The sequence below is a fragment of the Telopea speciosissima genome, chromosome 6 (genome assembly GCF_018873765.1).
Source record: "Telopea speciosissima isolate NSW1024214 ecotype Mountain lineage chromosome 6, Tspe_v1, whole genome shotgun sequence".
Lineage (NCBI taxonomy): Eukaryota > Viridiplantae > Streptophyta > Magnoliopsida > Proteales > Proteaceae > Telopea > Telopea speciosissima.
In genome coordinates, this window is record NC_057921.1 from 36,415,195 (window position 1) to 36,542,071 (window position 126,877).

A 126,877-nucleotide genomic window follows, 5' to 3' on the forward strand; every position below is an offset into this window, starting at 1 on the left:
CAGGTTTTACTATCTAAACTCTCAATCTCATTCTCCATCTCCTCTATCTCTCTCTATCTTCTTCTTCTTCCCCCTCTATTTCTTTTATTTTAATTTTATATGGTTGTGGTTTATGGATGCATTTTTATTCCCTTATTTCTTTTTATATGGTTAGTATATGTGACTGTATTTTTATTCCTTTCAATTCGCTTTAGTTTGATAGATTAGATGCTCATGTGTTAGGACGCCGATTTAATCCCTTAATTTTGTTAGATGCTTATGAGTTAGGATGCGTTGATTTTCGTTAGTTTAATTAGTTTAATTTAACACTTTAATTTGGTTCACTTTGCATTACTTTTAAGTTAGTTAAATAGAGTGGCGTATATCTCCTCGTGTTCGACCCGTAGCTACGATTGACCCGTACGCTTGCGGTTTTATTTTAACTCAAACACATCCCCATCCCCTCACTGGCTCAGTGGAGCTAACCCCCTAGTGCGTACACTTTTTAGATTATGATGCAGGTGACGGGTATCTCGCGGGACTTGGAGTTCAGCCCTCGGGATATGATGAGATTGGTGAGGAGGAGTCGAAAGCTGTGTTCGAGGAACATGACAACGGGTGTCCTTGTGATGATTGTGTCTACGGGCCGTGAGGATATTCGGGACTTGGTCCCTTTTGATTTACTTTTGGGGCTTAGGCCCGTGTATAAACATTTACTGTTATACCCTTTTGATAATTATTAGATGGTCATTGGAAATGTAACTAACTAATGTATTTATCATCTATCCGTTGAACATCTTGTAACTATTTAATTCTATACGCTTCCACAATACTACTGATCTTTGGAATGTAATATTCCTTTTTTTTTTCGCATTCTGATATTATATTGTGTTAATATTGGTTATGACTGTGCGTTGGGACACTGTGTCAGTGATCCGGGAGGTTTAGTAGGATGACACGCGTTGTCCTAGTCACCCTTTATATTATATTATATTCCTTATCTGGAATAGGGGCATGATAGCGTGGTATCAGAGCGTGATGCTCTGCACCAACCACAGTCTTGTGGACTTATGATTTACTCCATGCAATTAGGGTCTAAAGTAAAAGCCTTCAACAAGAATAATTGGAATGTGTGTGTACTATAGGGAGAAGACAAGTCAGGTTGAAAGCCGATGACAATAGTGAATAATAGGAACAACAGTTGAAGGAAAAGACTTGTATATATATATATATATACATATTGCTTAGTTTCAGTTGTTCCTTACATCGTCCATAACCCAAAAGAGAAGGAAAGTACAAAATTTCAGCTGAAGTGCTAATTACGGGTTCTTACAACCAGAGAAGAAAAAAAAGAAAAAAAAGAAAATGCTAAATAGTAAGGCTAATAATTGAAAATTCCAAGGAGAAATATGCTAGGAAGGGCTGGGAGTCTATAAGTCCGTCTCATCATCACTGCCTGACTCATCATCGGTCCCTTCATCATGAAGATGGGAATGCATGTCGTGCACCTGCCTCTCAAGGTTTTCGATGTGCTGGTCGGATACATCTAGTCAGGCATTTACACCAGCGAAGCCCTGAGTCATGTCAGTGCTCATCTGACCCAAGACCGTAAGAATCCTGTCTATGTCTGACTCTACTGGAGCAGTGCCTGATGTCGAAGCCACATGTGCAGCTGGCTGAGGAGGAGGCTCCGGTACCTGAGGCTCAGGCCTGTAACCCTATGCTGGGGGAATTGGTTCCCCATCACTGTATGTGTCAACTGCAATCTGCATCCTCGCCACTGCATTGCAATCTAGAGGTCGATCTTCAGTTAAGTCTTGATCCTCCCCGCTCAAGTCAACCCCGAAGTTTAGAAAGATAGTTGTAAGCAGCCTCCCATAAGGTAAATCTAAGTTCTTCTTAGGATTCTGCCCAACATGAGCCATGGTGCCCATAATGATGTAGGGTAGGCAGATTGGTATGCCCTTATAAAGATGATAAGCCACATACCCCACAAAGATAGAAGGCATGGTGCGGTGACCTGCTATGGGCACGATGTTGTGCTGACCAATTCGGCTCAGTATCCTTGGAGACTTAGCAAATGAAGTTTCAGGCACCTTCTTCTCAAATGCCCCTAAGCCTCCCGCTTGAGGAAGGAGTAAGGGCTCTTTCTCGGTGCACTATAGGTCTCTCTCCCCAAATACCCACATTTAGGATACCTGCTAGCTGTGCTGCTGTGAAAGTTATAGTAACTCCCTTGACATATGAGATAATTTTATAGTCTCTTGTGCCCAAATTCTCGGTGACCAGATTGGAGTAAAGTGATGGATGAGCTTGGGGTAAAATGGTTCTGGGAGATTGAGGAGGTTGGTCCACCCCAATGCATCAAATCTCGGCCCCACCTTGTAGGCTTTGAGATCATCCAATACTGCATCCCGTCCTTCCACAATACTCTTGAGGCAGAAGTAGTCTCTTCTCTATGTCTCGAAACCACAGTGGATTCAGAACTATAGGTGCAGCTTGTTTAGCCCGTGCATGATGTGTCCTTGGGGCCATGGATTTTGTTAACCTGCAGGCAAAATCAAACATGTATAGCAGGTTAATATATTGAATGCTAAGGCATGAACAAATGAACAAAGTAAGGAAAATGAGGCTTAAACTTTAGTCCTCGATTTTCCCCTTTCAAGTAACTAAATTACAGCAGGATTTTAAATTAGAAAGTTCAGATTTCTATCAATCTATGGCCTAAGATGCTAGGGAAATAGGAAATGCATGGCCATTGTGGGGGTGATTTGATAGATAACAAAGATCTATGGTTATATTGTGCTTAGAACCTGAAATCTCATACAAAACAGCGAGACCAAACAAGAAGAAAAAATTATATATATATGGATTTATTGGTATAAAGCATGCTCGAAATTTCAAAGGAAATTTTCAGATGTGGTGCTTGGAGTTTACACAATGATAAACAAGTAACTATGTCTTGAGGCAACTAAATTAGAGGAAACTAAGCATATATATAGCAAAAAAAAAAAAAAAATCGATTCAGATTTGATTAAAAGAGAACAGAAATTTTGGTCCAGACTTGGGGTTGGGAATTTGAGTAGTGGTAAACAAAGTAAAGATGATAGTGACAACCCAAATTAGTGCAAATTGACACTACATAGCAAAACCGAATTCAGTTGGGGCAAAAAGAAAAGAAATTTTTTCGGTTAGGGTTTGGGATTTCTCCAAAACCTAACCCAAATCCCTAATATAGGTGCAAAATCGTGGAAGATGCCTCATATAGGTTGCATATGGTGTGAAATCGACTAGGAGTGGGCTATAAACAGTTTATTTTACAAAAAGAAAGTGAAACCCCAAGTTTCCATAAACCAAAAAACGCATTTTGGGGCATCTCCATGAGAGAAATCGATGGGAGAGAGAGAGGGATCGATAGAAAAGGAAGAGACCATACCTGAAATTGATCGAGTGCTATGGTGGAGTGATTTGAGTACCAAAATCTACCAAGAAATGGAGGAGAGAGAGGCTACGGTTGCTCCTAAGGTTCTCCCAAGCCTTTCAGAGGTGTTTTGAAAATAGAACAATAACCCTTTAAGTCAAGGTTTTAATTTTTAAGTTTTGGGCCATGTGGTTTTACCCATGGTTTTAGTCTAGTGAAACCACCTGTGAATCCGCACTTAACAGAAGCTATTTTCTGGGTTCTGTTAAAGTCGGATTTACCTGCAATTTTGAATATTAAGTGAAACCACACTTAAAATCGCCCAGGCCAGAAAGAGTTTTTGACCTTGTTTTGCTTAACCGACTTGTTTCTAATGCTTGTTACCCGCATTATTGCTTCCCTTACCCCTCTTATGGCCTGTGGTTACCTTTGTAAAGCAATTTTATGGTTGATTGCCTATGATTGCTATTGTGCCCATAACTGTGGATGTTGACTGTAACCAGGTGTTCACCATGGTTAACACGCGGTCCAATGCCAACCGTTCCCCTGTTAGGGAAGAGGCCGGCGAGGCTTCGAATACGATTTTATCGGTAGCACCGTCAGTTAATAATAATGCGGATGTCGCCGCCTTATTGAGCAATAGGTTGCAATCCATGGAACGAGAGCATAGGGAGGCGCAACAAGAGCAGTGCCAATTTATGCAAAATATAACTGCAATGTTCCAAGACTTTGTTAGGGAGAGGCAGCCAGTGCCCCTTCCTATGCAAGTCAATCCTCCCCCACCTGCCCCTGTGGGTTCTGCCATACCTAATGTTCCCTTGGTTCCTACTATCGCTGGAACTTCTTTGGCACAAGAGGTGCTAACACCTACTCTACCTCCCACTTCAGTGGCTCCTTCAGTCCAAGCGGTGGCTCCGGCTTGGGCAGATGCCGCTAAGCTGTCGGAAAGATTTCAGAAACATCGTCCTCCAACCTTCTACAAGATGGCCCATGATTCCTTTTTCCCGGTAACATTTATAAGGGACCTTGAGAGGATCTTTGAAGTGATAGAGTTCAATGACACGGACAAGATCCGGTGTGCTACCTACCAGCTTCGGAGTGATTCTGATGCTTGGTGGCTCTCCTCTAAGGACCATTTTTGGGCAACTCACCCAGAGGCAACTTGGGCTCAATTCAAAGAAGTCTTCTTTAAAAAAAATTTCACTTAGAACTTCCATGATAAGAAGGAGTCTGAGTTTATGAGCTTCTTTCAAGGATCCAAATCGGTCCTTGAGTACCAGCAAGCTTTTGAGGAGCTATTCTATTTTTCCCTGATACACATGAAGGCCGAGGATGTGAAGGCTAGGAAGTTTGAGAAGGGGCTTAGACCTAGCATTAGTACTTCTGTGGTGCTTCACAAGTACCCTACTTATGCTGAGACGGTCCAGGCCGCCAAGGTGATTGAGGACCAGCAGAGAGAGAACTACAGGGCCACTTAGGCTGGTAAAAGGCCCATGACCTCTTATGAGCCTAAGGGATCCACAAAATTCCAAAAGAGAGGATCCTACATTACTGCTTTTTCGGTCTAGTCTCGTAGATCGGATGCGGTGTAAGCACCCAAGCCTACATCAACTCCTCACTATGGTTCCTAGACCCTTATTTGTTACAATTGCAAGGAGTCTGGGCATATGGTTCGAGACTGTCCTCATCCTCGGATGATAGGTCCTCTAGGTGCAGCTACACAAAAGGCACCCCAAGCCAAGGCAGCTGTGCGTTCTCTTCTTCCTACTCCGGGCAACAGATCTCAAGGTCGGGTGTATTCTGTGACAAATGAAGAGGCCCAGGCCGATCCTAGTGTTATTACAGGTAATGCACTCTACTCTTAAGATGTGCATATTTATAGCTTTTGTTTCTATGATTGGTTGTCTGTTGCTTGTCAGGTGTGGTTCTTGTTTGCTCTCAGCCTGCTTATGCTTTGTTTGACTCGGGGGCATCACATTCTTTTGTGTCCCCTAGTTTTGCTAAGAAGATACCTGTCGAACCAAAGCAAATGGCCTAGAAATTGATAGTCAGTACACCAACGGGTAGCAAGGTTGAACTTGACTCGGTTTACGGTCCTTGCCCTGTACATGTGTGTGGTCGTGGGCTCGAAGCAAGTTTAGTACTGCTGGATATGAAAGACTTTGATGTGATTTTGGGAATGGATTGGCTATCAACTCACAAGGCCAGTCTAATCTGTTCAGAGGGGAAGGTTCTATTCAAACCAGCTAAAGGTGAAGAGTTTGTGTTTATGGGTACTAGGCGGGAGAGACCCAAGAAAGTTATCATCTCTGCCCTCCAAGTATAGAAGTTGTTGGCAGAGGGATGTCAGTGTTACCTGGCATCTGTGATAGACATTGAAGCCAAAGTCAGGCCTTTGGAAGAGTTGTCTGTGGTGAGAGACTTTCCAGATGTCTTTCCTGAGGATCTGATGCGGTTGCCACCAGATCGCGAGACAGAGTTCATGATAGATCTGATTCCTGGTGCAGCCCCAGTATCCAAGGCACCTTACAGGATGGCCCCAACTGAGTTGAAGGAGCTACAAGAACAGTTAAATGACCTGTTGAAGAAGGGTTTCATTAGACCCAGTGTATCTCCTTGGGGAGCCCCTGTGTTGTTTGTGAAAAAGAAGGATGGTAGTATGCGTCTGTGCATTAACTACCGTGAGTTAAACAAATTGACAATTAAGAACCGGTATCCTTTGCCTGGGATCGATGACCTATTCGATCAACTACAGGGTGCTAAGGTGTTCTCGAAGATTGATCTCCGGTCAGGGTACCATCAGTTGAAGATTAGAGATAGTGATATCAGCAAGACAGCATTCAGATCTCGCTATAGTCATTATGAGTTCTTGATCATGTCCTTCGGGTTGACCAATGCCCTAGCCGCCTTTATGGAGTTGATGAACCAGGTGTTCCACGATGTTCTAGACAAGTATGTCATTGTCTTCATTGATGACATCTTGGTCTATTCCAAGAGCGAGGAGGAGCATGCAGACCATTTTCGCCTAGTATTACAACACTTGAGGGAGAAGCAGTTGTACGCCAAACTCAGTAAGTGTGAGTTTTGGCTACAACAGGTGGCATTTTTGGGACACCTTGTTTCTGGTAAGGGTATAGAGGTTGACCATGGCAAGGTGAAGTCAGTAGTTGACTAGGCGACACCCAAGAGTGTGGCAGACATTCGTAATTTTTTGGGATTAGCCGGCTATTACAGGAGGTTCATTGAGAACTTCTCAAGGCTCTCTGCTCCTATGACATGACTGACCCGAAAGGGAGTGAAGTTTGAGTGGTCTGATAGCTGTGCGAAGAGCTTTCAAGAGCTCAAGCAGAGGCTGATTTCCGTTCCAGTACTTACCATTCCTAATGGTACTGAAGGGATGGTAGTCTAGAGTGATGCATCCAAAATGGGCTTGGGTTGTGTCCTAATGCAAGATGGAACGGTTGTGGCTTATGCTTCTTGGCAATTGAAGGACTATGAGAAGAGTTACCCGACCCATGATTTGGAGCTTGCAGTAGTGGTTTTCGCTCTGAAAATCTAGAGACATTATTTGTATGGTGAGAAGAGCAAGATTTACAGTGATCACAAGAGCCTCAAATACTTCTTTACATAGAAGAAACTCAATATGAGGCAGCGGTGGTGGTTGGAGTTGTTGAAAGATTATGATTGTACTATCCATTACTACCCCGGTAAGGCAAATGTGGTAGCTAATGCGCTGAGCCGGAAATCTCAATCCTTGTCATTGGCATCATTGGCAGTCAGTGAAAAACTTATTGAGGAAGCTAGAAGAATGGACCTGGAACTACTGGTTGATGGTGTTACCTTATCCCTGTCAGCTTTATCAGTATAGTCAACACTAGTAGGGCGAATCCAGTTAGCTCAAGCTTCAGATGAAGAATTCCAAAAGATCATTGAGGCTATCAGGGAAGACACACAGCAGGAACAAGACTTTACTTTGACAGAGAGTGGTGTTCTCATGTTTAGACATCGCTTATGTGTTCCTAGTGACCCTCTGTTGAGGAAGGAAGTGTTAGCTGAAGCCCATGACTCTCCTTATTCTATTCATCCAGGTAGTACGAAGATGTATAGAGATCTGAAGGAATATTATTGGTGGAGTGGAATGAAGAGGGATGTGGTTGAGTATGTGGCAAAATGCCTTACATGTCAGCAGGTGAAGGCGGATAGACAGCGACCTCATGGCCTCTTACAGTCATTGCCTGTTCCGGAGTGGAAGTAGGAGCATGTTACTATGGATTTCATCACCGGGCTACCCCGCACGCCTAGAGGTGTCGATACCATATGGGTCGTCGTTGATAGATTGATGAAGATGGCTCACTTCATCCCCATGAAGATCACCTATTCGATGGACAAGCTGGCTCGCTTGTACATTGATAATGTAGTTCATCTGCACGGAGTTCCTGTTAGCATCATCTCCGATCGGGATCCCAGATTCACATCTATGTTCTGGGGTGGTTTTCAGAAAGCAATGGGTACACTGTTGAGTTTCAGTACAGCCTTCCACCCTCAGACGGACGGACAATCGGAGAGGACTATTCAGACATTGGAAGAGATATGCTCCGAGCTTGTGCCATTGATATGCAGGGCAGCTGGGACGAGCATCTCTCACTTATTGAGTTTGCTTACAATAACAGTTACCAAGCTACTATAGGCATGGCACCATTTGAGGCTCAGTATGGGAAGAAGTATCGGACACCTTTATATTGGGACGAAGTAGGTGAACGGCGTATTCTTGGACCCGAGTTGATTCATGCGACATGCGAGAAGGTGGATTTGATTCGTGAGCGGATCAAGGCGGCTCAGTCTAGGCAGAAGGGTTATGCAGACCTGAGGCGGAAAGACCTTGAGTTCACTATCGGCGATAAAGTGTTCCTTAAGGTATCACCGTCCAAAGGGGTGATGCGTTTCAGCAAGAAGGGCAAGCTGAGTCCGAGGTTTATAGGACCTTTTGAGATCCTTGAAAGGATAGGACCAGTGGCATATCGGCTGGCACTCCCTCCATCTTTGGAAGGTGTGCATGACGTCTTCCACGTGTTTATGTTGTAGAAGTATGTCTATGATCCGAACCATGTATTGACCCATGAACCTCCAGAGCTCGCGGCCGACATGTCCTACAAAGAGCTGCCTAAAAAGATTTTGGACAGTAAGGTTGTTCATCTTCGCAACCGGCCCATCCATTACGTGAAGGCGAAGTGGTGCAATCACCCTGAAGAGGAAGCTTCTTGGGAGGTAGAGGTAGAGATGCAGGCGAAATACCCTTTCCTTGCCTAGCTACAAGGTACGTCAAATTTTGAGGATGAAATTTCTTATAAGGCGGGGGGGTATTATACCCTCACCCCGGAATGCAATTAAATATTATTTCTTTCTCGTGACGTTTAGATACCACTACCATGTATGCTGGTGACCTATTCTCCTTGATGGTCAAACCCAGCTACAAAATCATTGACTGTAGTACGGGCTTACCTATAGAGGAAAAGTTCCTCAATCGCTAGTGGGGAAAGTTCGTTGACGGTGACTTTGTTGACTATCCTCCAAGTACCAGCCCGGGAAGCGAGGAGTTTAGGAGAGAGCATCCTGGACCATCGCCTCAGTTGGACACTTCGTTCAGTGATGAGCTTGGCATTGCTGTGGCGAAGCTATTTGGGGTCATGGGTGATAAACCATGACACTAGAAGTATAAGTTCTAGCCCTTAAATAGTTTATTTACCCTTTTCCTGTGGTGACCTCGAAGTATGGGCTAAGGTTGAACAGCCCAGGTTATTTTAGTTGAGTGGGGAAATGATTCACTTATGGGTCCCACTTGCCTTGGGGAAACATGTGAAGAGCAATTATACCCATATCATGTGAGCTCATCTTTTAATTAGGTTCTTTCCTAATTATAACTAGTGGGCAGGCCCACTAGCTTAAGAGGTCCATTGGGCTTAAGTGGCAATTTAACCTAAGGGTCCATCTAACTCTATTTGACCCAAGGTTGGGTATTCCTTTCCCTTACCCAAATAGAACTAATGGGTCATCAACCCATTAAGCCCTCATGACCCATTTGACTTGAGGTACCCAATACCCACTTGTTATAAATAAGTCCAAGAGGGAGAGAGAGAACATTTACTTCTCATTCATCATTCTCATCTACCCTAAACGTGGAGGAGTAAAGAGAAAGGAGAAAAGGAGGGAGAAGGGTGGAGCAGCTTAGTGGGAGGTTTAAGACCCCACCTCATGGAGCCTCAACGTGGAGCTTCTACCTTAGGGTAGGTAAGCCATTAAAGCTTTCTCCCTTCTTTTATTTTGATTTAGGATTTGGAGAAATGGGAGAGAATCGGTCTAGGGTTTGTCTTAGAACCCAAAGATCGATTGGAACCCTTGGCTGTGATTATTGTGGAGCTATTTCACTCCATGGCTAGTCCTAAAGCTCACAATCCCTCTCCAATTGAAAGACTTAGGGTTTCTACCCTATTGTGCCCTAAAATAGGATTCTCGTTGCTTTCCCTCTTGAGTTCTCGGGATTACATTGATCTAATGAGGTCATAGGACCCTACTGAACTTAGGGAGAAGCTTTCTTGAAGCCTCCTTACCCTCAAACCCCTTGGGGAAGGAACCCCTGATGAGAAACCTTTCCATTTTCGGTTCTGCAGGTGTGTGGTTTTACATATGGTTTTAGTACCTACGAGAAACCACCCTGAAACCACTCTCCTGAGAAAGCTCTGTTAAAGTCAGTTTTAGGTGTGGTTTCATGTTCTGAGACAACCCACCCATAAAACCACACTGGGCAGAGACCTTCCATATGTCGAAATAGGTATCGATTCGAAGATCACGACCCTCAACATCGCATCCACACATGTAATATGTGATAAGGACACTTTTTAGAGAATCCCAAACCTAAAAAAGTACAGAAATGCCCCCAAATAACCCCAAACGACCCACCCAGTGTGGTTTAAACCGAAAATGAACATATGTCGAAATAGGTATCGCTTAGAAGGTCACGACCCTCAATATCGCATCCAAACGTCTAATAAGAGATAAGGACACTTTTTAGAAAAATCCCAAACCCAAAAAAGTACAGAAATGCCCCAAAAAACCCCAAACGACCCACCCGATCTTGTTTAAACCGATAATAAACATATGCCGAAATAAGTATCGATTCGAAGGTCAGGAGCTCTAATATCGCAACCACACGTCTGATAAGAGATAAAGACACTTTTTAGAAAATCCCAAACCCAAAATAGTACAGAACTGCCCCCAAATAAGCCCAAACGACCCACTCGATCCGATTTGGATCGAAACTGAACATATGTCGAAATACGTATCGATTTGAAGGTCACGACCCACCACCTCGCATCCACACGTGTAATAAGAGATAAGGACACTTTTTAGAAAATCCCAAACGCAAAAAAGTACAGAAATGCCCCCAAATAACCCGAACGATCCACCCGGTCTGGTATAAATCAAAAATGAACATATGTCGAAATAGGTATCGATTCGAAGGTCACGACCCTCAACATGACATCCACACGCCTAATTAGAGATAAGGACACTTTTTAGAAAATCCAAAACCCAAAAAAGTACAGAAATGCCCCCAAATAACCCCAAACGACCCACCCGATATGATTTAAACCGAAAATGAACATAGGCCGAAATAGGTATCGATTCGACAGTCACGATCCTCAACATCGCATCCACACCTTTAATAAGAGATAAAGATAATTTTTAGAAAAGCCCAAACCCAAAAAAGTACAGAAATGCCCCCAAATAACCCCATACAACCCACCCTGTCTGGTTTAAATCGATAATGAATGTGCCGAAATAGGTATCGATTAAAAGGTCACGACCCTCAACATCGCATCCACACGTCTAATAAGAGATAAAGACACTCTTTAGAAAATCACAAACCCAAAATAGTACATAAATGCCCCAAATAAGCCCAAACGACCCACTCGGTCTGGTTCGGACCGAAAATGAACATATGTCGAAATACGTATCGATTCGAAGGTCACGACCCTCAACATCGTATCCACACGTCTAATAAGAGAAAACGACACTTTTCAGAAAATCCCAAACCCAAAAAAGTACCGAAATGCCCCCAAATATCCCCTAACGACCCCACCGGTCTGGTTTGGACCGAAAATGAACATATGTAGAAATACATATCAATTCGAAGGCCACGACCCTCAACAACGCATCCACACGTCTAATAAGAGATAACGACACTTTTTAGAAATTCCCAAACCCAAAAAAGTATAGAAATGCCCCCAAATAACCCCAAACGACCCACCTGGTCAGGTTTAAACCGAAAATGAACATGTGTCGAAATAGGTATCGATTCGAAGATCACGACCCTTTACATCGCATCCACACCTGTAAAAGGAGATAAGGACACTTTTTGAGAATCCCAAACCCAAAAAAGTACAGAAATGCCCCCAAATAACCCCAAACAATCCAGCCGGTCTGGTTTAAACCAAAAATGAACATATGACAAAATAGGTATCACAACCCTCAACATCGCATCCACACGTCTAATAAAAGATAAGGACACTTTTTAAAAAATCCCAAACCCAAAAAAGTACAGAAACACCCCCAAATAACCCCAAATGACCCACCCGGTCTGGTTTAAACCAAAAATGAACATATGTCGAAATAGGTATCGATTAGAAGGTCACCCTCAACATCGCATCCACACGTCTAATAAGAGATAATGACACTTTTTAGAAAATCCCAAACCCAGAAAAGTACTGAAATGCCCCAAAATAACCCCAAACAACCCACCCACTCTGGTTTAAACTGTAAATGAACATATGCCAAAATTGGTATCGATTCGAAGGTCACGACCCTCAACATCGCATCCACATGTCTAACAAGAGATAAGGACACTTTTTAGAAAATCCCAAACTCGAAAAAGTATAGAAACGCCCCCAAATAACCCCAAACGACCCACCTGGTCAGGTTTAAACCGAAAATGAACATATGGCGAAATAGGTATCGATTCGAAGATCACGACCCTCAACATCGCATCCACATATGTAATAAGAGATAGAGACACTTTTTAGAGAATCCCAAACCCAAAAAAGTACAGAAATTCCCCCAAATAACCCCAAACGACCCACCCAGTCAGGTTTATACCGTAAATGAACATATGCCGAAATAGGTATTGATTAGATGGTCACGACCCTCAACATCGCATCCACACGTCTAATAAGAGATAAGGACACTTTTTAGAGAATCCCAAACGCACATGATCAGGTTTAAACCGAAAATGAACACCAGACGACCCACATGATCTGGTTTAAATCGAAAATGAACATATGTCGAAATAGGTATCGATATAAAGATCACGACCCTCAACATCACATCCACATATGTAATAAGAGATAAGGACACTTTTTAGAGAATCCCAAACGCAAAAAAGTACAGAAATGCCTTCAAATAACCTCAAATGACCCACCCGGTCTGGTTTAAAATAAAAAATGAACCTATGTCGAAATAGGTATCAATCCAAACGTCATGACCTTGAACATCGCATCCACACTTCTAATAAGAGCTAAGAACACTTTTTAGAAAATCCCAAACCCAATAAAGTACAGAAATGTCTCCAAATAACCCCAAACGACCCACCCGGGCTGGTTTAAACAAAAAATAAATATATGTCGAAATAGGTTTTGATTAGAAGGTCATGGCCCCCAACATCGAATCCACACGTTTAATAAGATATAAGGACACTTTTTAGAAAATCCCAAACCCAAAAAAGTACAGAAATACCCCCAAATAACCCCAAACGACCCACCCGGTCTTGTTTAAACCGATAATGAACATATGTCAAAATAGGTATTCGATTCGAAGGTCATGACCCCTTTCAAGTAACCACACATTTAATAAGAGATTTTAAAAGACACAGTTTAGAATCAATCTAAACCTAAGATGCTAGGGAAATAGGAAATGCATGGCCATTGTGGGGGTGATTTGATAGATAACAAAGATCTATGGTTATATTGTGCTTAGAACCTAAAATCTCATACAAAATAGCGAGACCAAACAAGAAGAAAAAATTATATATATATGGATTTATTGGTATAAAGCATGCTCGAAATTTCAAAGGAAATTTTCAGATGTGGTGCTTGGAGTTTACATCATGATAAACAAGTAACTATCTCTTGAGGAAACTAAATTAGAGGAAACTAAGCATATATATAGCAAAAAAAAAAAAATCAATTCAGATTTGATAAAAAGAGAACATAAATTTTGGTCCAGACTTGGGGTTGGGAATTTGAGTAGTGTTAAACAAAGTAAAGATGATAGTGACAACCCAAATTAGTGCAAATTGACACTACATAGCAAAACCGAATTCAGTTGGGGCAAAAAGAAAAGAAATTTTTTCGGTTAGGGTTTGGGATTTCTCCAAAACCTAACCCAAATCCCTAATGTAATGTAGGTGCAAAATTGTGGAAGATGCCTTATATAGGTTGCATATGGTGTGAAATCGATTAGGAGTGGACTATAAATAGTCTATTTTACAAAAAGAAAGTGAAACCCCAAGTTTCCATAAACCAGAAAACGCATTTTGGGGCATCTCCATGAGAGAAATCGATGGAAGAGAGAGAGGGATCGATAGAAAAGGAAGAGACCATACCTGAAATCGATCGAGTGCTATGGTGGAGTGATTTGAGTACCAAAATCTACCAAGAAATGGAGGAGAGAGAGGCTACGGTTGCTCCTAAGGTTCTCCAAAGCCTTTCAGAGGTGTTTTGAAAATAGAACAATAACCCTTTAAGTCGCGGGTTTTAATTTTTAAGTTTTGGGCCATGTGGTTTTACCCATGGTTTTAGTCTAGTGAAACCACCTGTGAATCCGCACTTAACAGAAGCTATTTTCTGGGTTCTGTTAAAGTCGGATTTACCTGCGGTTTTGAATATTAAGTGAAACCACACTTAAAACTGCCCAGGCCAGATAGAGTTTTTGACCCTGTTTTGCTTAACCGACTTGTTTCTAATGCTTGTTACCCGCATTATTGCTTCCCTTACCCCTCTTATGGCCTGTGGTTACCTTTGTAAAGCAATTTTATGGTTGATTGCCTATGATTGCTATTGTGCCCATAACTGTGGGTGTTGACTGTAACCAGGTGTTCACCATGGTTAACACGTGGTCCAATGCCAACCGTTCCCCTGCTAGGGAAGAGGCCGGCGAGGCTTGGAATACGGTTTTACCGGTAGCACCGCCAGTTAATAATAATGCGGATGTCGTCGCCTTGTTGAGCAATAGGTTGCAATCCATGGAACGAGAGCATAGGGAGGCGCAACAAGAGCAGCGCCAATTTATGCAAAATATGACTGCAATGTTTCGAGACTTTGTTAGGGAGAGGTAGCCAGTGCCCCCTCCTGTGCAAGTCAATCTTCCCCAACCTGCCCCTGTGGGTTCTGCCATACCTAATGTTCCTTTGGCTCCTACTATCGCTGGAACTTCTTTGGCACAAGAAGTGCTAACACCTACTCTACCTCCCACTTCAGTGGCTCCTTCAGTCCAAGCGGTGGCTCCAGCTTGGGCAAATGCCGCTAAGCTGTCGAAAAGATTTCAGAAACATCATCCTCCAACCTTCTACAAGATGGCCTATGATTCCTTTTTCCCAACAACATTTATAAGGGACCTTGAGAGGATCTTTGAAGTGATACAGTGCAATGACAAGGACAAGATCCGGTGTGCTACCTACCAGCTTCGGGGTGATTCTGATGCTTGGTGGCTCTCCTCTAAGGACCATTTTTGGGCAACTCACCCAGGGCAACTTGGGCTCAATTCAAAGAAGTCTTCTTCAAAAAAATTCTCCCTCAGAACTTCCGTGATAAGAAGGAGTCTGAGTTTATGAGCTTCTTTCAAGGATCCAAATCGGTCCTTGAGTACCAGCAAGCTTTTGAGGAGTTATTCTATTTTGCCCCGATACACATGAAGGCCGAGGATGTGAAGGTTAGGAAGTTTGAGAAGGGGCTTAGACCTAGCATTAGTACTTCTGTGGTGCTTCACAAGTACCCTACTTATGCTGAGATGGTCCAGGCCGCCAAGGTGATTGAGGACCAGCAGAGAGAGAACTACAGGGCCACTCAGGCTGGTAAAAGGCCCATGACCTCTTATGAGCCTAAGGGATCCACAAAATTCCAAAGAGAGGATCCTACATTACTGCTTTTCTGGTCCAGTCCCGTAGGTCAGATGTGGTGCAAGCACCCAGGCCTACATCAACTCCTCACTATGGTTCCCAGACCCTTATATGCTACAATTGCAAGGAGTTCGGGCATATGGTTCGAGACTGTCCTCATCCTCGGATGATAGGTCCTCTAGGTGCAGCTACACAAAAGGCACCCCAAGCCAAGGCAGCTGTGCGTTCTCTTCTTCCTACTCCGGGCCACAGATCTCAAGGTCGGGTGTATTCTGTGACAAATGAAGAGGCCCAGGCCCATCCTAGTGTTATTACAGGTAATGCACTCTACTCTTAAGATGTGCATATTTATAGCTTTTGTTTCTATGATTGGTTGTCTGTTGCTTGTCAGGTGTGGTTCTTGTTTGCTCTCAGCCTGTTTATGCTTTATTTGACTCAGGGGCATCACATTCTTTTGTGTCCCCTAGTTTTGCTAAGAAGATACCTGTCAAACCAAAGCAAATGGCCCAGAAATTGATAGTCAGTATACCAACGGGTAGCAAGGTTGAACTTGACTTGGTTTGCGGTCCTTGCCCTGTACATGTGTGTGGTCGTGGGCTCGAAGCAAGTTTAGTACTGTTGGATATGAAAGACTTTGATGTGATTTTGGGAATGGATTGGCTATCAACTCACAAGGCCAGTCTAATATGTTCAGAGAGGAAGGTTCTGTTCAAACCAGCTGAAGGTGAAGAGTTTGTGTTTATGGGTACTAGGCGGGAGAGACCCAAGAAAGTTATCATCTCTGCCCTCCAAGTACAGAAGTTGTTGGCAGAGGGATGTCAGTGTTACCTGGCATCTGTGATAGACACTGAAGCCAAAGTTAGGCCTTTGGAAGAGTTGTCTGTGGTGAGAAACTTTCCTGAGGATCTGACGCTGTTGCCACTAGATCGCGAGACAGAGTTCATGATAGATCTGATTCCTGGTGTAGCTCCAGTATCCAAGGCACCTTACAGGATGACCCCAACTGAGTTGAAGGAGCTACAAGAACAGTTGAATGACCTGTTGAAGAAGGGTTTCATTAGACCCAGTGTATCTCCTTGGGGAGCCCCTGTGTTGTTTGTGAAAAAGAAGGACGGTAGTATACATCTGTGCATTGACTACCGTGAGTTAAACAAATTGACAATTAAGAACCGATATCCTTTGCCTAGGATCGATGACCTATTCGATCAACTATAGGGTGCTAAGGTGTTCTCAAAGATTGATCTTCGGTCAGGGTACCATCAGTTGAAGATCAGAGATAGTGATATCAGCAAGACAGCATTCAGATCTCGCTACGGTCATTATGAGTTCTTGGTCATGTCCTTCAGGTTGACCAATGCCCTGGCCACCTTTATGGAGTTGATGAACCGGGTGTTCCACGATGTTCTAGACAAGTATGTCATTGTCTTCATTGATGACATCTTGGTCTATTCCAAGAGCGAGGAGGAGCATGCAGACCATCTTCGCCTAGTATTACAATGCTTGAGGGAGAAGCAGTTGTACGCCAAACTCAGTAAGTGTGAGTTTTGGCTACAACAGGTGGCATTTTTGGGACACCTTGTTTCTGGTAAGGGTATAGAGGTTGACCATGGCAAGGTGAAGTCAGTAGTTGATTGGGCGACACCCAAGAGTGTGGCAGACATTCGCAGTTTTTTGGGACTAGCCGGCTATTACAGGAAGTTCATTGAGAACTTCTCAAGGCTCTCCGCTCCTATGACACGAATGACCCGAAAGGGAGTGAAGTTCGAGTGGTCTGATAGCTGTGCGAAGAGCTTTCAAGAGCTCAAGCAGAGGCTGATTTCCACTCTAGTACTTACCATTCCTAATGGTACTGAAGGGATGGCAGTCTACAGTGATGCATCCAAAATGGGCTTGGGTTGTGTCCTAATGCAAGATGGAAAGGTTGTGGCTTATGCTTCTCGACAATTGAAGGACTATGAGAAGAGCTTCCAGTAGTGGTTTTCGCTCTGAAAATCTGGAGACATTATTTGTATGGTGAGAAGAGCGAGATTTACAGTGATCACAAGAGCCTCAAATGCTTCTTTACATAGAAGGAACTCAATATGAGGCAGCGTCGGTGGTTGGAGTTGTTGAAAGATTATGATTGTACTATCCATTACCACCCCGGTAAGGCAAATGTGATAGCTGATGCGCTGAGCCAAAAATCTCAGTCCTTGTCACTGGCATCATTGGTAGTCAGTGAGAAACTTATTAAGGAAGCTAGAAGAATGGACCTAGAACTACTAGTTGATGGTGTTACCTTATCCCTGTCAGCTTTATCAGTATAGTCAACACTAGTAGGGCGAATCCAGTCAGCTGAGGCTTCAGATGAAGAATTCCAAAAGATCATTGAGGCTATCAGGGAAGACACGTAGCGGGAACTAGACTTTACTTTGACAGAGAGTGGTGTTCTCATGTTTAGACATCGCTTATGTGTTCCTAGTGACCCTCAGTTGAGGAAGGAAGTGTTAGCTGAAGCCCATGACTCTCCTTATTCTATTCATCCAGGTAGAATGAAGATGTATAGAGATCTGAAGGAATATTATTGGTGGAGTGGAATGAAGAGGGATGTGGTTGAGTATGTGGCAAAATGCCTTACATGTCAGCAGGTGAAGGCGGATAGACAGCAACCTCATGGCCTCTTATAGTCATTGCCTGTTCTGGAGTGGAAGTGGGAGCATGTTACTATGGATTTCATCATCGGGCTACCCCGCACGCCTAGAGGTGTCGATACCATATGGGTCATTGTTGATAGATTAACGAAGACGGCTCACTTCATCCCCATAAAGATCACCTATTCGATGGACAAGCTGGCTCGCTTGTACATTGATAATGTAGTTCATCTACACGGAGTTCCTGTTAGCATCATCTCCGATCGGGATCCCAGATTCACATCTAAGTTCTGGGGTGGTTTTCAGAAGGCAATGGGTACACTGTTGATTTTCAGTACAGCCTTCCACCCTCAGACGAACGGACAGTCGGAGAGGACTATTCAGACATTGGAAGATATGCTCTGAGCTTGTGCCATTGATATGCAGGGCAGCTGGGACGAGCATCTCTCACTTAATGAGTTTGCTTACAATAACAGTTACCAGGCTACTATAGGCATGGCACCGTTTGAGGCTCAGTATGGGAAGAAGTGTCGGACACCTTTATATTGAGACGAAGTAGGTGAACGGCGTATTCTTGGACCCGAGTTGATTCATGCGACATGCGAGAAGGTGGATTTGATTCGTGAGTGGATCAAGGTGGCTCAGTCCAGGCAAAAGGGTTATGCAGACCTGAGGCAGAAAGACCTTGAGTTCACTATCGGCGATAAAGTGTTCCTTAAGGTATCACCCTCCAAAGGGGTGATGCGTTTCAGCAAGAAGGGCAAGCTGAGTCCGAGGTTTATAGGACCTTTTGAGATCCTTGCAAGGATAGGACCAGTGGCATATCGGCTGGCACTCCCTCCATCTTTGGAAGGTGTGCATGACGTCTTCCACGTGTCTATGTTGCAGAAGTATGTCCATGATCCGAGCCATGTACTGACTCATAAACCGCCAAAGCTAGTGGCCAACATGTCCTACAAAGAGCTGCCTGAAAAGATTTTGGACAGTAAGATTGTTCATCTTCGCAACCGGCCCATCCATTACGTGAAGGTGAAGTGGTGCAATCACCCTGAAGAGGAAGCTTCTTGGGAGGCAGAGGTAGAGATGCAGGCGAAATACCCTTTCCTTGCCTATCTACAAGGTACGTCAAATTTCGAGGATGAAAATTCTTATAAGGGCGGGGGGGATGTTATACCCGCACCCCAGAATGCAATTAAATATTATTTCTTTCTCGTGATGTTTAGATACCGCTGCCATGTATGCTGGTGACCTGTTCTCCTTGATGGTCAAACCCAGCTACAAAATCATTGACCGCAGTATGGGCTTACCTGTAGAGGAAAGGTTCCTCAACCGCCAACGGGGAAAGTTCATTGACGGCGACTTTGTTGACTATCCTCTAAGTACCAGCCTGGGAAGCAAGGAGTTTAGGAGAGAGCATCCTGGACCGTCGGCTCTGTTGGACACTTCGTTCAATAATGAGCTTGGCATTGCTGTGGCGAAGCTATTTGGGGTCATGGGTGATAAACCATGACACTAGAAGTATAAGTTCTAGCCCTTAAATTATTTATTTACCCTTTTCCCGTGGTGACCTCGAAGTATGGGCTAAGGTTGAACAGCCCGGGCTATTTTAGTTGAGTGGAGAAATGATTCACTTATGGGTCCCACTTGCCTTGGGAAAATATGTGAAGAGCAATTATACCCATATCATGTGAGCTCATCTTTTAATTAGGTTCTTTCCTAATTATAACTAGTGGGCAGGCCTATTAGCTTAAGAGGCCCATTGGGCTTAAGTGACAATTTAACCTAAGGGTCCATCTAACTCTATTTGACCCAAGGTTGGGTATTCCTTTCTCTTACCCAAATAGAACTAATGGGTCATCAACCCATTAAGCCCTCATGACCCATTTGACTTGAGGTACCCAATACCCACTTGTTATAAATAAGTCCAAGAGGGAGAGAGAGAACATTTACTTCTCATTCATCATTCTTATCTACCCTAAACGTGGAGGAGTAAAGAGGAAGGAGAAAAGGAGGGAGAAGGGTGGAACAGCTTAGTGGGAAGTTTAAGACCCCACCTCTTGGAGCCTCAACGTGGAGCTTCTACCTTAGGGTAGGTAAGCCATTAAAGCTTTCTCCCTTCTTTTATTTTGATTTGAGATTTGGAGAAATTGGAGAGAATCGGTCTAGGGTTTGTCTTGGAACCCAAAGATCGATTGGAACCCTTGGCTATGATTATTGTGGAGCTATTTCACTCCATGGCTAGTCCTAAAGCTCACAATCCCTCTTTAATTGAAAGACTTAGGGTTTCTACCCTATTGTGCCCTAAAATAGGATTCTTGTTGCTTTCCCTCTTGAGTTCTTGGGATTACATGGACCTAATGAGGTTATAGGACCCTACTGAACTTAGGGGGAAGCTTTCTTGAGGCCTCCTTACCCTCAAACCCCTTGGGGAAGGAACCCCTGATGAGAAACCTTTCCATTTTTGGTTCTGCAGGTGTGTGGTTTTACATATGGTTTTAGTACCTACGAGAAACCACCCTGAAACCACTCTCCTGAGAAAGCTCTGTTAAAGTCGGTTTTAGGTGTGGTTTCATGTTCTGAGACAAACCACCCATAAAACCACACTGGGCAAAGACCTTCCTGAGCCCCTGGTTAGCTAGGATTTACATGTGGATTCAGGTTTTGGGCATGAGACCACCCATAAAACCACCTTGTCCCTGAAACCTTAAACTTAGCTAAATTATGGGGTATCTTTTGGGGATTCTCCCCTTTTACATAATTAACCCTGTTCTCACTTTTCCATTAGGTTATATTTCTCCTTTCTTGCAACGTGTTACTTAACCCCGGCGGCAACCCATAACTTGAGACATAACACATACGGTGAGTGGGTTTGGTTGTTTGGGCTTGATATTATTATTGCATTGTATATTATGTCATCATTATAAATTATTCAGCATGCTTGCGCATATTGCATAATTTTATATATGATTGTTATGATGATGATTGGAGATGCTTTGCTTTGATGGGTTACGGTGCCGGTGGATGCCGGTACCGAAACCCCGGATACTATATATACTTATAAATTAATTATATTGAATGTCATGTTGAACTGTATGCACCGTGCCGTGCTGGTAACCTGACACTAAACCAGATGAAAAGTTGATGCGCCCGGATTACCTCTCGGGATGATAGGACTTGCGTGTAGTATATTTGCGGCTAGGATTTTGCACCCTTATGCTACGACCCTTACCAATAGGGGTTTAGGTGTTGTTGGGTAATCAGTACACCGGATTCTATGGAGGGGAGAGAGGCAAGTCATGGTAGTATTGGTTATCGGGGTCTGCCACTGAGTGGTCTTGGAGGCTTCGATTGGCGTAGGCCCCCTAGTGATAATTGAGAATTTATTGTGGTGATAAGATAAGTGACCCATATTGTCTTTCGAGTTGTAACAGTAGCATATATCTCTGACTTAGTTGTTTGTTAGGTGGAAAAATGGAATTAACATGTGCATGCATCATTAGACTATGTGAATTGCATGTTTGTGCATCCCCATCCCCTCACTGGCTCAGTGGAGCTAACCCCCTCATGCACACACTTTTTAGATTATGATGCTGGTGACAGGTATCTCGCAGGACTTGGAGTTTAGCCCTCGGGATACGATGAGATTACTGAGGAGGAGCCGGAAGCTGTGTTTGAGGAACATGGCTACGGGTGTCCTTGTGATGATTGTACCTACGGGCCGCGATGATATTTGGGACTTGGTCCCTTTTGATTTACTTTTGGGGCTTAGGCCCGTGTATAAACATTTACTGTTCTACCCTTTTGATAGTTATTAGATGGTCATTGGAAATATAACTAACTACTGTATTTATCATCTAGCCTTTGAACATCTTGTAACTATTTGATTCTATACGCTTTCGCAATACTACTGATCTTTAGAATGTAATATTCCTTTTTTTTCGCATTTTGATATTATATTGTGTTAATATTGGTTATGACGGTGCGTTGGGACACTGTGTCACTGATCCAGGCGGTTTAGTAGGATGACACGTGTCGTTCTAGTCACCCTTTATATTATATTATATTCCTTATCTGGAATAGGGACGTGACACGTGTGGATGCAATGTTGAGGGTTGTGACCTTCGAATCGATACGTATTTCGACATATGTTCATTTTCGGTCCAAACCAGACCGGGTGGGTCATTTTGGGTTATTTAGGAGCATTTCTGTACTTTTTTGGGTTTGGGAGTTTCTAAAAAGTGTCTTTATCTCTTATTTGACGTGTGGATGCGATATTGAGGGTCGTGACCTTCGAATCGATACTTAATTCGGCATATGTTCATTATCAGTTTAAACCAGACCGGGTAGGTCATTTGGGGTTATTTGGGGGCATTTCTGTACTTTTTTGAGTTTGGGATTTTCTAAGAAGTGTCTTTATCTCTGATTATATGTGTTGATGTGATGTTGAGGGTCGTGATCTTCGAATCGATACGTATTTTGACATATGTTCATTTTCGGTCCGAACCAGACCTGGTGGGTCGTTTAAAGTTATTTGGGGGCATTTCTGTACTTTTTAGGGTTTGGGATTTTCTAGAAAGTGTCCTTATTTGTTATTAGACGTGTGGATGCGATGTTGAGGGTCGTGACGTTTGAATCGATACCTATTTCGACATATGTTCATTTTCGGTTTAAACCAGACTGGGTGGGTTGTTTGGGGTTATTTGGGGGCATTTCTATACTTTTTGGGTTTGGGATGCTCTAAAAAGTGTACTTATCTCTTCTTACATGTGTGGATGCGATGTTGAGGTTCGTGACCATCGAATCGATACGTATTTGGACATATGTTCATTTTCAGTTCGAGCCAGACCAGGTGTGTCGTTTGAGGTTATTTTGGGGCATTTCTACACTTTTTTGGTTTTGGGATTTTCTAAAAAGTGTCCTTATCTCTTATTAGACGTGTGGATGCGATGTTGAGGGTCGTGACGTTTGAATCGATACCTATTTCGACTAATGTTCATTTTTGGTTTAAACCAGACCGGGTGGGTCGTTTGGGGTTATTTGGGGGCATTTTTGTACTTTTTTAGATTTGGGATTCTCTGAAAAATTGTCCTTACCTCTTATTGCATGTGTGGATGCGATGTTGAGGGTCCTGACCTTCGAATCGATACGTATTTCGACATATGTTCATTTTTTGTGCAAGCCAGACCGAGTGTGTCGTTTGGGGTTATTTTGGGGCAGTTCTACACTTTTTTGGGTTTGGGATTTTCTAAAAAGTGTCCTTAGCTCCTATTAGACGTGTGGATTCAATGTTGAGGGTCGTGACCTTCAAATCGATACCTATATCTACATATGTTCATTTTTGGTTTAAACCAGACCAGGTGGGTCGGTTTGGGTTATTTGGGGGCATTTTTGTACTTTTTAGGGTTTGGGATTTTCTAAAAAGTGTCCTTATCTCTTAATTAAGGTGTGGATGCGATCTTGTGGGTCGTGACCTTCGAATCGACACCTATTTTGACATATATTCATTTTCGGTTTAAACCAGACCGGGTGGTTCGTTTGTGGTTATTTGGGGGCATTTCTGTACTTTTTTGGGTTTGGGATTTTCTAAAAAGTGTCATTATCTCTTATTAGATGTGTAGATGCGATGTTGAGGGTCGTGATGCTCGAATCGATATGTTATTTGACATATGTTCATTTTCGGTCTTAACCAGACCAGGTGGGTTATTTGGGATTATTTGGGGGCATTTTGGTACTTTTTTGGTTTTGCGATTTTCTAAAAAGTGTCCTTATCTCTTATTAGACATGTGGTTGCAATGTTGAGGGTCGAGACCTTCGAATCGATACGTATTTTGACATATGTTCATTTTCGGTCCGAACTAGATCAGGTGGGTCGTTTGGGGTTAACTGGGGGCATTTCTGTACTATTTTGGGTTTGGAAATTTCTAAAAATTTTCTTTATCACTTGTTAGAGATGTGGATGCGACGTTTAGGTTCATGACCTTCGAATCGATACCTATTTCGACACATATTCATTATCGGTTTAAACCAGACCGGGTGGGTCGTATGGGGTTATTTGGGGGCATTTCTGTACTTTTTTGGGTTTGGGATTTTCTAAAAAGTGTCTTTATCTCTTATATAGACATGTGGATGTGATGTTGAGAATCGTGACGGTCGAATCGATACCTATATCGGCCTATGTTCATTTTTTGGTTTAAATCAGATCGGGTGGGTCATTTGGGGTTGGTTATTTGGGGGCATTTCTATACTTTTTTGGGCTTGGGATTTTTTGAAAAGTGTCCTTATCCATTATTAGACGTGTGGATGCGATGTTGAGGGTCGTGACCTACGAATCGATACCTATTTCGACATATGTTCGTTTTCGATTTAAACCAGACCGGGTGGATCGTTTGGTGTTATTTGGGGGCATTTCTATACTTTTTTGGGTTTGGTATTTTCTAAAAAGTATCCTTATCTCTTATTACACGTGTGGATGCGATGTTGAAGGTCGTGACCTTTGAATCGTTACCAATTTTGACATATCTTCATTTTCGGGTCGAACCAGACCGGTGGGTCATTTGGGGTTATTTTGGGGCATTTCTGTATACTTTTTTGGGTTTGGAACTTTCTAAAAAGTGTCTCTCTCTCTTGTTAGACGTGTGGATGTGATGTTGAGGGTCGTGACCTTCGAATCGATACCTATTTTCACATACGTTCCTTTTTGTTTAAACCAGACCGAGTGGGTCGATTGGGGTTTTTTGGGGGCATTTCTATACTTTTTTCGAATTGAGATTTTCTAAAACGTGTCCTTATCATCTATTAGACGTGTGGATGCGATGTTGAGGTTCATGACCTTCGAATCGATACCTATTTTGGCATATGTTCATTTTTTATTTAAACCAGATCAGGTGGGTTGTTTGGGGTTATTTGGGGGCATTTCTGTACTTTTTTGGGTTTGGGATTTCCTGAAAAGTGTACTTATCTCTTATTAGACGTGTAGATGCAATGTTGAGGGTCGTGACCTTCGAATCTATACGTATTTTGACATATGTTCATTTTTTGTCCTAACCAGACTGGGTGGGTCGTTTGGGGTTATTTGGGGACATTTCTGTACTTTTTTGGGTTTGGAATTTTCTAAAAAGTGTCCTTATCTCTTATTAGAAGTGTGGATGCAATGTGGAGGGTCATGACCTTTGAATCGATATGTATTTTGACATATGTTAATTTTCGGTCTGAACCAGGCCGAGTGGGTCGTTTGGGCTTATTTTGAGGCCTTTCTGTACTATTTTGAGTTTATGATTTTCTAAAAAGTATCTTTATCTCTTATTAGACGTGTGGATGCGATGTTGGGGGCCATGACCTTCGAATCGATACTTAATTCGGCATATGTTCATTCTCAGGTTTAAACCAGACCGGGTGGGTCGTTTGGGGTTATTTGGGGCCATTTCTATACTTTTTTGAGTTTGGGATTTTCTAAAAAGTGCCTTTGTGTCTTATTATAGGTGTGGATGTGTTGTTGAGGGTCATAACCTTCGATTCGTTATGTATTTCGACATATGTTCATTTTTTGTCCGAACCAATCCTGGTGGGTCGTTTGGAGTTATTTGGGGGCATTTCTGTACTCTTTTGGGTTTGAGATTTTTGTACAAAGTGTCCTTATTTTTTATTAGACATGTGGATGCGATGTGGAGGGTCGTGACGTTTGAATGATACCTATTTCGACATATGTTCATTTTCGGTTTAAAACAGACCGGGTGGGTCTTTTGGGGTTATTTGGGGGCATTTCTTTACTTTTTTGGGTTTGGGATTCTCTAAAAAGTGTACTTTTCTCTTATTACATGTGTGGATGAGATGTTGTGGGTCGTGACCTTCGAATCGATACGTATTTTGACATATGTTCATTTTCAGTTTTAACCAGACCGGGTGGGTCGTTTGGGGTTATTTGGCGGCATTTCTATACTTTTTTGGGTTTGGTATTTTCTAAAAAGTGTCCTTATCTCGTGTTAGACGTGTGGATGCGATGTTGAGAGTCGTGACCTCCGAATCGATACCTATTTTGACATATGGTCTTTTTTGGTTTAAATCAGACCAGGTGGGTCGTTTGGGGGTATTTGGGGGCATTTCTGTACTTTTATAAGCTTGCCACTTTTTAAAAAGTTTCCTTATCTCTTATTAGACGTGTGGATACGATGTCCAGGGTCGTGACCAGCTAATCGATACCTATTTTGGTATATGCTCATTTTCAGTTTAAACCAGACCAGGTGGGTCATTTGGGGTTGTTTAGGGGCTTTTCTTTACTTTTTTGGGTTTGGGATTTTCTAAAAAGTGTCCTTATCTCTTATTAGACGTATGGATACGATGTTGAGGGTCGTGACCTTCGAATCGATACCTATTTTGACACATGTTCATTTTCGGTTTAAACCAGACTAGGTGGGTCGTTGGGGTTATTTGGGGGCATTTCTGTATTTTTTTTTGGCTTGGGATTTTCTAAAAAGTGTCCTTATCCCTTGTTAGAAATGTGGATGCGTTGTTGAGGGTCGTGACCTTCGAATCGATGCCTATTTTGACATATGTTCGTTTTCGATTTAAACCAGGCCGAGTGGGTTATTTGGGTTAGTTTGGGGGCATTTCTGTGCTTTTTTGGGCTTGGGATTTTTTAAAAAGTGTCCTTATCTCTTATTAGACGTGTGGATGCGATGTTGAGAGTCGTGACCTTCGAATCGTTACCTATTTTGACATATCTTCATTTTTGGGCCGAACCAGACCGGTGGCTCGTTTGGGGTTATTTTGGGGCATTTTTGTATAGTTTTTTGGGTTGTAATTTTCTAAAAAGTGTCTCTCTCGCTTGTTAGACGTGTGGATGTGATGTTGAGGGTCGTGACCTTCGAATCAATACCTATTTTCACATTCGTTCCTTTTTTGTTTAAACCAGACTGAGTGGGTCGATTGGGGTTATTTGTGGGCATTTCTGTACTTTTTTTGAATTGAGATTTTCTAAAAAGTGTCCTTATCACCTATTAGACGTGTGGATGCGATGTTGAGGGTCGTGACCTTCAAATCGATATGTATTTTGACATATGTTCATTTTCGGTCCGAACATGACCGAATTGGTCATTTGGGCTTATTTGGGGGCATTTCAGCACTATTTTGGGTTTGGGATTTCCTAAAAAGTGTCTTTATCTCTAATTAAGCGTGTGGATGCGATGTTGAGGGTCGTGACCTTCGAATCGATACCTATTTTGGAATATGTTCATCTTCGATATAAACCAGACCATGTGGGTTGTTTGGGGGCATTTCTGTACTTTTTTGGGTTTGGGATTTTCTAAAAAGTATCCTTATCTCTTATTAGACGTGTGGATGCGATGTTGAGGGTCGTGACCTTCGAATCGATACTTATTTCGGCATATGTTCATTATCGGTTTAAACCAGACCGAGTGGGTAGTTTAGGGTTATTTGGGGGAATTTCTGTACTTTTTTGAGTTTTGGATTTTCTAAAAAGGGTCTTTATCTCCTATTAGACATGTGGATGCGATGTTGAGGGTTCTGCCCTTTTAATCGATACCTATTTTGACATATGTTCATTTTCGGTTTTAACCAGACCTGGTGGGTCGTTTGAGGTTATTTGGGGGCATTTTTGTACTTTTATGGGTTTGAAATTCTCTAAAAAGTGTCCTTATCTCTTATTACACTTGTGTATCCGATGTTGAGGGTCGTGAGCTTCGAATTGAAACTAATTTCAAAATATGTTCATATTCGGTCCAAACCAGACTAGGTGGATCGTTTGGGGTTATTTAGGGGCATTTCTGTATTTTTTTGGGTTTGGAATTTTCTAAAAAGTGTCCTTATCTATTATTAGATGTGTGGATGCGATGTTGAGGGTCGTGACGTTTGAATCGATACCTATTTCTACATATGTTCATTTTCAGTTTAAACCAAACCGGGTTGGTCATTTGGGGTTATTTGGGGGCATTTCTGTACTTTTTTGGGTTTGGGATTCTCCAAAAAGTGTCCTTATCTCTTATTACATATGTGGATGCGATGTTGACGGTCGTGACCTTCGAATCGATACGTATTTTGACATATGTTCATTTTCGATCTGAGCCAGACTGGTTGTGTCGTTTGGGGTTATTTGGGGGCATTTCTGCACTTTTTTGGGTTTGGGATTTTCTAAAAGGTGTGTTTATCTCCTATTAGACGTGTGGATGCGATGTTGAGGGTCGTGATGTTTGAATCGATACCTATTTCGACATATGTTCATTTTTTATTTAAACCAGACCAAGTGGGTTTTGGGGTTATTTAGGGGCATTTCTGTTCTTTTTTGGGTTTGGGATTTTCTAAAAAGTGTCCCTATCTCTTATTACATGTGTGGATGCGATGTTGAGGGTCGTGACCTTCGAATCGATACATATTTCGACATATGTTCATTTTCGGTCCGAGCCAGACCGGGTGTGTCGTTTGGGGTTATTTGGGGGATTTATGCACTTTTTTGGGTTTGGGATTTTCTAAAAAGTGTCATTTTGTATTATTAGACGTGTGGATGCGATGTTGAGGGTCGTGACCTTCGAATCGATACCTATTTCAACATATGTTCGTTTTTGGTCTAAACCAGACTGGGTGGGTCATTTGGGGTTATTTGGGGGCATTTTTGTACTTTTTTGTGATTGGGATTTTCTTAAATGTATCCTTATCTCTTATTAAACATGTGGATGCGATGTTGCGGTTTGTGACCTTCGAATCAATACCTATTTTGACATATGTTTATTTTCGATTTAAACCTGACTAGGTGGGTCGTTTGGGGTTATTTGGGTGCATTTTTATACTTTTTCGGGTTAGGGATTTTCTAAAAAGTGTTCTTATCTCTTACTAGAAATGTGGATGCGTTGTTGAGGGTCGTGACCTTCGAATCGATACTTATTTCGACATATGTTCATTTTTTGTCCGAACCAGACCGAGTGGGTTGTTTGGGGTTATTTGGGGGCATTTCTGTACTATTTTGGGTTTGGGATTTCCTAAAAAATGTCTTTATCTCTTATTAGACGTGTAGATGCGATGTTGAGGGTGGTGACCTTCGAATCGATACCTATTCCGACATATGTTAATTTTCGGTCCGAGCCAGACCGAGTGTGTCGTTTGGGGTTATTTGTGGGCATTTATGCAATTTTTTGGGTTTGGGATTTTCTAAAAAGTGTCATTTTGTGTTATTAGACATGTGGATGCGATGTTGAGGGTCGTGACCTTCGAATCGATACTTATTTCGACATATGTTCATTTTTTGTCCGAACCAGACCGAGTGGGTTGTTTGGGGTTATTTGGGGGCATTTCTGTACTATTTTGGGTTTGGGACTTTCTAAAAAGTGTCATTATCTCTTATTAGATGTGTGGATGCAATCTTGAGAGTCGTGACGTTCGAATCGATACCTATTTCGACATATATTCATTTTCGATTTAAACCGGACCGGGTGGGTCATTTGTGGTTATTTGGGGATATTTCTGTACTTTATGGGTTTGGGATTTTCTAAAAAGTGTACTTATCTCTTATTAGACGTGTAGATGCGATATTGAGGGTCGTGACCTTGGAATCTATACATATTTTGACATATGTTCATTTTCGGTCCGAACCAGACCGGGTGGGTCGTTTGGGGTTATTTGGGGGCATTTTGTACTTTTTTGGGTTTGGGATTTTCTAAAAAGTGTCATTATCTCTTATTAGACGTGTGGATGCGATGTTGAGGATCGTGACCTTCGAATTGATACGTTTTTGGACATATGTTCATTTTCGGTCCGAACTAGACCGGGTGGGTCGTTTTAGGTTATTTTGGGGCATTTCTGTACTATTTTGGGCTTAGGATTTTCTAAAAAGTGTCCTTATCTCTTATTAGAAGTGTGGATGCAATGTTTAGGGTCATGACCTTCGAATCGATACGTATTTTGACATATGTTAATTTTCGGTCTGAACCAGGCCGAGTGGGTCGTTTGGGCTTATTTTGGGGCCTTTTTGTACTATTTTGAGTTTGGGATTTTCTAAAAAGTGTCTTTATCTCTTATTAGACTTGTGGATGTGATGTTGGGGGGTCATGACCTTCGAATCGATACTTAATTCGGAAAATGTTCATTATCGATTTAAACCAGATCGGGTGGGTCGTTTGGGGTTATTTGGGGGCATTTCTGTACTTTTTTGAGTTTGGGATTTTCTAAAAAGTGTTTGTCTCTTATTATATGTTTGGATGTGTTGGTGAGGGTCGTGACCTTCGATTCAATACGTATTTCGACATATGTTAATTTTCGGTCCGAACCAGACCTGGTGGGTCGTTTGGAGTTATTTGGGAGCATTTCTGTACTTTTTTGGCTTTCGGATTTCTTAGAAAGTGGCCTTATTTTTTACTAGACGTGTGGATGCGATGTTGAGGGTCGTGACGTTTGAATGATACCTATTTCGACATATGTTCATTTTCGGTTTAAACCAGACCGGGTAGGTCGTTTGGGGTTATTTGGGGGCATTTCTATACTTTTTTGGGTTTGGGATTCTCTAAAAAGTGTACTTATCTATTATTACATGTGTGGATGCGATGTTGAGGGTCGTCACCTTTGAATCGATACGTATTTGGACATATGGTTATTTTCAGTTCGAGGGAGACCAAGTGTGTCTTTTGGGGTTATTTTGGGGCATTTCTGCACTTTTTTGGGTTTGGGATTTTCTAAAAAGTGTCCTTATCTCTTATTAGACGTATGGAAGCGATGTTGAGGGTCATGACGTTTAAATCGATACCTATTTCGACTTATGTTCATTTTCGGTTTAAACCAGACCGGGTGGGTCGTTTGGGGTTATTTTGGGGCATTTCTGTACTTTTTTGGGTTTGGGATTCTCTGAAAAGTGTCCTTATCTGTTATTGCATGTGTGGATGCGATGGTGAGGGTCGTGACCTTCGAATTGATACGTATTTCAACATCTGTTCATTTTTGGTCCAAGCCAGACTGGGTGTGTCGTTTGGGGTTATTTTGGGGCATTTCTGCACTTTTTTAGATTTGGGATTTTCTAAAAAGTGTCCTTATCTCTAATTAGACGTGTGGATGCGATGTTGAGGGTCGTGACATTTGAATTGATACCTATTTCGACATATGTTCATTTTTGGTTTAAACCAGACCGGGTGGGTCGTTTGGGGTTATTTGGCACCATTTCTGTACTTTTTTGGGTTTGGAATTTTCTAAGAAGTGTCCTTATCTCTTATTGGACGTGTGGATACGATGTTGAGGGTCGTGACCTTCGAATCGATACCTATAAAAAAAAGGGAAGGGAGGAGAGAGAAGCTCTGGCGATATTGAGAGTGAGTGTTCTTGTTGTTTGTTCTTGATGTTGGTCGGTCGGCTTTTAGGCCCGGCTAATGGTCCTCCCCCCCTTCTCATCTCGGATGGAAGGGGTGAAATGGGGGAACAATGGGGATTGGGTGAAGGTGGTTCTGGAGGGGTTTTGGTGACTGTTTCGGGTGGTTGGCCTGCTCTTGGTGGTTCGGCTGGCAAGGGTGGTGTTGCCGGTTTGAGTGAGAAGAGTGTTGTTAATGGTGGTGTTCCTTCTGTAGAGGCTCAAGGAGTGGAGATGTCTGGAGTTGGAGGATCGGATCACCAGGGAGTTGGTTCTTCAGATTCGGTGGAGAAGCCGAAGAAGAAGGTGGGAGTTCCTTGGTCAGCCCTCTTTTCTTCTTCCTTGGTTGGTGATGGGTTGCAGCTCTCTTTTGTTGAACCAGAAGTCATTAATGGGGTCTTGGCTGCGAAGTGTTTAGATTCGATGGTTAAAGGAGGGCTTGAGAAGTGGAAGAACACCCTTATGGGTCATTTTATCGGGGGCAGACCTAGCTTCACCTTTGCTCATGATATGCTATTAAAATAATGGAGAATTTCAGGCCATGTGGATGTTAATTTATTAGAAAGTGGCTTTTTTATTTTTTGTTTCAGTCTTGAAGATGATAAAGTTAAAGTTCTCGAAGGGGGGCCGTGGTATGTGCAGAGGAGACCATTGATTTTGCGCCCTTGGAGCCCGGAGGTGTGCTTGGAAAGAGTTGATTTATACTCAGTGCCGGTTTGGGTGTCCCTTCCAAATCTTCCTTTTCATTACTGGAGTGCTGATGCGTTGAGTTCGATTGGGAGTGTGATTGGGAAGCCTATTGTCACTGATAAAATGACCCGGTCTATGGAGAGGCTATCTTATGCCCGATTATGTGTGGAAGCTTCTGCAGATAGGGATCTTCCCTCTTTTGTTACAGTCTATGGAGATGACGATCTTGTTTTTTTATCAAAAAGTTGTTTATGATTGGAAGCCCCCTCTTTGTAAGCATTGTAGAGTATTTGGCCATCTCTTAGATAATTGTTTGTTTGGCAAACAAGACTCAAATATGAATAAGTCGCGGTCTAAGAAGGAGTGGTGAGTGAAAGGTGTTGCCGGAAATAATGGAGGTGCCATGGGTGGCGGCAATGGAGATGGGCAGCAGGTTCATAATGATGAAGTAGGAGATGAACAGCCAGATAGTGGAGCTGGTGCAAATACAAAGGGATTGGATTTGGTTTCCTTAATTTCTATCAAGAATAAAGGGAATGGGAGTTTCAAATCTGCAGGGAATCATCCGAAGATCAGGGAGCTGTCTCAATCTAATCCTTTTGCCATTTTGGAAGATCTTACGGAGGAGGTGCATTATGATCCTGATGATTTAATGCTAGATTTGGAATCATGTGCTATTTTATTAGGGAATGAATTACTTGAGGGAGCAGATTTTCAACCCAATCCGTTAGCAATTATTCCTAAGGAGAAAGATGGAATCATTGGAGAGATTTGTGGGGAGAATCCAATCTATAATGGTAACCATGTTACTGTGGAGCTGGCTAAGGCAAAATCCGTGGAAGATATTAGAGAAGCAACAGATTCTGCTGAGGTGGTGCCTAATCATTCGATGAGGCAAACTCCAATTCAAATTCAAAGGAATGGTGTGGCCCATACGGAAGGAGATAACTTATTGGAGGATTCTATTCTATCAAATGAGAAGGAGACAGCCCCTATGAAATCTCTCACTAACTTTGATAAACTTAGAAAGCAATCTGCTGAGATTCGTGCAGCTCAAGGGCAAATGGGGAAAGGTATGTCCCAACCGAATTTAAATTCTTATTCTTTGCTAAGTCGACCCACGGGGAGGGGGTCCAAGTTCCAAGCCCAATGGGTTCTTATAAACCCGAAAGAGACTAATGTTGCCAAAGGGGTGGGACCTAATAAAGAGGGAGATGACAGCTCTACCCTTCCTACTAAATGAAGTGCTTAGCTTGGAATGTTAGAAAAGGACACTTTTTTTAGAAAATACCAAGCCAAAAAAGTACAAAAATGCCCCCAAATAACCCCAAACGACCCACCCGGTCTGGTTTAAACGAAAATGAACATAGGTCGAAATAGGTATCAATTCAAAGGTCATGACCCTCAACATCGCATCCACACGTCTAATAAGAGAAAAGGACACTTTTGAGAAAATCACCCAAAAAAGTACAAAAATGCCCCCAAATAACCCCAAACAACCCACTCGGTCTGGTTTAAACCAAAAATGAACATATGTCGAAATAGGTATCGATTCGAAGGTCACGACCCTCAACATCGCATCCGCACGTCTAATAAGAGATAAGGAAACTTTTTAGAAAATCCCAAACCTAAAAAAGTATAGAAATGCCCCCAAATAACCCTAAATGACCCACCCTGTCTGGTTTAAACCGAAAATGAATATATGCCAAAATAGGTATCGATTCAAAGATCGCGATCCTCAACATCGCATCAAATGTCTAATTAGAGATAAGGACACTTTTTAGACAATCCCAAGCCCATAAAAGTACAGAAATGCCCCCAAATAACCTCAAACGACCCACCCGGTCTGGTTTAAACTGAAAATGAACATATGTCGAAATAGGTATCATATTGGGCAAGAAATAATGCAGCAGGTCCTCTTATGGAAAGTACAGATTGGGGGGGCCTATTAGGGAATCTCTGTTGCAAATCCTTGAAGAGGGTGACAAGGCTGATGGGGATAATCTAGGAGAGGAATCTACAGATGGGGTCCACTCAGATTTGAAGGAGATCTCCACCAAGGGAAAGAAAATTGCGGCCAGAACTAATCAAAGGGGTCCAATTTTAGATGGTAATGAGGAGGTGGCACCTAGCTATTCGTTGATGGGGATTGCTCCAAATCAGGTGGTGGACAAGGCTGCGGCTATTGTGGAAGGTGACCAATTCGTTGAAGATTCTTTGAGCTCAAGGGAGAAATAGTTATTTCCTTCTAAACCCTCAATCAATTTTGAAAGATTAAAAAAGCAAGCTGTGGAGATTCGGTCAACCCAAGGGCAGTCTGGGAAAGGTATGGGCCATTTAAATTCTATTTCTTATTCTATTCTGGGCTGACTCACGAGGAGGGGGTCTAAGTTCCAGGCTCAACGGGTTCTCTTAAACCCGAAAGATTCCAGTGGAACTAAGGGAGATGGACCTAGCAAGGGGGGGGGGATTGACGGTTCTAACCTTGATGCCAAATGAAGTGTTCAGTTTGGAACATTAGAGGCATGAATGCCTCAACTAAACGGCTGGGGATTAAGAAGGTGTGCAAAAACCATCAAATTAATTTGGCTCATCTTCGAAACTAAAGTTAAGGTGGAAAAGCTGTGTTGCTATGTTTGACAATTTTATTTCGATTGGAAGTATGTGCACAATGGAGAGACTGATTCCACTATTCGGATTTGGTTGGGTTGGGATCCAAATTTTTTTAATGTTGAAGAAATCCAAAAAACCAAGCAGTTTATTCATGTTAAGGTGTCAATTGTGGGTCCCACTGTCTCTTTCCTTTGTACTGCAGTGTATGCTCTTAACTCTTTGGAAGGTCGGAAGGATTTGTGGGAGGATGTGGGGACTCTTGCTAATGATATTGCTACTCCTTGGGCTGTCATAGGGGATTTTAATGTGATTCGGCATCAGAATGAGAAAATTGGTGGGGACCCTATTCGGTTTGAGGCTATTGATGACTTCAACACTTTTATTGATGGCTCAGGGCTGATTGACTTGAAGTGGAAAGGGGAAGCTATGACTTGGAATAATAGAAAAAGTGGTGATGCTAGAATTTGCTGCAAGCTAGATAGGGTGATGGTAAACTTGGTTTGGATGGATGTGTTCAGGTCTTCAGAAGCTACTTTTCACCCTCCTGGTCTCTCTGACCATTCTGCAGTGGTGGTGGCTGTGTTAGATGAGGCTAATTTCGGCCCTAAACCTTTCAGGTTTTTTGAAGCTTGGATTGGCAGAGATGGTTTTGATGATATTGTTTGCAAGGGTTGGGAGCAGCCTATTAGCATGTCTCTCAATCCTATTCTTCGGTTTGCTGCCCCGGCTAAGGAATGTTAAAAAAGAGTTGAGGAAGTGGAATAAAGAGTGCATTGGAGATGTTTTTATTGCGGTAAAGACTGCAGAGGCTGACCTGTATCAAATTCAATGCAATCTTGGTGACCACCCTGATGACCCGAATTTGGTTCTTTTGGAGACACACAAAGGTGAATTTGTGGGAAGCTTTGGCCACTGAAGAAAAGTTTTTGAAGGAGAAATCTAGGATGAAACATATTCAGCTGGGGGATGGTAATAATAGTTTCTTTCACTTAGGATAGAGAAGCTCTGACAATTTTGAGAGGGGGATTTTTTGTGTTTACTCTTGGTGATGGCCAACAGGCCATTAGCTCCGGCTAATGGTCTCCCTCCTGATCTCAGTCCGAGAGGGGGTGGAGAGGGTGTCAATGTTTGTTGGAATGGGATGGTGCTTGTGCTGGAGATGGTGGTGGTGAGGGTTCTTCAAGTGCTGCTGCTTCCGTCTCAGTTTCTCCTTTGAAGGCTACAGCTGTAGTGGGGTCCCATTTGGTGGATGATGATCAAGGCTTGGGTGGTTCGGATTTGGGAGGAGATGCTATTGGAGACTTTCCACAGCCAAAGGGTGGGGTTGTAAATGAATTTGCAGGAACGGTTAAGAGGAGTATTGGGGTGCCATGGTCAGCCTTATTGTCTTCTTCTTCTTCGTTGGTTAGTGATGGGCTACAACTTACTTTTGTTGAACCTATGAAGGTTGATGGGTATTTGGCTGCTAAGTGCCCATCTTCAATGATAAAAAATGGTCTGGAAAAGTGAAAGAACACCCTTATGGGTCATTCTATTGGGGGCAGGCCTAGTTTCAACTTTGCCCGAGAAATGTTATTGAAGCAATGGAAGATTTCGGGCCATGTTGATGTGAATTTGTTGGACAGTGGAATATTCATTTTCAGGTTTAATCTTGAAGATGATAAGATTAAAGTTCTTGAAGGGGGTGTTGGTCAAACAACGATCTAGGGATCGGACCATGGTTCCCTAGGGAAACCAATTACAGAAAAATTAGGGTTTTGCACACCCTGGGTTATCCCATGGTGTCCCATGGGTGCCCCATTAAATTTTAGGGTTTCCCATGGTCGCCCATGGGAACCCTGGTGCATCGCTATTAGGGTTTCTCCTTCCCTATTGCGACCCATAAAATTAATTATCACAATAGGGACGGAGAAATTCGTCTCTAGTCCATCACATGGCAAGAGGGATCCATCCCATACTCAAATGCGCAGCGAAAATTATCGATCCGAGTTTCTTTCGCATCCCATAAATATTAATAATCAATGAACAGAAGGAATTAATAAAGAACTGCTAACCTGGTGAGCCTCAAGTGTTGCTCCTCTAATAGACAGTGGTTCTTCCTCCAGTGACCGCTCCAAGCAAACAGATCTGAACCTCCAATGGTGCTACCAAGGTTCTACACGCTAATCCCAGATGCCCTCAAACTCCTTAGCACAGATCTAGGGTTTCACAAACCCTAACTCTCAAACACAGGTGAGAGAAGCAAGAAGAAGAAGAGAGATCACAAGAGGGAGAGAGAGAAACCAAAAACGTAGGAGAGAGAGTGTCTGCTCCAAAAACATGGAGAGCTTCTCCCTTCTGCGTTTTATGGTCCCCTATTTATAATAATAGGGTTTAATTAAATCCTAGATAGATTTAATAGAGCCCTAGTGAGAGTCTGACTCTCTCTCCCTCAGTCTGGCAGTTCTGTTTAAACTCAAAGTGCTACACAAGTGAAGAAGCAGAAACTAATAGGGAAAGTATTAATTAGATTCTTTATTTAATTATTAATGGATAATTACAATTAGCACCAAATCCATTAATTAAATAAAGAGCCAATTAAATTAGCAAATTCCAAATAACTCCCTATATGATAACAATTTATCATATACAACCCCCCAACTAATCAACACCATCATTATGGAATCTAGGGCATGTACACATGTACTGCCAAACCCCAATCCATAGTACATGTCCATATAAGAGCGTCTGTGCATCTGATCGGGTCCCGCAAAACTCGATAAAATACTTTGTTCAAATAATTATAAATAAAGTATCATTTTATGTAAAATAGATTTTTGCAAAACCATTTCCAAAACGGCACTGGATCCAGATTCTAATCCGACCATACACAGACAGTCTCTGTCTTGGTGTTCCCCAATCGGACAGTGGTGACCGTGTTGGATAACTCCTTCACTCACAAAGTGTTCACGCATTCCCAGAACACCGGCTTTGACTCGCTTGAGTCTCAGTCATTGATGAACCAAAGAATGCGATCACACTTTGCAGTGACAGGGTTCCCTCAAGTACAGGGTGTCGGTGACACATGTCTATCCCTTCCTACATCTGGCAGTAATACATGAGCGAATCGACAAAGTAGATTCTTCACCAATACACACATCAAACATGTGAGCACTCGCATTCGTACCCTGACATCACATGTCTAGGCATACCCAATGCGACGACCATATGATAAGGGTGCCCAGCCCAAACCCTAGTCGTGACTACCTTTTTAAGTATAACTTACGGACACATAATGCTCAAAAAGTTTATATCGCATGTGACAATATTAAACTAAAATGTATAAATGTTCAATACAAAGGTGAACCGGGTTGAACCGGACTGAATCGGGTTTGATGGACACACACTTATCCAACAATCTCCCACTTGTACATCAAAGCCAATTCCCCATACATTTTAAACCCATGCCCTCCATGTGTTTCTCAAACACTCCTGGTGATAAACCCTTTGTTATGGCATCAGACACATTTTCAGTTGTGTCCACTTTGGAGATACTCACGTCACCCTGCTGGATAATCTCTCTGATGAGGTGATACTTCCGCTGCACGTGCTTGTTCCTCTAATGAGCCCTAGGCTCCTTAGTTTGTGCAATGGCCCCTCTGTTGTCACATAACAGGGGAATAGGGCCCTTGACAAGATTAGGGACTACCTCCAAATCTGATAGGAATTTCCTCACCAAACACCTTCTTTTGCCGCATCACAAGTCGCAAGGTATTCTCGCTCGGTAGTAGAATCGATGTAGACTTTTGTTTCGCACTCCGCCACACAATGGCACCTCCACCCATTAGATATACCATCCCGAACGTGGATTTTCTGTCATCCTTGTCAGTTTGGAAATCCGAATCTGTGTATCCCAATACTGACAACTGATTAGATCCAAAAACCAAGAAATATTCCTTAGTCCTTCTCAAGTACTTAAGGATATTCTTGACAGCACTCCAATGCTCGCGTCCAGGGTTAGATTGATAACGACTTACCATACCTACTGCATAGTAAATGTCCGGCCTCGTACACAACATAGCGTACATAAGACTCCCTACTGCTGAGGCATAGGGAATCCTCTTCATCCCTTCAATGTCTGTCTGAGACTGAGGACATTGAGATCTGGAAAGACTGACTCCATGTTTGAAGGGAACACTTCCCCTCTTGGAGTTCTCCATATTAAATCTGGCCAGGACTTTGTCTATATAGGTAGCCTATGACAAGCCTAGCATCCTTTTTTGGCGATCTCTTATGAGTTTGATCCCAAGGATATAACTAGCTTCACCAAGGTCTTTCATCGAAAATGTTGTGGATAACCACTATTTTACTGATGAAAGAAAACCTACATCGTTACCAATCAGTAATATGTCATCTACGTATAAAACAAGAAAACATACTGCCCTCCCACTGATCTTCTTGTAAACGCATGGTTCATCCATGTTTTGATCAAAACCAAATGATTTGATTGATTGATCAAACCTGATGTTCCAGCTCCTGGAAGCCTGCTTCAGCCCATAAATGGACCTCTGCAATTTGCACACCTTTCTTTCTTCCTCCAAGGAAGAGAACCCCTCTGGCTTTTCCATGTAGATTTCCTCTTGAAGGAACCCATTTAGAAATGCAGTCTGCACATTCATCTGCCAAATCTCATAATCAAAGTGTGCTGCGATAGCCAATAAAATCCTGATGGATTTCATCATCGCTACTGGTGAAAAGGTTTCTTCATAGTCTATATCCTCTTTCTGGGTATAACCCTTTGCCACCAGTCTTGCTTTGAATCTCTCGACCTTTCCATCTGCGCCCTTCTTCCTCTTGAAGATCCATTTACATCCAATGGGCTTGACGCCAAGTGGTGGATCGACTAGAGTCCAAACCTTGTTGGAATGCATTGAATCAATTTCAGAACGCATTGCTTCCAGCCACCTAGTGGCCTCAACATCCTTTAGAGCCTCAGAGTATGTCATCGGATCATCATCCGATTCAACCGATACCATGTGGAACTCTTCCACAGTTTCCTCTTCGGTTAGAAGAGTTAGCCTGGTGGGTGGTCTAATAGTCCTCCCACTGCGTTGTGGTTCCTCAGGTGATGGTATTTCAGCGGGTATGTCAGTTGGTCTCACTTCTGGAAGTGACATTTCTGAGCTATTTGATAGCTCTTTTATGACTACTGGTTCGGACCTCTGGGTCATCATTTCTTCCTCCAAAAATGTGACATGTTTACATACAATGACCTTTTGGTCAACTGGGTCATAGAAGTAATAGCCTATCGTGCCTTTGGGATAGCCTAAGAAATAGCATCTCGAAGTCCTGGATTCCAACTTGTCTGTCTGTTGCTTTCACACATGTGCTATGCAACCCCATACCCTAAGGTGTTGAATACTGGGCTTTCGTCCCTTCCACAACTCAAAGGGTGTCTTGGCTACAGACTTAGATGGAACCCTATTCAAGATATATATCACCGTCTCTAAAGCGTACCCCCAGAAAGAAAGAGGCAGCTCACTATAAGTGAGCATTATCCTGACCATATCCAATAGGGTCCGATTGCATCGTTCGGATACACCATTTTGTTGTGGTGTGCCTGAATTAGTTAGCTGACTAACTATCCCTTGGGATATGAGATGTTCTTTAAACTCATCCGGTAGATACTCCCCTCCACGATCTGATCGTAAGGACTTGATGTGTTTATGGAGCTGTCTTTTGACCTCGGCTTGGAATTCTTTGAATTTATCAAAGGCTTCCGATTTCCTACGCATCAAGTATATGTAATCATATCTACAGTAATCATCGGTGAACGTGATAAAGTACTCATACCCATATCTTGCTTGTATGTTTATGGGTCCACACACGTCAGTGTGTATCAACTCCAACAGATCTGTGGCTCTAGCACCTTTATTGCTAAAGGATTTCTTGGTCATTTTGCCCTGAAGGCATGACTCACAGGTGGGGAATGGCTCCACCCTCAGACTCTCTAAGGGCCCATCCCTCACTAATCTACTGATTCGGTCCATATTTATGTGACCCAACCTTAGATGCCATAGATATGTTGAGTTCACTGGAGCTGCTTTCCGTTTCAAATCAACATTTGAAATAACAGTCGTTCTAATAGGACAATCTAGAAAATACAAACCACTTTGTATATATCCGGATGCCACAAAGGAATTATTAAAATGAATAATCAATTTAGAATTAAAGGAAAAACTATATCCGTCCAAAACAAGTTTTGAAATTGAAATTATCTTCCTCTTGAAAGAGGGTACATAATAGCAATCCTTTACAACTAAACTAGCAGAACTAAAATTTAAAATAAAAGTTCCCACAGCCAACGCCATGGTCTCAGCTCCAGTGCCCATCCAAAGATGCACTTCATTTCTTTTCAGGTTCCTTGTCTCCTTGAACCCCTGCAAATCATTGCAAATGTGAACAGTGGATCCACTATCCACCAACCAAGAATTGGTCGGTTCAAAAGATAAATTAGACTCATAAAGAATGTGAACATCACATGTACCTTCTTTAGCAGCCTCTGTTTCATCCAGCTTCTTGTCTTTCAAAGTTGCCAGGTAAGCACGACAGTTTCTTTTCCAGTGACCCTCCTTGCAATAGAAGTACTTGCCTTTGCCTTTATTGCCAGACTTCCCACCCTTGGCTTTCAGGGTCTTACCCTTACTTCCCTTTTTCTTCTTCTTCCCATTTGAAGAAGGCTTTGCCATAGTTGCATTGACCTCAGCCTTGTCTTTTTTCAAGGATGCTTCAGCCTCTATCAGCGCATTAGCAGGCTCCGTGAGCTCCATCTCCTTCTCGGACATCTTGTAGGACATCCTAAAAGGTACGTAGGCAGAAGTGAGTGACGCTAAGATCACATCAGTCTTGTATCGTAAGCTGAAATCAGTCCCCATGGATTCCAATTTTTCAAACAGATTGATCATTTTCATTACATGATCCATCACTTGAGTCCCCTGGGACATCTTGGAGTTATGGATTTGACTAACCGCATCAGAATGTGCGTGTGTCAACTGCCTGTTGAACAATTCAGCAAGCTTATCCATTTTACCCCCAGCAGTGCGTATATCCTTGACTGAGTCTACAACTGACTTTTCCAACGATCCTAGGATATAGAGTGATGCCTTGGAATCCCTCATGAGGAACTCTTGCATCTCTTCATTTGCCTCAAAATCGTTCGGGTCGGGTTGAGGAGGAACTTGTTCATCTAGAACTGTACAGATCCTTCGATGAGTCGGAGCAACTTAATGCTCCGGTACCAATCGACATAGTTTGTACCATTAAGTTTGTATTCGCTAATGAGTGTTAACAGGTTGGAATTAACGGCAACCATCGTATAATAATCTACACATGCACAAGTTAATAACCATATGGTAATTAATGACCATTGAAAATAATAAATTGAGCACATACATCAATGGTCTTTATGATTTGGGTTTCCCTCATAACCCAAAAGATGAATTGGATACCTACAACCCTTGCATGCATAACTTACCCTGTCGGGAGTTATTATACACACCGTGATAGTGTACTAAGCTGTCCGCCTCATGGGCTTCCAATATTATTGGCCACCTGGGTGCCATGTCCAGATCCTGTCGGCTGACACACACCCAAGTCATGTACTTACCTATCGCATTAGTTAGAATAATGGAATCATGAAAGATAGCCCACTGTCGCAGTGCCCTCTCACTATCCATACCCTAACATATCTCGATAGAGGTAAATATAGATAAATGTGACAGTGGTCCTGGCAATGTCCTGTCGGTGTATGCGGGGCATATCACACAATCTCTACATTATCTTCAATAGGAGGCCATGGACATGTCTATCGATCAAGACTAGTCCATATCATACATGTATTATGATTAAAGAGGGATTAAACAACTCTCACATACATATCATGGATGGAATAAAATAACATAATTAATCAACATTAATTAAAAGTGATTATGGGATGGCGGCATTTTTATTATAAGCAATTAAAGAACCCTCCCAATAAAAATAAAACTAATAACTTTGGGTGCATTTATCATGCCCTGGATGCCACGCCTCAATCATCTCCTCCGCCCGATGATGTCTTCAAAGTAGATAACTTGCATCTCCATAAGCTTTGAGCGCCACATGTGGATCACCATCTACATGCCCTGGGAGTCCTAACTCCTCTAAAATTACAATGGAAAACCTAAGAAAAATTCTATACACTTTCCTTTCCATAATAATAAAGAAACCCCGCATGGAGAAACCAACCCACCATTTAGGTTGCCCATGGGGTGGAGTACATTTGTTTATAAAAAAGAAAGGGGGAGAAAGAGAAAGAGAGAGAAGCATTACATCCACCCATAACCCCATGTATCACATACATAAACAATCCATCCATTTATTAAAATGCCATTCCTATAATCACATCATAATATAATTTCATGCATGGGCATTAAAGCAAGTGAACCAAAAATTAAAACATGGATTCCTTCAATTATTGAACCACCACATCACATGTGATAACATGTATCCCAGCCCATAAAATTAAAATCACATTTTAATTGTAAGTGGGTAAAGAGGGAATCTCTTCACCCATCATCATCCTCCAAAAAAAAACAAAACAAATGAATAAAATTCTGTTTTGAAAAATCTTTTTTTATTTTTATTTATTTATATTTTTTATTGTTAAACTGGAGGGAAAATAAGGGGGGTGCATGCAGCCCACATGCGCAGGCTGCAGGCACTCCCTGCGCAGCCCATAAGCACAAGGCCCACGGACAGCAGCCTGCAGGCCTGCAGCCCTCAAGCTTGCTGCCAGCAGGCAGCAGCCCGCAAGGGGATGCACACAAGGGTAGGTTCATGGGAAGAAGATGGCCTTTCTTTTCACCAAAGGGTGGTTTATGATTGGAAACCTCCATATTGTAAGCATTGTAGGGTGTTCGGACATTTAGATGCGACTTGCAAGTTTGGTGTTCGTAGTTCCACCAAGAACTCAGGTACTAAAAAAGAATGGAGAGTGAAGGATTCTTCGAAGCCGATTGATCTGGGTGAAGGTGCAGCTTTGCAGGATTTGGCCGAAAAGGATGGTGGAAGCTTAGCCGGGGATGGAGGTGGTGATTTGGCCGGAGTTGGAGGCAGGCAGCTGGCCATGCCCATCTTTTCTTTGACTGTCCCTTTTCTAAAGCCATATGGGATAGGGTCAGTTCTTTGTGTTCTCCAAGTGGTAAAGGTCCTTCTGGCCTGTCTGACGTGGTTAATTGGCTCTGTCATGTGGTTTGTGCTAATGACAAGTTAGATGTTATTCCTAAGCTGGCTTTCTGTGCGATGGTTTATCATATTTGGTGGGAGAGAAATCAACGCCTCTTTAGTAATCAATCAAGGTCTTATGATAAAAATTTTCAAGATGTCAAATTTGATGTGGTCACTAAAGGCTCCCACTGTTCGGTTTTGGCTACCCATACTCCTAGAAATCAGTTTTTGGTTGATAAGTGGGGGATTCAAGTGCAATGGGCTGTCTTGGCCCCAAAAGCTTGTTCTTGGCCGAAGTCCCCTGCTCACTTGGTAACGCTCCATTGTGATGGGTCTTTGAGTGGAGATAGAGCTGCTTATGGGGGTCTTATTCGTAATACCATAGGAGAACCAATCCTGGCCTATGTAGGTAAAGGCGTGGAGGCTTCGGTTCTTAGCATTGAGTTATTGGCTATTCATAGAGGAGTGGTATCGTGCTTAGAGAGGAATCTTCGATATGTTTCTATCAGATCTGATTCGAAATTGGCAGTGGAGATTCTTACAGGTGTGATCAGCTGCCCTTGGAATGTGTATGTTTTGAAGAGCCAGATCATCTCTAGTTTGATCCAGTTTACACGCCATGAAGAGAGGCATGTTTGGAGAGAATTGAACCAACCGACAGATTTTATTGCTTCCATGAATATTGGGGATGGGGAAACTATTAGGTATCCTCCTGAGTTTCATGATGACCTGATGTGGCTGATTCATGATGATGCTAATGGAAAGGCCCACTTTAGGCTTCCGTGATTGGGTTGGGTTGGTTTTCCTTGTATGTCCGAGCGGTTTGTCCTCGGGGGTGTGGGGCCTCTTCCTCTTCCTTAGGTCTGTCTAAGGGGTGGTAGTAGGCTGCCTTCTCGTGTATCTTTCTTTTCTTCTTCTATACACTCACAAAATTACCTAACGAAAAAAAAAAGGTATCGATTTGAAGGTCACGACCCTCCACATCGCATCCACACATCTAATTAGTGATAAGGACACTTTTAAGAAAATACCAAACCTAAAAAAGTACAGAAATGCCACAAAATAACCCCAAACGATCCACCCGGTCTAGTTTAAACAAAAAATGAATATATGTCGAATAGGTATCGATTCGAAGGTCACGACCCTCAACATCGCATCCACACGTCTAATTAGAGATAAGGACACTTTTTTGAAAATCCTAAACCCAAAAAAGTACAGAAATGCCCCCAAATAACCCCAAACGACCCACCTAGTCTGGTTTAAACCGAAAATCAACATATGTCGAAATAGGTATGGATTCGCAGGTCAAAACCCTCAACATCACATCCACACGTATAATAAGAGATAAGGATACTTTTTAAAAATCCCAAACCCAAAAAAGTACAGAAATGCCCCCAAATAATGCCAAACGACACACCCGGTCAGGTTTGGATCGAAAATGAACATATGTCAAAATACGTATCAATTCGAAGGTCACGACCCTCAACATCACATCCACACATCTAATAAGAGAAAATGACACTTTTTAGAAAATACCGAATCCAAAAAAGTACAGAAATGCCCCCTAATAACCCCAAACAACCCACCAGGTCTAGTTTAAACCAAAAATGAACATATGTCGAAATAGGTATCGATTCGAAGGTCAAAACCCTCAACATCTCATCCACACGTCTAATAGGAAATAAGGACACTTTTAAGTAAATCCCAAACCAAAAAAAGTACAGAAATGCCCCCAAATAACCCCAATCGACCCACCCGATCCGGTTTAAACCAAAAATGATCATATGCCGAAATAGGTATCGATTCGAACGTCACGACTCTCAACATCGCATCCACACATCTAATAAGTGATAAAGACACTTTTTAAAAAATATCAAACCCAAAAAGTATAGAAATTCCCCCAAATAACCCCATATAACCCACCCGATCTAGTTTAAACCGAAAATGAACATACGTCAAAATAGGTATCGATACGAAGGTCACGACCTTCAACATCGTATCCACACGTCTAATAAGAGATAAGGACACTTTTTAGAAAATTCCAAACCCAAAAAATTACAAAAATGCCCCCAAATAACCCCAAATGACCCACCCGGTTTGGTTTAAAACAAAAATGAACATATGCCGAAATAGGTATCGATTCGAAGGTCACGACCCTCAACATCACATCCACACGTCTAATAAGAGAAAAGGACACTTTTTAGAAAATACCAAATCCAAAAAAGTACAGAAATTACCCCTAATAACCCCAAACAACCCACCAGGTCTGGTTTAAACCAAAAATGAACATATGTCAAAATAGGTATCGATTCGAAGGTCACGACCCTCAACATCACATCCATACATCTAATAAGAGATAAGAACACTTTTTCGAGAATCCCAAACCCAAAAAGTACAAAAATGCCCCCAAATAACCCCAATCGACCCACCTGGTTCGGTTTAAACCGAAAATGAACATATGCCAAAATAGGTATCTATTCGAAGGTCACGACTCTCAACATCACATCCACACGTCTAATAAGTGATAAGGACACTTTTTAGAAAATATCAAACCCAAAAAAGTACAGAAATTCCCTAAAATAACCCCATACAACCCACCCGGTCTAGTATAAATCAAAAATGAACATATGTCAAAATAGGTATTGATTCGAAGGTCACGACCCTCAACATCGCATCCACACGTCTAATAAGAGATAAGGAAACTTTTTAGAAAATTCCAAGCCCAAAAAATTATAGAAATGCCCCCAAATAACCCCAAACGACCCTCAACATCACATCCATACGTCTAATAAGAGATAAGAACACTTTTTCGAGAATCCCAAACCCAAAAAAGTACAGAAATGCCCCCAAATAACCCCAAACGACCCACCTGGTTCGGTTTAAACCAAAAATGAACATATGCCAAAATAGGTATCTATTCGAAGGTCACGACTCTCAACATTGCATCCACACGTCTAATAAGTGATAAGGACACTTTTTAGAAAATAACAAACCCAAAAAAGTACAAAAATTCCCCCAATAACCCCATACAACCCACCCGATCTAGTATAAACCGAAAATGAACATATGTCAAAATAGGTATCAATTCGAAGGTCACGACCCTCAACATCGCATCCACACGTATAATAAGAGATAAGGAAACTTTTTAGAAAAATCCAAGCCCAAAAAATTGTAGAAATGCCCCCAAATAACCCCAAACAACCCACCTAGTCTAGTCTAAATCGAAAATGAACATATGTCGAAATAGGTATGGATTCGCAGGTCACAACCCTCAACATCGCATCCACACGTCTAATAAGAGATAAGGATACTTTTTAGAAAATCCCAAACCCAAAGAAGTACACAAATCTCCCCAAATAACCCCAAACGACCCACCCGGTCAGGTTTAAACCGAAAGGGAACATATGTCGAAATAGGTATCGATTCGAAGGTCACGACCCTCAACATCGCATCCACACGTCCAATAAGAGATGAGGACACTTTTTAGAAAATCCAAAGACCAAAAAAGTATAGAAATTCCGCCAAATAACCCCAAACCACCCACCTAGTCTGGTTTAAACCGAAAGTGAACATATGCCGAAATAGGTACGGATTCGAAGGTCAAGACCCTCAACATCGCATCCACACGTCTAATAAGAGATAATGATACTTTTTAGAAAATCCCAAGCCCAAAAAAGCACAGAAATGCTGCCAAATAACCCCAAACCTCCCACTCGGTCATGTTTAAATCGAAAATGAAAATATGCCAAAATAGGTATCGATTCGAAGGTCACGACCCTCCACATCTCATCCACACGTCTAATAAGAGATAAAGATACTTTTTTTAGAAAGTACCAAATCCAAAAAAGTACAGAAATGCCCCCAAATAACCCCAAAAGACCCACCTAGTTTGGTTTAAATCGAAAATGAATATATGCTGAAATAGGTATAAATTCAAAGGTCACAACACTCAACATCGCATCCACACGTCTAATAAGAGATAAGGACACTTTTTTTAGAAAGTACCAGACCCAAAAAAGTACAAAAATGCCCCCAAATAACCCCAAACGACCTACCCAGTTTTGTTTAAATTGAAAAGGAACATATGTCGAAAAAGGTATCGATTCGAAGGTCGCGTCCCACAACATCGCATACACACGTCTAGTAAGAGAAAATGACACTTTTGAGAAAATCCTATGCCCAAAGAAGTACAGAAATACCACCAAATAACTCCAAACGACCCATCTGGTCTGGTTTAAATCGAAAATGAACATATATTGAAATAGGTATCGATTCGAAGGTCACAACCCTCAACATCGCATCCACACGTTTAATAAGAGATAAGGAAACTTTTTAGAAAAAACCAAACCCAAAAAAGTACAGAAATGCCCCCAAATAACCCCAAATGACCCACCCGGTCTTGTTTAAACAGAAAATGAATATATGCCAAAATAGGTATCGATTCGAAGTTCAAGATCCTCAACATCGCATGCACACGTCTAGTAAGAGATAAGGACACTGTTCAGAGAATCTCAAACCCAAAAATGTACAGAAATGCCCCCAAATAACCCCAAAAGACCCACCCAGTCCGGTTTAAATAAAAAATGAACATATGCCGAAATAGGTATCAATTCGAGGGTCACGACCCTCAACATTGCATCCACACGTCTAATAAGGGATAAAAACATTTTTAAGAAAATACCAAACCCAAAAAAGTACAGAAATTCCCCCAAATAACCCGAATCGACCAACCCGGTCTGGTTTAAACCAAAAATGAATATGTTGAAATAGGTATCGATTCGAAGGTCACGACCCTTAACATCGTCTCCACACGTCTAATAAGAGATAAGGACACTTTTTAGAAAATCCAAAGCGTAAAAAAGTACAAAAATGATGCCAAATAACCCCCAACGACCCACCCGGCCAGTTTAAATAAAAAATGAATATATGCCAAAATAGGTATCGATTCAAAGGTCATGACCCTCAACGTCGGATCCACACGTCTAATAAGAGACAAGGACACTTTTATTAAAAAATACCAAACCCAAAAAAGTACGGAAGTGCACCCAAATAACCCCAAATGACTCACCCGGTCTGGTTTAAACAAAAAATGAACATATGTCGAAATAGGTATCGATTCGATGGTCACATCCCTCAACATCGCATCCACACATCTAAGAAGAGAAAATGACACTTTTGAGAAAATCCTAAGCCCAAAAAAGTACATAAATGCCCCCAAATAACCCCAAACGACACACCCGATCTGGTTTAAACCGAAAATGAACATATGTCGAAATAGGTATCGATTCGAAGGTCACGACCCTCAACATCGCATCCACATGTCTAATAAGAGATAAGGAAAATTTTTAGAAAACCCCACGCCCAAAAGAGTACAAAAATGCCCCCAAATAATCCCAAACGACCCACCAGTCTGGTTTAAACCGAAAATGAATATATGCCAAAATAGGTATTGATTCGAAGTTCACGATCCTCAACATCGCATCCACATGTCTAATAAGTGATAAGGACACTTTTTAGAAAATTCCAAGCCCAAAAAATTACAAAAATGCCCTCAAATGACCCACCCGGTTTGGTTTAAATCGAAAATGAACATATGCAGAAATAGGTATCGATTCGAAGGTCACGACCCTCAACATCACATCCACACGTCTAATAAAAGAAAAGGACACTTTTTAGAAAATACCAAATCCAAAAAAGTAATGAAATGCCCCCTAATAACCACAAGCAACCCACCAGGTCTTGTTTAAACTGAAAATGAACATATATCGAAATGGGTATCGATTTGAAGGTCACGACCCTCAACATCGCATCCACACGTCTAATAAGAGATAAGGACACTTTTTAAAGAATTCCAAACCAAAAAAAGTATAGAAATGCCCCCAAATATCCCCAATTGACCCAACCGGTCTGGTTTAAATCGAAAATGAACATATGCCGAAATAGGTAGCTAGTGGTGCGTAAAGGCCCATTGCTACCAGGAGGTCTTGAGTTCAAGTCTCCTGGTTCACATCCTACCTCCCCCCCTTACCTATCAAAAAAAAAAAAAAAAAAAGGTATCGATTCGAAGGTCACGACTCTCAACATCACATCCACACGTCTAATAAGTGATAAGGACACTTTTTAGAAAATAACAAACCCAAAAAAGTAAAGAAATTCTCCCAAATAACCCCATACAACCCACCAGGTCTAGTTTAAACCGAAAATGAACATATGTCAAAATAGGTATCAATTTGAAGGTCACGAAATCGATCATAAGAAAGAAACCTGAATTTGTTCAAAAAATACTCCAAGGTTAATGCTGAAATTTGGGTCGAACACTCCTCCGGTATGTATAAGACTCCCCTAAAAAAATCAGCTTGATAGGACAGCCCTAACCCTGGGATCGATTATAGTCAAGGTTTTGGAAAAACCCTAAAATTGAGATTGATATAGGGAAAGGGCCTTCAATTGCTGATGTAGAATTGCAATAGATGCTAATTAGTACTGCTTGAATGGGACCTCCAATGCGAACAACCAATCTCCAATTAGAATGAGACTTGGTCTTCAAGATGGAGAGACACCAAAAAATTTGCAAAAAAGTAGGGCAGCAGCTATCGCAGTAAATAGACCTTCTTCAAGCCATGAATTGATGAAGTAGAGTGTCTCTTTTAATGTTAGAACCACCTCCAAAGCACTATAGCAACTCATCCCTATCCCAAAAAAATCGATTTGTGTCAGGGTTTTGGAAAACCCTAAAAAGTAGAGATCGATTGGGGTAGGGGCCTTTAAAAAAACTTGAAAATGTGCAATATTGAGGTCGAGTGGTCCTTGTATTGGAGGAAAACAACCCACAAAAAAATAAGCATCAACTGAAAGGAGGAACCCTAAAATCGATTGGAGTCAGGGTTTTGAAAAACCTAAAAAGGTGAGATCGATTGGGTAAACCAAGCTGGAAAAGAAAAGAGAGTGTAGTTAGATAGAAGAGGTAGATAGGTGCTGGAAAAGAAAGCAGAGGGAGCTCCAACAATGGAGGATCAACCTTCATGTGAGAGGAATCTGATCTTCAAAATTCTGGAAAGCTCCAATATCGCAAGTATGGTTCCAGCAGTATCGATTAGAATTTAGGTTATAAAAAAAAAAAAAAACAGATTGGGAGGAGGGCAGCAACTAAATCATTGGATTAGGTTTTTCCTCATTAGTGCTGCCCCCTTACAAGGATGAGAAGAAGAAAAAACAAAAGGAGCAGCCGAGAGAGAAAGGTGGGAGAAGGTGATGGAAGAAAAGGAGGTTTTTTTCTAACCTAGATCAGAGAATTGGCTCTGATACCATGTTAGCAGAACCGAGAATGGGAGAATGGCTTGAATGATCAATGAGATTAGTCAAGCTCTCTATTTATAATAATAAAAGAGAATACAAGGGGAAACACTATTCATGATACTGTTCACATGAACAGTGTCACAGCCCTAATTACATTTCTACCCTTGCTCATAAATACATAAATAAAGAATAAATAAAACACCCAAAAGACTAGAATACCCCCATGGTATTCTGGCGTACATATTCCAACACTAAGTAATATCCATGAGCTACCTTTCCCCTCTTGTCAGATTCCCAACCCAAGATCTTTCCTAAATGCGAGAGATTACTATTTAGCTAACCAAAGAAGGAAATCACTCAAAAAATCCTGTCAAAAGTATATGCCAGCCCCTCCATACAAGGCTGGTCGAATTTTCTCTCCCCCCCCCCCTTCTAAATTTAAATAATAGGGAAAATTACATGCCCCTCCCCCGTATTATGGCCTAGTTACACCTTCCTCCCCTGCATTTTCTTCAATTACACCCAGACCCCTTCTGGCTAACGGTGTTAACCTACTGTTAGATATAATTTGGAAAAGACTATTTTACCCTTGTATTAAAACATCCAAGAAAATTACATTGCTACCCTAATCTTCATCTTTAACCTAAAACACCCAAAACTATCTTTCCCCTTCCACCGCCAGCACCACCACCACCGCCACCACTGCCGCTACCTTTTGAACTCTTCTTGAGATCAAAAACCACTGCCACCACCTTTTGAACTCTTCTAGAGATCAAAAGCCACAAAAAACCCTAAACACCAAAACCCCCAACCCCAAAACCCATACAAAAAAAAGAAAAAGAATGAGGATAGCTCCTAACGTTTCTGCTCTGTTATACCTCTTCTGAACCTCCTTGCTTGTCCTTTGCCGGAGCTTCCATGGCAGGTTGTGCCCCCGCTGATGAAGTTGAAGGTTCTGGTCTCTCTGAAACCCTTTATTGCAAATTTCGCAAAAAATCGGTTTGTGGCCATGAGCATTTTAGGAGATAGAGCTATCACCTCGGCATTTGGATCTGTTTTTGACACATCAAATGATCCCACTAATTAAAAGTGACCCAGAAAGCTGTAGAACGGAACTCCCTACCCCCCCCCCCCAAAAAAAAAAAAACTAAAAAAGAGAAAAAGAAGCAAAAGGGCTTAGCTAGCTATAGCTCACCTGGAGTTTCTGGAAGATTCCTCTTCTTCTTCACCACTGACACAGAAGCTGGATTGGGAGGAGGGTTAGGGTTTGGATTGGTTTCCTGATGAGCAAAACCTCTGATGGAAATGGGAGATGGGTTGTTCTCCCCTTCCGCTCTTGAACAAAAAATGGGTACTCTATTGCCATTAAACTCTATGAGAAAACTGCTCTCCGAAACCATAAAACCTCTCATCTTTCTAACTTGAATATGTGATAAAAAAAAAAAAAAAATTTTAAAAACCTGTTGAACTCTGTTGTTTCTGCAACTTTTTCGTCTCTTCCATTTCATCATCGGAAGATGCCAATGGGATGAAGCTTCTTAATCTTGAGATGAAACAATTCCACACACGACGACGTCTCCGAAGCCATGCTAGCCTTTGTTTTGGACCCCTGAATCTCTTAAAAGTTCTTGGTAGGGCTCTCGAGTGAAGCTCAAAATTGGATTTCCCAAGTTTTTCTTGGAACCCACTCTGATTTTTGTTTTTCTAATCAAGCAAGACTCAATATCTTGCAGCAGCAGCAACAACGAACAGACTCTTCATCTTCAAATCCATTTCTGTATGAATTTTGGGTTTCTTCTGTTGTTTCTTTTTCTTCTCCAAGAAAATCCAGCCATTCTTGTTCTTCTCAAAGAAAACCCAGCCAGTTATAATCACACTGTGATGGCTGGGCTGTAATCTAACGTGACTCATCCAAGGGAGAGGTTGGAACTTGGAATTGAAAATTTTTCAAATTGGCAAAATGTGAGGTCTTCTATCACCGAATTCTAATTCTGTCTTTCCCTTTTTTTTTTTTATTCAACGATGAATCCCTCCAACTAGAGCTGGAACCGTCGGTGTTGATGGAGCTGCCTTGAGAGCTTGCAACGGCAGAGCTGAAACTACTGTCGGTGGTGCCATTGCTGGTGTTGCTACTGGGGTTGGGTTTTTAAGCGTGGTCAGCGCGGTTGCAGCAGCGGGTGTTGATGAAACTGGTGCGACCGAAGTAGTTGGTGTGGTAGTTGGCGCTGCCGCCGGAGCTTGATTGCTGACCACGGCAAAGCAGAGAAGTAGGAGGAAGATGGAGGAGGGTAAAAGGGTCATCTCACAAGGACCCAGGGTTAGTTTAGGGATTATGAAAAATCTAACTATGCCACGTCAGCACTTAACAGACGAATGCTAACGGCAGGGGCATAATAGTAATTTCAAAGTAGAGGGAAGGGGTATGTAATTGGGGAAAATACAGGGGAGGAAGGTGCAATTAGGCCATAGTATAGGGGAGGGGCATATAATTTTCCCTAAATAATATAATGTATTAAATAACTAGCACAATATAATATTAGCTGGCCATATATATTATATGTTGCAATATCGACACAATGTAATCAAGGAAGAACTGAAGAGCAACTGCCTGCCGTGGAGGGGAAAGGGGGGGGTTGGCAGCTTGCCTGACCAACATGCCACTAATCTGAGTACAAATTACCCAACATGAATGTTGCCTTAAATGTGATGAGAAGAAAAAAGATGTATTGGATGTCTACATCAGCCCTTTCCAAACAGCTACTGGGAATATGGGTCATCTAATAGCAAGACAAATTGATTCTGTAGCAGTTTGCACCAAGTAGAGATGAATTAATGTAGAAAACCTAGGACCTGTAACCAGTAACTTCAGAGAGGAGAAAAGAGAGAAGAGAAGATGGAAGAAGACTATTAAGAGAATGGAATAGCTTAGTTTCATTGATAGGTAACCAAATAGAGGGAAAATTACAAAGAGATTAAACTAAGCGATGTGGGACTAAAACCCACATAGCCGACTTAAACTTAATAACATAAAAACTTTTCCAAAAGGACCAGAATACCCCCACGGTATTCTGGATTACATATTCCAACACTCCCCCTCAAGCTGGATTATACAAATAAGTAAAGAAAGAAGATCAAGCTTGAACTAAAGAAAAAAAGAACTCCTAATGATGCTAACACTCCCCCTCAAGTTGGCGCATACAAGGTATTAATGCCCAACTTGAACAAAATAGGAAGAAACATAGTTGCAGCAGAATCCTGCTTGACATATGAATGCAGCTCCCAAATAAACCTTCAAGGATTTGAAATAATTGATCTTCAAAACCTAGACAGACATGATCAGCAAACCGGGACTGGAATGTCTTCCAAAAAAGGCAGCTTTCAACGATCTTCAATAGCTATCCAGTGATGAATCTCAGATTGTCATAGTGACATAAAATCTTGAAGTTAAATAACTAGAGCAACAAGCAGCAAAAACAAACTGAATCAGGCAGTGGAAAAAAAACTGTATCAACCCAACTGAAAGTCCTCAAATAGGCAACAACCAAATATCTTCAATACTTCAATACTTCAATCTCCCCCTTACGGCAAACTCAACCCAATAACAAAGTAGATACCCATTGGCAATGGTGAAAACTCTGATCTTCTATGTTTTGCACCAAGTGTTCCTGCAAGTTATGCTTCTACAATATCTGCGGGTATACTGTACATAATCCCCCTCACGTGTAGTACACGTGGACATAACAGAGATAATGTAAGAGATAGGGCAAAAACATAATATTCCAGAATTTTCAAAAAGTGCTATGGGTAATTAAAAAGGAAGGAATGGCAAAATTGTAATTTACCAGAAGGTTCCAAAGGTGTTATGCGTAAATACCAAAGGTATGGAATATGAAAGGAATTAGAATTATTGAAAAGGAACGGTGTGGGAAAAAAAGGATGGCATGGCTGTAATTTGGTGGAAATCCACTTTTAAATACAATCCAAGCCAAAGGGCAAACTGGTAATAAACCAGAATTTTCAAGGGTCAATTGGGTAGTCAAATAGGGGAATGTATTAAAAAGTAATGGCAGTTCCATAAATAACCAGAATTTTGCAAGGGGCCCTTGGTAAATAAGAAAGTAATGGGTTATGTAGGGAATTAGATTTATAGATGGGGGACATACTTGGAAGGAGCAAACTCTTAATGGCAAGATGGAAATAGACATGAAAAGGATGGGTAATAATTAGGGTAGGGTAATAGGAGCATTAAATACCAAATAGGTTACTAGGGGAGAATGAAGCCTGAGTAAGGAGAAGCCCATCGTCTTCAACCTCAAGGCTCCAAACAGCAGCGGAAACCAGGGAAGAAGAGGAACCAGCGGCAGCGGCAGCTCATCGACTTCAACCGTACGAAACCCTGCCACAACTCCAAAACTCTCCTCCTTGCAACCGAGAAAAAGATCAGGCGGAGGCAGTGATCTGCAACCTGTAACAACCAGCGCACGAGAACTAGGAAGAATATTTCTTCTTCCTTACTAAACCAGGCGGTGATTGTGGAACCATAGAATCCCATTCTCACGATAGATTCATGGACAAGGACATATACCAACAGCAAATCGATTAGGGCAGATACCATCTATCAGTAGATGGAGCAACCCGAAGACCAGGGAGATCATAAACCATAAACCAGCAGCATACATCAGCAACAAATACAGCAGCAGTGGGCATCAAACCAGAGAAAATCTTCCAAAAACACCAGCCGACAGTCAAAAACATAAGTGATTTTGCACCACCAAATATTAGGGGGTCAGATGGACCCCAAATACCAGTCGAGTGACTTTCTTATAGAGGGCAATGATGTCTCAATAGTTGGAACAGATCTGCTGAATTGCATAAGGAGAAAAATAATTCCACACCACTTGCAGTGTCGTCTTCTGCCCCAAACTCGATCAATGGCAGAAAAACAGCATGAGAGAAGAGGGTTTATACCAACCTACTTTCAAAAACTGGAGGGAAATCCGGCGAAAACCAAGGGGATAACCAGCCGCCTTGGCGGTGTTGTCTTCAACAATAGAAAACCAAAGGTATGCTAGTATGCAGGAATTTAAAAAAACGACATACAAGAGGCAGAAATCCTATTTGTAAACACCTCCAGATCAAGCGATCATACCAGGAATCCAATCGACTCCAGAAAACCAGAAACGATAGCAGTAGCGATACCAGAAAGGATTCCAGAAATATCCACTAAATAAATCTTCAGTGTGAACCAGAAATCGATTCCACAAGAATCAGAAACCAGCAGCAAGATTCTTCAACCTGAAATCCAAATCCATAGCAGCCATCGACTCTATTGAACAATTCTTCGAACCAGGAAAGACCAACAAACGACCGTGGAAGATTAAAAAAATCGATAAAGATTAAATGAGCAAGAAACTCTAGTTCTTCTTTTTTTTCTATGAACTAGGGTTTCTCTATAAATCGGAGAACTTTGAAACGACTCTCAAAACTGCAAATCTTGGAGAGAATCAGTCACTGGTTGCCTAGCTCTGATACCATGTAGAAAACCTAGGACCTGTAACCATGGTACTAAATCTCGTTTCGTTTCGGTGTTTCGGTCTGACCGAAATTTCCGAGATACCGAAATTTCGTCGAAATCTCGGTTGAAATATGGTATTTTTCTGTGGGTGTAAAATGCCAAAAATGTCCGAGATTTCCGAAATTTTCGAAACGAGATGACCGAAATTACCAAGATTTCCGAAATTTCCGAAACGAGATGACCGAAATTTTCGAAATATTCGAAATATTGCATTTTTTCATTTCGGACTTGCGTTTCGTTTCGGACAGGTCGAGATACTCGAAATATTCAATATCTCGACCGAAATTTCGCGAGTTTTAGTACTATGCCTGTAACCAGTAACTTCAGAGAGGAGAAAAGAGAGAAGAGAAGATGGAAGAAGACTATTGAGAGAACGGAATAGCTTAGTTTCATTGATAGGTAAGCCCCTCTATTTATAATAGAGGGGAAATTACAAAGAGATTAAACTAGGCGATGTGGGACTAAAACCCACATAGCCGACTTAAACTTAATAACATAAAAACTTCCCCAAAAGGACCAGAATACCCCCACGGTATTCTGGATTACATATTCCAACAATTAATCCTACCCAATGATTTAGAAAATGAGATAGACCATTGGCTTTGGCCCATCGCATACACAAACAGATTCTGACTTGTATTCAGCTCTCTCCCTCTGATAAGAGTAAATATGGTATCGAAAGGGTGCACAAAGATAGGCCGGGTTGTTCATCTCCAAAAAGAGAAATAAAAACTGGAAAATGGGTAATAAAGGTTTGTAAATATCTACCTGCAGTTGGAGCCTCTTCCCATTCAACACCATCTTCCCTCTCATACACATCTCGTTTTGATTTCATCCCAACTTCACGACCATTAGGTATATCAATGACATCATTTGAGGCATTACTTTTGTTTTCCAGTTCTTCTTCTTGCCTCTTGGTAGCTTCTTCTTGCTCCTGTTGCCGCTTTAGAATAGCGGCATAATAAGCTTTAACATACTCATCCTACAAAATGATCAGGAAGCACCAACCAAGTTTATAATCATAAAAATATATAAAAAAGTATCAAAAAGGTTCAGAAAATCGAAAAATGAATTTCAGCATTCATCTTTTTGCACTTGCTTGTATATTCTTTTCATCCTCTTTTTCATCAACTTTGGACTTCTTGTCATCAGACATGGGTGCTGAACTATTGTCAATCTTCGAATCCCGCTTGATTTCTCCACGTTGCTCTTTTGTAAGATTCATGCCTTGCTTGATCATCCAAGGAGGCAGAACTTTCATAGAATTAGTTCCAGCATCAGCTTTGGTATCCTCTTCCTTGACTTCAACACCAGAGAGCGCAACTTCAACCTGCCAATAAACATCCAGAATTGTATGTGAACAACGTTACTCCAAAAGTTAAAATACCACCAAAAAACTCCTCAGTTAGTGAATTCTTGAATTTATATTAAAAACAATAATTTAAACTAGTCTGAAAGGAATGCAAATCAAATTCCACAAACAATAAAATAACAAAAACTCCATGCAGAATTTTAATGTCCAAATAGTTGCAAAAGAGAGGAGTAAGAAAAAGTTACAAATCTGAATAAAATCCACTATGTAACTTTATAATGGGGTCTGGAGGCTGGACTAGGCTCCAAGCACATCTCAAAATAGACTTCAGATGTACACGCAAACACACACAAGCACACACGCACCCAAGACGATAAGGTACCGATACCCTTCCAACTTAGGCGACATATATGACAACATGTTGGTCATATATCTCCAATGTTCAGTACTGTACGTATGTTGGCAATGCAACAGTGCTCTAGTAGATTGCCTAGTTTCAAGGTCTACTGGAGTAGGTTTTTTTTTTTTTGGTGAATAACTGGAGTAGGTTTTATTAACACAAAGACGGAATGAAATGTCTCTTGTCGTTTCCCATCTCTTGCTACATATCGTTATATATCATAGTATAAAAGAACTCAGATAGAAATTTAAGAGAAAGAAATGTGTCTTGCTAGATGGCACGTACTTCATATCATTTCTTCTTTCATTTTTCCCTTAATCAAACACTTCAAATCATATTAAAGCATCCTACAATCGACCTCATGAAAACAGTGCAACTTTTCTTAGCAAATCTCTTGCCCATGTGGGGTGTGCTATTGTGTGTTACCAATCTGCATGTTTGTGTGTGTGTGTGTGTGTGTTTGTGCACAGGTATAACTGTGTAGCCGAAATATTCAAGGCTCCAAGTGCAAATTCAAAGATCCATTTATATCAAGAGTGATCAAAATTTCTTTTGCTAAACCTGGTTTCAACCAACATAACCAGCAAAACATGCATTTCAGTAGCATCCAGTGTAACACTAGAATGGAACAAGAAGCAAATATCACTTATAAATTGTTTGGATTTAGCTCTTTATTATGGATTTCAAGATCTAGTGGTCGAGGGAGATTAGCTATAATTATTGCCTTATTGGGTGGTCTCAGAGGCATTATGATTTTCTCAATCGACATAGATTGTCTTCTCATTTCTTTTGGGAATATAACACCAGCGGAATCCAAGGTCGGGAAATGATGTGGCAGATGACATGGCAAAGCAAGTAATACGCCTGCATCTTAGTTTTGAGGTAGCATTCCAGTGAGATGTTCTTTTTTGTTGTGTCCATTTTGTTTTCAAGGAGTTTTTTGCCCCTACTTTCTACATATTCTTTCTTCTTATCGATAAAACTGTTATTTATCAAAAGGGGGGAGGGGGGGGGGGGGGACTGCATTTCTCAAAATAGGATCCCCCTATCTATATAGTTGTCACGGCAACTAAGTGACCCAAGGCGTTAGAGAAGCGCCTAGGTGAGCGGGTGCCAGCCTAGGCATGTAGTAAATGACTATATAAGTATATATGATATAGCAAGAATAATCTTACATAATTCTGATTATATGCAACATAGAAGCCATATCAATGCAAGATGATATAATTATGCAATTAATGGCCTAATATGAGAACACCAACATATAATAAACAAATCATACGATAAGATAAGCATATTCATCAAAACAACAAAACAATAAACATAAATCAATATAAACTCGTGAAGTGTCAACAAGGCGTGTTGTCGCCTTCGGCCCCAGAAAGAGCCTGGATGCCTAGGTGACGATGCCTTGGCAACTATGATCTATAGTAAATAAATATAAAAAATAAAAAAAAATCCCCCTTAGAAGAAGAAGAAACCATACACACGCATACACACTGTGGAAGAGTGAGAGGTTAAATACCCTTGTCTCTCCAAGAAACGGCATTGGCGTTCCACCATATCCTTGCCCCTGAGAACCTTTAGATGGATCATTGGCAGCAGAATCACCATTCGCACGGGCAGCAGCACTAGCTCTAGCTTCCCATGCTTGGAGACCGCCAAATTCAGGAACAGATAAATCCTTTACTCTAGAAAGTTGTTCCATCAATGGCTTTAGCTGTACCTGCATTCATTTCCGGCTTGTAAGCTTAGGAGAGAACTGAAAACAGCATTTACAATGTGTATAACTAATACCAATGGATAAAAATGATCCTGGCATAAAATCCAGCCAACTTTTTATTGTGATTAAAAAATCCAACAATTATGTATGCTTGCTCAACAAATGCTTTCACAATATATCGAAGCAGTCATTCCAGTTAATCAGAAGGATTAAATGCATGACCAGAAATAAAACTAACTAAGAACTAGAAATTCTATTTGATTTAGTGAATGAAAGGCTGTATTTATTATGAGAAGCTAAATATCAAGGAACTTTTCATTTTTGGTAAAATATCAAGGAACTTTCTTAAGATGGTGAAAAAGGACCTCAATCAAAAGGATACAAATGGCCTTTCTTTGCTTTAGAAGGTCCTTAATAAAGCATCCATACATAAGAGTGTCAGATAGTACATAAGCAGTATTCACATTATTAAGTCTTTACAAATTAAGGCTCGAAACAAAAAATATCACCCACCAAAAAAGGGAGCTGTGTCCAGCTAATACATATGAGCAACAGTCACGTAGGGACCTAAAAACACACAAACCCTTAGCCTTGTAAACCACCCTGTAAGTTGGGGGTAGATGACCTTTGAAACCTTCAATTCCTTCCGAACAGAGATCCCTAAAAACAGTAGCAGGTACCATTGATGTCAAGGTGTTAAAATTAAGGATTAGTCAGAGGAACCCTCCAACTAAAGAGGAAGTCTTTGACCACAGCTGAGTTACCAAATGATGCCCCAATAAATCTGAGAATTTCCTGCCCAGCTTCCCAAGAGTTTGGGAAATCCAGAATTAGATGCGGATCAGTTTCAGCAACCATGCTATGTAGAAAGCATGCAACCGGAATGGCATAGCCCATACAGATCAAGTGGGTTCTTGCTAAGAATTTTTCAAGGTAAAGAATAGCAGATGAAAAAACTCACTGTATCCATATTTTGCCATGGGGCTGGTCGAGGTTAAAGCGTCTAAAACAAGCTTCATACTAAGAGTTGATCAAGAATACACCTGAACTGTGAACATGGTTTGAAATTTCGGCGGATTTGACCGAAATATTTTGGTTTCGACATGGCTCAAAACAAAATTGACAGCGACTCACCAGGTATTCCAAGTTTTGACCTAAACGTACATGTTTCGGTCGAAATTTTGACACATTTTGGCGACTCCATTTCATTTTGCCAAAATGTGACAGACCCATTATACAAAAACTTTATTTTGTTGGGTCACTGTTTCGACCCAGTTCGATTGGTATCAACAGGTTTCATCGAATCCAAATTTGGATTTTCATATGATTTTGGCCATTCCACTTGCAACTCTTGGTGGCACAACTTTTCGGAAGTTTGTACAAGTCATCTACAGCTAACATTTTGTGGATTTGAAGGAGATTTCTTGAAGATTCACAGTTTGAGATAATACTCTTTCCCCTGAAGTAATTTTTTGCAGAAAAATAGGGTAAATATGCAGTGGTTAGGTTTCAATTTTTTATATGTTAGATAGCATAAGCCGATCTACAACTTCACAGGGTCAGATTTAATCTTATGTTTTTAAATAATTTTTCAATTTTTTTGTTTAAAAAGATTAATTTTCTTGAACCAAATTTTGAAAAAAAAAATAGGGTTAATACTTAACGGTTGGAGCTCAATTTTATATATGTTAGATACTGTTGGCCGACTTACGGCTTCATAGTGTCAGTTTTTTTCTGCCAAAAAAGTTTATTTTAATTTTTGAAAATTAGAAAAACATTTTTAAAAATTACACAAAATATGGAAAAATATTTTGTTTTGGTTTTAAAATAGTGAAACATTTTAAAAAGTATGTCGTTGCCTTTATAACTCAAAATGATGCTTTATGTGTTGTTCCATGCTTACATATTAATTAGTCAATTAGGTGATTATTATTTAAAAAATAATTATAAAAATTAGTTTTAAGCAAGGAAAAAATATAAGACTTGGGTAGACGTTAGGAAATAACTTTCTTGTTGTCATAGGATTTTTAATTGATGTAGACAAGTTAATAATGAGACAATTTTTGTTGCAACAATGTACTCTGCTTACATCATGCACTTCTTACATCATGGCTGCTCAGGGTGGAGATGGAGAAGGGGGTGACATAGTATGGAGGCATGGTGTACCTATTGGGAATGATACAAAGAAATCTCAATGCAATTATTGTAGGAAGAAAACCATGGGAGGTGGGGCCACTAAACTGAAGTGGCAGGGTTCCTCTTAAGGTGCAGAAGGCCATGGTTACCCTCATGAAGGGAGGGATAAGGAGGAAGTTAGACAAGGGGAAGGCAAGGGAAGAGTTTGACAAGGCAGTACTATAGAGACAGGCCAGACTCTGATTTTGATTCTGATGAGGACTTTGTGCATGCTGATGTGGAGACAGAAATAGAGGCCAGACAAATACAGCAAGCGACCAGAGCAAGCCGTGTCACACATATGCAGAAGCAGCAGAGAGGCACAAAGTTCAGTGGAGGAGTTGGCCCTTCTAGAGCAAGGTTCGAAAACTCAGGTCTCGGTGCCAACTCGGACCCTTGAAAAACCGAGTCGAGTCGAGATCTCGCCGAGTTGGTGCACTTTTTTTTTTTCAACTCGAAGCCTCATCTCGATGGGTTTTAGACCTAGTGTGGGTCTGAAACTTAGTATTCAACCTATTTTAGAACCTTGCTCTAGAAGGGCCAACTCCTCCACTGAACTCTCTGCTTCTCTCCTGCTTCTGCATATGCGTAACACAGCTTGCTCTGGTCGCCTGCTGTATCTGTCTGACCTCTATTTCTGTCTCCACATCAGCATGCACAAAGGAGTTATGTTGAAGGAGTTATGTAGCGGTCAAACTTAATTCGGTGTGGGCGAATGCTGTCAAAATCGCTCTGAATGAAAATATTTTTTTAGACATCAAAACAAAAGAATATTTTACCGCACTTTTGGTTTTTAGCAATGTTTTACCATATTAAGATTTATGGAATTTTTAGATTTGAGAAAAACCCCAGCATTAGAAAGTTGAAAATTGCACCTACCGCCGAAAATCCATTTTTTGTTCTTGAACTTGGGGGTTGACTTTTTTTCCTTTTGGAATTTGATTTTTTAACTATTTTTATTGGATTCAAATAGGGGGGTATTTGCTTATTTATGAATAATATCTTAAGTAAATGTAATACAAAAACATTTACTTAAAATGATATTAGGCATAAATAAGTGTCTGTCTTGGTTCCTGACATACATAGGTGTCTGTATACCAAGATTTTCCAGCGAGATCTTGAGATCTGGCACTCATATAAAGGACCTAGATGGGCATTTTCCTAGGTCAAACCGAGATCTCAACCGAGATCCAAGATCTCGGCGAGATATTGACATTTTGAGACTCGTAGGTAGTCTCGTCTCGGGATTTCGAAAAACCGAGAAACTCAGCGAGATCTCGTGAGTTCTCGAACTATGTTCTAGAGCAGTTGCAGGAGAGGCTGGTCCTAGTGGTTCTTCTGCACAGGGTAGGAAGAAACAGAAGCAGCCATAGTTTCCTTTCAGGAGGTCACAGAGTGTGAGGGGAGCCTCACCCCCACAACCCCAGGGGGCAGTGATGATGATGCTATCGACATACTTGAGCAGGGTTCTGCAGTTTTCAAAATCCAGACTAGTAGACATAGAAAGCTTAAGCAAGTGTGGTCTAATTGGAGGGGTAAGGTAGGGGATGCAATATTGCAATGTCATAGTGGTTCTTTTACTATAGTATTCCAGCACATGCTAGTGAGGGACACTACTATCAAAGCATGCTAGACACTGTGGGGAAGGCTAGGGAGGGAGTGAAGGGGCCCACTGCTTATGAGTTGGTGAATGTGTATCTGCCCTAGCAGCAGGAGTTAGAGTACATTGAGACCCTCAAGGGTTTATAGTTAGATTATGGAGTTACTGTGATGTGTGATAGTTGGAGTAGACTTACTAGACAGTCCAACTTTATAGTATATTGTGATGGGAGGACCGTGTTCCTTACTTCTGTTGATGCATCCAAGGAAAAGAAGGATGAAAAATATATTTACAACTTATTGAAGGAGGTGGGGACAGACAATGTTGTCCAAGCAGTGATGGACAGCGGTAGCAACTTCAAGAAGGCAGGGAAGAGATTGATAAACAACAGCAGATACCACCTGTTTTGGACCCCTTGTGCCCACTGCATTGATCATATGATGAAGGACATAGGGAAGAAGGCATTTGTACGGAGTGTGGTCGAGAGGGCAGGACAAGTGACCAAGTTTGTGAACTACGCTCTACAGCTACTAAGGACCAAGCGTGGCGGGGATTTTTTTAGGCCGGGCATCAATAGATTCGCCACCAACTACATTGCCTTGAGAGCTTTGAGACAAAAAAGGTAGGACTCAGATCTATGCTTGCCTCAGAGAAGTGGTTTGGTTGGAGGGAGGAAGGTTCTCCAGGGGGTAGAGCTGCCCAGTCGAGCATATTTAGCAAGCTATTCTGGCATGACCTGAAGAAGGTCATCACATTACTTGAGCCAGTAGTGAAGGTGTTGGGGATGGTTAACCCTGACAAGAAGCCTAACCTATTACACATGATGTGGCAATGGAGATGATGGACCACGCTGGCAGCGACGATACCATGTGGTGGTAGGAGCTACATCCAGATAATCCAAGATCGTTGGGACAGGCAACTTATGCATCCACTGTTTAAGGCTGGTGAGTTTTTAATTTCTATGCTTTATACTTTATATTACCTTAGTCAAATTACTTTCCATTAATAAGTTCATAAGCAGTTACAAGTGCTTTTATGTTATTTTCAGCATACTATCTAAATCCCAATCACCAATACAAGCACAGACTTTGGGATGAATCAAGATTTGATAGATGCAGTGCGGGATGTGGTGGCCAAGTTAAAGTTGAACCTAGATATCCTGTCAGCCTGCAATAGTGAGGTATACTCGTAGTTTCTTAAGTTTTTACAATCAATGCAATTAGTCTCATTAAGCTACGGATGTCAACATACCAATGTTTGAAATGGAAATAACTGAAGACCTTCAAGGATGCAGCTAGTGTATACACACTAAAACAAAAGATTGAAGATGCAGCACATATGCATAGGGATGGTGAATGACAAAGACACAATTGAACTCAGCAACATCATCTAGTTGGAGTCAGATAATAGGATCCCCCATACAAGTGAGTGCAGGATCGTGGTGACCTAGTGATGGATCAGCTCGGTGGTAGGCCCGAACCTGAGATTGCTAGTCAAAGGGGGCCAATATTAGCGATTTCATGTCTTCTCGAGAGCGTCGAGTCCACACATGAATACCACAACCTTTTGAGTCCCAGCCTAGCAGGGACGATGAGGATTGAGGATGTTGACTGGTCATTCCAGTGGCCGCACACGCACTCCGTTGTCCTCTAATGGTGGAGATGATGGGGTGGTAATAATGATGATGATGATGATGATGACGATGGTGGTGATGGTGATAGAATTGCGAGCATTCGAGAGGAGTATGACTAGGCACAGCAAGAGCCGGAACCTATCTGATTCAGAAGAGAGACACAGTTGATCATGCTACTAAGATTGCCAATCATGGTGCACGTGTTGGGGCAAAACCAGAGGCTCGCCGCAGGTGGGGACCAAATAAGAAACATGACAGCGTTGACATGGAGATAGATGTTTCTTCCTTGTTTGGCAAGCTTCGAGGCCTTAGTCTGGAAGGTAGTAGTAGATATAGTGGGTATAGACATCTGGGACAGTGGAGTGCACTGTCATTTCCCACAGACACATCCAGTGTCGGGCATAGTGGGTATTGTGGGCTTAATCAACACGGCTCTTCATTGTCTTCATTCCGCACTACTCGTTATGATTAGCCACAAGGGGTAGCATCTTTCGTGGATAGCATCTTCTCCTTCACAGCCCCTCAGCAACCCTATCAGTCCGGTCTACTGAGCAGCAACAGTGGCAAGTTTGCATCATCTTCTCGACTCGGTGATCTGTACGAGGTTGGGGTACCCTAGAGTATGTTGATGATGAGACATATCAGGCTACTGTGATGGACTATGAGCGTTTCTTCCGACATACCATGACATGGCCATCTTTTGTGATCAAGTCGAAGGAGTGGTTTCATCGGTGCGATCAATCTTTTCGAGCCTGCCCGACACTCAGAACTCTGTGGTATTGACATAGAGTAGGAGACTAAGAGGGAGGGCATGGGTATTTTGCTTATTTGCACCTTTGGTGTGGGTTGACTTACACTTATGATGTAATATTTTGAAATTTAATAATATTAAATGATTTTTCTCCTTTTGTCACTTGCAATTACAAATTTTAGTTGGTTTCACTTATTTTTGTAAGTTATAGTACTAAATAATGTGTAACCAAACTAACATTTTAAGTGTGTTTTTTCAACAATTTAAAGGCTCCATTGTGTTTAGGGTTGCTTAATTAGGGTCTCTGCCAAGTTTCAGCCTAAAATATGGCCTTTGACCACCAAAATGGTCAAACGAATCATGCACAAAACTTGTAGGATCCCAGCACTAATATCTTTAGAATTTACCAGTCTTGTATTCACAATCTTGTCCGATTAAGTCACCAAAAGGACAAAAATCGAAAAAATCCCACCTCCCCCGAGAACACATTAAAACCAGTATGCCCTTAAGTTCTCTCCATCTTTAGAATTACCTCGTCAGATACGCAATAGGCCTTGATAGATAGATGATAGATAGGTTTGCAGACATGCTAGGCTGCTTGCTACATCGGGACTTTACTTCTGGCACGCCGAGGTATCACGGACTTTCTGTTTTGGGACTCTCAACGGTAATCTTCTTCCATATTAGATTCCTACAAGGATACAACTTCCCTTCCCAGGTTACCTGCCAATATTGCACTCCCAACACCGACCCTCAAGATTACCTCAACACTCCATCCTATAAATACAAGGGTAAGCACCCAGGTATAGGGACCGATCAATCTTTCACTCTCTTGCGTAAATTCTTTGCTAATTTGTATTGTTGCTCAGAGAACTGACTTAAGCATTGGAGAGAGCCCCCCCCCCCCCCCAAGGAGTCCGCTCCGGTCCTCTCTTATGCTCTTTGCTCTTGCAAAATAGCTTGTCCAAGCATGCCAAGTCGATTTTCAACAGCAACAGCTTGGCACCATCTGTGGGAGGCGAGATTAGAACTAGGGCTACACCGTCTTATTTTTCCACAGATCCGCCTGTGACTCGGGATCAACTCCTTGCGCCCCCTGCACTGCCAAGGGGCTCTCCAACAAACCCCGACGGGAAAGGCGGGCAGGAACGCAACTCTCGGGAGGTCGGCCATCCCCCTGATGATGCCCTCCTCGTTGTCAAGCTCCCAAATCCACAAGCTCCGGCAACCAATGCCCAACTCAATGAGATTCAGATGCAGATACATAACCTAGCTGATCTACTCCGAAATACCGTCAGAGCGATCAGCCACACTCCTGAGCCCTCCAACCGCCCTAGCCATGCCCCACGCACCGCTGGAGATAACCTCAGTAATTTGGTCAGACGTCTCAGCAGATCAAATTCCACCAACTCTAATAGTAGATCCCAGAACCGTACCACTCAGAATGCTCGGAGGGCCAGAGCGACCAATGCTTCAAAAAGTCCGAGGCGAAGCAATAGATCAGCCTCGGGCAGGCTTAGCTAAGGTCAGAGGAGCCAAGAACGAAGCAAATGCAGCCCCCACCAAGAAGAGTAAGGGAACAACGTCACCATGTCGACAGGCAGGGCCTGAATCGTCAAGTCTAGGAGCTCAACGTGCAGATTCAGAAGGTCATCAGAAATCAGACCGGAGTCAACGACCTCGACTTTCCTAATGAAAACGCCCTCTCAGATGAGATCATGACAGCACCGCTCCCCTCAAGGTTGGATGGACAACTCGAAGAAAGTGCCACATGCGACGGAACTGTCTAGATAGAATTCTGGCCCGTTAAAGAAGAGGGGTCCCCACAGGACCAAAGACTCCTTGCAAGAGGTACATTCCCTTACAACTATGAACAAGCCACCGACCTGCGAGATGTACGACACACGAGACCCTAATGATCACCTGAGTTACTTTAAATCCATGATGATCCTTCATGGAGTTTCTGATGTCATCACCTGCAGAGCATTGCCAGCTACGCTGAAAGGAGCAACGAGGATTTAGTTCTTACGCCTCCCGCCCAGGTCCATAAACAACTTCTTCGAGCTCAGCAAAAGCTTCCTCATCAACTTCCAGAATAGCAAAAAGCATAAAAAGACCACGGCTAATCTAATGGCCATAAAGCAGCGCCATAATCAATCCCTCCCAATTCCGTAAGTCGTTCTAATAGGGAATCTCTGGAGATCAAAGATCTCAATCCTACCGTGATTCACAGCTCTGCACGAGGGCATAATCGACAAAGTCTCTAGCACTCCTTGGTGAAGAAAGTACCCGATAACATGCCCAAGGCTCTTAGCTCCGTGCGAGAAATATAGTAATATAGCCGAGGTGATGGCAGCTCAGAGAGACCTGGAAAACGTGAGGTTGGAGAAGAAGAGACCGGAATGAGGTGACAATGATGTTCAAGCAGACCAGGGCTAGAGACAACAATCAGATCGGCATTCGGATTGCCCGAGAAGTCCAGAAAGGACCTACACTCCTCTCACCCACAGGAAGTCAAAGATACTAATGCAAATCAAGCATCAAGATCTCCTCAAATGGCCCAGCAAGATGACCTCCAACCCAGCAAACCGCGAGCACAATAAATACTGTAAGTTTCACAATGACCATGGCCATAACACGGACAAATGCAAGCACCTGAAAAGAGAGATAGAGGGCCTGGTCCAAAGAGGACATCTCAACCGATATGTCCGCCAAGGTGACCAAAGAACAGAACGGCCGAGAGGAGGCTGAGCCTAGAGGGAGAAGAGACAATCAGAGAGATGACCAAAGAAGAGACCGGAGGTGGGACAGAAATGAAAAGCCCCGGCAAACACGGAGCAACGTGAAGAGCGAGCCGACAATAATGCCCCAACTGGAGTAATCGCAATGATCAGTGAAGGATCTGTTTCTTGCTCGTCGGTGAACAGAAAGGCCAAAGCCCATATTCAAAGTGTAAACGCCACAAAGTGGCCGAGCAAAAAAGCAAAGGCATATCAAGTCGCCTCTTTTTCTGATCAAGATTTCGAGTGAATCCAAGAACCACACGACGACGTAGTCGTGGTGAAAATGATGATAGCAAATTTTGAGGTTATAAGAATTCTGGTAGACAGCGGCAGATCCGCTGACCTACTCTTTTATCACGCATACAAGAAGATGAATCTCGGCCCAGACAGATTGAAGCCAACCAACTCGCTGCTATATGGGTTCTCAGGAGCACCAGTTTGTATCGAAGGATCGATACAGCTACCAATGAAAGTAGGAGAAAAGCCATACCAATTTATGGTTCAAGACGAGCTACTAAGCATCATGTGGGATAACAGAACGACGAGCCGGTTTGCGACTGGTGAAAGTCCATTCATGCTCGCGTACGAGACTGAAGCCATGGTACCGATTGAGATAGGGGCCACATCACATAGAGTGCAAAATTTTGACGAGCTGACCAACGAGAGGAGGTTCTCAGAGCCAATTTGGATAAACTAGACGAGGTCAGGGAGAAAGCTCAACTCATAATAGCGGCGGACCAACAGAGAACAGCTTGGTACTAAAACTCAAGGGTTAAGGAAAAGAATTTCCAACCAGGCGGCCTCGTACTCAGAAAATTGGAGGTACCAAACCTTACTGACAGTGGGAAGCTATCACCGAACTGGGAAGGTCCCTACAGAGTCACCACAGCGGTCCGACCAGGTGCATACCACTTGGATACTCTGGAGGGCATGAAGATAGATAGGTCTTGGAAGAGAACCTCTGAAAGTACTATCAGTAGTGTCTAACTTCAGTATAGTTCAACTTTTAGTTCAGATGATTTCAACTTAATTCAGCTTTTAAGGCAGACGCGTGTTCAGTTCAATTCTTGCACATTGTACTTAATCCGAGCAAAATTCAATAAACTCGCAATTTTCTCGCCAAAGCAGTGTCAAATGTTTTTGAGTTCGTCTTAAAGTAAAGGTCGTAACTTAAGTATCTAAGCAAAGTTGCTCGGACCAAAGACCTCAAAGGTGTAGCTCGGTATTATAAGCCGACCTAAAAAGCCAGGGGCACCAAAGACCTCAAAGGTTTAGCTCAGTATCATAAGCCAACCTACAAAACCAGAGGCACCGAAGACCTCAAAGGTATAGCTCGGTATCATAAGCCGACCTACAAAGCCAGAGGCACTAAAGACCTTAGAGGTGTAGCTCGGTATTATAAGCCGACCTACAAAACCAGAGGTACTAAAGACCTCAAAGGTATAGCTCGGTAACATGAGCCGAACTACAAAACCAAGGGCACCAAAGACCTCAAAGGATCTCAAACAGAGCAAAATAAACCTAGGCTATAACAAGATCAAAAGGTCCCCCTTCCTTTTCTTCCTCTGCTCGGCTACTGGGGAAGGTTTCTTCGTGAACAGCGTCTTGACGATGCTGTCACGATTAAAGTCTATTGCCAAAAAGAAATTAAACACATCAACACGAGAAGGCTAGAAAGAAGGATATCCCTAATTAGGTCACTAAGGCTCACCACGGCTTAGCTCATTCTCGAACAAAACTTCATATTTTCTAACTGCTTCGACCAAACTGGATTGGGGTCTTCCACAATCAACCTAAAGGTCTCCTTGTCCTCCTCATCGAGGTCGGGTCTCTTGTTTCTACACTTGGTGTCCAGATCCAACCAGAGGAACTTGCATTTCCACTCATGAATGGAAGATGGCATCTTATCTAAAATCTTCACCTTGGTTGATTGATGGCAAAAATAAAACCACCCAAGATACGTTGGGTGACCGTTCAAGGTGAAATAATGAACAAAATGCCCAACAGAAGCAGCTCATTCTAACTTGAAACAGCGGAAGACAAAACCTAATACACATCTCCAAGCATTGGGAATGAGTTCCACTGGAGCAATTTTGTAATAACGTAGGAGACGACATATGAATTTAGGGATGGGAAAGCGGAATCCTGCTTTGAGGGCGTCCTCGTAGAGGCAAATCTCTCTTTCGTTCTCAGAACAGGCCCTCTCATCAGCAGTAGGAACCCTAAGCTCAACCGAACAAGGTATTTGTTATCTCTCCTAGAAGAACATGTGGAGCATGTTTATCTCAAGTGGATACCACTTCCCAGACCCTTTTCCTAAGATCGGGTCCCTCCTAACCACAACTTTTCCCTCACGCCCCTTCAAGGTTTTCAGCGGATCATGCCCTTCAACAGGAGGTGTAGTGGAAGCCTTGGGCTACCAGTGCTCCGAGAGGATGACGATTCATGGTCAAAAGCAGTAAGGAGACCGCAATGCGAACCCTCGGCAAAGGAGCCCTCACCAGTGCTACAACTAGGGGCAGACATTTCAAAAAAATAAGGAAAAAGATGAGACAGCTTACTGATGAAAATGGAGAAAAAAAAGTAGAATGCCAAGCAGAATCGCAGACTTCACTTTCCGATCAAGCTAGCTCACAATTGCAGAAGTAAACGTGAGGAATAATAATGTAAGACTAGGTTACTAGTCCCAAAAACCCACAAAATCCAAAATTAGAATAAACCAAAAATTAGAAAAATTAGGGTTTCAAACCAAACCAGCCATGTGATTGTAATCAAACTTGGATCGAGTGTAGTAGTAGGCAAGGGGAATTGTCAGCTCCAAATTTGATCCAATTTTGATGGTTGGATGTTGAGATATTAGAAATACCAAAATAGAAAGTCAAAGAAAATCCCATTACAGTGCTGAATTTAGACTCCAATGGAGATCAAGTATGGGTCTTGATGGTGAGAAGCCTTGCGGCAACTTTGGTTCAGTTTTGATAATCAGAAGTGAAGATGGAAGCATGGAACTAAATTTTTATATCTCGGTTTCACAGGTTTCTGAGACGAGTTGGCCAGGTACTTGAAAAAATCCATGGTTTCAACTGGTTTCGACCGAGATGTTGGTACTTTAGCAAGTTTCGACACCTATGCCCATCGAAACTTGGGGAAACTTGGCTCAAAACAAGTACAGATATTATGTATGCCAGAAACCAGGACGGGCACTTATTTATGCCTAACATCATTTAATACATTTACTTAAGATTCATAAATAAGCAAATACCCCCCATTTGAATCCAATAAAAATAGTTAAAAAATTAAATTCCTAAAGGATACAAAGTCAACCCCCCAGTTCAAGAACAAAAACTGGATTTTCGGAAGTAGATGAAATTTTCAACTTTCTAATGCTGGGGTTTTTCTCAAATCTATAAATTCCATAAATCTTAATATGGTAAAACATTGCTAAAAACCAAAAATGCGGTAAAATATTCATTTATTTTGATGTCTTAAAAATTATTTCCATTCAGAGCCATTTTGACAACATTCGCGCACACCAAATTAAGCAATCTTGGATTCGTTGGAAATGGCCCTTATGGGATGGGCCACACACGTGCTACAATGGCAATTACAATGCGAAGCAAGGCTGTAAGGCGGAGCGAATCCGGAAAGATTGCCTCAGTTCGGATTTTTCTCTGCAACTCGGGAACATGAAGTTGGAATTGCTAGTAATCGCGGATCAGCATGCTGCGGTGAATATGTACCCAGGCCCTGTACACACCGCCCGTCACACCCTGGGAATCAGTTTTGCTAGCTTTCAACAAATCCAAGATTGCTTAAATCTGATTTATAATGAAGGAGTTGTGTTCCGGTCAAAGTTAATTCGGTGTGCGTGAATGCTGTCAAAATGGCTCTGAATGGAAATAATTTTAAGACATCAAAACAAATGAATATTCTACCGCATTTTTAGTTTTTAGCAATGTTTTAGCGTATTAAGATTTATGGAATTTATAGATTTGAGCAAAAATCCCAGCATTATAAAGTTGAAGATTTCACCTACCGCCGAAAATCCAGTTTTTGTTCTTGAACTGGGGGGTTGACTTATTATCCTTTTGAAATTTGATTTTTTAACCATTTTTATAGGATTCAAATAGGGGGTATTTTCTTATTTACTTAAATGATATTAAGCATAAATAAGTGTCTGTCCTGGTTTCCAGCTAATGTCCAAGAACAATATACACTATCAAACTTGGGTCAAAAACCAAAAGTACCATTTTGAGTGTTTTTTGTGTGAAAATAGTTCAGGCATTATGTTTAGAATGTCAAAAACAGGTAGTATACAAAAAATCATATCAAAAAAAGAATTTCTGGGCCTCGAAACCACCAACTCAAGTCGGCGGGGAAAAAATCACTGGTTTCGACCAGGTTTCAACCATATCTCGGTTTCTGGCTGGTCGAAACCCGAGTTTTAGAACCTTGGATGGAAGGTGGGGAATGAAAAAAGAAGGTTAGTGATGTAGGCTAATCCAGCCAGCAGAACTAGACACGATTAGGGTTGAGTGAAGGGAGTGCTGGTGTGAGTTGAAGCTCCAAAACTCAGCAGGGTTTGGTGGAGGGATAAGGAGATATCAAACTCTGATGTTGCAGCAGAAGTCCAACTCCAGGAACAACAGCAGCCTTGCACTCGAATGGGAAAAACAGTAGCAGCAGCAGCCTTGGAGGTTGGTGTAGTTGTTGCCTTCAAAGGAACTCCAGTGCTTGAAGTATTCCAGCATCAGTAGCAGCTCCAGGGCATCTCAATTGGGATGGAGAGAATGGAGAAGAAGAGAATTAGAAGGTAGGGGGATAGATGTATTAGGCTCTCTCAGCCAGGCTCCTTCAGCCCTTCATGTCACTCACAATGGACAAGAGAGTTTTCATGCTTCAAAGCAAAATTTCATTCATCAACTAAATCGTGGGGAGCCTCTAAGAACTGTTACATATAAATAAAAAGGCATAACTTGCCTCTCAAGCTTTAACAAAATAGAAACTATTTGAAAACAGAAACTAACAAAATTAAATAACATGAAATAGAAACTAATATTTAGAAACATGAAAATAGAAAGGGTAAATATCATCCCTCTCCCCTCTAAGTATCCATAATATCAAACCCCTCTCCTGAGTTTTGAATAATGATAATGCCCTCCCCTACTTTTGAAAGATTCTATCAATTGTACCCTAATTGTTAAAAAACACCATTATGTGATGACGTGGCATTTACAAGTTTTCTAACACCCCATAATACCCTTAATGTAATTTTATTCCAATTTTGCCCTCTTCAACCCAAAAACCCCTTTTGCATCTTCTTACCCAAAACCCCTCTGCGTTTCTTCTTCTTCTTCAACCCCAAAAATCCCTCACCTCCTCTTGTGTCTGACTTTGCAATATCGACAGCATCCACCACTTCAGCACTACACCAACCCCTCCACCTCTCAGCATTCCAGTCCTCTCAGAGCACAAACTCATCAAGCGGATCTAGAGAGGTGTAATCGGAGAAATTCTGTTTTTGCGGGTCAATAGATTTCCTACCTTGCTCTCCAAGCATACATGGCCGCCCGACGATCTATTAAGAGTTGCAGCCAATAAAATCCCTAATAGGGGAGCTCAAACCTTCCTCGTCATCATTGCCAAATAATACCAAGTTGCTGGGTCTATGGATCCATGGAGGGATGGGAGGAGATCATGGATTTGAATTATAAGGGAAGAAAGTGCTGAAAACCATTTGAGTGACTTGTCTCTTAAACACAAAACATACCTTACCCTTGAGTAACTCGTCTCTTAAACACAATACATAGCTTACACAAAGCAGACCTTATAGATTCCTGTTTATGGCAAGACTGCAGAGTCTTAGAAACTTTAGATTCTGAAATCCTCTACCACAGGGTAATGGGTTTTAATTTGGAACCATTCCCAAATCACAAGTGGGAATAAACACCGTGCAAGAAGTCTAAATTGAAACTGACAAATATCCAAACTTTATTTGATGAATTCTCAATATCAATTCCAGCACTTACAATAGCAGAATAAAGTATTCTGTTTCCCTTTCGGCCCCCAAAAACAAAAATCCCCATTTTCTTGTCGCAGAAAAAAAAGAATCTCCTGCAAAATAGATACCCTGGATGTTAGAGATTGCGAAAGAGAGCACCCAGATATGGTCAAGAAGAACAGATTCGATCCTTGGGTGCCTCTCTTTAAATCTCTAATTACACAAAACTACCCTTGTAAGACCCAAAACCATGTAAGAAACGGAAAAAAAGAATAGCGTAACGAAGTCCCTGGCAGACCATCTTCGTACAACCTTAGACTCAACTCTAAGGCTCTTAGCCCTCCTGAGCGCATCCACTTCCATCAACAGATCGAATTCCACACCTTTCTTCTTCAGTTCTTGAACACATTTCGTCAAAAGCTTCCCATCTTCTTTCTCTCTCTCCAACAGCTTCTCCATGTGACCCTCGACATCTGTCTTGTATCGAACAGCCCAAATGATTGCCAAAGAACAGAAGAGAGAACAGAGCGATGGGATCTAAGATCTATGGCATCCTTCACCACAGGGCTCCCTGGATACTGCACTAAAGAGGAGGACAAGAGCCGTGGAGTGGAAGAGGAAGAAGAAGCAGTAGAATTGCTTCAGAAGCAATTCTTCTGAGAACTCTTCTTCTTCAGTCGATCCAGCAAAGATTGGAGCAAAGCAATAGTGTGATAGCAGAATGAAGAAGAGAGTCGAACGTAGAAACAACAATATTGGCTTCAGTGACGCGCCTGCACCAATATGGATACCGAGGACCCGCCATTGATGAACCAACAAGCTCGCGACAAAAGGGGTTTTTGGGGTTGAAGAAGAAGAAGAAACATTAAGGGTATTATGGGGTTTTAGAAAATTTGTAAATGTCACGTCATCACTTAATGGCACTTTTTAACTATTGGAGTACGGTTGATAGAATCTTTCAAAAGTAGGGGAGGGTATTATCATTATTCAAAACTCGGGGGAGGGGTTTGATATTATGGATACTTGGAGAGGAGGGGGGGATGATATTTACCCAAATAGAAACTAAATATAATCTTCTCAAGTGCAGCCGATCCTTTCCTTCTTGTCAAAACTGGAGTCTCATGTGGTCCCCACATAGATACTATCAGCCAGCAACTGTGTTGAAGAAAGACTAAGTGATATTGACTAAAATACCCCCACAATTCTCCTAAGAATATTCTCACCAAGCCAAAATAAGGGGCTGTGATACTGTTCACGTGAACAGTGTCTTGGCCTCTTTTTCTTCATGTTTTGTCCTACATAAAATAAACACGAAATCCCTCAAGACTGACGGACAAGCTCCCGCGACCTCTCGATCCCCAAAATGACCCTACAGTCCCCTAAACAGAGGACATGTGCATCCACTCTGGACTACCGAGAGAGGATCCGCATTAATTCTTGTTGTGACCTCTTGGATCCCCGAGAACGAATTGCTTTGGAAGAACTTTCCTTGACCTCGCAGGAGACCTACCATTTCCCAAGGTCCACGTGGCATCATCGCCAAATTTCTCCATCAAAAGGCTTTCAAAATATAGAATCTGACAGCTCAAAATCAAGCACGCTTGAGAGATTTCCAGAGATCCCGCCCGATAGAGGGCACGTGTGATGAGACATCTCGTCGAGTCCAGCTGAGATCAGCTGACCGGGGTAATCACAAAAGCCAAAACCCCGAGTCTTGACCTGAGCAACCCCCGAGCTGAGTTGACGACCAAAGGCAAAACGTCGGATCCCCAGAAACTAAGTTGTTGACCCGAAGAGAAAGGAGGAGCACTTTACTCCCTCGACTCAATTCAGAGCCAAAGGAGTAGGGGGGCACCTGATACACATAAATATCACCTACCAATAAATAGGCGGCAAGTCGCCAAGATATCTCATAGATTGCAAGACATGCTAGGCTGTCGCGATATATTGAGACTTTCCTTCTGGCACGTCAAGGTATCGCGCCATATTAGGACTTTACGTTTTGGGACTCTCAACGGTAATCTCCTTCCATATTAGACTCCTACAATGATACGACTTCCCTTCCTGGGTTACCTGCAAATATTGGACTCCAACACTGACCCTCAGGATTGCCTCGCCACTCCATCCTATAAATAAAAGGGTAAGCACCCAGGTAAGGGGATCGATCAATCTTTCACTCTCTTGCTCAAATTGCTCTGCTAATTCATATTGTTGCTCAGAGAACTGACTTAAGCATCGGAAGTCCGGTCCTCTCATATGCTCTTTGCTCTTGCAGAATAGCTCGTCCTGGCCTGCCAGGACGGTTTTCTACGGCAACAGTTCCCAAGAGAAAATTTCCATGTCCAATATAGCCATCAAACTATTCAAAGGAATACCAAAGCAGCACAATATGTGACTGAGACAAGGGAAGGTTTATTGAAAAGGTTCAACCACGAAAAATGAAAAATGAACCAGTGAGGAGGTGATACAATTAAGAAAAGGCATCAATAGAAACAAATTTAGACAAAAAAATGTCTCTGGTTCAGGTGATTGGAATGGCATGCAAGATTCTTTGTTAACAAACAGTACAGCCCTGAATAGAGAGAAATGGCAGATATGATTCATACAGCCTTACCTAAGTAGTTGGTATAAGTCTTAGTTGAGATGCCAAGGTAATTTCTTTGCTTCTTGAGATGTTTAAATACTCTAGTCAACAAAGGGATAGTTGATCAAAGAACTAATCGACCTCCGCAACCCTTCTCTAGTTAAGCTATTATTGTGTACGAGTCGATCTAATGGTTATTAATGCTGTGCCATAGTTGACAAATGGAACAGCTTCAACCATAGCCATACCTTTGCACAGAAGTGCCTTTAGCTCTACTTCAAAATTCAGCTACCAGAGCTACACAGTAGGTTGGGTACAGTTGCTAACTTGCTATGATTGTCTGCTTTCTTTTTCCTAGTGGAAAAATCCAAAACAACCATCAAAATTGCTTTGTGCCTCAAGAAGCGACAGTCCAAAATTTCTAAGTGGTGCTTGTTCTCATCTTAATAGGCAATTAGGATGGAGAATAGCCTAACTAGTCTTGATTTTAAGCTAGTCCAGCAAACAAATATGTTTAGATCAAAGGAACATGATACAGTCGAACTGCATGATTGGCCTAGGAAGACTTTATTTTGGACTATGGATGGGTTCTATGGGGCCTTGGGTTACTTGTTTATGGGATTAATTTTATAACGGACCTAAATTATAAGCCATAAGATGGGGGTGATGTCAGTACACATGATTAGTGTCTTAGAGGAGTTTGAGTTTGAGTAGGATACTTAATAATTAAAATACAACTACACTTCGATTTTTCGAATGTTCCTTGGTCTCTTCCGGCTATGCTCCAGTCGCCTCCGGCAGCCCTGCTAGCTGCCTGCCCCGCTGCCTCAATCGCTTCTCCACCCTCCCCTCCCCTCAACCCTGCACTCTCCATCCAAAAACCACCCATCATTTCTGCCCCCCCCCCCCTCTGCTCCTCTCCCCGTTTCACTCTCAAAACCTGCTTCAAACTCTCCTCCGCCTCCCCCCAACCCTGCTTCAACCTCCCCTTCACCTCCTCCCATCACTTGGAGCTCCCTCCTTTCCGGCAATCCCTCAGTCACATCTGACCGACACTCCCTGTTTTTTGTCCCTCCCACCATCGTCGATGACTCTAGGGTAGGCTTCTGTCCCAAGGGCCTGCTCGATGATGAGCTCTCCAAGTGGCACTGCTGCCTCGTGGGTCACTTTCTTGGCGCTCGTCCACTCCTCCACATTGTCAAATCCTCTCTTTAGAAACAATGGCGCTCAGCAGGAGCTGTCTTCACCTTACCTTCTCTTCAGCGGCATCTTCATCTTCAAGTTCTCCGACGACTCCGACATATCTCGCGCCTTGGAGGGTGGTCCTTGGCTGGTAGGCAAGAAACCGATATTCCTCCGGCAATGGGACCATCGCTCCTCTCTCAGCAAAATCGACCTCAAATCCATCCCTGTCTGGGTCAACCTGCCTAGACTCCCATTTCACTATTGGTGTGCTTTTGGTCTCAGTCTCGTTGGATCGACCATCGGCAACCCTCTCTTCTCCGACGAGCGCACGAAGAAAATGGATCGACTGTCCTTCGCTCGCATCTGTGTGGAAATATCTGCAGACGACCCTCCCCCCGAATTTGTCACCATCCAGGAAGAAGATGGCCACTGTTTCTCTCAAAGTGTGACTTACGAGTGGCACCCCCACTACTGCTCCATCTGCAAAACCTTCGGCCACCCCTCGAAGCTGTGTCTCCCGGCTCCTACTACCTCTGTTGATGGCCCAATGACTCCTCCATCTACCTCGCCCACCGTGACTGTTCCAACGGGTGATGTGGAGACCATTATCGTTGACTCTGAAACAGCGATTCTTACTGTTGAGGAGGTTGAAGCCCTTGAGGAAGACATTACTGCCGCTGAGATTGGTACCTTGGTGGAAGATGATGCTGATGCATCAGTTGACTCGATGGAAGGTAAATCTCTTTTGAAAGACGACGCTGCTGCCCGGGAGGTGGTTGCTCCGATGGAAGGTTCCCTGAAACTCTCTCGTGGCCGGAAAAAACACCGGAATCGCCATCGGAAAAACCTGTGTGGCTATGGCGAGGCTCCCAGTCATGGCGACTCGCCCGAGGCTCACCTACTCTCTAGATCTGAGGACGCTGACCACAACAGGTACATGGTACTTCGGTCTCTCAAGCTGGGCGATGATTGCGATGTTGCAGCCTCGAATGTCACTCTCGAGATCAGCCTGATCTACGACGATGACTTGCAGGCTCCCCCTGCAGTTACCTCTGCAAGCTCCCCTTCACCTTCGTCCTGCTCCCCTTCCACTTTTGGAAACCCAATTCAGATATCACCCTCTTTTAACCAAACCACTCCCTTCCCGAGGCCTCCCCCCAACTTTTCAACCCATCTATCCCCCTCACGTGACCCACTTATCCACTCACCCCCCTTTGTCCTACCTCTTAGCACCTCCTTGTCTGACCCGACCCACCAACCCGCCCTCTTAACCCACCCACCTCTCCTAACAAATGACTTAATCCCTTTTCCCCCTTGGCCGAACCACTTCAAGCCTGGTCCTGATCCTTCAACTGGTTCCACCTTGGCCCATTGCCCTTCATCCCTTCTCCCCCCCTCCCCCTCTTCTCCTCTGGTTTGCTTTCCCCCCTTGAGGGAGTATCGCCTTAGGCCCCGAAGCGTCCCCCCTGGGTCTCGCGTTAGCTCCACTGATGGCTAGTTGCCCCCTCCCCCCCTTTGACCATGATCCCTTGGACCATTTGGAATGTTCGTGGCCTCAATGCCCCGGCTAAACAAGCTGAGATTCGCGACCATATCAAATCCTCCAAATCCTCCCTTTGTTGTCTCCTTGAAACCAAAGTTATCGAACCCAACTCCTCCCACATCACCTACTCTCTTGCTCCCTCTTGGTCTTTCCTTTCCAACTACACTCATTCTCCAAATTGCCGCATTTGGGTCCTCTGGGATCCATCCAAATTCCATATCTCAGTCTCCTCTGCTTCCCCCCAATTCCTTCATCTTAGCATCTCTGACCACCTCCACAATCACCTCCTCTTCTTCACCATGGTCTATGCCTTTAACCGTCACCTGGATCGGCTCCCCCTTTGGGACGACATCCGCTCCATCGCTTTGTCTGTGGGTCCCACCCCTTGGGGCATGGGTGGCGACTTTAATGTTGTCCGCTTTAGCTAGGAAAAATTGGGTGGTTCCCCCATTGACCAACTAGCTGTTACTGCCTTCAATTCTTATCTTGAGGATACGGGCCTTAACGACCTTAGATGGTCGGGTGCTGATCTCTCTTGGCACAACAAGCGCTCTAGCCCTGACAGAGTTGCCTGTAAGCTTGACCGTGTCCTCGTAAATGACCATTGGCTCTCCTCCCTTCCTTCTTCCCATGCTGTCTTTAACCTCCCCGGCATCTCTGACCACTCCCCCATCTCCCTCTTTGTCCTCCCTTACTTATCCTTTGGTCCCAAACCCTTCAAGTTTTTCGACATGTGGTCCTCCCACACCGGATTCCTCCCTACTGTCCAAGCAGCTTGGGACATTCCTGTCCAATCCTTCTCCTCCCCTCTCCTTGCCTTCTCTAAGAAGCTCAAAAATATCAAAGCTGCCCTCAAGTCCTGGAATTCTACCACCTTTGGTAACATCTCCTCCCGTGTCTCCTCTTGCCGTGACACCCTCTCCTCCATCCAATCCCGTCTTCAGTCCGATCCCCTCAACTCCTCGCTTGCTGCGGAAGAATCCCTCGCTGCCTCTGAGCTTGCCTCCTCTCTCTCTCTGGAGGAAAGTTTCCTCAAACAAAAATCCCGGATTAAATGGCTCGAGCTTGGTGACTCGAACACTGCTTTCTTCCATCGTTCCTTCAAAGGCCGAACCAACTCCAACTCCATTCTCACCCTCACCACCTCTGATGGCTCGGTCCTCTCCTCTGTTGAAGCTATCAAATCTGAAGCTGTGTCCTACTTTTCTGGTATCTTCTGCCCCCCCCTCCACCACCCAAGCCCCCATTCCGGATGACCTTATCAATAAATTCGTTCCTCCTCACCTCTTCAACTCCCTCTGCTCCATACCCTCTGACTCTGAGATTGTCACCGCTGTTTGCTCTCACAAGGCTAGCAAAGCTCCAGGCCCTGATGGTTTTAGTATGAGGTTCTTCTCCTCTTGCTAGGACATCATCGATGCTGAGCTCATTGGTGCCATCAAGAGCTTTTTCTTTAACCCCCACCAGATCCAAAACATAAACCACACCTTTCTCTGTCTCATCCCAAAATCCCCAGGAGCCTCTTCCTTGCCTGACTTCAGGCCCATCTCCCTCTGCAACCTCCTCTACAAGTTCATTGCCAAAATTCTTGCCAACAGACTCCAGCTCGTCATTGACTCCCTTGTCAGCTCTAATCAGTCAGCCTTTATCTCTGGGAGAAGCATTTCGGATAACATTATCCTCTGCCAGGAAATTGTTCGAGGCTTCCACCGGAAATCCATCTCTCCCTCAACCCTCTTGAAGATAGACATCCACAAAGCCTTTGACTCCATCCGTTGCGACTACATCTCCCAAGTCCTCCTTAAGATGTCATTCCCGCCCACTTTTGTCAATTGGATCCACTTTTGCATCTCCACCCCTCGCTTCTCCGTTCTCCTCAATGGCAGCCCTGCGGGCTTCTTTAACTCCTCTGCTGGTATTCGTCAGGGCTGCCCCCTCTCCCCCTTCCTTTTTTGCCTTTCCCTTGAGGTCCTCTCTCGAAGCATCCAATCCAAAACTGATCTCCTCCTCATCTCCCCCATCCCCAAATGTAAACCCACCAACCTGACCCACCTTGCCTTCGCTGATGATCTCATGATCTTCTCCAAGGCTGACTCCCTCTCCCTTGAGTCCATCATGTCTTCCCTCCACCTCTTCCAGGGTCTCTCCGGTCTTCGCATTAACCTCCTTAAATCCCAAATCTTCCTTGTTGGGATCCCTGATACTACCAAAGTCTCCCTCTCCACCATCACAGGCTTTTCTCTTGGCACCTTACCCGTCCGCTACCTTGGCCTCCCCCTCATCCCTGCCAGACTTTCAGCCCACCATTGCCATCCCATCCTTAACCTCCTCCGCAAGAGGCTGCAACTCTGGAAGGCCAAGCTTTTATCCTATGCAGGTCGCCTTGAGCTCATCAGATCGGTTCTTCAGTTGTGCTACATCTATTGGAGCGGTGTTTTTGGCCTCCCTAAGGCTACCATCAAGGCAGCCGAGTCTATTATGTGTGGTTTCCTTTGGAAAGGTGTGGATTCAGCTAGGTTTCTCCACCCCAAAAGCTGGTCCTCCATTTGCTGCCCTAAATCTGAAGGCGGTCTTGGTCTCAGAAGGATTAAAGATGTGAACATTGCAGGTTCTCTCAAGCTGATCTGGAAGCTTCTCACCAACAAATCCAGCATCTGGACCTCCTGGGTGTATGCTGGGCTTCTTCGTAGTGACTCTATCTGGACTGTCAGCTCTACTACAGACTCCTCCTGGATTTGGCGCAGAATCCTCCAAGTAAGGCACATAACCATGGGAGCTATATCTTACAGGATTGATGATGGGCTGCACACCTCCCTTTGGCTTGACAATTGGCATCCCTCAGGTGTCCTTGCTTCCATTGTCAACCCCCGTGTCATATATGCCTCCGGTCTAGACAGATCTTCCCTTGTGGCTTCCATCATCACCAGAGGCTCTTGGTCCCCTCCCCTCTCCCCTCCTCCCCTTGCAGACATCTGGAGATCCCTCCCCCCTATCCCCCCTGGTCATTGTGGTAGAGGTGATGCAATCACCTGGCTCCCCTCTGCCTCTGGCAGGTTCAGCTCCCACTCCGCTTGGGACATGGTCAGACATAGAGGGACCCTCAGACCTTGGCACAAAGTGGTTTGGTTTAGAGGGCACATCCCTCGTCAGAGCTTCACCGCTTGGCGCGCCCTATCAAACTGCCTCCCTACCCAGGACTTCCTCTTGCATCGCAATATGCAAGTCTCCTTCAACTGCTGTCTTTGTTCGAATGGGCATGAAGATGTGGAGCACCTGTTCTTCTCTTGCCCCTTTGCTGCCTCCATCTGGAGCCGTGTCCTTCGCCTCTGTTGGCCTGCCCGGAGATCTCCTCTGCCCCTATCCAAAGAATGGGTTTGGATCGATATGACATTTGGTGGGAAATCGATCTGCGATACGATTGGGAAGCTTGTTTTTTGTGCCACTATCTCCCACATTTGGATGGAGAGAAACCTAAGAAGATGGACATCCAACTCCCGTTCTTTCGACAAGATTTGGAAAGCCATCTTCTTTGATGTTTCATCTAAAGTTAGCTCCCTCCCCCCCTCTGGTGTAAAGGATACCCCAAGGAACAGGCTTATTGTTGTCTCCTGGGGTCTTCCTACCTCCATTTTGCGCTCTAGCTAGCCTCTAGCTTCTTTGTTGTTGGCCCTAGGGCTTGTATATTCCTCTTCTTTCTCCGTAATTTATATTTTTATTCATCCAAAAAAAAAATAATAATTAAAATAGAGTCCAGGTTTGAGTTTATGTTTTGAGTATTAGAAACTGAGATCTTTAAGAGTTTTGGCACTGCTTTCTTGTGCAAACATGGGTGAAGACTCTTCTTCTAGCCAACTGCATTCTTCTTCTAGTTCTGATCTTCACCGCATTCAGGTGCATATTTCTCCTTAATTCTTCTTCTTCTCTTCTAGATTCTCTAATATCTTCTTTCTTCTCTTATATTGAATATCAAACTCATTAATCTGCCGGAGACATTGTTTCCAGTCTGCAAATCTGACTTCTGAAATTTGTTTACATCATAGTTAACCAATTTCTGAAATCTAATCATAAATATCTACCATATCTTCTCAGTTCTTGAATTTAACTTGAAATATAAACTGCCACTAAAACACTAAAGCTGCCTGGAACCTTATAAGGCCCAGAGGCACCTTGACCCCTTGGAGGAAGCTCGTTTGGTTCAAGCATCATATCCCCCGCCACTGCTTCACCGTCTGGCGTGTCTTCTCGAACTGCCTCCCAATGCAGTCTTTTCTCCGTCTCTGCCAGATCCCAGTCACTCCTATGTGCTGCCTCTGCTGGAATGCTTTGGAAGATCAGGATCACCTTTTCTTTGCCTGCCCGCTTTCTGCTTCTATTTGGAAAGGCATCCTTGCAAAATGTTGGCCTCATTCGCCGAGAATCCTTCCCTTCTCAAGGGAATGGATCTGGGTGGACATGAACTTTGGTGGTCCCTCTCTTTGTGACACAATTGGGAAATTGGCCTTTTGTGCTACCATCAATCATATTTGGATGGAGCGAAATATTAGGAAATGGACCTCCAACTCTAGACCACTTCGTCAGATTTGGAACTCCATCTCCTTTGACATCAAAGCCAAGCTCTCTTCTACTGCCCTATGTTGTAATGACACCCCAAGGAACAGGCACATTGATGCTTCCTGGGGTCTCCCCTCCCCCTCCTCCTTCTAGCCCCCAGCCTCCCCTGTTTGAGGTTGGGTTTGCTTGAGCATCTGTGTATTTCTTTTCTCTCCCTTTTTAGGGGGCTTTTGTAGTCCTCCTTTGGTAATGAATTCTTTTATTCATCCAAAAAAACTTGAAATATAAACAGCATGGAAATCATCAATTAGATCTGATTTGATTTTCAAGATTATTTTAGTTCAATACTTCAATTGATAGGCTTGATTAAACTGTTTAATCAACAAGAACTTAAGAGTATTCAGACCGCTAGATTCTTGAGATATCTAAATTCTTCTATCATTCTTCTAATCTGTCAAAATAGTGTCTATTGAGTCTACAAAGATCCTGGTTATAACTGTAGTTCTTACTAGTTGCTACTAGATTTTTTCTAGAACCCTGAACTGCATTAGAACAGAAACCCTAAACTAGTACTTGCGCTGTGGTGGCTCAGCCATCCCTGTGCCCCTCCAAACCTGCTAGGGCTCTTACAGGGCTGCAAGTAGCACAAAGACAACAAACACAGCAGAGATACATGCGCACAAAGGGTCTAAGAGAGTTTTGAGAGTCACACTTAATTATCTTCCTGAACAGTCTTTCCAAGGAAAGTCACATTGCAACTAACATACCTAAGTAGACGAATAAAATATCTTTTTAACAACAAATTCAAAAAAAAATATTAACATGTTTTAGTATATTGGTCTGAGCACACTTCAAGACCATCATTGTAAAACAACTTGGATAGATGAGTATTGTAATTTGAAGGCATTTAGGACAATAAAATAGTTTAGCAATGAACCTCCATTTTTTGAAGCATATCCTTCAACTTTTCACGCCTCCTCCTCCTTGCATTGTCATCTCCATCTCCCATTTCTTCGGCAGCTAACTTGTCACTTTCAGCAACAAGTTCACTGTCGCATTTTTCACAATGAAAAAACTCATCGTTTGGGGAAATCAGTCGTAGAGCATCCAAAGCATTATATCTGCACACATGGATAACATAAATACTCACACATGAGGCAAAAATATCAATTTTTCAAATAAAAAATGAGACAATTAAAAGGAACACCAGCAGTTTCCCCAAACCTTCTCCCACAATCAGGGCATATGTACTCCTGAACGGTGTTCCTGTTATCTAGTTCATCTTTTAGTTTCTTCTTCATTCGTTGCAGTCTGTATCTCACAACATCATGTATCTGCAACATATTCACCATGGCTTTTCTCAAAAAAAAAAATTAAAATTAACATCTTCTAGCATACTAATTCATTAATACATTTGAATGGCAGAGGGATAAAGAAAATAATTGACACAGAGAAGGAATTTCTCAGTCAGATCTTTTTTTCAAGATGCTGCATGGTGATGGCAGCACCTTTCCTTGTAGGGTGATTTGGAATCATAGAGTTCCACCAAGTATAGCTTTATTTCTATGGGAGGCTACTTTGAGAGAAGATTGTAACTGCAAAAAATCTTACTGGGGACAAGGAGAAGTATAAGAAACAGCTGTGTTCTGTGCAATGACTTAAAAGAATCAGTTTCTCATCGCCCTTGAGATGCAAGGTTGCTTCAGAGGTGCAGGTGAAATTTATTTGTGGTTGGAGAGCAGTGGACTTTTGAACATAGTTCGAAAACTCGTATCGTTTCGGTGTTTCGGGCTGACCGAAATATCCGAAATTTCAGATATTTCGATCGAAATATTGCATTTTTCTGTCATGTTTCGATAGGTGATTTCGGTGGGTTTTAGGCCAAGTTAAGGCCTGAAACTTCATGGAAACCCTATTTTAGGCTATATAAACACATGTAAATATTCAAATTGCAAAAATAGTCACCTAAAGTGGTGTTTTGGATTTGCACCATTGATTGGCAATATACGGTCAAATCCTAATGTATAACTTAGTTAATTATACATAAACATTGCTTAAAACTTTAAGCACTGGAGAACATAATAATTAATAAGCAATTTAAACAAGTAAATTCACTTAGAAGTTGGAAACATAAAGTGAATGACTCATAATTTAAGTCATAATATTAAGTACACTAGTCAATAAGTCAATAACAACTTAAGAAGATGATATCAATATGACAATATCCCCAATAGTCAAATACAAGTCAAGTAGTCATCAAGTGACTCAAATATTCTAATAATAATTACTCCGCCGTCCAGGATCGACCCCACTCATCACAAACAAACATGTATTGATCATGCATTTTTCAAAAAAATAATTTTAGAGAAATTGGTTTTACCTAAAATAGTGGAAAGGGTTCACAGATGTGCTAAGAAGGTTGAATCTTGTGTTCTCCAAGTGGTTCCGGCTCAGATTTGAAGGCCGGTACACAAATCAGCAAAGAGGATTTGAATAATGAAGAAAACAGAAGAAAAAACCACAAAAGAGCAGCCTTGTTAGTCTCGGTCGAAATTTCGACCGAGACTAACAAGTTTTTACCTTTTGTATTAAGGGATTTGAAAGGAGAATCTCGATATCTCACGAAATGTAACAATATCTCGAGATATCACGAGATAATCGAAATCTTGACCGAGATTTGGTTTTTTTTTTATTCGAAGTAGCATTTTGTTTCGTCTTGGTCAAGATACTCGAAATAGATTTTGTACTATGCTTTTGAAGAGAGAAGATAAATTGGAAAAGATAGGTAAAAGGGCCATTGCTAGTCTCAGGTTGGAGTTTTGTACTTCTGTTCTGGGGAATTTTAGGGACGTGAAAAAATATAATATACACAAATAATTGGGATACAATTGCACAGCCGTCTTTACTTAAACTACTGACAGAATGGACAATAAGAAGAATAGAAAAGAAAAACAGTAAAAAAATAGAGTAACATATATAATGAAAGAGAGCATCCGCCATGGGAGTTAATTGTTCACTCTAATTTGAATTTTGCGGGTCCAAATAAACATTACAGTTACCACTTGGACATTCCCACTAATTCAAGCCAATTTTGAAGTACTCTGAAGTAATCTAGCAGAATTCAAGGGGTGGTAACTCACTCCAAGTTGAACTTTTGCTGACTACAGTTGCAAATTCAACTTCTTTTTTTGAATCTCCCTCTATTTGGATAGCTCCAATCAATTCAGTCACGGTCGTTCTTGAAATCTCAAGTAATTCAGATCCGAATCACAGCATGAAAGCCACAGTCGAAGAGATTCCACAAACTCCTAGTTAGATTATGACTTCTGCCTCATCTGGAAACAAGATTTATACTTTTCTTTTACTTCAGTTTCTTTGATAATTAGTCTAGGTTTATGTGGTCAGTCTTTTAGTCTGTACTCTCTAATTAGAGTTCATATGGGCATTTAGGGATCAGTTCAAGTGTTAGCAGAAATTCTGGGATTTTCAGGTCTGTTAATAAGATATTAGTAAGGCTATTCAGCCGTTCTCAATTCTAAAATTTAATTTTTTAGCAACAAAGTTACTTCTATGAAGCGATTGGCTAATTTTTTTACTCTTTCCTGTGTTTTCAGTTAGAAAACCTCTGTATGTATGATTGTTGCTTCTTACAATCTTACATTAATTCTTCATTAGTGAAGGGGCTGTTTTTGTGCATGTGTAAAAGGGGGGGGGGGGGGTTCACTGCCATAGTTTGAATAGCACCCTGATTGTACAGGCTGCTTTTTTGGCTTATAGTAATACAATTATGACCTTCCTAAAAAATACAGAAACAGTCCTCCAAACTTGGCGTGCAGATGCAAGGATCAGATATTGCATGAAAAGTAATTTAGTACCATAAAATGGGTTCACAATAACATCAGCTATATCCATGGTGACTTCCCCAGGGAGGAGGGATGGAATTGCAAATTGTGTCGTCCAGATAAACTCGCATACTTGATGCTCTATTGCTCTTATAGTTCAGACTCTAGCTGGACATGGGATTGAAACCCACTTCTTAGTAAGATATTGAGCATGGGTTCACAGGATGATTGTATGCCGACTCATTTAAAGCAAAACCCCACAGAAAAATGATGTTTTTAATGTCCCATTATTGTGTCTACCCTATGTCCTATGATGACTTTCTTTCCTTTGTCTCAGTGAACTTCAGCCATAATATCTCAATCATAACAGGCTTTGTTAATGCCCTCCCCCACATGGGATAAATAAGCAGCATTTGTACCAAGTCTGCCAAAATGATATATGTTAATGGGTGTGTATGTGTCCAGGTTCGATATACCTTGTGTGTGCTACGGTGGAGCTGAGTCATCTCCACCTAGCATACCTTATCTGTTGTCCTTCTCAATATATAAATAAAGAGGGCCTCAAATGTAGTCCTAGCTCGGTAGGAGACAAACTAGGAGAAAATCAACCAGGATCTGTTATGAACAGATGATTGACGGGGTCAAAATACAGTTTTTGGTGAAATTAGGATTAGGGTTTGATGTATGGGTTATGTCAAGCTGAGGTAGGGGAGTCTAACAGTGAAGGTCCTGAGATGTTTTGATGGATGGTAGTGTAAACTTGAATAGGCAGCAACTTAGGTTTAGGGTTTCAGGTTTTGAAAAAGAGGATAAGTGGGGAATCTAGGGTTTAGAATGTGAATTAGGGATTGGGCTTGGATCAAGTTTTCCAAGGGGTGAGAGGGAGATTCGGTCCAAGTTCGGGCTATTTCTGATGGTTGGTTTGATCTGTGGGAGTTTTAGGGCTTTTGGGAATTAATTTGAGATGGGGGGAATTAGGGTTTCAGTGGTTGGAAGGGGCAGCAAGGGAGATCGAGCTCTCCTTATGGACAGGGGGTGTTGTGGTTGAAGTTTGATGAAGTTTTGATGGCTGGTTAGGTCTGTGGAAAATTTAGGGTATGGGAAACTTGAAAAAACAAAACAAAGGGGGAAAGCTAGGGTTGGGATTGTAGAGGATTAGGAGGAGGATGGGGCTAAGGATGCTTCCAACTTACTGGTAGTTGCAGAAAATCCTAGGCAGCAGCATGAATACTTGAAGAACTTGAATAAAGATCAGATCTTGGACAGAAAACTTGAAAGGAGCTTAAAAAGAACCACCCGGGCTTCACACCGCAAGGTGTCAATTGGATCAGACACCAATGCCACCAGCTTTGATCAAACACAAAGCAAATCTTCAAAGAAGAAACAAAGTTGCAGAGCACCTATAGCAATTTTTCAAAATTCAGAGGTGAGAAACCTCTCCACCGAATTCCTTTATTTATAGTGGTCAAAGGCCCAATTACTAATCAGCCTAGGAGTGTCAATGCTCTTAGCCGACTCTAATTACACATCGCAACCTCTCTCAAATTCGTTGAGAGGTGTGCACCCAGCTTATAATGAAAACAAATAAAAGAAAGGTGACCCAAGTCACTTAAATAGAACCACTGGTTCAAACTAATTTTGGACCGGTTCAATTTAAAACACTAAAACATGAAAATAAACTAAGTTTAGAAGCTAATCCCATATGCAAACTATTTGACCCTATTTTAGGTCCATAGAAGTGATCTATTACATTGAAAACCCACGGGACCAAAGGCACAACATGTGTATAACCTAACCCTAGACTTATTCACATCAAAATAAGCCTCTTTTGGTGATGTATCTGCATCAGCCTCTGTCCTATAGTGACAAGCCGAATATTCTGATACTCAACTTGGTATCAGAGCCCCAAAAACCTTTAAAAAAAAACATTTTGTTTTCTTTCCGCTGCCTCTGCCAGTAGAGTTCCACCACCGATTCTTGAGGCTTCGGCCTCTCCATGTCAAACATGGTTGACTGAACATTCACCAACGCATGTCATACCACATCTGACAGCCACTAACAATCACTAACGGGTGCCTTTGCACTACCAGGGCTTACCGATCACCGCTGGCCATTCCAAATGGCTCTGCCAACAGGCCCAGGCATCTCCGCCGCCTGCCGCCAGTGCTAGGGGCATGAGGGCTTCCGCCTCATTGTTGTGATCATCTCAGGGCTCCAACCCCCTTTCCACCGCAAGTCGAGGGGCTCCTGCCTCCTGTTGTGATCTCCAGGGCCTCTCCCCCTCCCCGCCGCTGCACCTCAAGGGGCTTCCACCCCCACTTTACGATATCTAGGGCTCCCGCCCTCCTGCTGCTGCAACTCAAGGGGCTTCCATGTCCCCTTTTGTGATCTCCAAGGCCCCCGCCCTCCTGCCGCTGCAATACCAAGGGCTCACGCCCCCCCTTTTGCAATCTTCAAGGCACCCACCCTTACCGCTGCAACTCCAAGGGCTCCAGCCCCATCGTTGCAAAACTCCAGGGGCTTCCACCCCCTTTGGTGCAACCACCAGGGCTCCTACCCCTCACGTCGCAAACACCAGGGCTCCTCCCACTGCCACGACTTCTCAAGCCTCCTCTAGGCCCCGCTGGCGGTACTACCTTCACTGCCTGGCCATCTGCTGTTGTGTTTCACCTTGCTGCCAATCTTGTGTGAATATCTATGACTTCTCGCAGATGATATGGTAGCCTTCCCACTGCTTCTCCTTACATTCTACATTTGTTTCAGCACCCTTTCAATTTCTTTATTGCGATTCCGACTCCATGGCGGAAAAATAATGATGTTAATGACTCTGTGGGAGATCTTGGGGGTAGTGAGGTGAGTCGTATTTGGACTCATAGCCATACCTCTCTCTCAAACCGGGTCCTACAAATTTGAATGGGTCTAATTACCTTGCATGGTCACGAGCATGCCTCTTAACTATCCGTGGAAGTCACCTTTCGGGGTATTTGACTGGAGACATCCCCAATTCCCCATGCCATCTAGTGGTACTGCCAGGACTACCTGGCTTGCTGATGATGCCTTGGTAATATCTTTCCTCTTGAATTCCATGGAACCTCAAATTAGTGCCAGCTTTGTTCTGCTGAACTCTGCACAAGAACTGTGGGATGATGTCCATCAAACTTATGCTCAGACCAGCAACTATGCTCTAATTTATGAGCTCCGCAGTCAGATTCGGGAAACAACACAGAAGGATACGTCCCTTACCTCTTATTATGCTGGCTCTTAATGCACTTTGGCAACAACTGGACTTCTATCATCCGGTCCCTATGGCATTTTCAGCTTACACTACTACCTTTCATAAGGAACATGAGATGGAGCAGGTTTATGATTTCCTTACAAGTTTAAATCCAGAATATGACCATATTCACATTCAAATTCTCGGCCGAGACAAGTTTCCTACTCTTCTCCAGGCATATAACATTCTGCAGGATTAAGACCATCGCTGCTCCGTACTGATGTCATCCACCTTGCCTCCTCGCTCAAATATAGTTTCTGCACCTGCCATTAGGGAACCTGTTGTCTCTAAGGCCCCTACTGGTACCAGAGAACCAGTTATATGTGATTATTGTGGCAAGCCTCGGCACTCGAAAGACGTGTTGGAAGCTCCACGGTTGGCCCAAGGGAGGCGGACGTGGTGGAAAACAAGGTTCCACTCAACACCAGGCACACCATACTGAATCTTCTGAAGCTTCCCCCATTAGATAGCCTGCACCTACATCTGGTTCCACTGCACCCTTCTCTTCGGATCAGCTATTGGCACTACAGCGCATGATATCTCAATTGGGAACCTCTTCATCTGCACCTCCGCCTGCCTCTACTTCTAATCTGGCCCAGTTAGGTATTGTTCATGTTTTCTCTGGTTCTAGTCCTTCTTGGCTCCTTTTGGGGCCTCCGATCACATGACTAGTTCCTCAGACCCATTCTACTCCTATCATCCCACATCAGGTAAGGATAAGGTTCGTGTGGCAGATGGATCTTTATCCTTTATGTTTGGTAAAGGTTCCATTAAGTGTTCCCCTGATATATCCTTACCTTCTGTTTTACATGTTCCTAATTTATGCGCAAATCTGCTTTCTATTTACCATCTTAACGTAGATCTCAATTGTTGTATCTCATTCTATTCTACCCACTTTCTTTTTCAAGATCTGGTGACGGGGGAAACGATTGGATATGGTAGGACGCGTGACGGGCTATACTACCTAGATACAGGTCCTCCTCAGTCAAAGCCTCCACTCTCTGCTCATACCCTTCATGCTGATAGCACTCTTCAACAGATTCATCGTTGGCACTAGTGCCTTGGTCACCCTTCATTTCGAACTTTACAGTTAATGTTTCCTTCTTTAATAAAGGACAGTGATTCTGACAATTTTCATGTGACATCTATGAGTTGGCTAAACATACTAGAACCTCTTATTCCCCAGGTTTTAATATAAGTAATGTTTCTTTTTCTGTTATTCGCTCTAATGTTTGGGGGCCTTCTCGTAATGTTTCTAGAGATGGCTATAAGTAGTTTATTTTGTTTATTGATAATTGCACCTGACTCACCTGGTGTATCCTCTCTGTACCATAGTTGTCATGGTGTCGCCATATCAACGCCATGGCGTCATATCGCTGGAGAAGTGGGCATATCGACCACCGATATGGATGATGTAAGAATATCGACCAATATGGCCTCCATGTCGTCACCATGGCTCCGCCATGGACGCCATACCACGACATATGGCCATATCAGACGATAGTTGTTTCAAATTATAAAACTTAATTTTTTAACAATAATTTTTATTAACCATTTTTTATTTTAATGCTTTTTCCTAAACATTAAAAAATTAAAAAAAATCAAACAGAAAACACTAATACGCTATTGACTAATACACAATCACATATTCACATCAGCAATTTTATTTTATTTTTTATTTAGATGGGTTGTTTATTAGCTTTATTCACTCAATATAAATTACGTTCTTGTAATTGTTTTTTGGTTTTGTTACTTTTGTAGTCACTTTCATATGAATCATATCTCAACTCTCATGATTTTTCAACTTTATTATCAGCAAGACTACTGATATCAATTATTTGATAATTCATGATTTCATATATACTAATGGATATTACACTTCTATGAATTAAACCATAGTAGATTAGTAGTACAGTTTCATGTTAATTTTTTATGTTATAGGATATATATTATAGCATACTAAATGACATTAAAAATAGAGAAAATAAAAAATAAAACATAGTCTATATGATCGCCATGGCGTTGCCATGGCGGGCGACATGTCGATATATCGACATGACACCGCTCCACCGACTTGGATCGCCGTGACAACGTGACAACTATGCTCCGTACTAAATCGAAGCTTTTGCTTGTTTTAAATCTTATCACACTATGATTCAAACTAGTTTACTGTCCAAGTCCGAGTCCTTCATAGTGATAATGGTATTGAATATGTGTATCAGCATTTGCGGCAATATCTTGATGAAATGGGCATCATTTTTCAAACCTCTTCTATTCGAACTCCGAAACAAAATGGTATTCCCGAACGGAAAACCCGTCACCTTTTTTATGTGTCCCGTTCTCTCTTTTTTACTATGAATGTTCCTAAGTTCTATTGGGCTGATGTTGTTCTCACAGCCACTTTTCTCATCAACTGGGTTCCATTCAGTGCCTTGGACTTTAAAACCCCAGTCAGCCTTCTCCCTGTCCCTTCCTTAGCCTCCTCTATCCCTCCTCGGGTCTTTGGGTGTGTCTGTTTTGTACACAACTCCTCCCCTACCCGCTCCAAGCTTGACCCCAGGGCCTTCAAGTGCATATTCCTTGGGTATTCCGGCTCTCAAAAAAGGCCATTAAGTCTATCACCCTCCCTCCTGCCGTCTCTTTGTTACCATGGATGTAACCTTCCATGAGACTGAGCCTTACTATCAGTCACCTCTTGAGGGGGAGCGACTCGACATACTGCCAAAGGTTCCTTCAGGACCCATAATTGACATTGTACACATTGAGGGGGAGAGACCTCATGTTCTTTAAGTCGATAACAATGCTACAGGTGATATTCAGCCAAAGGATCCCATCACATATTACAGGTGAAACACCAAAAAGAAAAGAAGCCTGTGCTCAACCTACCATGTTCACCGGCACATCCTGATCTCGGTCCACCTTCCTCGCCTCAGCCAAGTAACTCTTCTCCACCATCTGACCTTAATGTTCTCATTGTTGTGCAGAAAGGAGTGACAGCATGCACCCAACACCCCATCTCTAACTTAGTTTCTTATAAGTCCTTGTCCCCTTCCTATTGGGCTTTTGTTTCCTCTATATCTTCTGTTTCTACCCCGCAGTGCTAGAAAGATGCTATGGCTGATCCCAAGTGGAAGGCTGCTATGTAAGAAGAGATGCAGACTCTTAAGAAAAATGGTACGTGGGAACTTGTTCCACGTCCTCATGGAAAGAAGTTAGTAGGATGTAAGTGGGTGTATACAATAAAGCATAAGGCTGATGGAACCATTCAACGGTACAAAGCAAGGGTAAAGGCTTCACACAAGCATATGGCATTGACTACCAAGATACATTCTCCCCTGTTGCTAAAATGAATTCAGTTTGTGCCTTATTGTCGTGTGCTGCCAATTTGGGTTGAAATCTCCAACAGCTGGATGTCAAGAACACATTCTTGAATGGGGGATCTAGAAGAAGTCTATATGGACATACCTCCTGGGTTCAAAACCACCTCTACAGCAGGGAAGTTGTGCCAACCGAAGAAATCTCTCTATGGCCTAAATGAATCCCCACGAGCCTAGTTTGGGGGGGTTTTGAAGACTATGTTGAAACTTGATTACAACCAAATCTAGGCAGATAACACTTGTTCGTCAAGCATGGAGGTGGCGAGGTTATAGCCCTCATTGTATATGTCGATGATACTGTTGTGACTAGAAGTGATGAGGATGAGATCACCAAGATTAAGACTCAACTGGCACAAGAGTTTGAGATTAAAGATTTGGGACCTCTCCAGTATATCCTGGGAATTGAGGTTGCCCGATCTAACAAGGGCATCTTTATTTCTCAAAGAAAATATATCCTAGATCTTCTCAGTGAAACTGGATGCTGGGATGTAAGCCAGCGGAGTCTCCTATTGAAGTCAATCATCATCTTAGCAGCACAAATAGTGACCCAGTTAACAAGGAGAGCTATCAGAGATTAGTTGCCAAGTTGATATACCTCTCACACACTCGGCCACATATAGCCTATGCAGTTGGAATTGTTAGCAGATTCTTACATGACCCTCATATTATACATCTCGAGGCAGATTACCGAATCTTGAGATACTTGAAATCAGCCCCTGGCAAAGGTCTCTTATTCTCCAAAAAGAACATTCTTCAGTTGGAAGCTTTTACAAATGCTGACTGGGCCGGTTCTATTGATGATCAGCGCTCCACTTCCACTTATTGTACTTTCCTTGGAGGAAACTTAGTTACCTAGAGGAGCAAGAAACAGTCTATTGTATTCAGATCTAGTGCAGAGGCCGAGTACCGAGCAATGGCACAAGGAGTCTGTGAACTAGTATGGCTCAAAGTAATGCAGACCTGGGTTCGAAATAATGCTTATTGGGTTGCTTGTGGGCCCACCCAAGCAAAGAAGCATTCAACTTCAAAGTTGAATGGCAAAACTGTGAATAACTTGAGGTTTTACAGGAACAATGGCAGAATTGTAATTATCCTGAAGTTGTAAAGAAGGAATGGCAGAATTGTAAATTATCAGAATTCCAAAACATAAGGGTTCAACATGTGGGTAGAAGGGTAGTCTTGGAACTGAATCACTTAAGGTGGGGGTAAACAGAATAACTTTAATGTAACTAGGAGTTTAGTGTAAATAACAAAGTTGTCCTTGCTTGTAATTTCAGAGGATTATATCTTCTTCAACCTTTGACAGAATAGAAACCTAGAACTTCAAAAACGGAAAAATCAGCAAACTTCGATGGAGAGAACTCCTTCTGCAACTATCAGATGAGCCTGAAATTTCAGGTGGAGACTCACCACTACAGGTTCTACCGATTCCACACAAGCAGCACTCCAAATAATAGGTTGAGGATTAAAGAAAATCCCTGCAACTCAGGTCTGGCGGTAAACAAGGAAAGCAGGTTACTTCGAAGGTTTGAATCTCACAGCAAGGGAGACTTCTGGATCTGAAACTTCCAGGTATGGATCACCCAAGAGAAAAGAACTTGTGGATCAAATCTCAGAACCAGTCGATGTGTGCGTAAGGATCCAACGATGGCTTTCCAGAATCTGGTAGTACCGCCCAGAAAGAAAAAACTCAAAAACCAAGGCTAAAATAGGAGATTTAGGGAAGCAGGGAGTGGGTCTAAGGTTGGGGAAGAGACAGAAAATTAAAGAAGAAGAAATCGAAGAGGGAGAGAGGCAGGAACAGCTCACGGCAAGCATTGCTTTCAACCAAATAAAATTTTCATTCAATTCTCAAAACTGAATATTACGCTGGTTACAAGAAATATTTAAAGAGAAATTAAAATCCTAATCCTTGTTGAAATCTAAATTAGAATCGACTCTATCTAAATCTAAAACAAAATTTCAACTCTAATTGGACTGTAAAACTAAAACAACTTTGATTCAAACTCTGCTTGTATCTACAGCTGAAATAAAGGAAATAAAATAATTATAAAAAAAAACTAATTCCTAATTTATCCAACGTCTAATTGCATCACAAAGTGTTACTACAAAGCAGCAAACACATCGAGATCGATAGGCACTTCATCAAAGAGAAACTGGAACAAGGCACCATTTGCATTCCTTTTGTCACTACAGCAAATCAATTGGTCGATGTATTTTCAAAAAGTCGCCATTGTAAAGTGTTTCACCCTCTAGTATGCAAGTTAGGCATGCGAGATATATATGCTCCAACTTGAGGGGGAGTGTTAATGGGTGTGTATGTGTCTAGGTTCGATTTATCTGTCCACCTAGCATATTTATTTGTTGCGTGTGCTAAGATGGAGCTGAGTCATCTCCATCTAGCATACTTATTTGTTGTCCTTTTCAATCTATAAATAAAGTGGGCCTCTGTCCTCTAGTGACAAACCGAATATTCTGATACTCAACTATATTCTACAAAACGTCAATGAATGAGGATCCTTTACAGCAATAATTGCAAGTTAGCAGTAGGATATTTTTTGTGTCAATAACATCTTTTGAATTATCAGGAGAAGATTTGCATAGAATATCTTTTTTTTTGGTGAAAAGATTTGCATAGAATATCAATTGATTGGTTAAGTAGACATAGTTAGTAGCAAGTATTGTCTATTGCATTGGTTAGCAAACAACATTGTTAGCACGAAAACAAAAATAATGATATAAAGATTCCAAGACATATATATATTTATTATTGTAAGAACACAAACCTAATGTATACAGTCAACTTAAAGCCTGAGCACCATCTCACAAAGAAAAATAAACCCCAATCTTGAAAAATCCCCAGAGAAGCAATCATACAATTTGGCACAATAATTGCTTTAAAAGATTTTTTTTTTTTAAAAACATTCAAAGAGATTTTTGTATTTAGAATTAAATGAGAAACCAGATGACCTCTCCACCCCCCCCCCCTTTTTTTTTTGGGTGGTGGGGGGGGAGGTATCCTTCCACTAACTGATATGTATCGTATCTTTAAGGTACCAATATGACATGGTGCCAATACGATATCTAAAAAAATTGGTATTAGTACATGCAAGAAACCTCATCCTTTATATATAACCAATAGAATGCACTTGTCTCGTCATACTTTGTTCTCCTTTTTATACATAATACATATTACGTATTTATAGTGTTTTATGCTATATCCTAATCATTTACATATTTTTCTTGACCATTTCCATATGTATCTTTAACGTATCTTGCGTCTCTCAGATACAATACAATACATCTCTTAAAATCACCCTTCCGATACGATACCCGATACCGATACTTCAAACCTTGGTTCAGATCACTTCATCCCATGGTTCAAGCTCTTGTCAGCTAAGGTGAGTATCATTAAACTATGTAAAAGAAACAAATTCATCAAACAACCAAAATTTAACCAAGAATCATAATTTTCAACCAGATATGCATCATATAAGAAATCAGTGGACTATTAAAACATATATCAGGGCATAAGGAAGCACAAATAGAGGAAACACCATACATCTAACAAAAGCAACCTGTGCATAATCTAAGCAACAGTATGAATGGGTGTGCAGCTTAATCTTTTCTTCTCCCTCTCTCCCAATTTGACCATCACTAGTGGCAGCTACAGCGGCATTATATATCTTTGCACCTTTGGCTGTCTGCAACAAAAACAGAAAGGAAAAAGACCAGGAGGAATTAAAAATAATCTAAGCAAGGAGAGAAACCATATAGTAAGTCTGTAGTTAAATGTGTAAATGCCTACAACCCAAACAGATAATTATCCATGAACTCCATACTGGAAAAAGAAGAAACTTAACAATAAAATGCAACATTAATTATTCAAAGGCATCTTTTTCTTTATTCCCCAAAATATTCCTTCCCACGTATGAGCCAGGCAGCACATAAACACTTCCAAAATAAAATACAAAGAGAATTTTTTATCAAGCTGGGCTTATTCGTGGACCTAGATATGAAGTTCTTTTAGTGTCTACTTTTGGGACTAAAGAGGATCCTCCCTTGTGCAGGTTTATATGTTCATTACTGAAAATCCATAGCTCTTTTTACTTGATAGCTGTATGGTTTGTCTTGTACCAAATAAATTTCAAAAGCAAGTGAACCAGTAAATTAGATTGGAGTTTGATTTGACTTCTACAGTTCTACCTATTTGTTTCCTGATAAAGTAAAAGCTTTTATTAATAAAGGGGCAAAGGACCAGAGCTCTAAAACCAGTAACTGGTCAATGTGAAGGGGACTACATAAGCATGGAGCTACTACTAGTCTTATTTATATTCTTTCTTTTGTCAAAGAGGAAACAGCTCAGAGGATTAGCACTAAGATTTTAAGGTTGGATGACAAGAGGAAAATATGTCCTATGGAGATTCTCTAAGATTATTAAGCATGCTTATGCTTTGGGATCACCAATATCTATCCCACTTCAATGGAAATTTCAGTCAGCAAATGAGCTAGCAAAGCAGCATATTCTCAAGCCTAGAACGTTCTGGATGATGTGAATCAATTGTAAGATGCTCTCAGCAGATTCCTAGGGCTTCAGCTGTTCGCCTGTTCAGCAGTCTCCACTGGCTTTAAGCGAATGAATTATTTCCAGATTTAAAGCCTGGCTGCAGCTTGGGCCCTCGAGTACATTGTATGCCACATCCTTCTTTTCAAATCCATCACTAAAATCAATCCTCCGCTAAAGTAGGGGCACTAAACTGACAAACGAAGAAATACCTACTGAAATCAAAGAGAAACCTATTGATGGCTATCCAATTATGCACATGGAACTAAAACTTGCGAGATCTCAATGACTTTCTCACTTTTGAAAACCTCGAGACGAGATATGAGGTGATATGAAAAATTACACCAACTAGGGCGAGATCTCGGTCAAGTCAAGATCTTGACCCAGATCTCGACCCAGAAACACTTAAATTAGTACCAGCTCTCGACCGAGAGGCGAGATCTGGACTCTATCTGGACCGAAACCTTGCTTGGGAGCTGCTGCCAGCCATTTTTCACCATTTTTTACCTGGATTTCGTCGTAGAAGCTGCCAGAGACATCATTCAGCTACTGTGGTGCAAGATTTGTGCATGATTTGTGGTTCTTCACATCAATTTTGAAAAACTTTTGAAAGGTAAACCATTTTTTTCCCCAAATTTTTTTTTTTCAAAAATATTTGTTCAAACCTTGGTAGATTCATGTACATTTAATATATGTCACATAACTTTGGCCAATCTATCACTTGATGGAGTCAAATTTTTTTATTTGTTTTTGTTATTATTTTTATTATTATATTTTCTGCAAAAAAAAATTGATTATTTGAAAAAAATAGGATGAATAGTGATTGTTTGGAAGTGATTTTCATGTATGATGCTCTACGGCCTCATGGAGTCATTTTTTTTTCACCCATAAAAAATTTATTTTATTTTCCAGAATTAATAAAATATTATTAACTTTTTAAAAAATATCAAATATTAAGGAAAAAACCTGCTTTATTGGAAAATTATGTACAACATATGTACCATATGTCCAAATTAAAATGGTGTCAAATACATCATTCCATCATAATGTTTTATCCTTTTAAGGTATAAATAATTTTAATAGAAATTCTAAATTTTATTTTTAATTAAGAAATAAATACTAGGGTTAGAGGATAAATATAAGATAGCTATTTGATTGTTCTAGTAGCTTGACATTATTTTTAATAGTTACAAATGCATTACTTTAAGTCTTTAATATATTACTTTAAGCCTTTAATAGTTACTAATACAAGTTTTTTTATGTAACAGTGTAGCAAGTAAGACATTTGGTACACAATGGGGGACCGTAGTGATATAGCATGGCAACATGGAACCCCCGAGGCTCCATGGTTCTTTGGTGCCGCCCTTCCATTGTCCAAATGAATCATGGTGCCACTTGGAACACCAGGGGTCTCAATTCCCCCTCCAAACACGCTGCAGTTCGATCCCGCCTTCGGTTTCTCCGCCATAGTTTTTGTTGCTTATTAGAAACTCACATCAAAGAGTCTAATGCTAACAGAATTTTGAATTCTATTGCCCCTGGTTGGTTTCTTTTATCCAACTATTCCCATCATCCAAATGGTCGTATTTGGATCATCTAGGATCCTTTCAAAATTAATATCTCCCTTCTTAACTCTTCTTCTCAGTTCATGCATCTCAATTTTGCTGACTGCCTTGGTCACTTTTGCTTCCTCTTCACTGTTGTCTATGCTTCCAACTGCCCTGCTGAGAGGCTTTCTTTATGGACTGACTTGCGCTCCACTGCTGGTCAGAGTGGTTCCCTTCCTTGGGGCTTGGGAGGCAACTTTAATGTAATCAGATATGGCCATGAAAAACAGGGTGGAGATCATCTGGATATGGGCTCTGTTGACTCCTTTAATGATTGTCTTGAGGATATAGGAGTGAAAGAATGATTTTCGCTGGACTGGTCCAACATTCACTTGGAATAACAAAACGACTGGCAGCTCTCGTATTGCTTGTAAACTCGATAGAGTGATGGTAAGTCAAGTGTGACTTACTTCATTCCCATCTTCTCATGCATCCTTCGATCCCCGAGGTATTTCTAACGTTTGTCCTATCTCCTTATTCATTCAACCTTTCACTTCCTTTGCCTTAAACCGTTCTAATATTTTGATATGTGGGCCTCTCATCCATCTTTTTTAGCCACTATCAAGAAAGCTTGGGATAAGCCTGTCCAAACCTTCTCCTCCCCCCTTATTGCTTTTGCCAGGAAGCTCAGTAATATGAAGGCCGCCCTTAAAGTTTGGAATTATGATTCTTTTGGGACCATCTCCCAGGATATTTTGGATAGCAAGGAGAGACTAGCCTCTATTCAGCTGCAGCTCCAAACAGACAATCTCAATGGGCCTCTAGCAAAAGAAGAGAAAGTTGTTTCCTTAGAGTTGTCCTCTATTTTCCTTAGGCAGAAATCCAGGATTAAGTGGTTGGATTTAGAGGATTCTAACTCATCATTCTTTCATCATTCTTTGAAATCGAGATCAAATATCAACTCCATTTTGCAGCTCATGGACCCTGATGGTTCCCCTATTAACAAAGCCAAGGAAATTAAAGATATGGCTGTGAATTATTTCAAGGATCTTTTCAGTGGCTCTTTGGCAGATCCTGGTCCTATCCCAAACAACTTGCTTAACAAATCTATCCCTAGTCAGCTCATCTCTTCTCTCCAGTCCATTCCAAATGAGGATGAAATTGTGGCTGCTATTCGGTCTCTCAAGGTGAATCGGGCTCCTGGTCCTAATGGTTTTAGTATGGGCTTCTTCTTAGCCACTTGGGATATCATAAAGGAGGATCTTATAAAAGCCATCCGGAGTTTTTCCTCAATCCCAGTCAGATTAAGGGGGTTAATCACACATTTCTTTGTCTCATCCCCAAGAAGGAAGGTGCTTCAGTGATGGCGGATTTTAGGTCTATTGCTCTTTGCAAATTGTTACACAAATCTATTGCTAAAATCCGTGCTTTCAGGCTTAAGGCTATTGTGGATCTCCAAGTCGGTGAAAATCAGTCAACCTTCATTCATGGCAGGAATATTTCAGACAATATTCTCCTCTGTAGCGAGATTGTTAGAGGATTTTAAAGGTAAAACCATTCTCCAGCTGCCCTTATGAAGATTGATATCCACAAGGCTTTTGATTCCCTGAGATGGGACTTTATAGTCAAGGTGATGTCTAAGATGGGATTTCCGCCAATTTTATTCATTGGATCCACCAATGCATTTCCTCTCCTAGGTTTTCTGTTCTGATCAATGGTAGCCCAGCTGGTTACTTTGCCTCGTCGGTGGGAATTCGCCAAGGATGTCCTCTCTCTCCTTATATCTTTATTTTGGCTCTGGAAGTTATGTCAAGGGATATCCAAATTTGTACAGGTCAGCAGCTCATCCCTCCTATTCCCAAGTGCAAAGCTCTCAAGCTCTCCCATTTGGCTTGCAGATGACCTCATGATATTCTCCAAGGCCTCAATCAGTTCCTTTGAATCTATTATGTACTGCCTGCAGCACTTTCAAGATCTATCTGGGCTTCGGATCAACCAAACAAAGTCTCTTTTATTTTTAGCAAGGGTCCCTAAAGAGGAAAAAGCTGCTTTGATTGATATATCTAGATTTTTTATTGGTCAGCTTCCTGTCAAGTATCTAGGCTTACCTCTGATTCCGACTAGGCTTTCTACTCACCATTGCACTCCTATGTTAGATCTCATCAGGAAAAGGCTCCAACTTTGGAAAGGCAAGCTTCTTTCATTTGCGGTGTGGCTGGCTCTCATCAAAACTGTCTTGCAATCCTCTTATATTTATTGGTCTAGTATATATGGTCTTCCCCGCTCTACTATCAAGTCCCTAGAGTCCCTCATGTCTTCTTTTCTATGGAAAGGCTCAGACTCCTCCAGGTTTCTTCAACACATTAGTTGGCCTTCAGTTTGTCTTCCAAAGGAGGAAGGACGTTTGGGTATTAGGAGAATCAAAGAGGTGAACTCGTAGCGAGATTGGCGCGTTGGTCAAGTGCTCACTTGCTGAACGCTTGGTTATGGGTTCAAGCCCTGGAAACAGCCTCTCTGGAAACAGGGGTAAGGCTGCATCCATTTGACCTTCCCCAAACCCTGCTAAATGCGGGAGCCTTGTGCACTGGGTACGGCCTTTTTTTTAAAGAGGTGAACTCGGCTTGAATCATTAAGCTGATCTGGAAAATGGTATCCAAAAAGAGAAGTATTTGGGTTGATTGGATTTACTCAGGGCTTCTCCACTCGGATTCTATTTGGGCAATCTCTATCTCGTCTGATGCTTCTTGGGTTTGGCGCAAGATCCTTACTACTCGCCCTGCTATCCTTGGAGCTATTCGCTCTCGTATTGGAGATGGGTCCTCTACGTCTCTTTGGCTGGATCATTGGCACCCCATGGGAATCCTTAATCACTTGGTCAGCCCTAGAGCTATATATAGCTCCGATCTTCCAAGGCTTGCTAGGGTGGCTGATATCTTAGACGTTTATAGTTGGTCTCCTCCGCTCTCCCTTAACCCTGCGCTTAATAATATTTGGAGTGCTTTGCCTTCTATCACTAGAAGTCCCTCTGGGAGAGGTGATTCTGTTATCTGGTCGCCGATCTCCTCTGGCTCTTTTAGTTCCATAGCTGCCTGGGACTTCATTCGCTCTAGAAGCTCCTTGGCTCCTTGGAGGAAGCTTGTTTGGTTCAAGCATCACATCCCTCGCCATTTAGTTTGGAGAGCTTTCTCTAACTGCCTTCCAACGCAGTCCTTTCTTCGCCATCGCCAAATCGCTGTCTCCCCCATGTGTGGCCTTTGTTGGAATGCAGTGGAAGATATAGACCACCCTTTTTTTGCTTGCCCTTTCTCCTCCTCCATATGGAAAAGCATCTTAGCAAAATGCTGGCCTAGAAGTAGGAGAATTCTCTCTTTTAATAGAGAAATGGATTTGGGTTGATATAACTTTTGCTGGATCTACTCTCTGTGACACGGTTGGCAAGTTGGCATTTTATGCGGTCAGCAATCATATTTGGATGGAACGTAATATAAGGAAATGGACTACCAACTCCAAGACTATGCACCAGATTTGTGATTCCAATTCTTTTGAAATTAAAGCCAAGCTCTCTATGGTTGTTCCCTCTATTTGTAATGACACCCCAAGGAACAGACTCATTGTTGTATCCTGGTGTATCTCTTCCATCCCTCTTCGAGCCTCTGCCCCCTCTGTTTGAGGCTCAGGTTTTTTGTGTTTTTGTTTGATTCTTTTTTCTCCCCCTTTTTCTAGGGCTGTTGTTTTCTCTCTCTTTGGTAATGAATTGTTTATTTGCCAAAAAAAAAAAAAAGATCTTCGAAAAAGCATCCCCACACAAGGCAAATATGGGATGTCACATTGTTCACGTGAACAGTGCCGTGAACAGTGTTTTGGTCTTTTAACTTCTTCATGTTTCACTCTGGACTGAGGCTGCATTAGGTAATGCTTCATCGAACCAACAAAAACTTGCCACATCATCATACCAGGCTGCCTCTCACAGCAGTCGAATCCCACAACCTTGTTGGGCTGGTTTTGGGGCTTGTTCCTGTGGATACATATGGGCTTGTGATCTACATCAGGTAGGTTACCTCCAGTATGTAAAAGAGGCCATTTACAGTGCAGCTGTGGAGGACTATGCATGTTTCTTCTCGCACACTATGACGTGGCATGCATTTGTCATGTAGTTGAAGGAAAATACACGTCAGCTCCATCGAACCATAAGTGGACTCGATCTAGCACGTCATAGTTCATATCAATAGACAGTCATAGTATTGCATTGTTGGGACTTGGGAGACTTGGGACTTGAGTGCCTATGTGAATTGTACTTTCTAGGTGCTACACTCATAGTTCAAAATCTCGCCGAAATCTCAACGAGATTTTGTAAATCTCGGTAATCTCGAGTGGGCCGAGATGAGTTATATTGCGAAATGCTAAAATGTCATATCTCAATAAACTCGATCGAAACCTCAGCCGATATCTCGTGAGTTTGAGATATCAGCTTTTAACTCAAATCTACTTTATAAAAGAACCCAGTCTCGACCTTTAGTTTGAAATTTCGAACTGTCTCGGTCGAAACAGAGCTCTTTGGGCTGGAGAAGGGAAAAACACTAAGGTTAAGCTACTTTCTTCATTTTTTTGGCCAAATCTCACCATTTGCTACTTGGATTCACTACAAAGAGACTTGGGAGTTCCATATTCCTCCACATTTGGCTACATTCTTCCATTTTAGGTAAATTTACTATTCACAAAACCTTTTTTTTGGAAAAAAATATGAGTAATAGTTGTTGTATGGGTGTGGATTAGATATGTGTTACACACCGGAGGCCGATCTACGACCTCACGGTGTCGAAATATTTTTTTTGTTTCTATTTTTTTTTTTTCTGGTTAAAAATTTGATTTTCCTACAACAAAAGTCAGAAAAAAAAAAGGGCATTGGGGATCATGGATCTTCTTCATCTCAGAGTACAATTCATATAGACATTCCATTGGCGTTGGGGATCATGGATCTTCTTCATCCGTTCCGAGTTATGGTTATGGCACCTCCTCACAGTCACAGGGACATACTGGATCAGCCTTTGTCGACTTTTCTTCGCCTACCCAACCCACCAGCCATACATGCATCCGTATGGATCTCATGAGAGTGGCTCAATGACTGGTTCTTCACATTACGGTGACCTATACCATAGGATAGGTTATATAGTTTATAGTGCAGCTGTGGAGGACTGCTGTCATTTCTTCTCGAACAACATGACATGGCATTCATATGTAATGCAGACAGAGGACAATGTGCGTCGTCTCCATAGGACCATAAGTGGACTTGAGCCAGCACGTCATAGTTCATATCAGTAGGCAGTCACTTGTTGGGACTTGGGAGACTTATGTATTATTGTTCACTATACTTGGTAGTTGCCTAGTTGGTATTATTGACTTATTGTTGGGACTTGGGAGTTGGGAGTTAGGAGTAGGAAGATGGAACTTATCTTATGTATTATTGACTTATGGTTTTAAGTCTTTAACTATTTCTTTTCAAAGTTATGTGTCTTCAATCTTCATCCATTATTGCATAATTTACTTGTTTTACTTTCAAACAATGTGTAGAATAGACAGCATTACATTAAGGGTTCGGCCTTTACAGCCAACCAAGGGTGCAAATTCAAAGCATCAAATTGGGGGTTTTTTTTGCTATTTAAACCTTTAAATGTAACATTAAGCCTAAAACAAGCTTCCCATAAAGTTTCAGAGCAAACAATGGCCATTTGCCCACCAAAACATTGTTCCGAAACCCAAAAAAAATACACTGTTTCGCCGAGATCTCGAGATCTCGGAAAACTCGACCTGGTCAAGACCGAGTTTTCGAACCTTGGCTACACTTATACTTTGTAGTTTGTACTATTTCAAAAATAATTAATCAATATTATGTTTCTCCATCCATGGTTGCATAATTTACTTGTTTTACTTGCCTATTCTATTTTCTAGTACTAAAACAAAGTGGAGAAATAGGCAATATTACGTAAGGTATACAAATATACAATAGGGTTAGACGTTTATTGCCAACCAAGGGTGCAAAATCCAAAACACCACTTTATGTGACTTTTCTTACAATATGAAGGTTTACACATGTTTAATATAGGCCAAAACTCCCTAAAGTATTCTGAGCCTATTATGGCCGATTGCCTACCAAAACAGTAAATCAAAACATCTTACCGACAAATACACCATTTTGGCGGGCGAAATTTCAGTATTCCGGTCGTTTCAGTTAAACTGAAACGGCCTACCAAAACGAAATTTTAAACTATGCTCACAGCACATAACAGCAAAGAGAAATATATTAAAGAGCATCCCAATGCACGAGGCTCCCGACTGAAGAGTTTGGGAGAGGCAAATGTACGCAGCCTTAACCCCGCTTCGCGAAGAGGTTGTTTCTATGTTTCGAACCCGCAACCTATTGGTTGCAATAGCGAAAGTTAACCATTGCGCCAAGGCTCACCCACTAACAAAGAGTAATAAATTCTTTTGTCAAAATCCTTGGAGGGTCTAGGCCCTTCTCCTATACTTATAACTCCATAGCAATCACTAAAGCAGGAAACACCTATGTATGGTTGCTGGTATCCACAAGTCTCCCTTTAAAATAGAAGCCATTCTAGAACATTACAAAATAGAAACTAACTACTTAATCCCGTACAGGATTTAAATCCCTAATTGTTAGATATATAGGCCAGAATACCGTAGGGGTATTCTGGTCCTTTCCTCCTCTTGTTTTATTCCTTTATGTTTATTCTTTCTTTTCCTTTGTTTATACTATGTATGCTGTGTAGGGGCATATTTGTCCATGTAACTCTTATTTATTAGTATAAATAAAGGGCTTAGGTGAATCGTATTAACTCACCAAAGCATTAATCAATTCTGTTTTATATCATGGTATCAAAGCAGGCAGGGGTCACGGTATTGAGTCCCCCTGGGAGCGGGCAGGTGTTAAAAAATTATTTATCCACCCGTGTCCCCCTTTGGATAGTCCGCCGTGTTAGAGCTCTTGTATGATATACATATTGTTTCCTCCCTTTCCTAAAAGGTCGGCCTTTTAGAGGAAGCGGTTCCAACATGGTATCATAGCCACGATATCTCTGATCCTTTTTTTTTTTTCAAAAAACCCCACCCTCCCATCGTGTTATCCTTCTTCCCCTTCTGTCTCGATTTTTTTTTTCTTCCCCTTCTCCTTGCTTCTTCTCCTTCTCTAAGGGCAGCAATGCAGAGGTGATCAGATGATCTAATTGCTGCCCTCTTCCCACCTCTGTTTTTTCTTTTTTCATGACCAATTATTAATGTTCGATGGCTGCTGCTTGTTCTTTCCTGCGGAAATTGGAGTTTCCAATTTTTTTTGAAGATCAGGCCCTGTGACTTCTTGGGACTTTTTCTCCCTATATTGGATACATTCTGCGACAATGGACTGCTGCTATCACACTTCATACAGGTGTTGAAGACCCCTTCTTCCATTCGATATCTTATTTTTCAGGGTTTTTCTCCAACAACACCCTGTGCCTTATCGATATTGGGACTAGGGCTGCTTGCGGCTGCTGTTTCACTGTGGTTTTTTTTATCTGAGCCATTCCCTGCAGGCTCTTGGACAGATTCAGCAAGGCTTCTCCTGCAGCAGGATTTTTTGGGTTTCCCTCCCCCCATTGATTTCTCTTTTTTGGGTTTTTTCCAAACCCATACACAGTCGATCTTGGGGGGGTCTCCTCTATTGCTGCTGCCTTTTTGGGGGTCTATTTTCTCATCACAGAGGGGCACTCGGCTCTGCTCTCAGCCCCTGATTTAGTTTTTTTTTGGGCTTCTCCACATCACAAACCTTCTCAGCACTATGGGTGACTCCATTGATACTTCAACTGCCACCTCTGATCCGCGTAACCATGATAAATCGGATTATCGTGATCTTCATCCTAACCCTATCAAGTTAGATGGCAGCAACTACCTACTGTGGTCTCGTTCTGCATCTTTTGCTATTGCTGGAAGGGTCCTCACTGGCCACATTGATGGCTCTATACCTATGCCGACTGCTCCAGGTGCTGCCAAGACTAGATGGCTTGCCAACAATGGTATTCTTATGTCCTATTTGGTAGGCTCTATGACTTCAGACCTTGCACAGGGATTTCTCCTCCTGGATACGGCTTCTCAGATTTGGTCTGCCTGTAGGGAGACATATGGACAGCTTGGTAATGATGCTCAGGTTTATGAACTTCGCAAAAAGGTCCTTCATACTACTCAAGGGGAGTTGACTATCTCTAAGTATTATGCCACTCTCCGCAGCCTTTGGCAGCAATTGGACCATTTTTCGGATTATCACCCTGATACCCCTGCCAACATGGCTGCATATAAAAAACATGTTGACAAGATTAGGGTTTATGACTTTCTGGCCAGGTTGAATGTTGAATATGACCAGATTCGTGTTCAGGTGTTGGGCCATTCTCCTTTTCCCACACTTGAACAGTCTTATGCCCTGGTCTCTTCAGAAGAAAACCATCGGACTGCTATGTTACATCCTCCTGTTTCTAACAGATCGGCTCTCCAGACTGCTGCCCAGGCTATTGCTGCCCCTCTTGGTACTTATCTGTTGGTGGTTCTACTCCGGGCCCTGTTACATGTGACCATTGTCACAAGCCTTATCACACCAAGGATAAGTGTTGGAAGCTTCATGGGAAACCGGCTGACTTTGAAGCCAAGCGGGCTGCCGAGAAGAAACCGAAAGGCAAGGCAAATCAATCTGAAACTGTTCCTACAGCCCCAGCTACAGACATTGGTCTATCCCAGGACGATCTACAGGCCTTCCTACGTGTGCTAAGGTCTTCCGCTGCTGCTGCCTCTACTACTTCCGCTGCTACTGCCAATTCTTCTGCTCCATCAGGTTCACATTTTGCCCGGTCAGGTATCATATTTGGTGGTCATTGTGCTTCTGTGGCATCCCATCCCTGGATCATTGATTCCGGGGCTACAGATCACATGACTGGTTCATCTGGCTTAGTTCATCGCTATTCTCCCACTTCTGGGAAAGACAAGGTCAAAGTGGCTGATGGTTCCCTTTCTTCCATATTTGGCAAGGGGATCATCAACTGCACTTCCACCCTTCCTTTGTCTTCTGTTTTACATATACCTAATTTTACTACTAACCTACTTTCCATTAGTAGTATTACTCGTGATCTTAACTGCAAGGTAACCTTTTTTCCTTCCCATTGTGTTTTTCAGGATCTGGCCTCTAGGAAGACGTTTGGATTGGGTAAAGTACACGATGGTCTATATCTGCTTGATGATGGCCGTCTCTCTCCACCAATTCCTTCTCCACTACATCAGAACTCCTTGGTCTCTTCTGAACTTTACCAATGGCACTCTAGATTAGGTCACCCTCCATTAGGAATTTTAGCCCATTTATTTCCTTCTTTGGTCACCAAATGTAATAAGGACAATTTTTTTTGTGAGGCTTGTGTTCTGGCCAAACAGACACGTGCAACTTATTCTTTATCAAATAAAAGGAGTTCTTCTTGTTTTCATTTGGTGCATTCCGATGTTTGGGGCCCTAGTCGTAAGACATCTATTTCTGGCCATCGTTGGTTTGTCTCATTTATTGATTGTCATTCTAGAAATACTTGGATTTATCTTCTTCAAACTAAAAATCAGGTTTTTTCTTGTTTTTGACATTTTCATAAAATGATCCAGACCCAATTTCAAGCCACTTTTAAGGTTTTACGGAGTGATAATGGCTCTGAATATAAGGAATCCCAATTTCAACAATACCTTGTTGATCATGGGATTTTACATCAGACTAGTTGTGTTGATACCCTAGCCCAAAATGGTGTGGCTGAAAAGAAAAACCGCCACTTATTGGAAGTGGCAGGGGCATTAATGTTTGCCCGACATGTTCCATCCCAATATTGGGGTGATGCTGTTCTCACTGCTGCTTACCTTATTAATAGGTTACCTTCACGGGTTCTGGATTCCCGTAGCCCATCTGACATTTTACTTGGGGATTCCTCCTTTGTGGTCCCTCCCAAGGTCTTTGGCTGTGTTTGTTATGCTCGGGATACTAAGTCCCCTGGCAAGCTTGAACCCCGTGGGTTAAGGTGTATTTTTTTGGGTTATTCTCCAACCCAGAAGGGTTATAAGTGTTACCACCCTCCTACCCGTCGTACTATGATCAGTATGGATGTGGTGTTTCATGAAACACTATCCTATTATTCTTCCCCACCTCTTCAGGGGGAGAGTTCGAGTGAAGATGTGGTTCATACCCTTGGGTTTCCCCTCCCTTCATCACCTATAACTATTGACCAACCCTCCACGGCTGCTGTCCAGCCTCCCGTGGTTGCTGTTCAGCCTCTCGTGACTGCTGTGCAGCCTACCGTAGTTGCTGCCCAGCCTCCCAAGGCTACTATCCCTTCACCTGAGGGGAATCCAATACAGGGGGAGATCATGGAAACAGGTAGTGGTAATATTCCTATTAAGGGGGAGCTGACTCCAGTACAGAGGACCATTCGTAACTTTCAGAGGACCATTGACAATTCCTCCATTCTTACTTATAACCAGAGATTTTCTAACAGAGGGCAGAATCAATCCACTGCAACACCGATACCCATTCAGTTGCCGCCTCAGGATCCAGATCCTCCTTCTCCTGGTGAGCCTTCCTCCTCTGATTTACCCATTGCACATCGTAAAGGTACCAGGACCTGCACTTTACATCCCATTTCCCGTTTTGTTTCTTATAGTTCTTTTTCTCCTTCTTTTCGTACCTTTGTTTCCTCCCTTTCTTCTGTTTCCATTCCTAAAAATTGGCAGGAAGCATCTACAGATGGAAAGTGGAAGGCAGCAATGTTGGAAGAAATGAGAGCATTGAACAAAAACAATACGTGGGATCTTGTAGCTCTTCCTCTAGGGAAAAAACCAGTGGGTTGTAAATGGGTGTTTGTGGTCAAGCAGAAGGCAAATGGTACAGTGGATCGGTACAAAGCACGTCTAGTTGCTAAAGGCTTCACTCAGACATATGGCATTGATTACCAGGAGACTTTCACACTGTAGCAAAACTCAATACTGTAAGGGTATTGCTATCCTGTGCAGTGAACCTTATATGGGATCTTCAGCAATTGGATGTGAAGAATGCCTTCCTCCATGGTGAACTAAAAGAAGAAGTACATATGGACATTCCTCCAGGTTTTTCAAGTCTTGCTACCAAGGGTAAGCTGTGTTAACTGAAGCGTGCACTCTATAGCTTGAAGCAGTCACCTAGAGCTTAGTTCGGTAGATTTCACAAGGCTATGCTTTCAGTGGGCTACCAGCAAAGCAATGCTGATCATACCTTGTTCATCAAACGTGTGGGTGATAGGGTTACTCTCCTCATAGTCTATGTTGATGAGATTGTAGTGACCGGCAATGATGGTGATGAGATAAACAGGTTGAAGCTATTCCTTGGCCGTGAGTTTGAAATTAAGGATCTGAGGACTCTGAAATATTTTCTAGGGATAGAGGTTGCTCGCTCTTCAAAGGGCATATTTCTGTCTTAAAGAAAGTATGTCCTGGATCTATTGTCTGAAACGGGGCTGCTAGGGTGTCATCCTTCTGACACTCCCATAGAAGTTACGACAAGACTCAAGGAGAAAGAAGGCACACCAGTTGACAAAGGTCATTATCAACGGTTGGTGGGCAAACTTATCTACCTGTCACACACTCGACCCGACATTGCTATTGCAGTTAGTATGGTCAGCCAGTTTATGCATGACCCTTATTCTTCTCATATGGAGGTAGTCCTTCGCATCTTACGATACTTGAAGTCTGCTCCGGGACGAGGGATACTTTTATCTCCCAATGGTCATCTAAAGGTTGAGGCATACACTGATGCAGATTGGGCAGGTTCAAGTGATAGGAAGTCCATCTCTGGATATTGCTCTTTTGTAGGTGGGAACCTTGTCACCTGGCGTAGTAAAAAACAGAATGTGGTGGCAAGGCCCAGTGCTGAGGCTGAATTCCGTGCGATGGCTCATGGCATCTGTGAATTGTTGTGGCTTAAGGGGTTGTTGCAAGATATTGGAGTTGCTGTCCAACTTCCAATGATGTTATATTGTGACAATAAGGCTGCCATAAGCATCGCCCATAATCCTGTCCAACATGACCGTACTAAACATGTGGAGGTGGACAGACATTTCATCAAGGAGAAACTTGAAGCTGGACTAATCTATGTTCCCTATGTGAAGTCTACTGATCAGCTGGCTGATGTGTTCACGAAGGGGCTGAGTGGCAAAGTGTTTCAACCTTTTCTAGTCAAATTGGGCATGTGTGAAATTTTTGCACCAACTTGAGGGGGAGTGTTAGATATACAGGCCAGAATACCGTAGGGGTATTCTGGTCCTTTCCTCCTCTTGTTTTATTCCTTTATGTTTATTCTTTCTTTTCCTTTGTTTATACTATGTTTGCTGTGCAGGGGCATATTTGTCCATGTAACTCTTATTTATTAGTATAAATAAAGGGCTTAGGTGAATTGTATTAACTCACCAAAGCATTAATCAATTCTGTTTTATATCACTAATATTTGGGCATATAAAATTGACCCATTACAATAGCAAACCCAAATGTTAGGCCAATGGCCCAAATATCCCATTGACTGCTCAAATTAAGCCTAACTAGAACCATAGGCTCAGTTGGACCCAAGAAACTAAAACAAACCCAAAACAACAGGCATATCTTCTTTTCTTGCTGGAATTCTGCATCACCTATCAATGAAGACTTGTAAATGAAAAAAATGAGCCAAATGAACGGTATTGGTCCATTATTCCCATAATATAACTACTAGAAACACTGACCTCTTTTCGATGATCTCTGGTTATTAACTTTTCCTCTTCAAAAAATCGCAAGGTGCGGCGAAGTTGTTTAGAGTGCAGCTTTAAATCCTTTGCCAAGTCTTCTTCTCTGACCCACTGCCGTCTGAGATGGGGGAAATTAAAAAATGGTTAACTACAACAGTGAAAAAGAAAGATTCTTTTGACAGTTAATCCACAGGTCAGAGAGCGTCAGCCAAATCCTATGCACAATATATATATATATATAGGGGAAGTTTCCCCACAATGCTAGAGTGCTGCTTCCCTCTCACATGAATATTTTTATTATTTTCTCTCACCTGATCTGAATATGTGAGTCCCATGTGGATGATACCTCTTTCAGGATAACCATTGGAGTGGCGTGCAGATTATACAACAACAACAAAAAACTCAGCCTTATCCCAACTTAATGGGGTCAGCTTGTGCAGATTATATATATATGGGAAAACTTCCCACAATGCTAGAGTGCAGTTTCCCCCTCACATGAATATCTTTATTATTTTCTCTCACCTGTTCTGAATATGTGAGTCCCGTGTAGATGATACCTTTTCAGGATAACCATTGGTGTGGCGTGCAGGTTCCTCCCCACACTGGCAGGGTGGGGAACCCTCTCCCTATATATATATATATATATATATATATATATATATATATATATATAAGATACATAGTTTTCTTATTAGGCTCTATTTGGTTGTCACGAAATGAAAAGAAAAGGAAAAAAAAAAAACATAATAAGACAAAAATCACGATGAGACAATGACTGATTTATGTGTCTATCTCTCTCCTCAAATTCAAATTTTTTTAAACATAATAAGACAAAAATCACAATGATACAATGAGTGATTTATGTGTCTATCTCTCTCCTCAGATTCAAATTTTTTTCTTTTCTATCCATTTCTTTCCAACCAAACATAGCCTTAATGTGTTCTTCAAAGTGAGCTACAAATCCTTGGATGAATCAGAAACACAGTTGCTCTACAAAACATCCACTAAAGGTGCCTATTAGCAAAAAGATAGCTCGATCAAGAAAGGGGAGAGGAGCACCATCCTTTGGTTTCATGAATTGGTACAACAATCAGCAAATGAGCTGATTTAGACATCACCATTTTCTATTTTTAATTCTATTCCAAAAAGAAACAACATTATGAACCAAATACCCATGACACTAACAAGTATAAGCTATTTGCACATACCAAGAATAAGAGATTATCCTGAACCAGAAGCCACAACAAAATAATCGATATCCTGAGTCTGTGTGCTTATATTGCTTGTAAAACATACACGATACAAACCTTGCTTGAGAAAAAAGAAATGACAACTGACAAGACCCAAGAAATGAGCGCTTAGGCTAGTGACCAGCCAAGAGAGAACAAGTTCCAAAAGTTGGTTAGACCAACCCAGTGAAGTAATCAATTGGATACAAATATCCAGTAGTGTTACGTTGGAACTTAAACCAATTCTAGATTTAACAATTACTGTGATCATGTCACAAAGACCCAAAGCCTGTTCAGTGTTCACATTAGTACCATGAAAAAGCAAATGAAGTAGTAATGCCATCAACTCATGTAATCATGCCCATGGAAGAAGCACCACATTTCTTTCCTAATTCAGCTGCTGCTATTAAGCAGTTCCAGATTATTGTTCCCATGCATGTGCAACCAAATTCAGTCACAACACTTTTACTCACCTTCAAAACACCAATTTATGGTGGTCGTAGTGGACCACAATACCAAGCAGAATAGGCTCCAGCACACTAAATACACTTTAACTAGGTTTGTACAGGCACAATACCACAACACAGTTCTTTTTAAGCTAGTTTCAACTTTCAAACAGTTAGAAACTGAAACCTTAGTCAAAGAGTTTTAGATCCAACTCAAGGGATTAAAATCCTTATCATTTTTCAGTCCTTCCTAAATTCTTGCTCTCCACCCCAAATGTCCCCTATAGTTTCAATTACCTCATTACCTTTCTATAACTCCCCAATTTTTCTATACTTCTTCTGCTTCTTTTCCTATCTCATTCAAAATTCTAGTTTTACGGACATAGTTAGCTGCACTCAAAACCATAATAAAACCACAGGATCACAAGAATTCCAGTGGTACTTGAAAGTTAAACCTCAATGATAACTATGTGTGCACATTTATACATGAAAGAGGTGAGGGAATCCACAAATGTCTGCGTCAATTCAGAGCAGTCCAGGTTTTGAGGGAACTCTATGGTTATTAGGAAGCAATCTTTAATGACGTCTAACATGGAAGTATTTATACTTTCCAGTATCAGAGCTTTAAGCTTATTGCTGTTCATTCCTAGACCTCCTTGCTTAAGATTCTCTATTCCTTCCCTTCACCCTTTTTTTTCCCATAAAGAATGAAACAGTAAGAGCAAATAAAAGGGTGTACCCAGTGCATGCAGCTGCCACTGAGGGGTCTGGGGAGGATCATAATCTACGCAGCCTCACAGAGAGGCTGTTTCCCGAAAAAAGTATAATAGTGTTCTTTAATCTTACCTAACCCGTTTAGCATTTGGAACCCAAACAACATCTGTATACTCCGTGACTCAAAGACCACCACAAAACTGCATAGCGGCGTATCTCAGAGGAATAACGGAAGAAAATGAGTGAACAATTCTGCCCATATATTTACTTCTGCTCAACCATAATAACATACGTAAATTTGCAAACCAAATAGCAGAACTAGCCGCTGTTTTCCGCTATTAAATTCTTGGATTCCTCAGATCCATAACTGAACATCCGTCTTCGAATCAATGTGCAAAACATAATAAATTCCAACTAGAAAGGAAAGAAATCGAAAGGAGCGGGATCAGCACCTAGTGAGAGCGTCGAGGACCACCACAGCCATTCCCCTGTTATCGCTCCTACCAGTCTTCGGCTGGTTATCACCTTTCATGGCAATGTCATCGTAAAATGCCCGCGCAGCAAGCTTGACCAACCTAATCAATTCATTCAAAATAGGAGAAATTTCAGTAGAATATCGAAAACCTGATCGAGTCCGTGTGTGAGATAACCATAGAATATGCAAAGGAGGGGGAAATATTTCGAAGCTGTACCGATTAAACGGCTCGACACTCATGTCTGAATAATTACTCTCAACACGTTCTGATCATATAATTTGATTATCACTTCGTTTAATATCCCTGTAATGAATTAGAGTTAATCATACAACATGTAGCTGATCGTAAAGAACTCTTTCCCGGTGATCGAGCTGATCGTCGGACACCGCTAGATTCAAATAACAATTCGGAGAAGATGGAGGAGAGAGAGTTGGGGAAAGTGTGTGGAAGGGTTCATGATTCCCCTCAGCAGTCCCAAATCTTTGCGTATGGAACTGACACTTCGTTATATTCCTACAGACTTGAAATACCACTAATGACCCCAGTGACTGCGGTGCGGGAGAGGGATCACTACGCAAGTCCGTCTGGAGAGCGTTCTCCGTATGGCGCTTTATTCTGCCACATGGCATGTTAGATGAAACTAATTTTAGGGCATAGAGACTTTGATATGTCAAATTTCATCCCTGAACAAGGTGAGACAATTTACAAAATTAAAGTGGATCGTGATGCATGAAGATATATGGGGGGTTGTAATTGATTGAATTTGAGTCTAAAACTTAATTCATAGATAATTTAAATTTTCTTTATATCATTGTTGCAACATTTTGGGGTTTTTGTTTTTTTTTTTAAATCACTTGCAACATCACTATCTTAAATATAGGTGCCAAAGTCAAATCGAAACCCAATTGAATCGTTTACACCGAAAATTGTTTAATAACTCGTTTGATTTTGATTTTAAAATTGAAATCGTTTAGTTAAATGATTTAAACTGAACCGAATCGATAAAATCAATGGTAAACCGTTTATAAAACCATCCAAATCGATATAATTTTTTTTATGAAAAGAGAGATTTACAAAGCTTTCATGTACAAAAGATAGCCCATTCTTCTTGACCTTGTTAGCAATGTAACTAACTAAGAGATAATAAGGGGTCCTTAATTGTTGAAAACAAAGTCCCTATGCTAAGGTCAATGATCTTAAAAAAAATAGGACACACCAGAGGCCATGACCATGTAGATTGAGTTGGAGATGGAAGAAGGCCTAGGGTCGCCTTGTAAGAGCATCAAACTTCTTTCACCTTCAGACCCAATTGAGTAGCATGATCAAGGCCCATCACGACGCTAAACACTTTTGGTTCCAAACAGTGATGAGAAGATAGGTAACCTGCAGTGACCAAAATGAGTTTCCATCAAACAAATTTCAGTAAGTCCAACCGGAAGAGTTTAGGTCGTTGTTAGTGGTTCCTGCGCATATCAAAACAGGGAAATTTAACAAAGGGAGATGATCAATATTGGTTAACGTAATAGCCTCTTCGTAGGGTGAAAGAGATACATCACAAGGGGATTAAATGGGGGGAGGGTTAAATTCAAATCATTAATCCAACGCTCAATGTTCATCATAGTCTTGATCAGGTTAGACTTTTCCAAACCTTTAACAACCTTCTTGTATTCTAAATAAAATAACAGGTAATTAAAAAAACAACAAATAATCAATTTAAATGGGCAACCAATTGAGTATCTAATTGACAAGTACAAAAGATGACTTCCCTCCACCTCACATGGATATACTCGTAGACAATACGGCCAAGCACGCACTTCTACCTTTTATAGACGGGTTCTCAGGGTATAATCAAATTAAAATGGCATCTAAAGACAAACAAAAGACATCCTTTATCACTCAATGGGGGACATACAGTTACAAAGTGATACCATTTGGGCTCAAAAAAGTCGGGGCAACCTATCAAATAGCGTCTACCACCATTATTCATGTCTTAATACACAAAGAGGTTGAAGTCTATGTTGATGATATGATCGTCAAGTCAAAAGAACACAAGGGACGTATAGAAACACTAAGAAAATTCTTTGAGAGAATTAAGGCATACAAGTTAAGACTCAACTCCCAAAAGTGTGTATTTGGAACCACCGCGGAAAAACTCTTAGGGTTCATGGTCAACTATAGAAGGAATCGAGGTAGATACTACTAAAATCAAGGCAATCATGGACATGCCACTACCAAAAATAAAAATAAAAAACCAAGGGTTTCTTGGAAAGAATCCAATACATTAATCAGTTTATTGTTCGGTTAACCGTGGTATGCAAACAAGTTTTCAAACTACTCAAAGAAAATGAACCAAAGGAATTGAATGAGCAATGTCAGTTAGCATTTGAGAAATTAAAGAATACTTAGTGAACCCACCAGTATTGGCACCCCCGATACCGGGTAAACCGTTGCTACTATACTTGTCGGTAACGGACACTACCATGGGTGCCATGTTAGCACAACATCAAGAAGATGAAAGGACAAAACATGTCATTTACTATCTAAGCAAGAAGTTTGTGGATCATGAAAATATACCACCCTTGAGAAGGTCTGGACAGCTTTGATTTGGGCCACAAAACTGTTAAGACATTATATGATAGCCCACCCAGTACTCTTAATCTCAAGGATGGATCAAATTAAATAACTATTCGAGAAACCTACTCTAACTAGGAGACTAGCACGATGGTTGTAAATGCTATCAAAATTTGACGCCAAACATGTGACACAAAAGTCCATCATAGGACAAGCGATCGTTGATCACCTATCAGCACATCTGACCCTTTAAAGAAACCAGACCGTCAGAGGAAATATTCCTTGATGAAGACATTACACAACTTGAACCAGAAGACATAGACATGGTCTGGCAACTATTATTTGATGGAGTAATTAATCACAAGAGTTTTGGAGCGGGTATACTATTGATAACCCCTTTCCCATATAGCCTGGGTGTTTAAGTTAAACTTTGAATGTACAAACAACATGGCTGAATACGAAGCTTATGCCATAGGACTGGAGGCCACCTTATCAATAGGACTCAAGAGACTAGAATTCTATGGAGACTCCTCCTTGGTCATTTGTCAAATGCAAGAAAAAAGGAAAATGAAATATGAGACATTGAAACCCTATCAAAAGCACATTAATGTTTTAGTCAAGGAATTTAAAGAAATCACTTTCGCTTATCTTCCAAGGGATAACAATCGGTTTGCAAATGCATTTGCAACTCTTGCATCTATGGTTGAGATGAAATTTAAGGATACATCCATTCTTAATAGAGCAAAGACATCAACCAACATATATGAGACTCACCTCTAAAATCTGGTCTTACTGAACTTGTTTACTTTCAGGTTCAGGTTCAGCAACCACGTATGCCTCAATGTTGTGGGCTTTAGCGGTTTCGGATTCAGACCAATCCATCGATTTACCAATGGCGGATTCCAAAGAGCCAACCCAATTAGCCATTTAAGGAACCTGGTGGGACCTTGCACATAAGTTTTACATGCGAGGTATTGTTGCGTGTGAGAACCTCCAGTGCTTGGTTCGCCCATGGATGAACCTGCAAAAACCAAGCAATGAGCGCAAGAGGGCCGGTGTGGCTCCGACCTAGGACTCTCCTGTGCTCAGCTATATGCCTGGGTATGCCCGACATGTCAGCGGCCGACCAGGCGAAGACATCGGCGTTCGCTTTTAAGAAAACTCCGAGCCGATTCCTTTGATCTTCATTTAGTAGTGATCCGAGCTGGACCACCTTGGCCGGGTCATCTTCGCTGAGATGAAGTGGGGTCAGGTCTTCCACGGGTCGTCCTCTTCTCTCGATAAGCTCATCCCGCTGATCCTCGGGGAGATGCTCGACGCACATGGCCATTCCTCGAACATTACCCTTGTTTTGCTTGACGAAAGTAGCGTAGCACTCCCATGCCTTCTTCTGGTCACCTCGGACCTCATCGACACCGTTCTTGGTGGGGAACTTCATCTTCAAGTGTGTTGGGGAGATGATGGCTTGGAGGGCGGTCAATGAAGGATGGTCGAGTATGGCGTTGAAAGCCACTACTGACCGTACCACCATGAATTTGACTTGGATCGTCACCTGGCATGGAGCTTGCCCAATTGTGACCAGTAGGTCGATCGACCCTTTGATGGTCACGGCCGCTCCGGAAAACCCGTGAAGCGAGGTGCCTTCTGGCTTGAGCGCTTCATCGCCGAAGCCAAATTGTCGGTACGCTTCTAGTGACTTAAGGTCCACGGATGCGCCGGTATCGACCAATACACGGTGGACGGGTCTGTTCGCAATTTCTACCTGCACCACTAAAGCATCATCATGAGGTAAACTTATACCTTCGAGGTCGGCTTCGGTGAAGGAGATCGTCACCGCCGGCTTGAGTTTCTTGGCGGGCATCTCGGCCACTCCGACGAAGCGCGCGTTTGCCTTAGCCTTTCAAGTAGTCTCTTGCCCGGGCCCTCCGAGGATAGTGTATATGGGGGCTCCCTTGTCATTGCTCAGCCCGGATCCGTCCTCCTTCTTCTCGGCTCAGACCTTGTCATCGTTTCGTTCAACTCGCCTGTTTTCGGCCCTAGGCTCGGCTCTTCTTTGATCTCGGTCATCAGGCCGCCGACCTCCATGATCTTCTCAGCCTCCTTTGACATATCGCTTCAAGTGGCCCTCTTTTATCAGCTCTTCGATTTCTCTTTTCAGCTGATAACAATCTTCGGTGTCGTGACCGGTGTCCTTGTGGAACTGGCAATATTTGTTGGGATTCCGAGATGACCCCGCTTGCATCGGTCGGGGTCGGCGGATGTACCCCCCATCTTGTATTTGCATCAAGATCTCCTTGCGAGAGGCATTCAATGGCGTGTAGTCGGGGCTCCGAGCTTGATTCGACCTGTCAGCTCGGTGATCCGTCCTTGGCCTTTTGTCTTCCCTTCGGTCGTCTGTTGTCGGCCTTTTCTTGTCGGTACGGCCTTCGTTGCCCTTCCGGGCTTGGAGGACCTCGACCATATTTACGAACTCCTTGCACCTCTCCAAGAGCTCGGCCAGGTTTCTTGTCAGCTTCCGGGCCAAGTCCTTGATAAGGTCCATGTCGGCCAATCCGTTGCTTATAGCCGTATGGGCCATGGCCTCATCTAAATCCTTGATGTCTAAGGATTCCTTGTTGAAGCTGGAGATGAACGCTCGGATCGACTCGTCCGGCCTCTGCTTCACGCTGAGGAGGTTGACCGTTGTCTTCTTATGTTTCATACTACTCTGGAAGCGCGTGACAAAGGCTCGGCAAAGTTGAGCGAAGCTTTTTATGGAGTTCGGCGGCAACCAGGAGAACCATGAGGTCGCCGCGCCCTTGAGGGATGCGGGGAAGGCTCGGCAAGAAACGATTTCGGTTCCCCCGTACATGGTCATCATCGCATTAAAGTAGTTGATGTGATCTGTCGGGTCAGTCGTCCCGTCATATCGGTCGAACAGGGGAGGTTTGAACCCGTTCGGTAGCGGTGCGGTCATGATCTCGGGAGGATAAGGGTGACGCCCGACCAAAGAGTAGGCGTCCGGGGTCGCTTGTTTCTTCAACCCCTTCACTTGCTCCGCCAAGTCTCGTAGCCATTTTTCCAGCTCGATTTCGGGTGCTCGGCCAACCGGCTCCTCGGCCCGGGGTCGATAGGGTCGATCGTCCAGTTGTAGTCGGCCATTCTGGTCAGGTCGGTCCTCACCATCCTTCCTTGTTCTTCTTTCTTCCTGGAAGTTGGACCCCCGGGGACTCCCCTGTTGTTCTTCTCGGGGAGGTGAGCTCTGACGCCGGGGAGTACGACGAGATCCTTCTCCTTGTCTCGGCGTGCGCCTTTCCACCGGGTCTTTCCTTTGTTCTCGGACTCTTCTCGGCTGTTCGTCCTCTCCGATCCGTCCAGAAAATACCGACCTCCTCGCTATCGAACCGGTTGGTTCGATTTCCTACCCTGTTCGCGGGCTTTGGCGATGCTTTTGTTCATCTCGCCGAGCGCCTCTCCTAGGGCGCAGAGGTGGAGTCTTCTGACGAGACGGGTGCGATGACGCGGCCCGACTCGGTTCGGCTCTACGCCGACCACCATTTTGCTGCAAGTTTCTCCCTGCATGCATCGGAGCTGGTGGGGGCGCAGCCAGCGGCTAGCCCATTAGCCCGCCTCGAGCCATCTGGTTCATGAAGGTGCGCAACATCTCGTTGGTGTGGAGCATCTGCAGCTGTAAATCCATGACCTGTCGATTATTTGCCGGGGGTTCGGGGTCCAAACTCTCCGACAAGGGTGGCGGTGCTGGTAGGCCAATCCCATCCAAGCTTGGCTCGGCCTGTACCCGGCTAGCCACGGCCGTGGTTAGTGCACCTCCCCCATTTCCACTCTCTGGTGGGGGAATGGTGCCCGTGATGGGCTGCACACCCCCTGCTCTAGGGGGTCTTCTGTTTATCCCCTGCCGAGAGGCTTCGGGGGGCGGTGATCTCCTCGTCTGCACAACGGGTTGCGGCTCTTCTGTGCGGGAAGTCGAGCCATGCTGCCCTGACCTCGTGTGCACCATTGTTATTGCTCTTGGAATTGGTAGAAATGATGATGCTTGCTGATGTCGTTCCCACAGACGGTGCCAAATCTGTTGCGTGTGAGAACCTCCGGTGCTTGGTTCGCCCGTGGATGAACCTGCAAAAACCATGCAATGAGCGCAAGAGGGCCGGTGTGGCTCCGGACTAGGACTCTCCGGTGCTCAAGTCAGGTCTCCAACGCGACAGCGTAACTGCCTAGTAAAAAGCAAGATGATGAATGGTGCTCCATACCCGGGTATTTATAGAGTGAGGAGGAGACGAGACGGTTGGCAGAGTCCTAGTATGGTAGGAGTCCTTCTTTTGGAAGGTTCTCTAGCGTAGAGCGGAGTGGAGAGTTATTTTCAGGGTCGGGCTCTTATTAAGGTAAGAGTCCATATAGAGTGCGATTCCGTGATGCGAGGGGTTCGTGGGTCGATCCCTATCCCATGATTCTCGGGATGTGTTGACGTGGCCCGGAGATCCCCGGTGGAGTGCTATGGGAGCTTCAGTGGAGGAGGACTCGGCCTCGGAGGTCGGCAGAGGAGGTCGGCCCGAGAGGTTAATCTCGGCCAGGAGTCTATGGTTGACCTGTATGAGTTCGGCCTCGGCCACCGGCTAGCTCGTTCGAGTCTGGTTCTGTCAGGTGACTTATCGGAGACGAGGTCGGCCCGGTCTCCTGCTCGGCCCAACTCGGTTCTCGGACTGAGGTTGGGTCGGCCATGTGGCAGCCTCTGATAGGAGGGGTGTTTTATGCCTCATCAGGTATGCTGGGTAGAGCATATGCAAAATCTGTCAATCTCTTAGGTAGGATCATAGGTAAGAACCCGTTAGTAATGTTATTTAAAACTAATGTCATATTTGTGAAATATTGGCTGAAATGTAAATATTTTCCCAATTGGACCCACATACCCGGTCTGGATTGAGTTACCCGCATACCATCACGGTCGATCTCCCAACTATGTCGTAAGATATCATTCCCGGGGCTTGACTATGTGTCATTCTTGAGTTAATTATCTTTTAATTAGTTGAGAGAATCTAATTCCCAAACTAATTCTATTTTGGCCCAAACCAAACAGAACCTAGTATGATTACCTATATAAGCGGGACTTAGCTTTAGGAATTCATTTCCTACCTAAATTGGGATCGATTTTCTACTCTGGAGAAAGGAAATAAGAGATTGAGAAGGAAGGTCTAGAGAACTTGGCTGTTGGAGAGAGAAGCTCTGGGAAAGGACCAATCGGTTGGGTTACTACCATCTTCTCCATTTCATATCTCTTGTAGGCTATCAAATCCATTCTGATCTGTCCAATTCCTCTTCCTTCTTTGGTTTTAGTTGAGTTCATAACTCATCTCAGCCTAAGCCTAGAAAATTAGGCAAAATGGTTTTAAGGCCTTAGATTTGATTCTACCCAAATGGTGTATTCTTCATCTCCCCTAAACCAATTTGTGATTTTGGAGCTGTACATGGCAAAATCCATGATGAGGGGCCTCCAAACTATACTTTGCAGCACCTACCGGATGCAGAAGCTGCCCCCTGTGGACGTTCAGTCCCTGGGTTGGCCTGAATCCGGTCCTCCTCTGCTGTCTTGGTTTTGCTCTAAATGTTTGGGGCTTGTTTCTGATTTCGCTTAATAACCTAATTAATGTTGTGTATTGTTAAATTATGCTGTAATCTTCTTTTGGTGAGGTTTAATTGTGAGTTGGATCATTTATTTACTTGTGCAATTCTCCAACTAAAGGTGAGTAGAAATTGACTTTAAGTTGAGAGTGCTTCTTGTTTATTTTTCTAAGTTATGCTTGCTGCATTTGTACATGTACTCGCTATTTGAGTGACTCGACTTCATTCCCCTTATGAGCTCAATAAAAAATGCTCCAAATGGCTTCACCATATATATGTAAGGGTGTCAACCGGTTTGATTTTAGGTATTCGATTCGATTTTGGTTCGGTTCCATGCCTTGTGGGTGTGACCCGAAACCAAACCAAAACCCAAGTCGATTCTGGGACTAGCAACAGAATCCGAACCACCTTGGTTTGGTTCGGTCTCAATTCTAATTCGATTTCACAAACGGTTCTAATTCGAATTCACAAAACGGTTCTAATTCGGGTCTAATTCGATTTTTAATACAATATAATTTGGTTCTTGAATACGGTTCCATTTTTTATGGGCTGCTAGGTCATCCATTGTTGTTGTTTTGCTGTGTTCTCAAGGAACTCCATTTGTATAAATAAATGCTCACAAAATTTTAAAGGAACACATCACAATTATAATTTAAAAAAAGAACACATCAGTAAAAACATAGAGAAACACATCAAAATTAGTTGTTCCAAAAGGAATGACAACACCATCAAACCATCAAAGAGACAAATACTACTTTGTTTTTAGTAAACTTCAAAATACCAAGCTAATTCTTAAAAAATGAATAGTAAGTGTTTAAAAAAGAAACAATAATACAATCAAATACTTCTCACAAAAACTTCTCATAGTCAACCCCAAACTAGGATGAAATGACACATAGGGTAAGTGTTTCAAAAATCAAATACTTCTCATAAAAAATAATCCCAAGGTCATTCTCATATAAGATTAACCCCTCACTCCACAGTCTACATTTCACCGTGAATGCCTTCAATGAATCCTCATCAATTGGAATCTGAAATTCATAGAAGCAGTAAATCAGTAGGGAAGATAAAACAAAAAAAAAATAGAAACAAAGTTATGGACTAGAGTGCTTTAACTTTTGCAATTTGCACTTGTTCTTTGCTAACCTTTGATTTTATTAGTGGTAACTATTTCTAAACAACTCATTGTATGGTGGTGGATGCTTCAATAAGAGCAGGAGACAAAGAAAAC

General features: G+C 42.2%; 1 protein-coding gene across 1 annotated transcript; it reads right to left on the reverse strand.

Moving 5' to 3' along the window:
- Nucleotides 1-57,586: 57,586 nt before the first annotated feature.
- On the reverse strand, nucleotides 57,587-117,745 carry LOC122665691 (transcription initiation factor IIE subunit alpha-like). Its single transcript, XM_043861842.1, has 9 exons — nucleotides 117,679-117,745; nucleotides 117,439-117,561; nucleotides 114,595-114,715; nucleotides 99,259-99,384; nucleotides 86,412-86,521; nucleotides 86,125-86,308; nucleotides 60,184-60,384; nucleotides 58,046-58,276; nucleotides 57,587-57,928 (listed from the first exon to the last, which is right to left on the reverse strand). The coding sequence occupies exons 1-9, from the start codon at nucleotides 117,699-117,701 to the stop codon at nucleotides 57,587-57,589; spliced, it is 1,461 nt and encodes a 486-aa protein (XP_043717777.1). The 5' UTR covers nucleotides 117,702-117,745.
- Between the last annotated feature and the right edge of the window lie 9,132 nt (nucleotides 117,746-126,877).

Coding starts and splice junctions, on each gene's coding strand:
- LOC122665691 (XM_043861842.1), bottom strand. CDS start 117,701: ATGAGTGTCGAGCCGTTTAATCG. Junction 114,716..117,438: donor GTCCTCGACGCTCTCACTAG/GTGCTGATCCCG, acceptor CCCCCATCTCAG/ACGGCAGTGGGTCAGAGAAG. Junction 86,309..86,411: donor TGCCCTGATTGTGGGAGAAG/GTTTGGGGAAAC, acceptor CCATGTGTGCAG/ATATAATGCTTTGGATGCTC.